Raw genomic sequence first — 119,425 nt, 5'->3', positions numbered from 1 at the left:
CGATCCTAGGCTGGATAGTCGTATGACCAAAGTGTCCTCCCCCTGTTTGACCAAATTTACCTGGATACCCAGCATCATCTTCAAAGAACGAAGAGTTACACGAAAGCTCATGATGGCACATCCGGTGGTTTCAGCCTCCGTACAGGGGTATTTTATGCGTGGGTACATCCTACAGAGTTCTCTAATGCCATGGCCAAAGTGCTACGCTCTTCGCTTACCCCACGGTGAATGGTCGGTAAAGTTCACATTTCTTTTCCCCCAAACCCTAAGCGGTCGGTTACACAGCTGAAGGATAGTATTGTTTCCAGGTTTGCTGCGTTCGACGCGATAAAGCTCTCAATTCCATTTGGAACTGTGGTAATCTTTAGCTAAGAGCATCGGAGGAGCAGGAGTTGGAGGAGATCGCGGGCGATGGCGGCAATTGCTCTGGCTTCGCTCCCCCTAGGGTTCCGATTCCACCCCACGGACGAGGAGCTCGTCAACCACTACCTCAAGCGAAAAATCACTGGCCGGATCAAGTCCGAGATGCAGGTGATTCCCGAGATCGATGTCTGCAAGTGCGAGCCGTGGGATCTTCCAGGTGCTTCTCGTTTCACTTAGTTTTTGTTCGGTTCTGATGGGAATTTCTTTTGTCGTAAAAAGTTAATCTTGGTCGCAGAAAAATCCCTAATTAGGTCGAACGATCCCGAGTGGTTCTTCTTTGCGCCCAAGGATCGTAAGTATCCCAATGGTCACAGGTCTAACCGGGCCACTGAGGCCGGCTACTGGAAGGCCACGGGGAAGGACCGGATCATACGTTCCAAGTCTTCCGCGGCGAAGAGTACAATCATCGGCATGAAGAAGACGCTGGTCTTTCATCGGGGGCGAGCTCCCCATGGCGTCCGGACTAACTGGATTATGCATGAGTACCGCACTACCGAGCTTGAGTTCGAGTCTGGCGATCAGGTCTGCAGCTCTGCTTTTGCAGTCATTCTTTCTGCTCGGATTCTCCCAATCTTTTAGTCTAGGTGCTACTGTTACTTAAGTTTCCATGATAGGTTCGTAGCCATGCAATGGAGTAGAATTGATTGTTCGGTGAAAAAAAAATGATTGTGTTTTCTTCGCTTCTTCATCATGACCTATGCTTTACTTTGGACTTTAATAGTCTGTTTGCGTGAAGCTTTCTTAAAATTTTGGTTGTCGTTGATCTTGCTATACTGATGGTGTGTTTTTTTTTTTTTTTTTGTGTGTATATTTTACTGTTTATTTTAGGGTGGTTATGTTCTTTATCGCTTATTTAAAAAGCCAGAAGAGAGGATTTCAAGCACCAATGCCGAAGAGATGGAGGTAAATGGGTTCTCCCCTGGCGATACCCAGCATGATGCAGATATGACGGAAGAAATTGAAACCCAGATGAATCATGACTCTCCAGAGTCGGACTTGCAAGAAGAGCCACAATCTATGCCTGATTCTGTTCAAAAGCAACCTGCCGATATTGAGATGTGGTTGACTGGTAAAACTGATGGTTCAACTAGAGTCTCTGTGAAACCAGAGATGAATTGTTTCAATTTGGATTCACCTGATGAAGAGGCGAAAGCAAGAGAAAAGGTGCGGTTAAAATGAGAATTTGTAATGTTCACTTTTGTTGATCTTACCTTCTCCACACTCAGGTCTACTACACAAACTGCAGGCTGATCCGCCGCAAGATGCTTTCGCCAAATTTTGCGACCAGGAGTTTGCACAGATAGGTCATGGTGTCCCTAATATCAGTTCCCAAATTATGCCTCACTCAAGTTATCCTTTACTTAGCGATATCAATGAGGAATTACATATAGGATTATATCCGGTTGATAGTACTGTTGGTGATGATCTGGATGCAATCTTAAATTCAATACTCAGTGTAGATGATTGTTCTTCTGGTGCATCAATCATTCCAAAAGAACCATTTGCTGAGAGTTTACCTGAACACAGTCCCTGGGACTCAGCATCACACAGGGATGGTGACTCAAGTAGTGATATTGAGACTGAACCGAGTTTACTGCAGGTAAGGATGCCTGCGTTGTAAATTGAGCAGTGACTAGAAAAAAATTATGAGTAAAGTTTCTAATTGCAATTTCTTTTTTTAATTCAGCATGCTGCAGATTTGGAAACTTGTGATTGGTGCTGTGGGTCATCTCTTCTGCCAACTGATTCCTTGCAGATAGATGGTTCTGTTGTTTCTCCTGGCGCAACGATGCAGTTGAGTACTCTATATGAAAATGCAAGTCTGCTTCCTTATGACATTAGTGGGCCAGATGTGTATTCGGTGGACTATGGTGCAGAATCCTTGCAAGATTTGTTTAACAGCTTGGAGGAACTGGGTAGCCAGAATCCTATATCTGATTGTAGGGATGATCTTGAGGGGACTGGAATCCAGATTAGGAGTCGTCAGGCACAGCAGTATCAACCAAATTCAGACAATTTATTATTGAAGCAGGGTACTGCAGGAAGAAGGCTTCGTTTGCAAAGTTCAATTAGGAAGGTACAATTTGGTAGTGCTAGTGATGAATTGAGCAGTACGAATGATGATCGAGACAAAGAATCAACTGCAGAAGCAAAACGGGAATTGTTTTATAGCATGGAGGAAGCTATATCCGAGAAGAATGTGACAAATAGGGATGATCTTATGGATTCTGGAATTAAGATTAGGGCTCAGCAAGTGCAGCATTCTGCAAATAAATTATCTACGCAGGAGGTTCAAACATTAAGTGAATTCACTCGACATAATGAGCTTCAATTTGGATCCATTTCTGATGGTGAATCAAGTATCAGAAGCAATTTTGAGGATAAAGTTGGAAGAACAGAGGTGAGGATTCTTTTGTCATTATCTATACGACTAGGTTCGCTTATTTATACCATAATAACAAATAGATGAAACACTTCTGTCTGCAGGCAAGAGACCATGCGGATGATGGCATATCTGAAAGTGAGGAGAGTAGATTGCCTGCTTTTCTTGACAAGCTTGAGGACTTATCTATTCATGGTAAACAAGATCAACACTGATCCTCTCCTCTTGTAGTGTTCTGGTTCAATTCACAGGCTATGCCTTCTTTTTGTTTCAGATGCAGATGAGACATCGAGTAAGTACCAAAAATCCAAATCTGTGCTCAGGTCGAGAAGAACGTCGACAAATGACAGTGGCAATATACCGACATACCCTTCAAATCGAAAGGCACCAAGGAACCAGTCGGTTGTCGCTTACATGATTTTTTTGGTTTTCTTGGTGGTCATCTTGCTGCTGTGTCTCAGGATATGGAGGAGCATGAACTATCCAGCTGTATAAATGTCAGGTAGCTCTATACATTTCTTCCTTAGTATATAAAGAAAGTATTCCTTGGAGTTTAGTTTTTCTGATGTATATTATTTTTGTTTGTGCATGCAAATTATTATCCTGCCTGTTCATCTGTATGTACAAGATTGAGCCTTTGTGTGTGATCTTATGATAGTGTCATAAGATCTTTTCTTCTAGTACTCGGAAATAGAAGTATGTAAGCTCATGACATTTGAAGTCATCTCTTCATCAGTGGCAGCAGCAAAAACAAGCTGATGTGCAGGGTTTTGAACAACAAGATGAAGCTTAGGATTTACCCAGCAGAATCTGATTGCTAGGTTGGTATTGCCAACCTATTAAGCATGAAATATGTATTATCATATCTTTTTTTTTTTAATATATTAATTATAACATCCATTCAAATATGTATTATCATATCTTTTATGGGTTGTTTATCTAATGAATTATAATTATTTTATCTAAAGAGATAAGATAATAGAAAAAAAGCTTCAAAAATTCAAAAGACTAGAATGGAATCAAACTATTAAGCATGAAATAATTGCTAATACAAATCAAGACTAAGAAGCAAATCGTAAATAATCGAAGGACTGAGAAGGAAAACAACCCGGTGGCTGAGACAGTGTTTGTTGCCTTTTGGAAGCCAGCCAGCCAGCTAGCTAGAATACTAAATTCCCAATGATTGCTTCCTCATGTTTCTTATTTAGTAATTCTTTTTATCCCGTAAACACTAGTACTAATTGCTTCTCCTTTCTTCATCCACACTTTTACTTGTTTGTATCGCAGCAAGCATACAAATCACACTTTTACTTTTTGGATTCCTCAATTTTAAAGCTAAGAAGCAACAGAATGGTTAATTTGTAGCTTAGCAAAGTGCTTCGGCCTCCTCCGAGCAGGCACCCGATTAAAAGCCAATAGTCCATCCATCATATATCATCATCATCATCTCGAGAATGAGCTGTGCCGACGGGTGTTTTGTATGGAAAGATCCAGCATCCTTCATACCAGTTCGATTTTGACCGAACAAAGCCTGAGCTCAAAGACTGACTGCACACAAAAGCATCGTCTGCTCTAAATCCACCTTCAGAATAAGAATTTACGACTGCTCTAACCCAGCGGACAGTTTACTTTCCATACTTATTTAGTTACGTTAGCATCCCAATCTATACATTTTAAAAAGTTATATTAGTATCTTGTAGTTATGAAAGTGAAACATCTAATTTTATTTATCATAGCATCATCGATTCTATCAACGAAAATATAAAATTAAAGGATAAAAAGATAATTTTAATGTTTCAATTAGTGATGCGAATGATTTTGTGGATGAGGAGAGCGGTAAGGAGATGTGAGGGTTGCTTTGTATTTACATGGATATTGTCACAATTGTCAAGTTACCCTTTCGCCTTTCTGCATTTGTATCAGAGTGGATGTAGCTATCGAGCGATGAAGGGGCCATCGATGCAGATGTCGAATAGTGTCGCTCTGCATCTGTATCGACGTTGACATAGTTGTCGAGTGACTCTCACCTTTCGCAGTCGCTCTTCTCATCCACAATAACTACTTGTGATACTCAGTAGCATCGTCATAGGCCACCACTAATTGAAATATTAAAATTATTTTTTTACCTTTTATCTTTATGTTTTTGTTGGTAAAATCGATGATGCTAGGATAAATTAACATAGATATTTTACAATACAATTTTTCAATGTGTAAGGACCGAAATACTAAAGGTAGTTAACCACGTATGATAATATATAATTAGGGTATGATTTAATTTTTAGATTCTAAAAGTAATCTCACGGATAAGCCGTTGAATCCAATCGATTTCAAATTAGGGATAATAATGTTTCGGATCTTTCTAAGCTCCCGTTGGATTGGTATGAGCCAGTCAAATATGATTCTATTAGAACATTTTGGGTGAATCGACGAGAAAGAAGAAAATTTTTAGTCAATCATCCATCTTATTTTCTTTCTTAGGGATCGATCCATCCATAGGGTGAATCGAGTAAACATGTTACACTATACTAATGTCAAGAAAACACTGCAATGAAATTTTTATACTATGCTATAATGTTTTTATACAATATTAGGATAACATCATTATAACATAGTACCAGGAAAATATGGTAATGTTTTTTATACCCAGTATTTATTTTCTCGTATTATTCAAAAACACTATAATAATGGTAAAAAAAAAAGAATGAAAAAGAAATAGATAAGTAGGCATTCCTAGTATTAGAAAAACAAACAAAAATAATTTACTTGTAAATAATTCTGAAAATAAAGTCAGCCCCACTTCCTATGAAAACAAAAACAAAAACAAAAACAAAAAAAAAACAGACTTAATATTTTCACCAAATAATAACACCAGCAGAAAGAATAATAATGATAATAATAATAAATTAATTAATTATCGAATCAACAAATTGGAAGTTAAACTCGAGCGCCCGACCCGATACAACCCACCCGATCCAATTCCATCCGACGACACCGCATCGATTTCCTTTCGAGGTCACATCTTTCTCCTTCCTTCACCTCCGGCGATTCCTACATCACAGACTTTGCGGACTTCCACCCGCTTCTGCTACCAGCCATCGTCACCCTCCGCCCCATCTTCTCCATCACCACCGCCGCCGCCGTCTCTACCTCCTTTTTAGTAGTTCGTTCCTCCTCTTCGTTCCTTCCCTTCCCTTCCCTTCCCCTATCTCTTCATCTTTAACCTAATTCTCGGCTTCAAGAAGCCATCGTCTGCGTCGATCGAAGTATCTAGGTCGCCGGGAATGGCCTCCTTCAGGCCCTTCCACCCTCCCCCGCCGCCTGCTGCAGCGCAGCCTCCCCCGCCGAACCAGAGCGCTCTTCCGCCTCCCCCTACCCTCCCGCCGCCTATGAACCCGCAGTTCCAGCCCTACCCCCAGCACCGTAACTACCCTGGCTCCGGCCCCGCCGCCGCCTCCGCCGTGTCTGGTTATGGCCGGATTCCGCCCGGCTCGGCCTCCCGCCACGGTTTCGCTGGCCCCTTTAACCCCCCCGCCGGCCAGCAGCAGCCGCTGCCGCCCGGGCCGCAGCAGCAGTATCCGTACGCCCCTCATCTTCATCAGGCACCGCCACCGCCGCCACCTTCGGCCTCCTATCCACCACCCCCGCCTCCACCCCACCTCCCACCGCAGCCGCAGCCGCAGCCGTCGATGTCTTATCCTTCTTCCCAGTACCCTCCTCACTATAACCTTCCGGCCCAGCCGCCCCCACCGCCCCCTCCGCCTTCCTCCCCGCCGCCAAACCCTTCCGTCCCTCCCCCACCGCCGCCCCCCATCCCCCCTCCGTCAGTCCCGCCCCCTCCCCCTCCTTCGTCCAACCAGTCCCCGTTGGTGCCACCAGACGTGGGTCAACGTCATCAGGGCGCTAGAGAGGCCCTGCCCCCTGGGAGGCAGCAGAAGCTATCTCTCCCGCCCAAGCAGCAGAAGCCTCCTTCTGCACCTCCCGCTGGAAGGGCTTCGGTCCAACCTGGAGGCCCCAATGGGACCTCGATGAGGGTGGAGACTGAGGAGGAGAGGAGGTTGAGGAAAAGGAGAGAGTATGAGAAGCAGAAGCAGGAGGAGAAGAGGCAGCTTTTGCTGAAGCAATCACAAGCCACTGTGCTGCAAAAGACCCAGATGATGGTGTCAGGCAGCGCAAGGCCACATGGCTCCATCACTGGGTCTCGTATAGCAGAGCGCCGGACAACCCCATTCCTGAGTGGGGAAAGGATCGAAAACCGATTGAAAAAGCCTACAACTTTCATCTGCAAGATGAAGTGAGTAGGATTTTCTTTCCTCACGTACTTGTTATGGAAAGTACTATTATGGATAAAGATTTGTCAAGCAAGAATCTACTATTTTCCATTTGCAAACTATAGTACTCTTGCTGTGGTTGCTCCTTTGTATAATTTGATTTTGATCTAATTCTTTCAGATTATCTTTCTAATAACTGGAACATTGTTCTTCTGGTTTATACATTTGCTTGTTTAGAGAATGTTGATTGCATACTGAAAAATATGATAGCTAGGATCAGCACAAGTTATCTGTTACATGCATTACCTCTCAGTTTGCGCTGTAACAGATGATTGACCCATCAACACAATTTTGGATCTGTTTTCTTGAATCAGCCATGGTGCTGGAATTGCAGACAGTCGTGTTCAGACATGTATATTCTGGAATAACCCCTGGGGATATTTTAGATGTCCTTTTGTCTATATAAATTTTATTTAAAGTAAAAGCTGAGCCATGATAACTGCAAGTTATGCCTCAATTTTATATCCTACATGGTAGTTGGGATCAATTTCATTTGAACTAGGTCATTTGAGTATATACCAAGTTTGGTTTGGACATCTTTGATGACATCAACTGAACCTTAGCACTCAACTACGACACACAACTTTATGTTATCTTGTATCTTTTGGACTTCTTTTACCTGTGGTGAATCATTTTGTTAATGACATGCTTAATAATACTATGTAAGGGCCTGATTTAGTTCAGTCAGAAGTTGATTTGTGTTCGGATTAAGGTTTCAAATGCTGGTCGAGCCAATATGTGCCAATAGGTATTTTCCAGTCTGTTTGACCACCAATATCTGCCATCGGTATTGGCATTATATGTAGAACCTTGGTCAGGATTAACTATACTTATTGATAAGGTGATATATTCATCCTCAGCATCAATTCTAGTTAAAACTAAGTAAAATCTGTTGACTTTGCTCTATAAATTATTTATTCATTATTTGGGAAGAAGCCTTGACAGATGTATACTTCCTTGCCTGCAGATGCTCCATCTTTTCTTTGATGTCAATTTATAATATGACTTTAACAATTGCAAATAGGCCTCCTTCTTTCCTTGTCATGTCTTGCATTATTTGTCACTCATTCATTTTTTAAATCCAGGTTTAGAAATGACTTGCCAGATCCAACCGCACAACCAAAGTTATTAGCTATGCATAAGGACAAAGACCGGTATGTATCATATTTTGCTCTTTCAAATTTCTCATTTTGGCTTAATATAGACATAGATATAAAAAAAGATTAACAATTTAAAAGAAGTTCATGGCTTTTGCTTGACTCTCATAATTTTTTTCTTTTAATCCAGCATATTCAAATTCAGGGATTAGTTTTGTACTTAAATTTGAAACTTAAGTTGTTGGTTGCATTATGCACGAGTACCCTTTTCTTGTGGAAATATGAACAGTGGTCACCGACAGTAGCAGGTGGTTAAAAAATGAAATATGCTATGTGAATATTGTTATGTTGAGTTCATTGTTGGAGAATTGTTTTTTTTTGCAACTGTTGAACAATTTATTTATGTGATGTTTTATGACCCAAATTTGTACTGCTAACATTATCCATCATTTTTATCTGTTTTTTCTCCTTGGAATTTACTGGTGGAGATTTTTACTTTATTCAAATTTTAATACATGAGAATTATGTCTCTCTGTTGGCAGATATACCAAATATACAATCACATCCTTAGAGAAAATGCACAAGCCTAAACTCTATGTTGAACAAGATCTTGGGGTACCTCTTGACCTACTTGATATGAGTGTATACAAGTGAGATTTTAGAGCTTTGCACTTGATTTTTCTATACCATAATGAATGTCTTTAGTGTCTCAGATAACGTGTTTATATGCTTCTCTAGTCCTTCCGCTGTTCGTACTGCCCTTTCTCCCGAAGATGAAGAGTTACTGCTTGACGACGAGGTAGTAACTCCTATCAAGCAAGGAGGTATAAGAAGGAAAGAGCGACCTACAGATAAAGGTGTTTCATGGTTGGTTAAGACTCAATACATTTCTCCCATCAGCATGGAAGCTGCAAAAATGGTACAGAACATACTACAGTGTGATATTTTAGGGTTTATTTTTACTGCCAGTAGCTTAGTACACAAACATGCTAATTGATCTGGAATTGCAGTCTCTTACTGAGAAACAAGCAAAAGAAATACGAGAATCAAAAGAAGGTCGAAATCTTTTCTTGGAGAATCTTAACAATAGGTATATTGACATGTTAAATGTTAAGTCAATTTACATATTTTTTATGATGCCCTTTACTGGGATCAGGAGCACTGCCTTATGTTTCTGTTTGATCCCTTCTTTATTATGTCAGGGATAGACAAATACAAACCATCGAAGAATCTTTCAGGGCAGCCAAACTGCCCCCTGTCCATCAAACGAAGCCTGAATTAGAAGCTGTGGATATTTTGCCTTTGTTACCAGATTTTGACCGGTTTGTACTTTTCATTTATGCCAGCTACTTATTTCAGTCTCACTACCAGTCATAATGGCCATAGTTATTTATGAATCTCTCTTCATCTGAGCAGCTAATTGTATTATACACTTTTTTTCATTAGCATGATCATGCATGAGATGCATGAATATTCAGTAGTGATAACTGTTATTGGGTTCCTTGTTATATTCTTGGAAGAAGAAAATCCAAAAGTTATATTGGACTTCCACCAGTATGTTGAAGGTCTTCATTAGTGATTACAAATTAAAACTTGAGCAACTGAAGCATGATTTTTCACAGGACAATATGTGGGTTGCACGGTGTCTGCTTAACTGATGCAAAATTAGATTTATTATACAATTTTGACAAATGGATAGCGTTGATTGTTTTTCTATCATCGAAATCCTTTTTCACCTTGGGAATTAGTTTTGCTTTTTTAATTGATTCACATGTAATCTATAATTTAACTTCTCTTGAAGAATATGTTAGATTAAACATTTTGATCAATCTAATTTTGGACTATTTTGTTATCATTTCTATTTATCTAATTGATGTCTGCAAAAAAATTAATATTAGTCATAACTGAGTGGACTCGCTCACCATGCCAGGTGCGAAGACCAATTTGTTATGGTAAATTTTGATGGAGATCCAACTGCTGATTCAGAACAATATAACAAGCTAGACAGGTCTATCCGTGATGAGCTCGAGTCTCAGGTGAATTTTTTTCATATGTTCTCTAGTATGAACTTGCATGCAAGTTCAGATGCTATCAATATGCTTTCTATTCTCTGGTTGTTTGTTGTTTTTAGATGTATGAGTGAGCTCAATATTTTTTTAAAGTAAATTAGTCTTTTTATTAATTGGGGAATCTATTTTTAGCATATAAATTTTGTTTTAGACTGACAGAATCATGGTTATTGATTAAAAACAACCTGGTAGGTTGTATCAGTTGATCTTCAGTTTTATGCTGTAATCTCCCCTCTGTTGAATGAGAGCTGCTAGGCTACCAACTGAAGAACCACACAAAGACTGAAATAAGATCCAAGGCCATATATGGAGGATTTAGAAAGTTGAATGGTTGTATAATAAATGTTTTAGTTAATCAGCAGGATTGATTGAATTTCAGTCTGCCTTTGGTTTTGGCTGATGGCCGTATTAAAATATTTGGCAGCTTCAGTTATTTGTGATATTCTGGTTGATTTTTGAAGTTTAACTTTTGGCTGTATTGAAAAGGGAATTTTCTGAATGTCAATTGTTTGACCAGTTTTGGATGTAAAAAAGTATTTGTTATACACCCAAGTTAATTTATGGGCATGTGTTTGTCATACACCCAAGTTATCCAACATCTGGTGTGGGCTGTCTTGTACATATGTCAAGACCATACCTAACTTCAAAGAACAAGGCTTGAGAATTTTTTTCTTTTTCTTTTTGTTTCTTTGCTGAGAGTTGGGTGGGACGCATGTGGTTTTTCTGGGCTGTGACAGCATAAGCAGGTAAGATTCCTTGTGTGGTGCCTGCTTCACACTGACATAGTATGTTGTAGTCAGGATGAGGAGGCATGATCAAATGTGCCACCCATGAGCCTCAGCTTTTGACAATTAGAACATGCAACTATTGATATGATCCTGGTCTTGAAACTTTCTTTTTCAAGTGGTGATATCGTAACATTGTATGCGCTATTGCTGGCTAGTTTTGGATGCTGGATTCTATTCTTCATAATTTTATCATGTCAAATATGTGAAAGAAACCCTTTTGTAGAACAAATTTCTCCTTTAACTTCTATTTCATCTTGAACTTTAGTCATTATAAGTTCTCTAATATAAAATGTTTTAACCTCAATCTGAAACAAAATTGTTATTGTTTTTTGTATGCTGTGGTCCTAGAGTAATAATCGTGTGAAGTGATCTTGTGTCAGATTATTCTATACATCAGTGTCTATGAATATCATTAATTGTTGGTGTTAACTTGTGGGTGACAATTATTACAATGTATTTGTTAAACTGGCTTGCAGCATATAATTTTTTTTTAAATCTTAATTTTACATTAGCCTACATTTTTGGTCTTTTTTATTTTGTAGGCTATAATGAAGAGCTTCATAGCCAATGGCTCAGATCCAATGAATCCTGAGAAGTTTCTTGCGTACATGGTTCCTCAACCGGATGAGGTATATAATATTGTTTGTTACCTTGCCAGTTCATTTGTGACGCTCTGCATTGTTAGGGTGAATGGCTTACCAGTTATGTTGCAATAATTTAGTTTTACTTGTTTTCTAGAAATTGTTGAATTGCATTAAATATTCCTTCAATAAACTGTTTATAAGTTGTAGCATCACTCTGACATTGTTCATTACCATTGGCAGTTGTACAAGGACTTAAAATCTGAAAATGAAGATACATCATACTCCTGGGTTAGAGAATATCACTGGGATGTATGTTTCAAATTTGTTCCTCTCCTATGATTAATACTCTTCATTTGTTGTACAGGCTACAGATCCAAGATTGCATTATAGAAAAATTTGTTTCATGACCATTTAAGGGCAAAAAAAAGAAAATCATATTTTCCTAAACAAATTCCTTCTGTATGTTGCAGGTAAGAGGTGATGATGCTGATGATCCAACAACGTACTTCGTAACTTTTGGAGAAAAAGATGCCCGCTACTTGGTATAGTTATCTTAGTCAATTTTGAGTTAGAGGATGTAACAATCGTTTGATGCATAATACTTCATACTATGCAGCCCTTGCCTACAAAGCTTGTTTTACAAAAGAAGAAGGCAAAAGAGGGAAGGTCTGGTGATGAGATCGAGCAGTTTCCAGTGCCATCAAGGGTGACTGTGAGGAAGAAATCAACTACTACATATGGAGAACCAAACGAATATGGGGAAGCATCTAGAAATAATGTATAGAAAATTTCAGTTCTGAATTCCTGCTACAATGCTCCATAGATCATGTTTTTTAATTATGTTCTACACTGCAATTTCCTAGGAATCAGTCACTTTCTAGATTCAATAGCTTCATAAGTTATGGCTGTGCTTTCTAGTAATAAACTTACACACAGATGAAATATCTAGCCATCAGACTGTTTGATTGTTTGTTAGCTGGTGTTCACCTTGCTTTTGTTGGTAACATTAAATAGTCCTGTTGCTGCATATTGTTTGAGTATGTTGTGATCCAAGTGTTGTTACCTTTAAGGCTTTAACTTCAGGGAGCATATAAACATAACATGGTGCATTACAGGAACATTCAGATAATATCACCATGTGTTTAGTATTAAGAGTACATATTTATTTACCGTTAAAATAAGAAGTGGATATGATTTATCCGTTCATACATCACATATTAGATGAAGTGTATAGATGTTCGCATGCTCACACATGTTGTCATGGTTTCTCATGTTCATAATGTAATATAAGATGCATGAGATGTTCTCATAAGCCACAAACATTCGTATAACTGTGTTACTTTTACAGTTGTGTTTAAATTCTGTTCATGCAACATATGTGTGTGCGTGTGTGTGCGTGTGTGGAAGTATGTGTTTATTTATGTATGTATATTGAGATTATATATATATATATATATAGACATATATATATATATATGTATGTATGTATGTATATATATATGTATATGAATATATATATGTATATATATGTATATGAATATATATATGTATATATATGTATATATATATATATATGTATGTATATATATATATGTATGTATATATATATATATGTATGTATATAAATATATATATGTATATAAATATATATATGTATATATATATATATATACATACATATATATATACATACATATATATATACATACATATATATATACATATATATATATATATATGTATGTTGAGAGCAGTTATTTATCTTACGATGCCTTACTAGTGGCTAAGAATAGTATGTGCAACCAGGTGCCTATGCATATACTTGCAGATGTCCATCTATGTTTTCTTGACAGGCATAGCTTCATCTCTATTTGCATTCTTGTATTCATAGATAAGGTCTACATATATAAATTGTTTTACATTTTGGAATAATTATGCTTAGTTGAATCTAATATATTGTTGTAGGCACCCTGCACACTGCCTCTCTATTGGAGAAAGGCATTGCAGTGGCCTTTGTTGTCCTAGTCTCCAGTTTGGGCTATTCTTCTTATTCCTGGCCTTCTTCAAGCTCTCCTGAATGGAAATTAAGAGCATCCCAAAACATTTTCACTATCAAGTTACCCATCTTCCTGCTCTTACTGATCTTCACACTGACCAGAAAAAGATAAAAGAACATCTATTCCTGGGCCAAATGGGCGGATTTACTCGAGAACACAACTTTTATATATTGGCAAGGAAAATAACACTGAAATTTTCTTGGTAATATTGAGAAAATCTAACTTTATATAGGATACTATTATCTATAGCAATCACAGTTTAAATATCTAGGCAGACATGAGGTTCCTACTGATAGGCAAATCAAGTTTTCATTTTACTGATCTGAGTACACAAAGGTCTTTTCTTTCTATTAGTTCTTTGATTGTTACCAAGTGATTCTGAAATCTGAATACATTAAAATAGTCTTCTTTGAAATTTTGGAAACCTACCCTCTTGATTTTGGATACTTGATACATTTATTGTTTCTGTAAGTTCATTGAACTTAATGTCTTAATTGATATTTGGGCATGCAATTTCATGATTATATAGATATGATGTTTAAATATTGTCTGTATGTTAGAATATTTACTTAATGATTTAGTTCTTTGAACCTCTTAGGAATTCTGAGTGCATACTAAACCCAAGATGATTAAGTGTATGGGTGGATATAGATTTAAATCCTCTTGAATGTTAAATATAGCTCTTACTCAAGTCTGTTGAATCTAACATGTGTTCTCTATATGCAGAGTAACAATTACATATTGTTAAGAAACCTTGAAACTTTGAAACTGTCATCTTTTGTTTCTTGTATAGAGATATTCTCTTATTGGTAGAAATTCGTTGTTTCAAATCTTTGCAGTTCTGCACGGGACGATATAGGTAACATGTGTTTGTTATGGACTAATGCTTGCATGATACTAATGGTGCATCTGTTATTTCAGAAATCTTTATCTTAGTGCAGTTACATTATATTTTGAAATCATCCTAATAATTCTGAAAATGTACTATAGGAAAAACTGGATGTCAGGAACATAAAGCGAGGACGTTCCTCAATGGATGATGACCTTGAAAGGCAGCATAAATTTCAGAGAACAGAAGATATAGATCAGTTCAGTGGGGAGGAAGATATGTCTGATTGACTGTGACAATATGTCAGCATCGCCATTGCAGAGTTACTTCTGGTGTAGCATCATCATTTGCTAATCCCGGTGAATGTATGGGTCGTCAAAGAAGCCCGTTTGACCGAAATGGATGTCTATTTCAGAACTCAGAAGTCACGTAAGGCAAGATGGTGATATTTCCCCCCTTACCAGTATTAGTACATAAGTTTTTGGCTTACATGTCAAATGTGATGAAGTTTTTCAAGCCGTTCAAGCATTATATAGCTGTCATTTTCTTGTCAAGTTTATTACCGAGAATAGATGTATGTTTTTTATTATATTGGGTTTCATTTATATGCTGCAATGCTTTGATGTCTCTTACTATGAGTTTAGGCCTTTTTTTTTTTTTTCTTTAACCTGGGACTCATCAGCCGATCATCCTGAATATAGATGATCCAAACTCTTATTGTGAGGTGAGGTTGAATATTAATGAATGTTATAATGGATCTTATGTAACAACGAGACACTGCATTAGTGAAATTATGGGGTTTGGTTATTGATAGGTAGGTGAGCTGGTGAGCATATTTAAATTGCTGAGAGGACGATGTGTTGGCCAAATAAGATGTTGTCTTCCTCGTTAGACCTGCCACTGCCTGTATGTATGTTGTGCAAGTATCTGTTCTGACATTTATCGTGTTGCGGTATCAGATGAATGTATTTCCTGTGAAATATCTTGTTAGTAAAACTAAGATCTTCAATGCTTGTTTGTGTTGGATTTATTCAATGCTTGTTTATATAAATAGGTGATGTTTTTCAGGTGTATTTTGATGGTTTTAAGTTTTGGTTGTCTGAAGTAGAATATGATTTAGATCTAAAGCATTTGCCAATGCTTCATATGGTACACATGGAATCCTTAATGTTATTAGAGGTTACTTTGAGCCTAAGAGGAGGAATATGATGGAGCTCAATCTTAGATCTATTAAGTGGAGAAGATATTTAAAGTTATTATTAAACACAAGGGAGAATCAAAATGTGCCTTTAAATTTTTTTTTTCATTTTGAAAGGTAAGATAGAGACTCTACAAAGGTGTTTTTTTTATTCAGTTCACTTGGAGAAGCAACAACAAAAGTTTCTTAGCATCTCTAGAGGTAATTTAAGAATGTATTAATGTATTTTATGAAAAGTATTTTCTTGATTCGGTTCACAATGTACACACCTTAGGAAACTCTCGAGTACAACCCGAGCAGACGCTGCACCAAAATGTAGACGAGTAGTTACCGAAAGTAAAGATGTGGAGAAGGCTATGCGACTCGGGCAAATAGCGGTAGTGAGCTGCTCCCCATCTTCACGGTGGCCTACTGTATCAATCATCCCCTTCACCACCATCACGTTGGCGTAGTACACCTCCAGCTCCAGCTCCCTCAGCGCCACCATCAGCCTCGCCGCCGGGTGTGCCCTCCTGTCGCATTGCACCCGTATCATCGCCTCCTGACGCAGCAGCTTCAACTCCACCTCCACCTTCCCACTCGTTGCGGTCTCCGATGTCGTCACCCGTTCGTCATCGCCTTCGGCTTCTCGAAGGTACTTGCTCCCTTTCTAAAGCTATTTGGGATCATTTCTAAAACTATTTGGGACCAATAAATACTCTTATTATGTTTGCTTACAAGAGTATGAAAAACCTATGATATTAAAGTATTGAATCTTTTCTTCCTTAAGTTTAAAAATTATTCTAAGGAATATGAGAATTTTTTTGTAAAAGAGAGAAGTAAGAGTTCTCTCGTAAACATATGAAAAGGAGAAATAATTGTAACAATGGTAGTTGATCTTCGCCCATTGAAAGAAGATCTTTAGTAAAAGCCGATGGCCTCAAAGGAAGAGAATTCGGAAGTGGATGTAGGTCGGGATGATCGAACTATTATAAATCGATTTGATTTACTATTGCATATTGACCTACTTAGTAAGCAATTCTTATTCGCACTTCTTGATAATCATATTTTTAATACTTGTTTCATCAAACAAACTTTCAAATCGAAATTTTTCGAAAGCACTAATTCACCCCCCCCCTCCCCTTATAGTGTCTTTACGATCCTAACAATGTGATGCATGTGTGTATTGTGATTATTATTATTATTGGGACTCATGATAATATTACGTCGGTAAGCGTGAGGCGATTAGATTGACCCATGTGGCCTTCCATTGTTATAGGAGAAATCGATTCCCAACATAGGTTGAGTTGGTCTGAGTCCCTCGAGGCTCGCCTATATTGCGATTCTAGATCTTGCTTACGACGTAAATATGTAATCGGTAACCTGAGGACATTGTATACTTGGTCGAGTGCCTCAAGGGAATATCGTCGAATTAAACTCATCTTGTATTGATGGTAATGACTTAATATAACATCATGATTGGTCGAGTCCTTCGAGGCCATGATGGTTCAGAGGTCGAACAGGATGAGAATCACAAGGAGTTATTATCGGCAAGTGTTGCATACCTTTTCGGGATTAGTGTAATTAGTCAAGTCCCTTGATGTTACACTAAGACGTCGAATGGATCCCGATCCCCACTAGAGATCCGTTGGGGGTCTCTAATTCACATATCGGAGGGAATTGTGTGTTTCGCGAGAAAATAGTAGGAACATATTAAGATAGAAATTTATATAATTGTTTACTTTTCTATAAAATCTACATGTTATTTATTTTGTTATATCTTTATTTTTAGAACATGTCACTTTTAAATCACTTATGTGGCATAGTTGATATCAACCGCCTCACTACTCCAAACTACATAGATTGACTCCGCAACATGAGAATCATTTTCATAGTAAAAAAAATTGCGTACGTCTTTGACATAGTGATGACAGACAACGATAAGCTGATTCCCTTATATTGTGACAACTACGAAGCAATTGCTTGGGAACTCGGGTCTCATTAGAAGAGTTCTGAGGAGGTTCCAACTTATTAGAGAGAGAATGACCCGAGGAAATGTAGCAGTGGAAAGAGTTTCATCTAAAGATAACATTACTAATTCATTGACGAAGCCGTTGTCTTAGATTATCTTTAAACATCACAAGGGTTTGATAGGGATCAGACACTTAAGTGATTGAGTTTAGTCAAGTGAGAGATTGATAGTCATAGGTGTACTAGTCATATGTGCCCTGCAAACCAATCACGTGAGTGATGACACGTGTGATTGGCTTTTTTTCTGGAATTTAATTTTTTGTTCTTTCGTTGCGCATGTAATGATTTCCCAACACTCTTTTCTTAGCTTAGGGTCAACTAGCTTCTTAAGAGGGGGCACGACTTGAATTGCTTTGTGATACTATGAGGATGGGGGCTCTCCGCCTCCTTTTTATACATGAGGAAGAGCTGATGAAGTCCTAGCTAGGTTAGAACTTGAAGAGTTAATCATTCTCATTTGAGTATTTGTAAGACTCTGTTTGGGGCTTCAAATTTTAGTAGAATTTTGATCGGAACAGATATATACTAGAAATGTCTGTAATTTTTATTGCTTAGTCAATCAAATTTCTTGTTTCTCTTCTAAAGTTTTATTTTTTCTTTTAAACTAAGAGCATGGATCTCAATTTTTTGGGATGGCGGAGATTCCATATCTAAACCATTCATTTTGGGTAAATTGAGTTACAAATTCTTTTCTTTTTTTTGTTTAAAAAAACTATGGTTTAAGATTATATGTACTAATATTTTATTAAAGAGTGAGGCGGTCCCTCCGACGTTGCGACCGTTCCTGCAGCAGATCCCTTCTCCGCCACGGCCGTCCACCCCGCGGCCGCCAGCTCCCAAACCCACCTGAAGTCATCGCATGCATCAGCAACCTCCAAGGCTTCCCCACGAAAGCCGGGAAGAGCCCGTTTCCCGTTAGCCGACACTTAGCATCGGAATCCCACCCGGCGCCGGCAGCAGCCGCCGCGTGTCGCTGGCTCTCCCCCCTCCCCTCCCTCGTCATAATGGGCGCCGCTCGCTTTCCCTCTACATAGTAAGTTGTTGGTGCTGCTTGCCACCTGTCGGTGCCTTTTACAGGACAGAGGTTTGCTGCGTCGCCACCTTCTCCCTAGCTGCAGCGAGACGACGGGACGGCATGGGGCCTGAAGAGAAGAAGCAGAAGAAATGCTGCCCTCTGAGGAGGTCAAGGAAGGGCTGCATGAAGGGCAAAGGCGGGCCGGAGAACCAGGCGTGCACCTACCGCGGAGTGCGGCAGCGGACGTGGGGCAAGTGGGTGGCGGAGATCCGCGAGCCCAACCGGGGCGCCCGCCTCTGGCTCGGCACCTTCAGCTCCTCCCTGGAGGCTGCGCAGGCCTATGACAACGCCGCGCGCAGCCTCTACGGTGACTGCGCCAGGCTGAACCTGTCCGACGACTCCGGCCCCAGGCGGCCGTCCGTTAAGTCGGAGGCCTCCTGCTCGCCGACCTGCTCGACGGAGACGAGCACCAGCGAGTCAAGGGCGACCTTCCCGGGGAGCGTCCAGTCGCCGGCGGGTTATTTCTGCGGCGGCGGGGGGGGCCTTGACGACTTCGATGACTACGTTACGGGATTGCCGAAAGCTGAGGATTTCGGGCTGGAGGCTTTCAGTGACATTCCGCTCTTCGACGACGTCGGCTTCGCGGAGACAATGTTCGACAAGGAACTGCTGAGCTTTGACGCCATGCAATTGTCGTGGTGTTCTTGAGCAGCTGCTCTCTCTCTCTCTCTCTCTCTCTCTCTCTCTCATATATATATATATATATGGGGGTGTGTATATATATGGGGGTGTAATCGGATATGTAGTGCAAGTAGATTTCCATGAAAATATGTATACATATGAGGTGATGTTGATATTTCTTGGCAAGGAAGAAGTGATGTTAGTTAATGTCTATATAGACATACGTATGTATGAAGGAAGAAAAGGCTGAAGTCAAGTGTTGTTCCTCATCAGAATCATGGTCAGTGGAAAAGGAAAGAGCAGGCAATCTATTGTGGATTGATTGATCAGTAGATTACTAAATTGATTTCCTTGGATGTGATGGTCACTTCAATGGCGAACAAGAAGAAGAAGAAGGTACATTGCAAGAAAGGGGAGAAGAAGAATCAATCCTATCTATTAGTTTGAATTTGTCTTATATGATCAAATTCTTATTAATGTGAGGCTGATAAAAGGTTGAGATTATATATATATATATATATATATATATATATATATATATATATATATATATATATATATATATATATATATATATATATATATATATATATATATATATATATATATATAATGACTAAAAATTCAAGTAAAGAATAGCCGATCGATCCCCACATGAATGAAACTTGTAGCACTGTTAAAAGCGTGCATCTTTAACCGCTTCCATTCATGCGGCTTCACCGTCGTATACTCTGTTAAAGCTCGAGTCGAGTGAACACGAACGAAAAATGGTGCTCTTGCAATTCCGGCTAATATTGTCAGTCTCATGATCAAAGTAGGGTTAGGCCAACCTTCCATCAATATGCAACAGTGAGATGCAACCCCCTAAAACTAGTGGAACAACTAAAAAACTGGGATCTATCTTCCAAACATCAACTAAAGTGTTGCATGGAACTAATCATATCCAACATCATCAACTCTATCAAAGGTAGGCAAAGCAAATCGAGAATGTTTCCATACTAGAATATCTCAAACGGTCTTGATTGGATGGGAGAAATCAACAAAACAACATTGGATATAACCATGGTTTTCTCCAAGAATAAATGGCATGATGAACAAATGGATGCCAAGACTTCAAATGTTGTAAATCAAACAAGAAGTTCGAAAGGACCCTCCACAACTGCGATTTTGGAATCACCCATTAGAAACCAATTTCACCTGCAAATGATTTATGGGTGGTTATCACATAAGTGAATGACTGCTGAAAATATTATTGATTTTAACAATCTTATTTGCCCACAGAGTTTTCTCTCTAGCTTACTCTTGATTAACCATGCATTTACAATCATTTCATACCAAATATGAACCACGTATAAATTAGTATTGTCTACCAAAAGGTCGATATCTGCCAAGAAGCTTTCAGCATGCAAGAAAAACAAAAAAAAGTGGGCTAAGATAGGACATTCTCCTTTTTGTTACATACATGATCTAAAATCATACAAGCATAGTACCATTTTTAAATGGAAAAAAGATTTGAGATACTCCTGCAAGGTGAGTCCTTCTCAACACTTGAATTACATAAACTGCAAATACAACATGATTTAGCAGCTTAAAGATCACTTTTGCAATATCAGTCTACTAAAGAAACATAGTCATCCATCCAGGCTTTGAAATAGGTCTGAATACTAAAGAAACATAGTCCAAAAGTCTTTATCAACTTCCACATTGGAAGTTGATAAAGACTTGGACTGACTTATTTAAGAGTTTGATGACTATACTACCATTAGTTGGATTTCAACATTTTGAGCTAGCGAGTCAAGTCCAACAAGATAATGGGTCAGTTATCCCATCAAGTCCATTGGTAACTATGGTTATCCAATCACAAATTACTAAACCAAAATGGTTTTCCTCATAAGTAAACCTATAACTACACTATCATTAATAATAATCAAAACATACACAATATGAGCACATCTTAAAATGAGCTAAAACTTGCATTAGTCGTGTGATACCTGTATGGCACCTTCTCATAAAAGATCAACTTACTCATAACCTCGTGGTTACAAAGGACATGAACAGAAAGAAATTGAGTTGGTGACAAGTGAATGCCTGGCCAAACTACGGCCTGTGTTCTTTTGAAAACGTGAAATTGGGACCGTAGAAACAGCACTGAACAACTGATATAACAAAACTAAATGGACACTTTTGCAAGCTCAAAACAACCACATAGCAAAGGGCACAAGGCAAGTCAACCCCCAAAACCCACACGTGACCACTGCTCATGCACGCGACTGCACACAATCGGCAGACTGCAACCCAACCCGTACGACCATATTGTCACGGACTTAGCTGGTTTTGCCTAAGTCGTGCGGCACCCTTGCATGTCCGTCCGTAAAAGTCAGCCTCCCCGAAGCCTCTCATGATCTCTTAGGACCCACAAAAGAGAAAATGCCTCACTCGGGATCCACAAGCAAAAATTTTCGAAAACACTTCATAGACAATGCAAATTACAAACAGACATTACAAGCTCTGAACAGTTGCACAACAAAAGGTCAAAATGTTCCATTACAGACCGAATAACTCTCGCAAGTGTCCACATGACACAACCTTTATTTACAAGCCTATGAAGCCCACCAAACCCAACTAAAATGGGGTTGCTAAACCTTCGACCATTACTCTACATGCTGTGCAAAGCATGAACAAACAGAAAGACACGGATATACATAGGTATTACATCAAACATCCTGTTTAGAACTTTGTCCGTGACATTCTCCCCCACTTATTCCTTCGACGTCCTCGTCGAAGCCTTTGCCGACACTGCAACTCCTCGTCTTTGTTGAGTCTTCAATCTTTTGCTCCCGCTGCAATGCGCCTCTTGGCTCCCAGCTGCTCTCCGTTGCTATTTTTGAGTAGTCGAACCTTTGATCCGCCATGCTGCTTCAACTCGCCAATGACTTTGACTCTAGTGTGGGGTTGACTGAGTTGTGTTGATCCTTTGCTGATTCCTACGGATCCTCCAGATGAAGGAAAAGACCATCCTTACTATGCGCCAATCTCTCAAATACCACATGCTGCTTGAACTGGGTGGATGCTTGTTAGAGCTTTAACAAGCATTGCCTCGCAAACTTTCGAAATTTTTTGTGTCCTTCCTCCACAAAATTTGCCCATTGACTCTTTTTACACTTAGTTGTCACTTAGTATCACTGATCACCGTTGGTGATGATTTGACAACTATTGTCTTCCATTATCTTCGAAGGGTCTTTGAACCTGTGCAGAGTTCCTCTACTGGATAGATAAGAGAATTGGGGTACTCAGTTTCGCCCATTCTCTTAAGAGTTGAGAAGTCAAAGGTTACTTGACTTCGCACGCCTCCTCGAGGTTGTACTCCATGCATCGAGCTGGGTACTGGCCTTCGCCTGCTCTTTGCTCACAATTCTGAAGCACTTGAAGTGTTTGCACTCCTTGCGTTGAGTTAGTTACTGTGATTCACCTTCTCAATGCAATCGAACTTCTGGAATGCATGAAGTTTTCACCCCAACTTGGAGTAAGTCTCTAATAGTTTTGGTCACCTCTGGGATTGTACCGTCTTCTCCATCAACCCGGCCGCCTACTCCACTGAGTAGCAAAGGTACAGCACCGCGTACTGCTTGCTTCGTTCCTTGGTCGTGCACTCTTGCATGACCCGAAGTCCATCACTTTCGGCTATCTTGATGAGAAGCTCGTTGACACCGGTCGTACGAAGTTCCTTGGCCTCTGCCCTTCAGCCTTGTCTCGGTACTTGGAGTTTGCCTCTGCATGCTCCACCTCCTCGGCCCCTTTCACGACCAAGTGCTCTCCCTCCATGAGAGCAAGGGATCAATGATTTTCACGGAAGTCCCGCCTCTGCGGTACCATGGCGCTGTCATGCCCATGGCCCTACTATCCGTCGCCTCGGATCTGCATCCCTTTTCTTCACGATCAGTAGATATGTCTCTGTGGCACTCCTCCGAGTCCACCTCAATTCTAACTGATGCTTGATTTTGGGTAGCTAAGTCCCTCTGGACTCGTCGTCGCTTCCTCGCCCCTTTCGACCCACTGCTTCAACATCTCTGTGTTCTCCAAACAGCTCCCTTTGGTCGATGGAAAGACAGACTGCAACTCTCATGCATGGCCTCTACCATCACGTTGTAGGATTTGCACCGATTTTGTTCTCCTTAGCTTCCTTGGTAGTAACGTTCGCTTACTCAACCTTGTCCTTTAACTTGCCGAGCTCCCTTGAGCGAATATTGGCTCTGGAGCAGTCCAACTCTCCAGCTACTTCGATCATACCTCTGCATAATCAAGTCCCTCCCATGAGACTCACCGGTACTTGCATTCGAACTTTTCCATTGATGGAACACAACCCCCATATGCTGATGACCAAGGCTTTCATCCAATGCAAAACTCGATGCATGCACGGAAGACCCGCCTCTGGGGTACCATGGCCTTCACTCCTTGAATCCATAGCCCTTCTTACCGTCGTGTTATTCACCGAAGTGGAGCTTCCAATAGCTCCCGATCATACCTTCGTATAATCTAGTCCCTCACGGGACTATGTCGTGTGTATCGCATTGCCACGAACTGTTTCACCACGATCCGCTGCACCATGTCGCCTCCTGGTGGCATCTCTATTGCATTCTGATCCTTGTAGGATGAACTCGAATTGTGATCCCTCTATGTGTGGCATCTGCCAATACATCGCAGGGTCTCTTCCATCTATGATTTTGTTCGCTCCTTTGGCAATCGACCTTCATCCACCCACTCTTGGGTCACACCTAGATAAAGCACCGCTCTAGGACAGTCCGTCGCCTAGTAGCTCCCGAAGTCCACCGACTTCGCTGTAATTAGTACACCATTGTCTGGATCCTGGGCCTCTGCCCCTACCAGCATAATCTCCGCTGCGCACCGCTTCCTGCCTGGCAACTTGACTGGCAACACTGTGGCATATTCTTCAAGAGTACGCGTCTCCGCGTCCTCTTGCCCCGTGTCAAGACCTTCTGAACCCAACTTTGCCTCGGCAAGTTGAGTCGTCTTTGTTTCTCCATCAAATGCTTTTCCGAGATAAGGTGCATGTGCCCAGAAGCTCCCTTCGTCTTTGGCACCATGCAAGATGAGTTCGCTCAATCAGAATGAAGGACCCATGGAACAACATGATCCTGATCTTGCCTCTGCAATAGTTTATGTCCTTGACCTATGTCGAAGGAAAGCTATGTGCCTCCGCTCCATGTGTCATCTTCTATGCTAGCTCCCTTCATGCGACTTGGGTACTTCGCCAAGTTACACCCAAGTTGCTCCGCTCCTCGTTTTGCATTGAGTTAATGGTGGCCCTTACGCCCACCATTCCACGGGTCAGCCCTCCCTTGAGTCCGATCTCCATATTGACTCCAAGCGTGCCTTCATTTGTGTTGCCTTAGATCGCTCCCCCACTTGATCTCGCAATGCATCCACTAATGCATTCTCTCAAGCGAGATCATGCGACGACTCCTCGTCGCTTGCTCGGTCCATTGAGCTTCGTGGAGTTGTTGTTTGTTGAGGTACTCCTCCTCAACATGTGCAGTCTATTGCACATGATTCTCCCTCTGGAGAAACCGAGATCTATCCCTCCTGGATATCTATCCCGTTGGAGCAACATCTCTCTTTGTTTCGAAGACCACCATCCCCTTGGACTACTCTGATTTGCTGAACAAACTGCGCATTGTTCTGCCTCCTGCAAACGCACTTGCTAAATTGCGACTCTACGTCAATACAGTCCCCGCTGCACCACTCAAGGCTTAGCAACATGCTGAACTCACTGCACACTTCAGCCTCCTACGGACGTATCCTTCACATGCCGAAGAGAAAGTTTCAATGCTCCATGACACCGAGTTTCGGTCGCCTTGGGATGACCACGAACAATCCATCGTCCGCATACAAGCCCATGCATGAGTACCGAATTCTTCGAGTTAGCAATTTCCCTCACCTCTGTGAACTTTGCACAACTCTTTCGGTCGCTGAGCAACTCATTCCACCTTGCATGGTCTCAACCTTTACCAAGCGCCTCGCTTGCCTTGAGGACCATCAAGTATAGTTGTCAACGTCGAGCCGTAGCTCGAACTCAGCCATCCCACCCTTTGTGCGCTCCACATTCTTCCCAGCTTGCTTGTTCTCGTGGTGCCTCTTGCACGAAGGGTTGGCCATTTCTCTGAATGCCAATCTCAGATGCCCGCTCCTTCGAGCGACTCCTTTTTCCTACATCTCCATGCCCATTTTCCCCCAAACGGTCGCACGTGTGCTGACTGCCCTCAACGCAGCCCCGCTAGGTCCCCCTCGTTTGCACGTCAAGTGTTTCTATGAGTGCTTGTCCCGCTCTGATACCATCTGTCACGGACTTAGCTGGTTTTGCCTAAGTCGTGCGGCACCCTTACGTGTCCGTCCGCAAAGGTCAGCCTTCCCGAAGCCTCCCATGGTCCCTTAGGACCCACAAAAGAAAAAACGGGTTAGAAAAAATGCCTCACTCGGGATCCACAAGCAAACATTTCCGAAAACACTTCATTGACAATGCAAATTACAAACAGACATTACAAGCTCTGAACAGTTACACAACAAAGGGTCAAAATGGTCCATTACAGACCGAATAACTCTCGCAAGTGTCCACATGACATAACCTTTATTTACAAGCCTAAGAAGGCCACCAAACCCAACTAAAATGGGGTTGTTAAGCCTTTGATCATTCCTCTACATGCTGTACAAAGCATGAACAAACAGAAAGACACGAATATACATAGGTATTACATCAAACATCCTGTTTAAAACTTTGTCCGTGACAATATGCCACAAGCACGCATGACTAAGAAAAACATATTATTTAGGTGTGTTTCCCTTCAAACTTGAACTTATCACATAACCACTAGTTATAAGGTCAGCCTCATACCGAAACTGTTTTTCATATCATTACCTCAGTAAAGCTACAAATACACTCCCTATGGCATCCAACAAATCATACACTATATGAGCATATACCGAGTCGGCTAAGGAAGAATTGATCTGCGTCTGAGAAAATGCATACAAGACAACTTGTATACCTTCTCTTTCTTCCTTTCTTTTCTTGTGTGTGCGCACATGCATGTACAACATAAGCTCAATTAAGCAATGAGCAAGACCTCAAGCAACCATTGTCATTGACATGGATGATTGATATAGAAAACTAGTACAAGAATAAATTAGTTTTGTTAGTGAAATGAAGGAAATTTAACCTGAATACACCAAGTATAGGAAACCCTTTTTGCATTGCTACATCTCTCCTCATCAAGAGGACTGCTCCAGCACCATCACTTACTTGGCTTGAATTGCCTACAATATATTATTCCGTCTTAATAACCACTAATAAAGAACTAGCTGGTAACAAATTTATCACATAAAAGAAACACTCTATTACCAGCAGTTGTACCTCCATCCTTCTTAAAACTGGTTTTAGCTTTGCCAAACCAGATAGAGACGTTTCTGGTCAGATTCCATCAACCACAGAAATTGTCACCTGCATTTCATCCCCAGTTTTTGGGTCTACAATCTTCAAGAAGTAAACCATATCATCAAAACCACACACCCAAGGGAAGACAGGTGCAACAGCTTTAAACTGAGGGCAACGGTAATTACTTTCACATGGTATATGTTGGAATGCTACAGTTATTTAATGATTCAAGGCCAAAATATATTTAATTACCAAATTAGAGAGAGAGAGAGAGAGAGAGAGAGAGAGAGAGGTGTTGAAATAGGATAATTCACCTTTGTGGTCACTGGAATTATTTCTTCTTTAAATTTACCAGAAGCAGTTGCAGCAGCTGCCTTCATATGAGATTCAACCTGAACAAAGAAAAATATCGTAAGAATGAATTTAAGATGACAAATTTATTAATAGGACGAATATAATCAATGTCCACAGACTCACAGCAGCCTGATCTTGTTCTTGTCTTGCCACACCAAATTGATAAGCAACATTCTCAGACGTAATTCCCATGGGGAGCAGACAATCTTGGGCTTTTTGAAACTTGTTTACCTAAAGCACTCAAAGACAAAAGCATGTAGTAGAAGACAGAAATGCAGAAACTAACTGAGAACTGAACAAGGATCAAAGAACATACCTTTGGGTTTATTGAACCCTCCCAAGACAACATATTTGCAGTCATCGATTCTAACCCAGCACCAATTCCTGGAACTATTATGCAAGCATAAAAGTGGTAAACCAAAATATTTTTACCAATATCATAGAATCCAGCTTTAATAGCAGCAGCAACATCAGCAACTGCCTGAAGGCCTGATGAGAACTGTCTGTTCACTGTTCTTACTGGAACAGTTTCTATGGGGGAAAGAAAAATTCATGCTGTAAGATGTTACAATAATGTACATAAAATGCCATCAATGGCAGAAAAAACAGGGAGTCAAAGTACCAGGAAAACCAGCATAGAATGCTGCCATCTTGAATTCAGTTGCTCTTTGAGAGCCTGGTGCCAGTACAGCACCAACCACAATATCACCAACTTCATTTGGATTCAGACTAGTTTTATCCAACAACGCCTAAAAGAGAGAAAATGATTCCAACATTATCTCCATTCTGTAGTCACTATGTCATGAAACACAAATATGAGAAAAACAGACCTTCAGCTCAGCAGTAAGCAGTTCCTTAGGGTATATATCCTTGAAACCCCCTATCTCAGACTTGCAAATTGCAGTTCGGTATGCACTATAATATAGGGTAGTAGGATTGAGAAACATTGAACAGAGATTATTGAAAAAAATACATAATGTGATAATTTATAGCAAATCACGGTGACCAATATGCTGCACAAAGGAATAAGAAGGCCCTACTGGCTAGTGACAAAAGTCAGAAAAATCCCAGCATTGAAGTACTCAAAACCCAACAGGAGCAAAATTTAGGGAAAAAATGGCAAATCATCAATGGCCTAAAGTTTTGGAATGAAGCATATTGGTTACATAGATCTTTGGCAGAAGGTATTGATAGTTGAACCAACTTTCTCTTCATTTTAGGCAGCAGCAGTTCACTCTATCAACTTGTCTGCATTTAGAAATGAGGTAAGAAGCAACATGGTTAACACTATTGCAAGTGCATAGGTCAAATGGTACGTAATCTTCATGGCTAAAAAGCAGATTTTTCGTGTATGTTACTAATTTGCTTTAGAATGCTTCGTTACTTTTGCCAATAAACCACACAGGATTTTTAGGCAACTGGAGAAAAGCATCATTATGACCAAATTTTAAAATTTATTTTCCAGTGTGTGATCGTTCCGTTCTTCCCTAACAAATGAACGACAGTTTCTTCTCATCTAACAGTTAAGTCATGCTACGAGCTTCTAGAAATCTACACAACCATTTATGATCGTCAAAAAATCTAAAGAAAGAAACAATTTTTTTCTTCCCTAACAAAAGATTTACAGTTCTCATCTAACAGTTCAGTCATGCCATGAGCTTTTAAAAACCTATACACAACAAATTCCAAAGATAAACACAACCCAAAGAAAGAAACAATTTTTTCTTCCATAACAAAAACATTTACAATTTCTTATCGTTTAAGAGTTAAGTGATGCTACGAGCTTCTAAAAATCTACAAGAACCAACTGTAAAGAGTAGCACAACCTAAAAAAGGAAACTTAATTTTCTTCCCTAACAAAAGATTGGCGGTTTATTTTCGTTTAACAGTTAAAGTCACGCCACGAGCTTCTAAAAAACTACGCGGGACCAATTCCGAAGATTAACAGAACCTAAAGAAAGAAACGAATTGGCCTTGAGTACTGAGAATGGATCAACATATAATAACTTACGCGACAACCACGACGTCATCCCCAAAGCAAGCGTTCCTCTGATAGGCCGCACTGTCGCTAGCGGTACAGAAAGAAGCCTGTAATCAAGATTTAGAAGGGCCCAATTGAACTAGGTGTCTAAACCAGAAAAGAAACCTAATTTTCCCTCACAAAGCCAACCATCCAACTATTCAAACCCAGAACCCAACCCTCAGATCAGGCGACCAACCCAAACAAGCAACAAACGAACCAAGAGTCCCCTCTGACATGGCGATTTACCACACCACGAAAACAAACCCAACCGATCCATGGACTCTCCGATCGAAAGAGAACGAGGGAAGCCTCTCACCAAGATCAAAGGCGAACCACCGGCGGCAGAAGAAGGGGAGGGCCGGAGATGCTGGAGGAGAACCTGCTGCCGATCGATCGCCTTCTCCATCTTTTCGATATCTCGTCGATATCAAGCGCAGACAAGGAAAAAGCGTCAAAGCAACACGTGCAGTTATGGGGAGGGTTTGGTCGCCAATCACGCGCATAAATATAGTTATGCGCATATATACACTCTATGTGTGCTGATGGGATTGATAGGATAAGGCGAAGCGGTGTTGCTTGTATGCGGACGCAGGCATTCCCATCGGAAGTGGCGGGAGAAGATATGGACGGCGGATCGCAAGGTAACGGATTCGACAAGATTCGTGCGTAGCTAGGCGGGGAACTAAACTAGTTATCTTTATCATTGAGTCCCTACCTTTAAAAAAATTATATTGATATTCCTATAATTACGAAAATAAAACATATAAGTTTATTTACCCTAATATCATCTATTCTATCAATAAAAAAAATATATATATATATATAAATTAATGTTCTAATTAGTAGTGGCGAATGTCGTTGGGAGGTATGAGTGGTTATTGTGGATGAGAAGAGCAACTGCGAGAGGTAAGGGACACTCTACATCCGTGTCGATGCTGACGTAATTATCAAACGGTATTGCTCAGCATCGACGGTCCTTTCATTGCTTCATAACTATGTCGAAGTCGATGCAGATGTAGAGCCGTACTGCTTGACATCTACATCAACGACCCTTTCATCACTCAACAACTACGTTGACACTAACGTAGATGCAAAACAACGAAATGATCATTCGACAATTACGTCGACACTAACGTAGATGTAAAGCAATCCTCACATCTTATCGTGCCTTTTCTCATCCACAACAACCACCGATGGCTCCTAATAACACTATCATCTGTCATATCGTCTATCACCACTAACTAGAACGTTAAATTATATTTTTATTTTTTATTTTTATATTTTTATTAATAAAACTGATAAAATTATGATAAATGGACCTAGATGCTTTATTTTCATAATTATGAAAATATCAATTTAATGTTAATTATGTAAAGATCTAATTACCAAAAGTAATTAACTAGATGACATAATTAGTCCCATATGTATATAAGCTTAAATTGTGACCTCTGTTGCGCTGAATCAAGAACTGAGGAACTGAGGAACCATGACATTGTATAGTATTAGTTTATCTAGAACAATTTTTAGATGCTTCACTGTCGTTCATTTATTTATAAAAAAAAAATTATGTCAAAATTTATAACATCCAACCACAAATACAGCGATTATAATGCCAAAATAAAGATACACAACACAATACAACCTATGAAGTCACAATATCTTCTGCAGTTTCTACACAAGGCAACAACCACGGTTGCGGGGAAAGAAGCCCACAAGAACAGATGAACACTAGCAGAGACTAGACCGTAACTAATATGTAATTCTTCTTTATTATGTCAATGCAACCACCAAACTTACATGTATGGCAATGAAACTAATAGAAATGTATAATTAAATCTATTTACGACGCTTTACTTACTGCAAGGAAAGAAGCTGTAAAGAAATAGAGAATAAAAGAGGAGAGTATAAATATTAGAAGCTAAAACACTGAAAGTAGATATAAAGGAATAAACAACACTTCTGCATGCGCTCCATATTATGGAAGCAGGCGGAGGTTGGGCGATTGGAGAAATGGCATCGTCGACAGTGTAACGTAAAAGTTGTAACACTGTCAAGTAGAGATTCACTTTCTTCTGGGTATGCCATTTTGCCGCAGGGCATGCCTTCTTAGCATTGTGTCCCAGCTTGGCAAGACAGGGCCCCAGCATCAGAAGTCAATGTGCCAACCATTGAGGAAGACTTGGCTCCAAGGCTGGAGGCCCTTGCGTAGCTAGTTGAGGCCCCTGCACCAGAGGGGGTAAAATAAGCACCATTTAGCAGGAGGTCACCCTCAGACCTCCAGTTCCAATTCTTCCACAAGCTTGCATCTGTGTCCACCCTTTTTGTTACCTATCCAAATCAAAAGTATAGACAGAATAGATTAATCCAAATTCAAGCAAAATCCTTGAAACAACGTGGTCGGTTGCTTATTGTACCTCCTTTGCGAATGGATTGGTCGGGGCAAGATATCGGTTGCCCTGGCTGTTGATGGTCGGGCTTGCACTCCCACCAATGGCATACATCTCCCAGTGTGTGTAGTCATTGTTTACCACATGGAAGTAGCCATGCCTGCACCTGTAAGTGCCACAAACATTCGTCACTTGTAGTGATTACTTCTGGTATCAATTAATTGTGTTATTCCTGTAATCGCACATATAAGGAAACAATGCATCGAACTATATCTCTGGTGCTCGTGAATGCAGTAAATTACCTGGGCATTCTCTGAATCAGTCCCTCACCGAAATGGTTAAATGCGATTGTAACTTGCATGGACTTGTCTCTTTCATAAGAATCACTGTGGCCCAAAAGCATTACCTGTATCGATTTGGCCAAGAATGTCGGCAAGAGACAATTTTCAGAACTCAGATAAATCGACCTAGTTCAAGGCATTAAGCAACACGGCACAGTGAAGTTGCAGTTACTGCAGACCTCTAAATTTATCTACCAATGTCTATAAGTAGTAGCAACGATCACTAAGCTAAAAGAGCAACTTGTCTGTTTCAGTGTTCCATAGTGCCAATCATAACATCGATCTTAAACAAGAAAGAAGTACTGAAAAATAAGGTGATTTATTGTTGGATTTTTCTTATCCCAAAAAGGAAGTACCTCTTGAAGTTGGATTTGGAAATTAACATTTTCGTAGCTACATATTTTGATATCTCTCGCTTAGATAGTGCATGCAGGTTGTGAAAGAAAAAGGATTAGGTGACCAGTATGTTGTATAAAAATAACACCTTGTAGAAAGATCAGCTATCAGTACTGAATACAACAAGAGCAATGCAAGAGAGGGATACCTCGTTGTGGTGGGTGAAATAGTTGTTGGACACTGTAATCGCGGTGGAGCCCATGACAGCATCAACCAGCCCATCAGCGCAGTTGGAGAGAGAGCAATGGTCCACCCAAACATGGCTGGAGCCGAAGATGGAAACACCATCCCCATCAGCCATGGTTCTCCATCCATAATGCGAAGGAGAGCTGCGGACCATGGCATTGCCGGTCGGCTTGCAGTCATGGATGTGAAGGCCGTGGATGATGACGTTGGTGACATACTGGATGGTGATGCAAGCTCCATTGGCAATATGGACGTTTGCGCCGCGGCCATCGATGGTCTTGAAACTGTTCATGATGAGCTCCTGGTCGAGCGTGATCACCATGTCACGCTCAAAAGTGATCCACAGGGGGTCATCCTGGACGACCGCGTACCTGAGTGTTCCCGGGCGTGGATTCACGGGATCATCATCCCCGGAGTCCGTTACCACGTAGAATTCGCCGTCACGGCCGCCGATGGCATTGCGGCCGAAGCCAATCCCGCAGTCAGCCAGCGTTTTCCGGTTAAGATGCCAGTCGGGATCGCACCGCCAGCAGTCGTCGATTGGGTTGCCTGTGCCGCACGACAGATAACCAAGAGACCTCCGAGCTGTGCTGTTGCTTATGCTCCTGTCAGCAAAAAGTGAACTCAATGGAGGACTTATGCCTGCTACTGAGACTATGTATCACAAGTACCGGCTGAATCCACAGAAACCAACACTTGTAAATCGATAGAGGCTATAAACGTCAGAATATATCGATCAATCAGTCAGCTGCAAGGAAAAGCTGGTAGGGTCATTTCAGAAGAACAAGGATCATATCGGAGACCTACTGCAGCACCTTTCAAGTAAAAGTTTCTCTGGGTCCACCACAACTGTGTGAGCTAGCTGATCATGCGAGGAATGGCAAAAAGGCTGCTGTTGATGCAAGATGGTAGCTTTGTATTACTCGGAAGAACCAAGGTGATGCATCGCGCATGCCATGCAAAGGTGGAATTATTAGTGAGAACTGGTAACAACAGTGTTCGCCTGTACGTAGGCCTCCAGATTGCAAATCGAACACGTCGAGGGATCATCAAATGGCCATGAACAAGAAAGAGCGCATGTGGACAATTAATTCTGGTCGTGGGAAGGAGTCACAGCGATTCAAGAAAGGAAATAATTTCATAAAGAAAAAGCAACAAAAATAATGAATAAAAGTTTTTTTTCTTTTTTTTTCTCTGAGATATGTATTCTTTTGTACACGAAGAGACCCATGAACAAAACAGAACGCATGAGAGCGACTAGTTCTGATCCTCGAACTTGAAACAGCCCGAGAGTTCCAAGATAGAAAAATGATATTATATTTGACGATGTAAGAAAAGAAGAACAAAAACAATTGAGTAAACAAATATGAACTATATATATATATCTTTTTTACATGAGCATACTCTTAAATCTCCGACCAATATAAGTCCATCTAAGAGCTTACTCCACTTGAAAAGATATGATCTTAATTTATAACTTTTTTAAAAGAAGTTCTGAATACAGACATTTCACTCTGATATCATCATTTTTTTTTTCGATCTTATTCCATCATTAAATATTTATGTCGGTAAATATTGTCAACAAATATAATGAGGTGGTACAGACTTACATGTGAACAGCGGAAGCAACCTCTTCCGGGTCATCAACTGCGGCTTCTGCCATCTTAGTTGCAGTCCTAGCACAAGATTAAGCATGCGAGGGGTGAGCAAGTCACATATTAACACAGAAAGAAATCGACACTTGGAGGTGGTCGGTCAATCACAGAATCGAAGTCCAAAAAATGTGGGGGGATAAAAACCTAACTGAACGCCGACGAAGAGGCGACCAAGCGGGAAGAGGGATCGGAATCGAGAAGAGAAGGAATCCGTGATGTGATTTAGAGAAAGCGATGATGGTGACGACGAAGAACCAATAAAGAGCGATTGGAACGAATTAAACGGTGATCGAGGGGGCGGGCCCTGATTTCTTGTGGATCAATTGGAATGGCCCAGATCGTTCAAGAAACGAGTCCCAGGGGAAACTGAACTGGGAGTTCCGCGCTCACCTCGCCTCCATGGAAGAAGCGGCGCTCGTGGCGGCGGCCTCTCTCGAGATCCTCCGGGAAGCTCCGCCATTCCTGCAACAAGCCCGAGAAAGACAGAACTCGTGAGGACAGTCTTAATCCGATCTATGGGGCTCTGCTCCAAACAGGAGCGCCATGTTCAAACCCAAACATTCCCGTTTCGGGGGAAGAAGCTCGAAGACGATGGAAACGCACCTCGAATCAGAGGATCTCTCGCTTCCGGTCCATCCCAAACCTCCTGCTAAGGCCACCATCAACCCAACAAGCAGCAGCAATAGTAGTGTGGGATTCGATCTCGAACACACCGCCATTGCCGCCCTCTCTTTCTCTATGCTAGGAGAAGCTCTTAGAGCGGCAGTTGCTGAGAACATCGCAGCGGGATCGCCTTTTTTTATAGGGGGCGACATCGGATATCTCCTCTCTCTCTCTCTCTCTCTTCGCTTCTCCGTACGGAGCTAACGTCGCCGTTAACTTAGACGGCATCTCGCGCCAGCCGACACCGTGAGAAGACGCCGTGTCGCTGTCTCCTCAACCAACTTTAACGGCAGCTTTAACCCACGCGTCGCTCCCATCCACGTCGGACGTCGCACCAGCAGAAGCCCCCCGCGTGTCGATAATTGGTGTAATTATTTGACGTGGATCGTGGCATGTGATGGATGTGCATTTCGAACTCTTCTTCTTCTTCTTCTTCTTCTTCTTCTAATTTTGGCATTTGAATTCTTTATCATGTTCAATATACTTAATACATAAAAAAGTATGGATGATTTTCTAAAAAATATTTTTTTAGGTTTTTTTTGGATGATATATTTTTTATTATTTTCAAATAGTAATTTTGTATTTATAATGTTTCAAAAATATCTTTTAAAAAGCTCTTATTTTTTTTCTGACAATATCTAAATTTTTTTCACTAACTATTTATGATATTTTGTGGGTTGATTTTTATCCACAAAACATTATGTAGTATTTTTTTTAATAATATATAATATTTTTTTAAAAAAAAATATATAGTTGATAGAGAATATATTGACAGTCAACTATCATCCGATACATAATCATCACATGAAAACTATTGTGAAAGCAAAAGATCCAGGTTACTCTCTATCCATCTGTCTACATAGACAAAAGTGTAAGATAAACTGTTCGAGACTATCTCTCCCTATCACACATGAACAAAATATTAAGAGGAGAATATTGAAGTAGTTATAGATTATCTCCTTTTAAGGCTAGATATAAAAGTTAATCCCTGATGTTATTAAAGACTAAATAAATAAAACAAGATTAAAGACTAAATAAGAAAAAAAATAAAAAATATTATTTTTAAAATATATTAGAACATTTCTAAAATTTATCTAAACCCCATAACTCTCTCATAAATTACTTTACAACATTTTGAAAATAATAAGGTTTTAAGACATATGATGATTTAAACTAATTAAGACTCACTTACAATATTCTTATACAAAATGATAATATTTTTATTTCTTGTTTATTTATTATCATCACACACACACACACTTCTCTCTCTCTCTCTCTCTCTCTCTCTCTCTCTCTCTCTATATATATATATATATATATATATATATAATGTTTTTCCTAAGAAATCATCATATTATGTTTTTCGTGACATAATAATATATTTAAATCGATGTAGAGAAGAAGTAGGAGTCTTGGTAAATTTGTAATTGGGGATAGATGCTAATAGAAAAAAAAAAACAACAAAAATCTGAATTGAATCAAACGTAAATATGGAGATAAGATCAAATGAATTCAAATTCAAGAATAATAATATTAATAATAATTTATTTGGCTTCTTTCTTTCTTTCTTTCTTTTTAATGAAGATGGACATGTATGTATGTATGGAGGAGAGGAGCCCTATCTATCCATCTCTTTCCATCGCTGACATCCCATGTGGTGAATCTGTCCATCTCCCACGAGTTGGTGTTGGGTGTCGTCGGAGCAGACACACATGGCAAACAAAAAGTTAAGTTGTGCAGATGAAGTGAGCCACCACACACACACTCTGTCTCTCTCTCTCTCTCTCATAGTTGTAACACTCTTCCATGTACCACATAACAAGACTTCCAACTCTTCTTTTATATATATATATATATATATATATATATATATATAATAAATAATATATCGAACCCCATTTCTAATAGCTCAAAAATTTTCTGGTGACTTAAAAAGTTTGAATTATGATTTTTAATGTTTAACTAAAAATATTAATGCAGTACCTAATCTTCGTCATTAGAGCTTGCCGGGTTTTCCGTTGGCACGTCAAACTTAATTGGGTGGTTGGTGAAAGGGGGGATGTATGTGTGTTTTCGTACCATTTCGATTGTACTTATCCAATTGAATATTAATTTGATGATAATACAAATAAGGAGGTGATGTTGGGATCCAATCTCATCTTAACCGTTTGTTTTTTGTAATTTGATTTGATTATTATTTTCATTACAAGATAGATAGATAGATAGATAGATAGATAGATAGATAGATTTGTGAGACTTAAAGCGTACAATGGTATGCACACGAGTCGCAATCCAGCGACTACTGTTCTCTCACTTATTCTGATGGGGGCTTCCACATGCAACAGTGAGATCCAAAAACACAGGCCATGTGCTCTCTCATGTGGGAAGCGTGGGCTCTGTTTCTTTTGCCAAGACTTCTCCATGGTTCACAACCGTAGACTCATTTGAACCATGCTGGATGTGTGCAGGTGCTCAGTATTGAGGCAGCGGCAGATATCTCTGTCCCCCTAATAATCAATAGCTAAATAAATAATATATATTTATATAATGATGTCATGTATCCACAAGCACAATGTAAACCTGGTGGTGGAGTTTTCATCGTGCTGCATCAAAACTCAAATGTGACAGCAAAGAAGAGCAAATGAGCCTTAGTGACACAGTTGCAATGCAGAGCCCACCAGCTGCTGAATAAAGCCATCACTAATTTGCATAAATAGCTGAAATCGAGTCAGTTTTTGATTAACTAGCAACTTCAACAAAGAATCACATGCACGAATCCAACAATATCTTCATTACAGGATTCCGACAAGCAGGCTCATGCCGCAAGTCTTAACACCAATAATTCACTGAAAATAGCTTGTGCTCTTCAATGTTTTAGGTGTGCGAACAAGCAGTTGTTTTTAGGTTTCGGCACAACCACCATTGGAAGAGTCGGCAGTCTGCCGAATGAGCCCTAAAAGGCTGCTGGCTTTCCTCTTAGCCCTTTCGGTGCCAGTTTCCATGAGATCTTTCAACGCCTCTTCTGCACCGGACTCCACTGCAGCCCTGAGCTGTTGTTCGTCACCACCGCACAGCGAAAACAGCAAAGCAGCAGCATTCTCGCGAACCCTTGCAGATCCTGTCTTCATCAACTTCACCATGAGCGGTATAGGGTTTGAATGTGTGATTGCCGTCTTGCCTTCTTGACTACTTGCAAGAATCGCCAATATAGCTAGCGCTTCGTCAACCATACCCCCACTAGGATCAACCAACATCCGTATTAAGTAGACCACAATACCAGCTTTAACAGCAATTACCTTGTTACCCTTGAAAATGCAGAGGTTGAAGATTGCAGTAGCTGCATCCTTCTTACCTCTTGGACTGCCATGGCACAGCAGATTAATAAGTGCAGGTATAGCCCCAGCTTCTCCTATGAGGACTTTGTTTTGATCCACAACTGACAGACTAAACAGAGCAGCAGCAGCATTCTCCCTTGCCTCCATACTCTCACTTTCCAGCACCTCTACTATCTTTGGGATTGCCTTCGCTTTTACGATTAGACCCTTGTTATCCTCATTGATCGAAAGGTTCAGGAGTGCTGTAACCGCATGCTCCTGTGTCCTCGGATCAGGAGATGAAAGGAGTTGTACAAGTATCGGGATGGCACCTGCTTCGGCAATACATATTCTATTGTCAGCATTTCTTTTTGCGAGTAGTCGGAGTTCGCCAGCAGCTGCTCTTTGCTCTTCCTGGTTCCCATTTGCCAGTCTCTGCAGGAGCACATTGATCCCCGCACGGTTACAGTCAGAACTATTCCCTGGCTTCGACTCTTGGCAACTACCTTGCTTTTTGGGCAGTTCAATGCCATTGGCATCACACCATTGTGCAATTAGGCTCTTCAAAACGAAATTGGGAGTAAGAGTGGCATGGGACAGAGTTTGTTGTGTTTTAGGGCAGGTCTTGTGTCCACTGTCTAGCCACTTCTGGATGTAAGATCTTTCATATGTCTGCAGAAACAATTTAATTACTAGAATATCGAAAAAATAAAATAAGTTCTAGGTTTATGTTCATTACTTGTCCTGTGGAGACGATGACGGGATCCTTCATCAGCTCGAGAGAAATCGGGCATCGAAAATCATCTGGGATCACTGGAGATCTATGCTTTGCAAAACTAGTTTTCTTTTCGATGCTGGCTGAAGTTGAATTTTCTGAGATTACAAAATCTTTAAGCTTCTTCAGCAGTGATGACATTTCCTCCACAGAGACATCAGGGTCTTCGGCACCGGAAATTACCATTTCATGCAGTGCAACAGACTCCCTCATGATGTCATTCTTATTTTTGAGTTGAAGTTTTTCTAATATTCTTTTGAGGATAGTAGGATCACAGTGATTTTCACTTATTGCCCAATTTAGATCTCTGTTTAGTTGTAAATCGAGTGAGTCTGTACTTTCTTTTGCTCTACAAAGCTGGGAATGCACAAGTTCAATCTGGAAACTTCAAGTAATTAGCATATATCCCACATTAGTGATTAAACTTAAAAAAAAAAAGCTAAAGAAACAAGGAAAAGGATACACTTCCAATGCTCAGTGCCTAAGCTTTTCTAACCAATTGGACCGAAACATGTCTTTTTACATAAAATTGATAAAATCAAAGAAAGCAAACAATAGAAACTAGTTGGTCTGCACAGGCAACATCGACAGTAGTGTGCATTATCATATTTAGTATGTTGTATCCTAAACATAATTACCTAGAATGTGATAAGCAACTCAGGTTTGTAATTATTTTAGGTCCTAACATATTGAGTTACTTATGTCACTAAATATTCTAAGATAATTTGGATTTCCATGTCATTCATTATGCATCAAATTAAATCAAAAGTAATGGAGGTACAAGCAATATAACAAAATCATTGTTACATACATAATTCTTTTCGCTAATTTAGTACCTTTGTTGTCTTGAACCCTCATTAAGAGAAGCATCATGCAGCGGACTGCCCTTTGTTAGTAATATTGTTGTTTTGAACTTGCCTTCAACAGATTGTAGAGTAAGGACGTTGACTATGGATTTCTTTTATTAATGATTATAAACCGATCAAAATTCGACAAGATCAAACTCCCATTTTCAATGATTAGGATCGCATATCCCTTACCACAGTGATCGGAAATGCAAAAGAAAAAAGTAAAAAGAAAAGGCTTAGATTGAGATGACCAAAACTGCACCAAGGTTTCTAGAAGCAGAGTGATTGCAATAACTATGATACCAGAATTAATGAATGCCTATGATCACAGCTATGTTGAGTTCAGGATAGTGCTTATTAGATGTCATAAAAGACAAATATGTCAATTTATTAGCAGCTACAATGATTTTTAAGGCAACTCATTGACTTTAACCACTTGACAAGTGTTAACTACAACAAGATATATGGAATCAAAAAATACACATTGCAATAGAAATTCAAAAGAAAATTTCTCAAATTTAAAGTTAACAGAAGAGGTATGTGGTTGAGAAGTCAGTAGAAACTGGAAAAAAAAAAGGTTTCATATCATAAACTTTGATAGCAATTGTGGGGTGGTAGTAGGCCCAAATGAGACAAAGAAGATATGGAAAAGAGAGTACCAAAGATAGAAAAGACGCCAAAATAGAAACTTCATTAATAAGAGGACCACACAAAAAGACAACTCAACTACCTATCAACAGGATATTGTTGCCTATCTATTACTCATGGTTTCTACTAAGCACTATAACAAGGATTAACGTCTTGATCATACCAGTAGATACAGACAAACATTTACTGGTTTGATGGTTGATTGCTAAAAAGATGAAGCAACATCACATGGTCAGGTCCAAAACAGAGCTTTACCACCCAGTAACTCTTTTTAATAAGGATATGATTGCTATTGACAGCTGTCTTAGCTTCTCTCTCTTCCACTCTCTCCTCCACTACCTCCTCTGCCACCTCCTTGTCATCCAATGTTGTCTTCTCCCCCTCTTCTTCACCTCATTTTCTGCCAACGCCTCCTTGTCCTCCTGTGCATTCTCCTACTATCAGTATATCTCCCCACTTTTGCCTCCTCATACCAGTAGTAGACCTCCTCCTCGTCCTCCTCCCTCTTCTTTGTCTCTCTTTCAAATTTCAATTCTTGTCAACCCGCTAAACTTGTATTAGTTGGCTCAAGGAAGTGCCGAGGTATGACATCGGTGCCTGACTGGTCCACCCAAGGACTAGCATTGGTTTTGGACAAAGATTTTAAACATTGCACTACACAGTTTCTATCTCACTGTCTCTTTATTGCCTCACAACTTGGTGTGATGCATGCACTCTACTGGATGCTCTCTCTCAATTTCTCATACAATGCCTTCCAAATGAATTGAAGGTTAACACTTACTTCAATTAGTTGATATAATAACAAACCATACTTATCAAGGTTTCACCAAAGGAACAATGTTCTTCTCATCTCAACACTAGATTGACAATGTCTACCGATAGGAATGACAATATACTAATCTTGAATCTAATCAAGTCCAAACTTCAACATCATGTATCGCTGGACAATACTCATTCTACTCCTAATGAGACTCAACTCCACTGGAATACTAATAAAGTTGATCTCCAACATCTTCCCCTAAAATAAATCTGAAAAATATTAGGTGGAACTTTGAAAAAAAGAATTGATGCTTTGTCCTTCGATGTAGTTACAATTGTACCGATCTTTGTGTGCCCCAAAGATTATGTCACACCACCCACAATAGCTACATATTCAAATGATGTCATGTGTTCTGACAAGCTGCAAAACTTTGATTTACCCTGTACCTCAAGTGTCAAAAGTCAATATCTGTTTAGAAAATCAATTTGATGATAACAATTTATATTCTACACTCGAAGAAAGGTTATATAAAAGAGATTTAATTTGCACAAGCATGTAGGACAAAATTTCTCAGTAGTCTGAACGAGAATCCCAAATTTGCGTGAAGCTTGCTAACATGCTTATGGTAACAAATTTTGCCAGCCAGCATCCTTCATCTAATGAGACCTCAACTGCTTCAATAAAGACAATGAATCCTATCATAGTAAATTGGTTATATGCACCTTTATAAGCACATCAGCTTAGTTTATAAGCTCAGCTTTATAACAACTACATCCTATTTGGTGACCACGTAATGTAAGACGACTCACAGAAAACCTCAATGGATCAGGCGTTCTTGACGTTACCTGTTCTTTAACTTCTACAGATACATTAAGCTTGTCCAAGCATATCTCACCAAGTGCCTTCTCAATAGATTCGGTCACCTTGCGGAAGACTTGTTCGAACTTTTGTGGGCGCAAAACCTGGAGAAGACACACCGAGAGGGAAAAGAAATAAGCAATTTATTCAGAAGTTGATCGAAAGGGGCAAATTTTTGATATGTCCACAAATTAAAAGAGAGTGATTTTAAACATTGACTGGATAATTGGACATAAAATGTCACCTGACGACATGATTGCATGAGATTCAATACGAATTCAGAAGGCTTCCGACGCAACAAGAGAAAAATGGCACCTTTCACCGTAAAAAGGATGAAATCGACTACAATTGACGAGCAAAAGTCGGGAAGGCTAGTCGATAGCGGTCACCTGATAGAGCTTGCTCCCCTCGTTCACGAATCGGAGGACGTCTTTGGCTTCGAGGAGGGCAGCGCAGAGGGTTTCGAGGCCGCGGATCTCGGCCGGTCCGAGGGAGTCGGCGTCGTCACCGAGCTCGTCGAAGAGTGGGGCGAGGAGCTTCACCCGCCGCGCGAGATCGCAGCACATCCGCCTGAACGGGCCGCGGTTGTCCGGCAACGCGGACACGTCCGCCACCAACCCCAGCAGGGCCTCAACCGCCGCGGCTCCGTGACCGCCGCCGATCCCCGCCGCCTCCTCTTCCTCAGCCGTCGGCGCCATGGACGCAATCGCGAATGGAGCAAAAGGGGATCGAGGAGGAAGACGAGAAGAATTATTCGGTGGAGGAATCCAACGGAGGGAGTCCAAATGTCATTAAATATATTATTTTCACCCTATGGAATGACATCATCTGTCACTATGTAAAGAGATAAAACAGATTAATGATGCGGTTGGAGTCGTGCTAATAATTTTGATGCATTTATTCGGCGGCTTCTTTTTTGCGTCTCAAAAAGAAATTAAATATATTTGGGTATCGTTTGATTCTATACAAGAAATATGCATTTATTATATATATATATATATATATATATATATATATATATATATATATATATATGTTAATGCGACCATTTCTCAAAAGTCACATCGCAATCCTCCTCCGTCGGCCAAAACTAATTAAACCTCGTTTTATTGGGTCGGATGGAGTCAGTGCACCCGAATCCGATTTGAAATCACCTGGCAATAATAATACGTCACTGTCCCTCTCCACGTTTCTCCAACGAGATGTCTCCACATCAGAATTCGTTGACCACGTTGATACAGCGGTAGGGGCCCCCGCCTCGTGCGCTCCGATAAATATCCCCCGACGCCACACTTACTCGTCTTCTTCGATCTCCTCCGCCTCGCGGAACGCCGATGGCGAACCAGGGCGAGTCCTCCTCATCCTCGTCCGATCCGTGAGATCCTTATTTGCCTTTGATCTCTTTGGGTTTATGCTGGCCTCAGGGTTTCGATCCGATTCGTTTCTTTGTGCGTCTGGGAATCGTTGCAGAAAGGGGGCGAAGAAGGACTTCAGCACCGCGATTCTCGAGCGGAAGAAGACCCCAACCGTTTGATAGTTGACGAGGCCGTCAACGATGACAACTCGGTCGTCTCCTTGAACCCCGAGACGATGGAAAAGCTGCAGCTTTTCCGTGGCGATACGGTCCTTCTGAAGGTGACAATGCTGAGTTTTTTTACTGGGAGCTAGAAATCTTTGGAGTTATGGAGTCATCTGGGGAGGACTTGTTTACCATCGAGGAATTTCGGTGAAGTTTGGATTTTGTGTTGGAAGAAATCGGGCACGTCGATTGACTAGTTTTTCTTTTTCTTCTATAGCTTTGAATTTGTTCAGAAATACTGCTGGTGAAAACTAGGCACTTTCTTGAACATAGGCTCGGACTCGCATGTAGATTTCAATTCATTATGTATCATTTCTCTAATTGACATTTGAAAAATTGGTCTCTACCACATTTGTAAGAAGACCACTCTCTCGCTTTAAATATAAATAGCTTTAAACTTCTGATAATCACATTTGAGACAAGAAACAGCAGACATCCACAACTTTTGTATAACTGGGGAATTCTGAACCATGGATTTCATTTTAATGGGTTCACTTCCTTAATTGACTAAGTAAATGCTTTCTCGTCTTTGTTGGCAATGATTTCAGGGGAAGAAGCGTAGAGATACAATTTGTATTGCGCTTGCTGATGACACTTGTGATGAACCTAAGATCAGGATGAATAAGGTTGTTAGGTCAAACCTTAGAGTGAGGCTCGGGGATGTGGTATGTGTGCATCAGTGTCAGGATGTGAAATATCAAAAGCGCGTGCATATACTTCCCGTAGATGATACAATTGAAGGCATTACAGGAAACTTGTTTGATGTTTATTTGAAGCGTAAGTTGTATTTTTTTTTTCTCCCACAAATTCTCTGGCTTACCTGGATCTAGTGTTTTTACTCTTTTATGGAAGGATACTTGGGCAGATATTTTGTTTATGAAATTATTTTGTGGGTAATGGTTCATTATCAATATATGTCTTAAAAGTTTCATGGGACCCATTGCCCTGTTATGAGATGGTGTTTCTTCTTTACTGGGAGATGTAAACTGTAATTTTGAAGTAACATGGTGTTTTTGGTGTTTTTTAGTTATTTAAAATGTAATCCTTTCCACTCTTGCATGTCAAAGTTTGGACAATTATGTCATGGTAACATAATAGGTCATTGGATTTTGACTAGTTATGTTAACCAACTATTTGTTTCTTTCAAAGCCCTTCCTTTTTGGTCAATCTGTACTTCATTCACAACATTGGTTTGGAGCCTGCTGAGAACATGCCTTCTTGTGTTGTCGTGACTGTGGGTGCTTATTGAAATATTGGTGGCAGCAAAATATTCAATTAGTTTTCTTTTTATTATCAATAAGGGCACAGGGTATGGCTTGTTTGTTGAAGGTTCCGTACACTAGACCAAGTTGGATACAAGATTATCTGTTCCTTTTTCTTTTCCTCTTTTTATAAAGCCTAAGAATCCCATTGAGGGAAAACATTAACACAAAAGTGAGAAGCAAAAGTTAGGATATTATGGAATATTGTGTCTTTGGGGAGCCAAACACCCAACGGCCCTAATTGAGGCAAGAGATGCTTCCGGCAGACCTTAGTTTGGTTGATATATTCTTCTGCTAGTTGATGCCTAATTTGAAAGCTTTGTTTGTCATTTACTATTAGTTTGGAAAAAGATGATAGTTTATACATCAATTTGTTCAGATTCTGGCTTAGCCAATCAAGCAAGAGGTGCTTTTTAATATGCCTATTGTATATATTGTTGGTGCTTTAAATAGTCTTAGGTCGGCATGCATTTTAGTTGTATCTATTTGAAGGAATATATCTTTTAAATTTTTGATTAGATTGTTCATATTCTGTTTGCTGAATTTAAACCGAGTGATATGGTCTATATCAAGCAATTGAAGAGGAGTTAAAGGAGGGGGAGATCAATGGTTTACAACTTGGGCCTTGAGGACATTATTCGATCATAAACTCAAGGCCTTTAGCTAGGATTTTCACAGTATGCTAATTTTGTCATTGGGTTAATTAATTTGTTGAGGAGTAGATTGAGAAAGAAGTACATCTAATCAAAGAACAATAAGCGTTCCACAACTTCTGTCTTGAATTTGACTTTCTCAGGCAAAAGTTTCTGGCTGGATTAAGCTTGATCTCTAATAATACAGCTAACTATAGATCTTTATTTCAAACTTTTTATGTTATTTGCAGAATATTGTTCTTTGTCTTCAAAATGGCTCTTTTGCATTCCATAGCCTTAGAAACCTGCTGTTTTTGTTTGTGTTCTGCATAATATTATCTCTTTTTCTTATGTGATTTTCAGCATATTTCTTGGAGGCATATCGCCCTGTTAGGAAAGGAGACCTCTTCCTTGTTAGGGGTGGGATGCGCAGTGTTGAGTTCAAGGTAACTGAAACTGACCCACCAGAATACTGTGTGGCTGCCTCCGATACTGAGATTTTCTGTGATGGAGACCCTATTAAAAGAGAGGATGAGGAACTGCTTGATGAGGTAGGGTATGATGATGTCGGTGGTGTTAGGAAGCAGATGGCACAAATTCGAGAATTGGTCGAGCTTCCCCTAAGACACCCTCAATTGTTCAAGTCCATCGGTGTAAAACCACCAAAAGGCATTTTGTTGTATGGACCTCCTAGCTCTGGTAAGACTCTGATTGCAAGAGCAGTAGCAAATGAAACTGGAGCATTTTTCTTCTGCATCAATGGTCCTGAAATTATGTCAAAGCTAGCTGGAGAGAGTGAAAGCAACCTTAGAAAGGCATTTGAAGAAGCAGAGAAGAATGCACCATCAATTATTTTCATTGACGAGATAGATTCCATTGCTCCTAAGGGGGGAAAAACCCATGGAGAAGTGGAGAGGCGTATCGTTTCTCAACTCTTGACTTTGATGGATGGTTTGAAGTCACGGTCCCATGTGATTGTAATTGGTGCAACAAATCGACCAAACAGCATTGACCCAGCTCTTAGAAGGTTTGGGAGGTTTGATAGGGAAATTGACATTGGGGTGCCAGACGAGGTTGGTCGCCTAGAAGTTCTTCGCATACATACCAAGAATATGAAACTAGCTGAAGATGTAAGATTGTTTATGAGAATGCTCTGTCTTTTTTATTATATTTTTTTGTGGGTGCCCTGGTTTATGATGGTAGTTGACACATTTTCTATATGCAGGTTGATTTGGAAAGAATTGCCAAGGACAATCATGGGTATGTTGGGGCTGATCTGGCTGCCTTGTGCACTGAAGCTGCTCTTCAGTGCATACGTGAGAAAATGGATGTTATTGACTTGGAGGATGAATCTATAGATGCCGAGATTCTGAACTCTTTGGCTGTTACAAATGAACATTTTAAAACTGCTCTTGGAACAAGCAACCCTTCTGCACTCCGGGAAACCGTAAATGCCTTGTTCTTATTTTTTCCAACATATGCATTTCTGTTAGTAATTCTTGTTTAGTTGAAATACAATTTGTTATTTAGTTCCTGGAACCTGCATCCAGGTTGTTGAAGTGCCAAATGTTACTTGGGATGATATCGGTGGACTTGAAAATGTCAAGAGGGAACTGCAAGAGGTACTATGAAGGAACAATTGACACTTTTTTCTGGTACTCTTGGAAATTTCAACTAACTGCTTGGTCATGAATTTTCTTTTATTTATAGACCATCCAATATCCAGTTGAGCATCCAGAGAAGTTTGAAATGTTTGGTATGTCAACTTCAAAGGGAGTCCTGTTCTATGGACCTCCAAGTTGCGGAAAAACTTTGTTGGCAAAGGCCATAGCCAACGAATGCCAAGCAAACTTAATCAGTGTCAAGGGTCCAGAATTTCTCACCGTGTATTTGGCGAAAGTGAAGCAAATGTTTGAGAAATTTTTGATAAGGCTCGTCAATCTGCTCCATGTGTACTCTTTTTTGATGAGCTGGACTCGATTGCAACTCAGGTTTGTCCCAGCATATGTTTGATCGCCCTTCTCTTATCTATCACTATTATTTCATTTAACTACGATTTGTGCTATCACAGAGAGGGAGTAGTGTTGGGGATGCAGGAGGTGCTGCTGATAGAGTTCTCAATCAACTCCTGACTGAGATGGATGGCATGAATGCTAAGAAAACTGTTTTTATAATTGGGGCAACAAACAGGCCTGACATTATTGATCCGGCATCGCTAAGGCCAGGCCGTCTTGATCAGTTAATCTACATTCCTCTGCCAGACGAGGCGTCACGGTACCAAATTTTTAAAGCTTGCTTGGGGAAGTCCCCTGTTGCAAAAGATGTGGATCTGATGGCTCTTGCTAATTACACTCAAGGCTTCAGCGGTGCAGATATCACAGAAATTTGCCAACGAACATGTAAATGTGCAATCAGGGAAAACATTTGAAAGGTAAAACATTTTCCTCGGCACTGATGTGAGTTTGGTCCTGCCATGGCTTCTCACTCTGTGTTCTCATTTCCTTCCGAGGACCAAGCCCTTTTGCGGTCTTGTATACGGTCGCAGCAGGCCTTGTAGTTCTCTCTTGGCCCTTCATTTTTAATCCCTTTAGTGTCTACCTCTTCGTAGAATGTTGTTGTCCGTTACACTTTTACTAATCCAATCCATCACGATTTTGCATGTGTTTTTAAATGGTGTCCAGGATATAGATAGGGAGTGTCGGAGGACCGAGAATCCAGAAGCTATGGACGAAGATGATGCCGATGAAGTTGCAGAAATCAAAGCAGTTCACTTTGAGGCGTCGATGAAGTTTGCTCGGAGGAGCGTCAGATAATTGAAAATATCAGGCTTTCGCTCAGACTTTGCAGCAGTCTAGGGGATTTGGAAGCGAGTTCCGGTTCCCTGGCCGAGCAGAGGCTGGGACTGCTGGCACTGACCACCCATTTGCCACATCAGGTGCTGGAGCTGACGATGATGATTTATATAATTAGTTTGTAGGACACGGTTCATATTCTGTGCTAATATTTCTCCTCGACTCGATACTCATCATGGTACCTAGTTGGTTAAGTAATTGTTCCTAAGCTATAGACGAGGGACGGAAATCTGAGATGGAAAGATTATGATGTGATGCCACACTGCGTGTCCATCGTTGTCTATCGGAATTTGCTTTTGTAGCTTCCTTTGATGCATCTATGTATCTGTTGCTCGAAATGCTTTCCCAGTTTCCAACAGTAACAGCCTGCCTCTTTGTATGTGTCATATGATTTTGTGCAGTTAGAATCCGAGTCGAATGAGTTGATAGTCTCAGAATCTGATACATTTCCAGGTATGATTGTGCTGGTATCATCCAGATCATGTTCTTATTATGCTTTGCATGAGTGTGCGATTTTATTGCCTGTCATATTCTTTTGGGTCAGTCCAAATCTAATCAGCTATCTATTCATCTGCTCTCTCCGATCCTCTAGTTTCTTCTAGATCATGTACGAACGAATCGCTTCTGCTCGACCTTTTTCATCCCAAGATATGAGTTAAATACTGAATTATTATAAATCAAGGGTGCAAAGAGAGACTAAACTTGAGAGTTTGATAAATCATTTACATTCAGATCAAAGTGGATGTTAAAAATATATATACATATATACATATAATCAATAAAAAAAATTAATAATAATTTTTAGACACTGCAAGGAGGATTTAACAGGCAAAATTCCATGCAATAATAATAATTGGCGTGTCCATTGCAGAGCTCAATTCCAATTGTCAATGATAACGATGGTGATGGGTGAGTACAAAAGTCAAAGAGGATATGCTCGTGCCCCATTTGGCTCCTGTAATCGTATCGTGTTGAGCATTCACATCCCCTTTAATTTAATAATATTGTAAGTAGCATGCAAATGTCGTCAAGTGTTTTCGATATTATTATTATTATTATTCATCATACTACAATATACACACAGGTTTGTTTCTCCCTTTTTGTGTTTTCGATACTTGCATATACTCATTCATTCCATCACGATAGCTGGTCAGCTTCCTAAACTGGACGTGAGATTGATGAGCTCAAAAACTCGGATAATCGAATGGAATTTGTGGCCATCTAATCTCCTTAGCTTTAAGCAAGAATGTATGTGGTACTCGCTGATCATGCTTACGATAACTCGATTAGTTAATCAGATTGTATCTATCTATCTATCTATCTATCTATCTATCTATCTCTTTCCATAGTTTCTTTTAGTCGGATTCAAAAATAGATATGGTCTTTATTAATCAGATTTGAGAAAAAAAAGTAAAATAGGTAGGTAGTCAGTTGTATGAAATCCATGAACAGCTAGCTATTAATCAGATTCGAGGATAGAAAGGATGAAATCGGAGGTGCATGCCCCCTGGCGAGCGTTGGTTCTCGTAGAGCGTCCCCTACGAGAGTAGGCCCTGGAGATGATGAGAAAGAAAGAAAAGAAAAAGGATGCTTGTTGAAGCGTCTTCTAGAGGCGAGGCGGGGCGGTGCGGTGCGGTGCTGTTGGGTTGGGAATCTGATGGGACTGCCGCCATCTTTCTCCTCCCTCCGGCCCTGCACACCAACTCCTCGTCCGCCCGGCACTTGGGCACTTTCGAACGTGCCTGCCTTCTGCTCTATCGTGAAAGCCTCTTCTACTTTTTTGTCTTTCACTTATTGGATCATATAATCTCAGTCAGAGGAGTTGCTGAAGTCGATCGACACATGTGATTTTAATTAGGATTTTCTGGGGATATTTTGTCGATAATAGCGCCATCACCACCACAATAACAAGAGTGGTTTTTGAGCGTATATATACTCTCTCACTCACGTACGTACCATCAACAACACCCCCATTGCTATACTGAAATGGACTCCACCGGAGACTATTCTTTTTCTTCGTATTTATCTGAAAATTTCTTCACGACAAATACAAAAAAAATTGATCCATCTCACTAATTTATTTATTTATTTTTTGGGTACCAAAGTTACTTTGAGAATAAGAATTTAAATATGGAAACAGGAGCTCTTTCAAATGGGACGACTATATATTATACGCTCGGGTTTATGAGAAAATTGTGATGCATGAACTAACTCAACAGATTGTTTTCTTTCTTTCGTTGATGTATGCAAAGAGTATAGAACCATATAGATAGATTCTATGCTCGTTTTGCTGGATTTGTTTTCTAATAATTGAATCCGATGATGAACCATTTATGATTAATATTCAAAATCAGAACTTATGATCATATGGAAGGTGGACGGTGCATCAGCTCATCGATCACAAAAGCCATTACATAATGGGAAGTCGATCATGCTAGTTAGAGACCAATGCATCTCCAATGTCTTTTAGGCTATACTATCGTTAAAAAGACTAGTTTTGTCATTAAAATTATCTCCTATCGTCGGACTCAAAGATTGAAAAATATGACCTCATTGGATTTCACATTCGTTAGGGTCCCAAAGCTACTGGAATATTAATTAGACCCTTTTTTTATTTAGATAAGGAGCTAGCTTAGGAGAGCTAGGATCTCTTTACAAAAAGTGATAAAGTATTTTATTGATTTAAGATATGAGTTTTCGATAAATTGATTAGATAGAGCTTTAGTTAATTTAAATTAGAGATAAAAAAAATATCATATTTGTTTAAGTCGTGATTTAATCAAAGTCCAAGATTATTTTGAGAAGTTCATTATAGTTTTTCTTTTTATTTTTTATTTTTGCCTCGGGTATTTTTTTTTTTCCTTCTTTGTTTTAGATCCTAAGCTAGTAGTACTCTATTATTATTATTTGAGAAAGGATTAGGCTAAATATATGATTCTCCCTATTCTCACATAAGGTTCAGAGATTGAACTAGGATAGACATTTAACGAATAAAAGTCTCTTATTATGAAACCTCTGTAACTCTTTTGTCACGTATGATTTAACAATATCTACCATCTTTCTTTCTCGAGAAATATTACGATACGGGCTCATCATATAATGTGCTTCTCTCAAAGGCAATTTTTTTTTTTTTTACTTTTAATTCGTTTTACAAGCGGTCGGGATTGATGAGAAAATTATGAAGAATCATTCCAAATAAGAAGAACTGCATGCAGGACTAAGTAACACAAAATGTGGCATCCCATATTACTGAGCCATAAAAAAATGATTAAGTTGCATAAGTATTCTCAATATCAAATTTTAATTTTAGATTTATGAATAGTCTTTTTTATGTTTATACTAATTTTCCCTAGATGTGCTTAACATAACTATGTAATTTGCATATCACAGAATCACTAATCTATTGTCTACATTATGTAAGAAATAGGATTTTATATATATATATATATATATATATATATATATATATATATATATATATATATATATATATATATATATATATATATATATATATATATATATATATATATATAGAGAGAGAGAGAGAGAGAGAGAGAGTATATATATATATATATATATATATATATATATATATATATATATATATATATATAGAGAGAGAGAGAGAGAGAGAGAGAGAGAGAGAGAGAGAGAGAGAGAGAGTATCTTATGATGATGAGCTTGAAAAACTTTAAAGACAAATGACATGTTGTTGCAAGTACATGAATATGCGTCCATAAGTATAAATTTATATTGATTGATGATTAAGTGCGAAAAAGTAGTAGTAGTAGTAGTAGTAGTAGTAGAGTGCCGAGTGTCCTTTGGGGGGAGTACAACGATAGCCCGTATCGACGGGATGACATCCTAATATATTATTTTTCTTATCATAAAAATAAAAAATGTGATCCATACATACATAAACACAAAGCTACCACTTGTGATCTTTATTACAACATGTACGAGCAAGGTTTGGATTGAATCCTTGAAAGAACGTAGGAAGACATCGCCCGATAACTACTCCTCTCCATACATGAATGAATCTTGAAAACCCATTTGAATTGCACTAACATGAATGTTCAGAAGCTTGAGTTTTTGATCCAAGGGGAATTCAGATCCTCTCCTGCATGATTGAGAGATGCATACATTGTTGCCCTAGTTTGCTGAATCCAATCAAATATCTTGGGCTAAATTTGTTGTCTTTATATGTGACATCAACCCCTGGGTCAAGAACATCGAGGTTACGGTGATCAGAACACACAAAAACCAAAGGTTCAAGTGTCTCTGTCCATGGAGGAGGAGGAGGAGGAGGAGGAGGAGGAGGAGGTGGAAGAGAATCTACATAAGATCACAGGAAGCTGGATTCCTGCTGCAGAACCAGGAGTGTGTTCTCCCAGCATCAAACAGCGAGCTTGAACGAGGATGGAGTACATAACTGGTGGTTTCGGTGCAAGGAACAAGGATGGAAGTCCGATATCGGAACCATGCATGAGTAGGAGAGAGCATGGCGGCTTCATGGTAGGTCGGTTGGTTCGTAATCTTCTTCCTTGTTGGACTGTTCTTTGTGTTCTTGTGCTTCCCCACCCTTGTTCACGATATGTTGTTTGTGAGATTATGCTGAAGCCAACAACAACTGAGCCGGAAAGAGGGTGAATGAAACCCTTGGGAGTTGTGATGGCATGATTGGTGGCCTGAAAGCATGGAAACGGCGGAACGGATGTGCTTCTTCTGTATATTCATGCATCAGAGGTATCGAATACTGTTCATATCGGTTTCTTGTTGGTGCGAAGACGATCGCTGACACAAGAGTGGAGTAGTAAGAGATTTCCAAGTCCCCAAACATCAGCCTAGTTACATACAAGTATTACAGCCTTGGCTTATTCTGTGCCTGCGACGACGCCGCGCTCGATCGTCACTTCTTCTTGCAGCCCTTCTCCTTCTCGGCGAACTCGAGCATCTCGTCGAGCACCTTGTCGTCCAAGCACTCCAGCTCGATGACCTGCTTGCTGCCGCCGCGCGAGGAGCCGGCGGCGTAGGCGCGGGCGTCGGCGGGGAAGTTGAGCACCGCGAGGGAGCCCCGCATGGACAAGGCGGCCCGATCGTACGCCCGCGCGGCCTCCTCCGCGGTGTCGAACGTGCCCAGCCACACGCGAGCGCCGTGCTGCGTCGAGTCGCGGATCTCCGCCGCGTACTTCCCCCACGGCCGGCGCCGCACCCCGCGGTACCGCGTCTGCTCGCCGTCCTTGTCTCCCCCTCCTGCTGCTCCCGAGTCCGCCATGGGAGTCGATAGCCACTAGTGCAGCTCGCTTACTCCTCGTCCCCCCGCGCCAGGGATTTAACCCCGGTGGCGCGATTCTCCATGTGCGATGAGGAGAAAGGAAAGAGGGAATAGAATTGGATTTGGTCTCACGACCCATTTGTTTACTCCAAATTCTCTCATTAGTTTAATGAAGCAAGCTCGTACGTCGACGCTGGAGCAGGGCTCGGTTCACGCACTGCCATGGCCAGCACCTGGCAAGGCAATTCGTCAAACACTAATGAGAGAGAGAGAGAGAGAGAGAGAGAGAGAGAGAGAGAGAGTTGCCCCTTGGCCTCGTGAGGTCACGGAGGTGACGCAGAGAACACTCGATTTGCTGATGTCCGTGTTACCATGTTCCCTGCAAAAGCGATACTAATCCTCCAATACATACACAAAGAAACCAAAGGAATGGAGATTAAATTATATATATATATATATTATAGTAGGATATCTTATCTTATCCCCTAAAATTTTCGTTACATAGTCAGAACACAAGATGCCAACATTTCGACAGAAATTATAATTAATTGTGTAGCTCAAAGGGACACTAATTTTAAGTGGGATGCATAATGTAACTTTCTTTTGTTTTTCTTTGTCTTTTTTTGTTTGTTTGTTTTTGTGTGTGTGGTGTTGAGGATGTCCTTTCGTTTCTTCTCAAGTGCAGTTACAGATGACAGCATTTTACATTATAATATATATATAAATATAAAAATACTTACTATAATAAAAAGATAAGATGATTAGTAGTAGATGGGATGGGATGGGATGGGATGGGATGGGATAGAAGGATACCATAAATAAGAATCTAAATTATTTTTAATCAAGCAGACAACCGCTTACAAAGCTCAATCAATCCCAAATAATTGGAATTTTAGGGTTTATTTATTTGTCATGGTTAAAATATTAAATATTATTTGCTCAAAAGATAGTTTTAGGGGGGTGTATGCATGCATGCTAAACTGTCGGGGGTGGAACCTTTTGCAAATCAAGGCTGGCATCTAGACAAAAAAAACACAAAGGGTGGCCATATAGCTACGTAGAGTTTGAATGGGTAAGGTAATTTAGTCTCATATTAGTTGAGGAGTATGAGAACCAAGGGTTCATAAGTCTGTCGGATCTCCCTTATCTTCAAAGATATCTTTTGGAAGCTTCAAAAGAGCAAAACTTTTGGAGCAAAATCACGTAGGCTTGATCCTCAAGTGGTCCCTTATCAGGACGACATCCATCCATCCAATTTTTTTTACTTGTCTATTTTTGTGAATAACAAATTTATGTTTATTCTTTCTTTCTTTTTGTTGACATCCATCATGATGTGTTGCAATTCTTGAAGCATTCCACTAATAAATAAATAAATAAATAAATAAATAGCCACGATTACTGCAATCATTATTGGTCAACCAAGTGACGACAAATAATAAATGGTCATCCAGCCGCGGAAGGCCATTGCCATCTTCTTCTCCACCTCCGCCTTCCAAACACTCCCAGCATTCCCCTCCCTGCTTCAAGCATGCCGCTCGCTCGAGGACCTCCAGTCCGTGCACGCCACCATGCTCAAGCGCCGCGCTCTTCGCGACTCCTTCTTGATCAACCAGTTCCTCGCCGCATGCTCTCGGCTGCACCTCATCGATTATGCCCTCCGGGCCTTCGTCCAAATGTCTGACCCGAACGTCTTCGTCTACAATGCCGTCGTGGGTGGCCTCCTTCGGCAGTCTGAATCGTCCACGGCCCTCGAGTTGTACGTTGGCATGTTGAGGTCCGACGTGCTCCCTGATGGATGTACTTTCTCGCACATAGTTAAGGCTTGTGCTCGGTCATCGGCTACTGAGCTCGGCCAAGCAGTTCATGGGCAGATCGTGAAAATGGGCTTCGGAACCCACCTCTTACTCCAGACTGCACTCACGGACTTTTACTCCAGTTCCGACAAGATTAATGAATCGAGCAGGTTGTTCGACGAAATGTCTGAGAGAGATGTTGTCTCGTGGACGGTGATGATTCTGGGCCATGCCCGTCTTGGCGACTTGGCCTCGGCCAGGAGGCTCTTTGACGAAATGCCCGATAGAAGCATAGTCTCATGGAATACATTGATCGCTGGGTATGGAAGGTCAGGGGATGTTGAGTCTGCCGTTTCTCTGTTCGACGAGATGCCCGAGAAGAGCTTGGTCTCATGGACCACGATGATCTCTTGTTACTCCCAGAACAAGCGGTACAAAGAGGCAATAAAAACCTTTCACAGTATGAAGGCCGCAGGAGTCAGACCTGACCGAGTGGCGATGGCTACCGTGATCTCAGCCTGTGCTCATCTCGGAGCTCTCGACTTGGGGAGAGAATTGCACCTATATGTGATGCTCGATGGGTTTGATCTTGGTGTACACTTGGGATCAGCACTGATTGATATGTATGCAAAATGCGGGAGTGCAGAGAGAGCACTGGTTATCTTTTACAAGCTGGAAGAGAAGAACATATTCTGTTGGAATTCGGTCATCCAAGGGCTAGCGATCCATGGATGCGGGAGGGGTGCGATAACCATGTTCCACAAGATGAATGAGGAAGGCAAAACTAAACCGAATGGTATCACTTTCGTCAGCATTCTCAGCGCGTGCAATCATGCAGGGCTGGTGGAAGAATCACGAATGATGTTTTCCAGCATGATCAAGAACTACTTAATACGTCCTGAGAGGGAGCATTACGGATGCATGGTCGATCTTCTAGGGCGTGCCGGCCACTTAGTAGAAGCATTGAATTTGATCAGGAGCATGCCAATGGCACCCAACGCCGCAATCTGGTCAGCTTTACTTTCTGGTTGTAGAATACATCGAAACATGGAGGTAGCTGAGATTGCTGCAGAGAAGCTGCTTGTACTGGAACCAGAGCACAGTGCACATTATATGCTTCTGGTTAACATGCATGCTGAAGCTAAAGCATGGGAGAAGGTTGGGACGGTGAGGGGGATGTTGGAGGAGAAGGGAGTGCAGAAGAGGGCACCTGGGTGCAGCTGGATTGAGATTGATGGGGTGGTGCAAGAGTTTGCTGCTTGTGATATGATTCATCTCTCATCCGAGATTTGCTCGGTGCTGCATGAGTTGGATGGACAGCTGAAACTTGCAGGGTGTTCGCTAGAGTTGGGCATTAGTTCAATGCTGTGACTTTATGTGCAAAAGCACAAAGGATGTATGTTGTGTATACAGATTTGTTTGCAAACACATAGCGATTCAGTAGCCCTTTGTGTTGTTTGAAGTGAAATTATCACTTGTTGGTGTTGTTGGCAGCTGCAGTTCACAGGATGTGTGTTCACCAGAGTTGGACATTAGTTTAATGCTGAGATTTTTATGTGCGAAAGCACAAAGGAGGCATGTTAGTGTGCAAATTTGTTTGCAAACACTAAAGTGATTTAGCAGCACAATGTATTGTTTGGAGTGCGACTTTCATGTGAGAAATGTTTAGCAGGGGTGAAAGTGACTTGCAGGGTTCACCAGAGTTGGGCATCGCTCCATTGCTGACTTTCATGTGAGAAATGTTTGTGTATGCAGATTTGTTTGCAAAGACTGAAGTGATTAGCAGAGCTGAAAGTTGCAGTATGTTCACAAGAGTTGGGAACTGTTCTGTGATCTCCATTGGCAAAAGCGCAAAAGGATGTAATTGTTTACAAAGACTAAAGTGATTTAGCTGCACATTGTATTATTTGAAGTGCAATTTGTGCAAGAAATACTTCTTGGTATTCTGTCCAGCTGAAACTTGCAGGTTGTGATTAGTTCAACGCTGTGACATTCAAGTGCAAAAGCACAAAGGAGAAATGTTGTGTCTACAAGCTTTTTTGCAAAGACTCAAATTGATTTAGCGGCACATTTGTCTTGTCTGAATTGCAATTTGTGCAAGTAATACTTTCTTGGTGTTATAGGAAGCTGAAACTTGCAGGGTTTCTTAATTCAATGTTGCGACTTCCATGTATAAAATGCCAAAGGCGAAATAATGTTGTGTACACAAAGTTTGTTTACAAAGACGAATGATTTACCGGCACATTGTTTTGTTTAAAGTGCAGTTTGTGCAATTAATACTTTGTGTTATGCTAATCCACCCTATTATGAGTTTAAATTATATTGTGTCAGATTAAACTTTGCTTAAGATGTAAAATATTATTTGTTTGTGAGAATAAAAATATTGATTAAAAAAGAAATACATTAACAGTGAGTTAGCCCAAACAATTTGATCATTTTTGCAAGATTACATCTTAGTTATCCACATCTGTAAGTTGTAATAACCCAACTATTAGGAATTCATTATAAGAGCCATATCCTATTATTTAGCTTTCTTAAAGGTAACATCATAAGAATAAGTAATCTATTGTTTTTTCTTATTACCATTGAAGTTTTTTTTTAGATCTTCCTGTATCCGAAACCAATTACTTTGCTTTTACATCCACAAATAAATTGTCTATTGGAGCAATATGGAATTTGCACTATTGTTTTAGTTAACAGAAATAAATGTAATATTTGGTACAATAGCACTGGCCTCCATGGTAGATGGTAGGAAAGAGAGAAAGATATAGGAGGGAGGGGGAACAAGCACTATAGTATTTGCAACCTTCAACCATTTATCGATAAAAAAATTAAAATAAAAATTGAATGATTAATAAGAGAGAAATTAACATTGAAAAAAAATATAATCAGATAAATTTTTAATAGAGGATTTGAAGTATTTTAACCATTTATTGAATCAAACTGATTCAAAAAAATTCAGATAAATTTTTAATAGAGGATTTGACGTATTTTAACCATTTATTGTATCAAACTGATTCAAAAAATTAAAATAAAATTGAATGATATAAGAGAAAAATTAACATTGAAAAAATAATAATCAAATAAATATTTAAGGGAGGGCTGTCCTCCGACAAAAAATGTGCACATCTTGACTTGACTTGGCGAACCACGTCACGTCATACTCTGAAGCAATCCAAGCCGTAAGAAGAGAAAACGTATGGTTGAGATTCGAGGGGAGTGCGAAGGTTCGACGACACCAGTTAGACGTGGCGCCGCTCGATCGCTGCACTTTTACTCCTCTTCAAACCCTCAGCCGCGGGGCAATGGCGGCGGCCTACGGCTGGTGAGCGGCCGCTGAGGCTGCGAGCCTGCGTTTCTTAGGTCTTCTTTTCTCTTCTCCCCGTTCAAGTGATGCCCCCAAACCGCTGCTTTCGTCTCACATCGTCAGCGTGGAATCAGGTTTTTGCCTACGGTGTTCTCTCTACTAACACTTCTCTAGGTTCTCGCTGTTAAATCTTGTACGAGTGCACGATAGAAGTGCCTTCTGTCGCTCTTTCTTTGCTTCCGATTGTGTTCTTCATTCAAGCTTGATGGGTGTTTGTTCGATTGCCCGAGTGAAAGGTTTTGGAGGCCTGGTCTATGAGTAGAAACGGGTTAGTACTTTTCCATGGCGTCTTTGTTGAAAAAATTCGATCTTGGAGGCCCTACTCTTCCGCTTTGGCATTGTTGTCGTGTCTTCATGACCAATTCTTTTCCTCAGAGCAACTCTTAGAATTGGCCGCCGTCGGTGAGAGCGAGAAAAAATCTGAATTTTACAACAATAGAGGTCGGAGTATTTTTCCCTTCGTCTCCTTTGTAGTGAGTACTTTGAACTGGGAAGTGGCGAGGAAGATGAGCTTCTCCATAGCAGTGAACAGGTTTGGCTTATCCCAATCGTTGGAATCATTTGCAGTGCTAATCCATACGTTCTTGTCAGCTGGGATGCATAAGGAGGTCAAGCATTTGCTTCGAGATATAGCAGAATACAATAGGAATGTTGGCTCCAACATGCTCGAATTGCTTTCACCATTAGTAAGTCTTTTGGATGGTGCCATGAGATCACAAGCGTATGAATCTTTAATATATATATTTGCAGAGGCCTCGATGTTTGAAGATGCCCTCGAGACATTTTTAGAGGCTAAGCAAGTTGCACTACAACTCTCTATTCAGTCATGCAATTTCTTGCTTCAATGTTTGGTTAAGAGGAAGATGATAGGGTATGCTAGAAGCTTATTTCAGGCCTTGAAGAATTCGGGCCCTTCTCCCAATGTCTACACTTACTCTATCATGATGGGTTTATATGCTACAGGGGACATCTTATATTTGGATGAAGCTAAGGAGATTCTTTTGGATATGGAAAAGGTAGGAGTGAGGCCAAATGCAGTGACTTATGCTACTTACATTCGTGGACTTTGTAGCGCCGGGTATGTGGAGCCTGCGTTGGGCTTTCTACAGGACTTGCTGCACAAATGTCTCCCATTGAATGCTTATTGTTTCAATGCTGTTATTCATGGTTTTTGCCAGGAAGGACGGCCCTTAGAGTCACTGAAGGTTTTAGATGAAATGAAAGGATGTGGATTCCCACCTGATGTGCACAGCTATTCAATGCTAATAGATGGGTTTTGCAAGCAAGGTGATGTTTCGAAGGGCTACGATTTGATTGTTGAAATGGTAAACTGTGGAACTATGCCCACCATGGTTAGTTATAGCTCACTCTTACATGGAATATGTAGGATAGGAGAAGTGAACGTGGCACTAAATTTGTTCCATGAGCTTAGGCGTCAAGGTTACAGGCATGACCAAATCTCTTATAGCATTCTTCTTGACGGGTACTGTCAGCATGGGGATCTGGATGGTGCTTGTGCTCTTTGGGAGGATATGATCAAAAATAATTTTTTTCCTGATGTTTATAACTATACCAGCCTTATTCATGGCTTCTGTAGACATGGACATTTGAAGGAAGCTTTAGCACAATTCCAAGTTATGATTAAAACAGGGATAATGCCGAATATTGTTACTTGCACTGTCCTAGTTGATGGATTCTTCAGAGAGAATTACGTAGAACAAGCTTTAATGTTCTTGAATGAAGTTCGTGGCATGGGAATCACCCCCAACTTGTGCATGTACGGAGTCATCATCAATGGCTTGTGCAAAGGGCGGATGTTTGAAAAGGCTTGGATAGTTTTTGGAGATATGATAAAGAGAGGGCTTCGTCCTGATGTTGTTGTTTATAGTACCCTTGTTGAAGGTTTTGCCAAAATGTTAAACATGGAAGAAGCTTTTAAGGTGTATGCTAAAATGTCAAAGCAGGGTGTCACACCCAACATATTTACATATACAAGCCTCATAAATGGGCTCTGCAATGATGGGAGGATGCCTGAAGCTTTGAATTTGTTTGAGGAAATGGTTCAACGGGGCGTGATGCCTGACAGGATTGCATTCACGTCACTGATTGCTAATTTCTGTAAATGTAAGAATATGAATAAGGCTTTGGAATGGTTTAATAAAATGATGCAGAGTGGTTTGCCTCCAGATGTGTTTACATATACCTGTCTTATATATGGATATAGCAAGTTGCTTTCGATGGACATTGCAGTTTCACTGATGGATGAAATGTTAAGAATTGGTCTAAGACCTAATTTAGTAACTTATACTGCTTTAATTTCTGGTTATTGCAAGATTGGAGAAAGAAAAAAAGCTTATGAGTTGTATAACATAATGCTAAAGCAAGGTATATTACCAGATATGTTGGCTTGTCGTTCACTTGGTTTAGATTGTTGGGAGGAGAAAACTTGAAAGCAGCATTTGCACAATTATGATTTTCAACGGCCACTAACTGGTCACCTTCGTCTCTGGCTGCTATACCCCTGGTAATCAAGGTAAGAGTTGTAAATAGCTGTCATTTCTCTTGAGCTTGTCGAGATCACAACCGGAGCCATAAGGTCCTCCATTATTTCAGATTTGGTGTGGTAAATATGTTTGATGACCTAGGCATAGCTCTAGGTAGATCTTTTGGTTCACAACCATGGACAGCATAGAGGCATGACTAAATTGAAATAAAGAATGAAACTTCCTTTTGAGAACTCTTTTCTTTGGGAGTCAGTTCTATCAGTGAATACCAGTCAAAATTACTTAAAACTATATTTTGTGGATGTGTTTAATATTTCAGCCCTGTGTTCTCTTATACTCCTTAATTTGCAGGGACTATTGGGGAGCTGAATGAAGAATCCATATGCAGAGTTACCCCCATCTCTCTCACACTTCTCTCTTACTGCCAATTTGATGATTGTGGATGATGCCAAACATGTACCCCCATCTGAATGAAGAAGAAATCATAAGAAGGTAAGAAGAAATCATCAGACTTGAATTTATATGGATTTTAACTAGTCTTTCTCTTTTATTGATCAGGTAATCATGAGATGACTGTATAAGTTGAAGTTCTTCTGTCATGCTCGCCAGAAGACTTTACACTTTTCCCTTAGCGTGTCCTTTTGATCATCTCTGCATTCAAACAGCCAGAAATCGACCTCTAAGACTTTGGCCTCCATTCATCATCCATACAAGTGACCTGATGTTGTGAGGCCTTGATGGAGATACGGCTAATCAGATTGTTAATTGAGACATTCGCAGATTGATTTTGCTGGAGGAGGCTGGCTTCTGATACGGTGTCATCACGGCTCCCCCAGGACCACATACTAGATTTCTGGATTCTCGGAACTCTGAATTTGGAAATGTGATCTTCATGATATCAAAGAACAGCAGGACCTGGTGCTTCTCTGCTTCACATCTCACCTGCATTAGGAGGAGAAAACAATCAGACCATTGTCCACAACGCTTAATAGGATTTAGCTGGAAATGTGATCTTCATGATATCAAAGAACAGCAGGACCTGGAGCTTCTCTGCTTCACATCTCACCTGCATTAGGTGGAGAAAACAATCAGACCATTGTCCACAATGCCTCATGGGATTTAGTTTCTCCATTTTATTTTTTAAGATATTAGTTTCCTATAATTGTATGATTTCGTTTCTCCATTTATCAAATTTGTACTCTTGTAAATTATATAAGTTCCTCAATCAAATAAAGAAGAAGAATTCCTTTATAAGAGTATCTGATATAAGGCTAAAAGTTATTTTCTTCATTGCCCAAAACAATCTTTCTTCCTCTGTTCAATGGTATGCATGTTTATATCTACAGTAAAAGAGATTTGGGAGACAGTGAAATACATTTTCAAATGTCAAAGATGTTACTCACATTTAAGAGATTAAAACAAAGGATTGTAGCTCCATCTTGATTATTCCCAAGATGTTAAGATGAAGTGTAGCGAAGGTAATTGTTGAAAAAGAGAAGTTTTTTTAACTTTTTAGCTGGGCTTAACATAGATTATGATAAGCATGTATTTAAATATATGAAATCATTTGCCAAACTCTTCTGGGAGAATATTTTATTTATGAAAAAAAGAGAAATATTATTTTGTATAAATAAATAAAATTTATTCTTAGGATATGGAGTAGACGATTCCATTTGATAAGCGTTGATAGAATGACAAAAACCAAAGAAGATGCTAGCTAAGATTCTTTCTTGGTTTTATCAATTATTATCGATGTTTCATTTTGAAATACTTGAAACATTGCAACTCGACTTATGAAGTTGTTAAAGAAATAATAGTCTTGATGATGGTTAGAAAAGTATGAACCTTTTAAAATTTATATGAATGCTTTATATTTTACTATTGAAAGAATTATTATATAGAGAGTCACGTGATGGTTTACGAGAGCTATAAGCTCAATGAGATTAAGTTATAATATCCTGTGCGTAAGAAGAAGATGACATTAGTGGTTTATAGTATTTGAGTATAGAGACTTTAACTTTTCAAAACGTGATTTGTGTTGATGATGATCATATTAAGTTATTTTTAGACTCAGAAAAAACTCTCCCTAAAATATATAAGATGGAAGGACCTACTAATTAAATTTGATATGGTAATGAAGTATAAGCCCAAACGAGTAAATATTATAGTCAATGCCTTGAGCAAAAATGTTGAGTTAGGTGAATGCAATGCAACTAGTAGGTAAAGACCATACGAGTTAGTTACAATCCCAATTTTTTTCTAAGATCAAGGACTAACTATACAATGATCTCTAAGTGATAACCCTAATACAACTAATTAAAGAGGGCAAGGTATAATGATTTTGAGTCCAAGTGAAGTAATAAAAGCTAGTGGATTTTTTTGGAGATCTTGATTATACTAGAGAGGTCGTGTGGGAATATTTCTTTAAATTTCATATTAAGATTACCAAAAAGTGGATCAAATATCCTTATCGTCTCAACTAGCTCGGGCACAAAGATCCACTTGCCCTAAATGTGAAAAGTATCATATGAGAGAATGTCTTAAAGGTAAATGGTTATGTTTTCGATGTAGAAAGCCAGAACATTTAGCAAGGAACTATATATCAATCTCATCAGAATAGAAAAGAATATTAGGCAAACTGTTTGCGATGACTAAGACAAAAGTAGACATTAGCCTCTAAGTTCTCTTGGGTGAGATATTTATTTATGATATTTTCTTACATACATTAATTGATTCTAACATAATATATTTTTTTGAATAATTAGCTTATATGGAGAAACTATGTGATGTATTACATAGTTATTCCATTAAAGGATATAATATATTTACGTTAAGAATTGAGATTTTATCTAATTCAAATTGTTGACAAAGAATTAATTGTAAATATGATAATATTGAATATATAAGATTTTGATATTATACTAAGTATGAATTGGTTATCTAAACATCATATTTTCATTGATTGTAAAAAAAAAAAAGAATAGTATTTCAACCTCTAAGTATGTAGAGTTTCTTTTTGTTGATTCTAAAGAGAAAACATCAATCCACTTTATCTCGATAATAAAAGCAATGAGACTTTTAAATGGTAGATGCATAAGATATCGATTGACACTAGAGTGGAATCGAAAGTCAAGCTAAAGGATATGTCCAGTTATAAGTAAATTTTTTTAGATCTTTCTAAGGGATCTCTTTATATGATCAGATAGATTAAATTTGTCATAGATTTAATGTAGGGTATTGAACGTATTTTCAAAGTATCTTATAGAAAAACTCGAATTGAAAGAGTTAAAGATACAGAGCTCCTTAATCAAGAGTTCATTTACCCTAACTTTTCATCATGAGAGCACCAATCCTATTTATAAAGAAAAAAATAGGACAATATAATTGTACATAGATTATAGAGAGTTGAATAAAGTGACTATTAAGAATAAATATCTATTTTCCAGAATTAATAACTTGTTTGATCAATTTAAAGGTGCATAAGTGTTTTTCAAAATTGATCCAAGAGGAGGGTATCATCAATTGAAAATCAAGGAGGATATTTCCAATATCGCTTTTAAGATTAGATAGGAGCACTTTAAATTTCTAATGATGTCATTTGACCTAACAAATATATCAGCTATCTATATGGACTTAATAAACAGGATATTCAATGAGTATCTAACCATATTTATGATTATTTTTATTAGACATTTTGATATATTCACACTTTACGAAGGAATATACAAAACATTTAAAAATAACCTTGAATATATTAAAAAATAATTATATATAAGGTCTAAGAAGTGTGAATTTTGATTAGAGAAGCTAATATTCCTTATGCATAATGTAACCAAGGAAGAGATCTAAGTAGATTCAATTAAGGTGGAAGCATTTAGTAACTAGCCCCGACCTATTGTAATAGGGGTAACAAGTTTTCTTGGGATGAGAAGTTATTATAGATGTATTGTAAAAGGATTTTTCAAGATAATATTGTTGAATCTCGTATTTTGATAATGAAACCACTTGATATGTGTTTATGATTTGATCTGCGTTTTGAGTGACATAGGATGCTTTGATCAGGATGAGACAATTAAAGCAAGAGGAATTGACATTGCGCCGGAGGAGATCACGTTAGGATATTGGACGGCAGAACGCTTCGGACGTCGGGCATCGGGCCAAGGAGAGCGAAATTGCGCCAAGGATATCGGGGTAGCGGAGGTCAACCGCCGATTCGGCAACAAGCCGTAAGAGTGGCGATGCGCTGAAGAATTGGACGAAGCGCCAACCAATGACGTGCCGGGCAACAGAATGTCAATTCGCGTTGTAATAATTGTCTAGATCGGAGTAGAGTTTTGGCTTGTGTGTGCAGGATTAACTATGATAACGATGAAGACATAAAGTGAAACAAAGTGTCAGAGTCAAGCGCAAAGGGTTCGTTGCGAGTCCAAGAGTTCGACGGAAGTCCGAAGGTTCGTCGGGAATGCTACCGGAACTAGCCGAGAATGAGTAGGGAGCTTGCCGAAGGGTTTTTCGGAAGCTCATCGGAAAGTTCGTTGAAAGTTCGCGGAGCTCACCGAGAAAGATCGGAGCTTGCCGAAGAAGCTCGTTGGAACTCGCCAAGATCAAATTGTGAAGTCTAGGAGCTTGCCGGGAGTCCGTAGAACGGTTTCCGAGAGTTTATCGGAAGACCGTCGAAAGTTCGCCGGAAGCTCGCCGGAAGAAGTCTTGACTTACGGACTTTGTAATAGCTTAGGAAATATCTTTAAATTCGTAGTTAGTATGTTAATTAGGGTTAGGATTAGGTGTTAATCCCATAACCCAAGTATGGGCCAATTGGGCCCGAGTTCGGACTGGTTTGGGCCAAGTTTGGAGCCCAACTAGTGAGCTGAAATAGTGTAGGCGGTGGCACCGCCAGATTAGGCAGTGGCATCGCCTAGAACCCGAGAACCAAGCGATGGCACCGCTGGACTGAACGGTGGCACCGCCCAGCACCCAAGAGGTCTGGCGGTGGCACCGCCAGTACACTGTCAGTGTCCGTCACTAACAGGCGATGGCACCGCCAGCCTCGGAAACCCAAAAGAATTCAAAATTTGGAGCCCAAATTTGAATCCTCTTGGGGCCTATAAATACTTCTCAATTCTCAGCTGAGATTACAACCTTTGAGAATCAAGAGATTGAGATAAAAGTCTTAGCAAAGCCTTTAGCAAGTTTTTGGTTTCAATAGCTTGAGTGTTCACCTCCCTCTTTCTCTTTGAAAATTATAAGAGTGTGAACCACTTGTAAAAGGTTGTAAGAGGGGTATTTGTCCTTTCCCTTCAAAGTGATTTGCTAGTGGAAGTTGGGAGCCTCTTCGAAGAAGGCTTCGCAAGTGGATGTAGGTCATTTTGACCGAACCACTTTAAATTGGTGCGTTCCTTGAATGTGTGAGTATTTACCTTCCTGAAATTGTCATCTACACTATTGCTAGCTTTCGGATTTTATTTTCTCATTTTACTCAAGTTACTGTTAAAACGAAATCTCCTCGTATTTACGAATTTATTTTCAAACTTACGAGTTTTAATCCGCTGCACTAATTCACCCCCCCCCCTCTTAGTGCCGCTCCGATCCTAACAAATATCACATCTCACTAATTAACTAAAAAAATTAAATTTAAATGAATTGAGGCATGTGAAAATAGTTTTTAAGAACTAAAAGGAGATTGATTTCATCTTCAATTCATGTTGTACAAAACAAATAACATTAGATCTCACCTAATTGATTTCAGATTCATTTGTGATGTATAGTGATATATTTAAAAATAATCTAAGATGTGTTTGATATAAAAGGATAAAGTTATAGCTTATATATCAAAATAATTAAAACATCATGAGCATAATTTAGAGTTGATAACGATGGTGTTTGTCTTAAAAATTTAGTGATATTATCTTTATACGGAGAAATATAAAATATATACTGATTATAAAAGTTTGAAATATTTATTTTCTCGAAAGAAGTTGAATATGGGATATAGGAGATAACTGAAGTTGGCAAAAGATTAGAATTATATGATGAATTATCATCATAGGAAAGCGAATGTATTTGCTGATACATTGAGTAGAAAATCAGTTAATTTAGCTACTTTATCAATGGTTCAAAGACCTCTCAATATAAAAATGTATAAATTTGAATATGAGATAATCTTTAAAAGTTTAATTGAGAGAATATCGTACCCAATCCTTTTGAGGAAAATTAAAGAGCTATAGGTCAGAGACCCTTATTTGAATCGATCGAAGCATAAAGGTAGCAAAGGGAAAAGATTTTTACATTAATGAAGATTTAATCAGATTTTGTGGTAGATTATGTATACTAGAGAAGCTTGACATAAAGCAAAAATCTTTAACAGAGGCACACTCTGTAGCGAAATCCAAGAGAGGCATCACATGTGCAGCGGAAGAATAAAAAATAAAATCCCTAAATTTTCTAAATAAGTGTTTGTCGTCGTGGGAATATTGGTGCGCAAAATCTATAAAACTGAAAAACTATGCATGAGATAGTTGTGTTACTTAGGGAGATCGCATATCCCTAAATCTCTATAGATCAGTAAGAGAGGACGAAAGAGTTCAAGCATCTTTCTCTCTAGTGGTGATCAACACAGTAGGGCTGTGACAACGCTCCTCTTTGAGAAGGATGAGAGAGGAGAATAGAATGTGACAACCAAGAAAACCTCTAACCTATGAGTGTTTGATTCCCTCCTATTTATAGAGGCTCGTTGTCAACTTAACCCTAATGGATCCTGCCATATTGGGTATTGGATCTTCATTCAACTACCCAAGCCTCTTAGATTAGTGAATCTCTATCCAATGATCTCTTATTGGCTCTTATTATATCTCATTCATAGGATCCAATAATTTAGGAGCTTATTAGATATCTAATAAGATAGAGGGTTCGACAGATATCTTATATCGGAACCTCTACTCGTCTCAACGGCTACCATATGTGTGTGACCCTCTAGGCCCAATATCGAGCTGGCCGTGAATCATACCTATCAGAACTCCTTGTGGTTCAGTGAATTATTATCTCCATAATAATTCACTTGACTTATCGACTACGGACGTACAAAGCCACTACGCCGTAGTCCCCAAACGATATAAGGGAATCTAATCCTTTGGACATATCTGTCCTTAGTTACCATGTATTTATAGTTCCTTATCCATCTAATACCCTAGAGACTGTATACCGGTCATGGTACTATCAAACTCATATAGTTTCTACTTAAGTCTCGCTCTAATCGAATTCTCCCGGAGAACTCTTTCTCTCTCAATCCGAATGACCCTGGCTAGGGATTTGTCTAAGCAAAAACACATAAGATCTTTCTCTCATGATACCAAGAGTAAATGATCATCTATAGATACTCAATAGCCCTCGTAAGGTTAGCTACCACTTCTGATGACCGATTGTGCTAGATATGGAACCTCCAAACTTATAAGTCTGGTATCAAAGAGTTGAGTACTCATATATAACATCCTTGGTGTCTCAAGTCTAAAGACCAGATACACCACTGGGATGACGGAATCAATATTGGAGAATAAGACATCATCAACCATTTAGCATTCCGTGAGCGGATCAATCAATAAACTCATTCTCCAATGAGCACCTGCATTGAATCCCTAGTGTCCCCGCACGAGCAGCTATGAGACCAACTACATCCATCATATGGATGAGTATACAACACACCAATCTGTATGGTTATCTTAATGACATTTTCGGGTAACCTATGACTGAGATAATTTAGGATCTGTATTTAAAGACGAATCGATCTCACACGATCTGATTCTCATTGCACAAATATATGGACGTCACAATATATTCATGCAATATACAATATAAAATAATAAAATATCAAATAATAAACAAAAAGACTACGCGTCAAGTCATATATGTTGATTGGCTTGCAGTGCATCTATGACTAGCACACTCATCTCTATACTTAGTGCACCATAGAACAACCAAAATATACAAAGATAAAAGAGTATTACTGGTGGCCAAGAATGAAAAGAGATAATATAATTTGTTGAGAGTATATCATATATCAATAAATAAAAATATAATATCAGAAGCCAACAAGTACCTTGAGACCATTGTAAATACCCGAATTGAAATGAAAAAATCTCAACATAGATTTTATCATGGGTTTGCCTAACACCAGCAAGGGACATAATGAAATTTGGGTCATTTGTGGATAGAATGCCTAAGATAGTATACTTTCTACTCATTTGTGTTAACTATATCATGGATCAATATGTTTAATTATATATCCAAGAGATAATTAGACTTCATGGAATGACAATATCTATTATGTTAGATAAAGATTCCATATTCACATCAAGATTTTAGAGGAGTCTACATAAGGCATTATGGATAAAATTAGCTTTTAGCATGATTTTTCATCCTTAGATAAATAGTCAATAAAAAAAATCATTCAGATATTAGATATTAGATGATATACTAAAAGCTTGTGTCTTACACTTCAAGGAATCATAGAGCAAATATATATTTTTGATAGAATTTATCTATAATAATAATTACTAGCGAACGATTAAGATGACATCATTTGAAGCATTATATAAGTGAAAATCATTGATTAAATTAGTGATATAATCGACCGTCTAACTTTATGCATAATATATTTTATATATCAATAGTGAGAAAGTATATTTCATATATTCTCATGTAATAACCAATATAATTGGATAAAATTTGATGTACGCGAAACGAGTTGTACACAGAGAAAAAATTTTACAAAATATAATCTAAGTAACATAGGAAGTAACTTAGGAAGAGATACAATAGAAATATATAAAGCTATTCAAATAAAAGATTTCGATGATAAAATTTTTATTAAGATACGAGGATTATAATACCCAAGTCAATAATCCTCTCACTTAATGAAAGTATACTTCATAAATATATTATTATCACTTAGTGATATGATTAATAATATCTATGTTTCATAAATATGATAAATGATATATTTATATTTTTAACTTTTAAAATTAAATTATATATATTTTAAAAATATTTTTCTCATTATTCTATGAAATATAGATTGAACAATACATAAACATTAATGTATACTTTAACTATAGTATAATAAGTCAAAGTATACTAGTAGACTTGAATATATGACTAAATTATGATAATAAACATATATAATAACTAAAAGTAATAATTAAATTATAATTAACCTTAAATAAATCTCTGAATAAGGTTTACGAGGGATAAGAAAAATTAATTAATTTTTTTCATATAGAGGAGAATTAATTAATTTCCAATTAACCTCCCTCCAATACAAATTAAATATCAAGCAACTTGAAATCAATCACTCATGAAAAGGAGGGAACGTCGATTTCATACTGAGAGCATGAATACAACATTCTTTCTTCTTCTGATTTATCATGTCCAATACAGGAAATTGCTGCCACAATTTCTCAACATTGTGAAGTCGATATTGTCTCCACCCAGATATATGGATGATGGGACTCTCACAGTTACATTACCATATCAACAACTCTGAGAATTTTGGTGAGCAGAACATACCCCGGAGAAGTGACTGATTACTTATCTATTTGGTGCACTGAAACAGAACAAATACCTTGCAATGCGAGGCATCTTACACAACCAAGGTTCCAAAGAACAAAAATCAGTAAAACTGAGCAGCAAACAAGATTCAACAACTGAAGAGGACTTGTGATTCTTCAGCATGCTATCATTCCATTGAGCCTCTATGTCAACCAGAAAGAAGAGAAATGCTTTGGGACTATGTGCTTCTAAAAAAAAAATTGGCAAGTGCCATCATTATCTTCCAAGAGATTCAAAAGATCACATTATTGACCGATTGAGGCTTCTTCAACAACAGGATATGCAAAACTGATACCTGTTACATCAGTTTTCAAGATATCATGACACTGACCTTTCTAGCAAAGTCATCTTCGTCGTCAAACTCATCTTCGTCACCCTGAAATGTGTTTTCGTCACCATGACCAAAGTCCTCATCCCTCTGATTATAGTTTTCCAGTTCATCTTCTACGTTCTCTTCGATTTCCACATCATCAGCTTTGGCTGAAGACTGACCTTCATTAGTTAGGTTCTCATCATCATCTGCTCTAAACTTGTGCCTTTTATGGTTGTCAATTGTATAATTTGTTTCTTTTTCAGCATCTAATGGAGTAACAGATTGCAAACTTGGTGCTACAAGCTCAGAATCATTGACAGCAGGTTCCCCACCACCTTGAATGTTTTCATGCTGACCAGTAGAAATTTCACTGTCTGTGTATGCCAACTCCCTTTTCCCCTTCAGGATGTCACTCAGTGGCTTTGGACCTTCAAACGATAAAGAATCTTCTGATTCCTGAAGCCTCTCTACTTGTCCAGTCTTCACTCTGTTCAGATTGGTATTAGCAATGATACTTTTGATTGAACGCTCATAGGAGTGTCCATTAATCCTTGCACCTTTCATCTCTGCAATAGATTTTGGACCAGCAAAATCTGGAGAGTTTGTGTCATCTCCTATAGTTGGTTTATTCCTAATACTCTTTGTGGCTGTGTCTTTGCTGAAATCCTCACTTAGTTGCTGTTTTATTCTCCCAGGACGTTTTGTCTGGTGGTTCATTCGCCTCACTGGTGAGTGTGTGTCTCGAGGTCTCCTGCCTCTCTCTTTCTCCAAGTTCAAATTGCTGGCTATATCTACTGAAGACCGCCCAGGAAATGTTATCCTACCTTGTAGACGAATGCTCATTGATTTCTCTGGAGAAAATTGCCTTTGATCTCGGGAATGTCGACCATAATCTCTCTTCTCAGCATCCAAGTCGTCCCTCTGGTAGTAGTCACCATGACCATCAAAACCACCAGTAGACCTTGAACCATTAAGTTTTCGTTTTTTAAGTAGCTGATGGCGCAAATCTGAGTCATCCATCCCACCAAGTATTGTCTCGTTGTCAAGCACCCTTCTTTCAAGTGATGATGGTTTGTCCAAGATTCTGTCAGAAGTCTTCGGATCCCAACCATATCTACCTTGTGTTTGCTCATAATTGTCATATTTGTCTATCCCATTACATGGATCCCTTTCAATTCTGGTCATAGGTTCGTAATCCCTATGGCGCTCATTTTCAGGTTCCAGGTGCTGTCCACTATGAGCTGACACCCTTCCAAAATTATCTTCATTGTGAAAGAAATCCGGATCCTCGATATCATCTTCCACTAGTACATCAAAACCAGGGGAGTATTCATGCAATAACTCATCAGTATCCCTGCCAACCACGGGTTGCTCATCTAAAGGCTGTAACTGATGATTCACAGAACAGGCACCGCTAGTGGGAACAAAATTATGTGGATTATGTGGCAGTGCAGGAGGTTCACCATTCAATGAATTAGGTGGAAGCACTTTATGATCTAATAAGTCATCTTCAGAAGCATTCTTGTCTTTGATGACTACCTTAACAGGTGGCATTATAACTGGCATTTCATCAGTTGCCTTTGGTTTATCACGATTAAGTTTGACAGCATTCTGCTGCATATTGATGTTCTGCTGTGTATCCTTAATGGTTGCTGGTGGTTCAGCAAGACATGTAGAAGCTTTTGCAACCTGTTGCAAGACAGAACTGCTAAATTCCTGTGGCTCGTGAATAAAAGGACACCATTCACCTTTCAAACACTGCCCCTTTGGAAATAGTAGCAGGGAGAACTTTTCTTATTGATATTATTACTAAGAGGCGCACATGCAGCTGGGATTTGTGTTGTTGGTGCAGTTTGAAGAAGTTGAAGTGGTCCTGAGGAAGGCATCGGTGTTGCAAACCAGGAATCAAGTGGCTGAAAAAGAACAAAAATGAGCTTCACGTGCAACATGGTAGTAATTGAAAACAAAGGCTAAAGGAATTCAGTGAATGTGCCTTTTTAATAATCATGTGATGTTCATTTTGGAACAAGGTTAGCACAAAACTTTCATGTCCCAAATGATATTTCATATTCATCACATGACATTCATCATGTGATGCTTGCAGGTCCTAACTCATGTGGATGTCCAAAATGGAGTGTCATCTCCACACTAACATGATGCAAAATCTCCTTTTAGAGAATGCCAGAACTCATGCACATATATACTACATAAACAAGAAAATGAGAAGAGACTTACCGGATGGCGGAATGAACATTTTGGATTGAGGCAGTTCCCTTTTAACCAATACCAGCAATCCCTTGGGTTCATTCTGGTTCCCTGATTGTGCCGATACTCACAGTCACTCCCCTGAATGACCAAAGCTCAGTTACATTTTAGACCAAAATGTGTATCAAAACGAAATGATGCACAAAACTAGCCGATAACACAAGCCTGTTCACATGTAGTTCCACTTGTAAAAAAAAATCTCTATAGATACAATTGCAGACAATAATGAACGAAGAGAAATAAAAGGGCACAACATGAAAAATATGGAGATACATAGACCGCAGGATAAGAGACCACATCTGCCACAATGTAAGTAGCATATAAGTATCACCTAAAACTGGGTGACTATTACTTTTAATTAAATTTTTAGTCACGCAAGGAACATATGCAGCATAGTAGTAACTTCTCCAATCTGAAAACTTAATACAATATATGCAAAAATAGTAGTAGCCTGTGTCACATGGGCAACCATAATAACAAAACTGGTTCATCAAGACCAAGCTTTCCTTTTTCCAAACCGATGGCGTTACCCCCAAAAGACCACACAATATAATACCATGAACGACCAAACTTAACTTTCAGCAACCATCCCCAGCTTCATGTTTCCACACCACCCAAAAAATTCTAGGGTTTCACCAAGCGCCGACAAGTGCTCATGGGAAACACCAACGGGGGATATACACATCAGTCCTGGAGACCGAACTCATGCGGTAGAAGCGGAAAGTTGGCAACGCTTCCAGCTAGAAGAAAACCAGAGAGAGAAGGAAAGATACCTTCTTGCAGGTCAAAGGTGATGCCAAGAAATAGACGCAGTCGGTGTTCCTCTTCGACGCCTCCTCCTCCGCCGTCGCCGGTCGGATCGCTTCACTCCCGCCGTCAGACGCCATCCCCCTACCCTCTAACACCCTCCCAGCAAAAACGAAGTGGTTGCCACCATTTCCCGACGGTGAAAGATAACTCCGAAGCTTAGGGCAGAGGGGAGAGAGAGCGAGAGAGAGAGAGAGAGAGATCTAAGGAACGATCGGAAGCAGAGATCTGGAGGAGAGATTCAGAAGAAAGCAGAGACTTGGGCCCAGCAGGGTTGCGATCGATCGTTTTGGTGCCATCGGCGGCGAATCAGCGAGCCCTGTCGCGTCCTCAGCCTTTTTTATCATCTCCTTCCGACTGCAACGACGACAAAAAGTGTCGTCTCTCCCCAGCTTCATTGAAGCTGGTAATTTCACCAAGAAAGCCTCGGGATATGGATGATATTACGGAAAAGCCAGTCACGTTGTATGCGACCAATAGAGGATATTATTATTATTATTATTATTATTATTATTATTATTATTATTATTATTATTATTATTATTATTATTATTATTATTATTCTTCTTCTTCTTCTTCTTCTTCTTCTTCTTCTTCTTCTCATAATTACCATTAGGATTAAGCGGATTTAAGCATTGTATTTGGTTGCCGGTGAATTACCTAGAAAAGCTTTTTCTTTTCCCCTTCTTTTTCTACTAGGATCTCTTTTTTTTCTAAGAAAACTTTTGGCTTTTGCGAGAGATTCCCAAAAAATATTTTATTATTCAATGTGTAAATATAATCATGCTGTATTTAAATAATTACTTGTCTTTACCTATAGCCAAATTACTTATCCTCCAACTACATTTGTTCATGTTGTTATAAAACTAAAATAAATATTTTAAAATAAAACAATATTAAAATGGGTGATTTCCTAGGAAATATCCCAAGTTTGTGGGCGTTTCCCACATCGTGATCCCCTAATGGGCCCCTTCCTATTGGTCAACCAAGCAACTATTTTCCCACCAAAATAGAGAGGTTGTAATGTGAACCAGTTTAGTGTTAGACCAAATTGATTCTAGTTTTTTTTTTTTTTTTTTGAGAAAAAGTTATTAGCATTCCTGAATGGAGCTCTAATGTTTTAATTCAGTAAGAAAATTTACCATAACCAAATCCCTACCAACCATAAATAGTCACTCTTGTCATACATTTTGGGGTTTCAAAAAATGATCTATTTCAAAATTCTTTTGGATGAAAATTAAGATTAGTTTGACATAATCCAAATCAAAGAATGATATATCTATCTTCATTCTTCACTTAATTTTAAGCTTAGGTCTATGTATTTTAAAATTCATTTCATATAAAAATTATGATAAAAAAAGTGAGACGCGATACCTGGTTGTGCACTTACTGTGGTTCAACACCGAAACCAACCTCGGATTGCTTCAAATCCTCATCCATTTTATTATACATTTCGAGGCTTTATAAAAATAATTTTATTGAGTGCTCATGAAGTGGATGAAAATTAGGATATATTTTGGGATACTTAAAAACCTTATAGTATTTATTTTTATTTATTATATGAAATAACAACAGAAAAAAAGACGCTATCAACTATAATAATCTTAAATATGGTTTATAGTAATAAAAAAGGTATAACTCAATCCAAAGAGACTTTCACCTGGGCCTTATTTCAAATCCCCATCAATCTTAACAATTCCTAAAATAATTTGTATGGAAGTTTGAATGATGTTAGATGAAAGTTAAGAATGCCTAGACATATTCCAAAATAATCAATTACAATATTCTTGATCATTGAATCTAAACACTGCAACTCTGTACAATGGCACTGTGATGAGATTTAGTTAGTTCAAGTCCGTATAAATTTTAATTATTGACCTTACTATACATATTAAGATTGTACAAAACAATTTAACAGAAATTAAGAATATCTTAGCATATCTTAAAAATAAAATATAACAAATTAATACATTTTTAATGTAACCTTAAATTTAGATCTATATATTTTGAAAAAAAAAAAAAAAAAAAAACCCTCATAACATTTGTATTCATCCGTGGACAAAGAATGACAATAAGAAATACAGTGTCATAATATTCTTAAATGAACTTATAGTATTGTTAAAAAAATATTACTGTAACTGGTTCGATAAACTAGTGTTGTAACTCCGTCAAGGACACTTTTTAATCAATCTGATCTAACCCAACTGGGGGTTTCGATAGCAAAACAAGTATTTTTCAACATAAGAACATTTAATTCATTTGAAACAGAAATGAACTCTCCATGGATATTATGGAAATGGAGAACTCAATCTGAAAAAAAGAAATGGAAAAGCCAAATTTAAATTTTGTTTCCTGAAAATTTCTCTACAAGAAATATTAATATCTATTAGCAAAGGCGGCATAGTCCTAGTCCAATGATAAGGTTACTCTTTTACCATATAAAAGATCAAGATTGATGTCAAAAAAATGTTACCACATATATTGACCCATCGTTAAACCCAATATTTATGAAAACACCCTTAGTTAAGGTGATACAGAGATTTTGAGACTCAATTTTTTTCACTCTTTTGTTTGTACTCTCCTTGCTTGCCCACTTCCTATTTATAAGGAGCATAAGTCATTTATTAAAAGATGTAAGAAAATTTCATTATATAAGTTACTCTCAACCCTCAACACACATTCTCCTCTATCATCCTCTTTCACTATATCGTTTAGAAAAAATCATAACATTCTTAATCCATTTTTATATTTTTAACACAATAAACAACTCAAACATGAAATATGATTAATTGGCCCACTGATCCAGTGGTCCAAGATTTGACCAGACTGACGGAATGAATATTATTCACTTATAGGCTCTGGGTTTGAGCTCCTCCACTATACGAATCAATTCTACCAAGTGCATATCCTGAAGGCAGAAACAAGCTGCTGCAACTGTTTCCACATCCTCTCATCTAGCCAGTATAACTTCAAACACAACCTGATCCGTCGCAGCCCAACATTACCACCCTAATCAGCCGTAGGTTCAAATTTTTTCCCCACCCATGTCATTCTACTGGTTTAAAACGAAGTAGTTCATATCATACTCCGATATAATGACTTCCAAGATCAAGAAGAATAAAGCATAACAAACAACTCGTATTTATTGATGGGATCACAACCATCATGAATTTCTGATGTGCTGCATACCTTGGTTCGGTTTTGGGACCCCATGTTATCGTTGACCTGTATTAGAAAAAGAGAGCAGCACGGAGGCAATACATACTAATGCCAAAACTCAACTGACAGCATATAATAATGCAACCAAAACAAATTAGTCTTCAAGCAGGATTTTGTGAGCTAGAATATATAAAGAGTGAGTATATTCAAGATTAGTTGTGTGTCAAATGTAGAAAATATCATGCAGAAATATTGTTTCCTATCAGCAGGGTTTGGTCATACCAAGTCAATACCATGCTTCATATGGAACTCAGGAGGGCTTCCAAATTTCCTCCTAATAGCAGGTCCTGGACTACTAATGCTCATGTTTACTTACTGGAGCTAATAAATTTTAGCAGGTGATGAACAAGAACTGTTGTTCAAAGCTAGTAGAACCTTTCATGGGCTACATGTTTACAGCACCCTATTTATGTACAAAAAGCACATACTTTGCCTGCATAGCTTCCACAAGCCATGTAGATAAGAGACAAGTTCCCCATCTCCTATAGCCCACCCTCTTCTTTTACTCTTTTTACCTATGGCCAACATTTTAAAGGTAAATAGCATTTCAGTCATACAGTCAGAGCTGATGATCATTTTAGGAGACTTACTGTCATGCAGGGTCTTTACTATCCAGACAAAACAGCGAGCAATTCTGGAATTCGTCGAGGCTGTTGGCTAGCAAGCGACTCAGGCTACTGAGGCTCAGACTGTCGCTAAAAATTAGATCTTGCCCCTGAAATTTAGAGCGAGGCATATCCAAGTCCAGTGGCCCTAAAGAATCTGACTGCAAATCAAGGAAAAAAAGAACATGTAAATTAGAAAGTGATCTCAAAAAAGCCGACAAGTAAATGCTGGCAAAAAATAGATACCCAATAGATATCTGCAAGACAGGGATCCTTCTCATGATTAGAACCATCACTGGAAATACGATCTTTACAAGTCTCAACTTCAGACTTGTCACAACGAGGATCATCTTTGGATCTCTGTTCACCAAAATCCTACCAACAGAAGGAATTGCAACTTATGCTAATGTTTCAACAACAATTTTTTTATCTTCAAAACGAGTATAACATAGTTGCACATGACAAACCTTAAGAAAATTCTGAATTCCTGGTGAACTTTTAGAAGAAAACTGTTCATCACCATCTGTACAAGTGCTACTTGCAGGTTTCAATCTCTCCTGTGCCTGAGCCGAAAGCATTTGAAAAGAAAATTCATCACAAGTTTCTTCTGCATCCCAGATAGATGGTTGTGATGCCTTATCCGAAAGGGATGACAAATGATGACCAGACATATGGGCAGCAATAGCTGCATCAAACGAATCACAGCTAAATGAGGCCTGTTTAAGACATGAAACAGATGGTTGATTGGGGAAATTCATATGTTTTGAGTTAGCAGCTTTAGATGCCTCATTCAACAAATCTCCAACACTAATGTTGGTGAGACTATCAGCCCATTCTCCAGCAGACATCAGGACACAAATTTCTTCTGTATTAACCTGTAACACAGACAATTGAACATTTTAATGATTAACTGAACAAGTGGCTGAAAGCAGGCTAGATAACATTGAATCCACGGGAAATTTTAGTACCACATCCTTGTTTTTCCAACTACTTTGAGCTCTGGCTTTTTCACCATAGGATGGTTGTAAAGGCTCAGGAAATCTCTCCTCACATTGTACGCAATCCGCCTCAGGAGGTTCAGGGAGATCAACAACTGAAGTTGCAAGATCTTTTACTGAGACTGCTTGATTTTCTGAACATTCCAGAGGTTGTTTCAAGATGTAACTTGTGGAGAATCAAAATCTATGGTAAGGAAAATGCGTAATGATATTACCATTCTCAGTGTCTTCTGAATGCAAACAGTCATCAGGACAAAGAGTTGTATGAGAAACTTCAATACCTTCAGACCCAGCTTCTGCAGTGGAGAACCAGCCATACCTTGACACAGGATATCAGTCAGAAACATACTAACACAATTTAATCAAGTTCTGATTCTGAGTGTTCTTTTATGCTTGTTTTGTACCTTAAACGAAAAATGGCAGGACTGCCAACAGTAGCATATACATCTGCGGCACTAACAACAGTATCTTTTGATGTCCACCTTTTGGAACTTGCCAAGTCTTCCTGCTTAACAGAGAAGGGAAAAAGCATGATTTCTCCAACTGCTACGCTTGAGTCACCCCATTTCCGATTGAGATGTTCCACCACTGATGATATCCTTTTCCGACCGCTTAAGGTGAGCTCCAAATGTGGATTGTGCCCATCCTAGGCAAAAGTGAAGACAATGAGCTTAATTGTTTTCTTGTTTGACTGAGGTAATATGAGTACAAATAAACATGCTAAATACATCTTGTCATGCTTTGGTTGAAGGATTCGATAGAGTAAGATTGACCTCAGTGGCTCGATCACACACATACACAAAACACCCACCCACTCAATTCCTCCATTAACAAGAACTACTGCCTATCCGAAGTGTGATAAAAAAATTTAAGGTTAAATTTCAAAGCCATTACTAGTAGAGAGAGACCTCAGAACATTAATATACCTTTTCCAGTACATTTAGAGTCTGTTCATCAACAGGAAACAATTGCAACTTCAATTTTAAAGATGGTTCTATGATTGCTTTGGCCATCTCAGTTGAGCAAATTCCTACAAGAACCAGAGCATTCAAACATATCTGATTCATTCAACTTGGATAAGCATATGCTAAAGCATCGTCAAATAATGTCTCAAGTAAAACATCAGTCAATCACAGGCCTTACCAGTATTGGTGCATATCTTGTTTGCTAACACATGATAGGTTTCTTCACTATAAGAAAAACTTATATTATTGGTTGCTCGTTCCAATTCTTCAGCAGCATCAGCAACTAAAGAAACACCTGCAATTGCAGCCTTCTCCCATCTCTTATATTCAGCAGATGCAACAACACCTGATAGACAAACAATAAAAAATGATGTAAAACACCATTCTAAATTGAGAACCTAGTCATTATAAAAAAACATGGAATAAGCTAGGTCATGCAAAAGAACATTGAAGGAAGAGACTCAGAAGTTATTTCACTATATGTTATACCAAACATGAACATGCATAAATTACCTGGCCTTCGTTTTGGCCTCAGAGGTCTCATACTAGACAAGTCCCTCCTGCAATTCATGTTTGAAAACATATCGTTCTTGTGGAAGGTCCCTCTAGAAGCTGTTGATTTGTTAGTACTTGGAGATTCAACAGTTAGTAGTTTTACTGGATAAATGTCATTTCCTGGACCCTTACTGAGAATGGTTGTTGAAGTAGAAGAATACATATCTTCAGGAAGTCGTTTTCTTCTAGTCTTGTTTCGGTCCTTTAAAAGTTGATTTTCCTACAAAGCAAAGTGACAACATAAATTTTAACAAATTATCTGCTTATCATCAAATTAAACCAAAAAGGGAGAAACTTAAATCTGAAGGAAAATGCTTAGGAAATATGCACTCACCAAAGCTTCTATGAATATCTTAAATCTCCGGGGCTTCAAATGCAGTTTTGAGGCAGTACAGCTGTGTTTTTCAAGTAAAGACCACCTGGCATATAAAACATCTATTATCATAATTCTTCACAACACACAAGGTAAAAAATGATTGAAGCTCAACCAGCCATACATTAAACAAGGTAGCAAGAACTTCCGAAAATTAGTAAGAATTATATAAAGTAAAAAAGCATATAATACAAAGAAAAATGAGATCTAATTATCATCATTTCACAATAGATGATAATCTTTGGAGCCCACCAATTCAAGTATCACATTATTGGTTTTCAATTTAGCTCAGGTATTTAATGTAATTTGTTATAGTAATGTAATGAATTCCAAGCATGGATATGAAGTATGACCAATAATGGTAGGAAACCAGATCTTAGATTTATACTCAATGATATCTATATAACCAAGAGTAGATAAAAATGCTTCATGATATAGATTCCCTCAAATTGACTCTGTGGTAGAAACGTTTCTACAGAAGATGGTCACCTTCATAGAGGGCGACCGAAAATAATAGATTCATTCACTTTTTTTTTTTACAATATTATATAGCATAACCAAGGGTGTCCCAACGATCTTAATTGACATGCCTTACATAAATGCATCTATAAATCTTCTTCGAACATGTACATACCACCTTAAACCATCTTCTCTAGTTGTTTTCCTAGATAAATAATGTCAATATAATCTTTTATAGTAAAGGACACTCCATAAAAGAACTTAAACATTCATTAAGATTCACATAATACCACCAATTCCCCTCTCCATTTTAACCATCCTACTTGAACACTATCGATAACACTTTCATTAATCTTTACTTCTTAAAGATGATAGATCAAATTATATAAATTGTATACTTACAGAAACTTAAACATCAGTTTTAACTCTTTCTTTTAATTTTCTCTTGGTTTTACTAAATTGGCACATCATGTAATCAAATTACTTTTACTTAATCTAAAGAACCTTAGTTTCTAACTTTTATCTCCACAACTTATGTTTTGAACTAATAGCAACCAGGCTCTCTTTAATATATCAACAAAAGGAATTCATTAAGCAAATCCATCCCAAACATACCTAGTAAGTTTTATTTGGGCAAAAAGATAAGAAGTAAAGTTGGTCACTGATACAAACACTATGATGATAAGAGCTCAGTAGACAACCTTTAACATGTTCTTCCTTTTAAAAACTCACGACATACCTCTAAGGATTCTACTATAGGTTTTTCTAAGTTAATAAAAACCATGTAGAAATCCTACTTTATAGATTTCACTAGTCGTATCAGATAAATAGCTTCTATAATTGATGCACTCAATGACCCTCTTTCAGAGTCACAGTGTATCTGATCAGTTTATATTCCCTACAATTTGAGCAAAATTAGCCATCTGATTATTGTAGATTGGGCAAAAAAATTCGTAAAATAGTCAATTAATTAGTTTAAAAAATATGTCAAATAAATTAATTAACCAAACTACCCTTTGATCTAATTTCCTCAAGTCTCGACAAGAATACAATCTAATTCTATGCTCTAACCTGTTTCATTCTTTTTAAAGGCTCATTTACCTATTTGCCTGAATTTTTCAAACAAATTCATGATTTATAATCTTATCACTTTTTTTTTCTATCTTCACCACTAATTTATCCATTGAGTGCCCAATAAATAATCCTCTCTCACTTCCACATTCCAATATAATTAACTAGCATCCTTTAATCTTCATTATTTATGTATCTAAAATTTTATATACACACACACACACAATATATATATATATATATATATATATATATATATATATATATATATATATATATATATATATATGTATGTATGTATGTATGTATGTATGTATATGTATATATTTGCATCTCTTTCCAACTTTAGCGAGCATACAACACCCTCCCCATTCTTAGATTTAACTAAACTATAAAAACTATCATAAGTGTTGTCCTTAGACATAGTCACATCATTTTAGCCTCCTTTTAGATAGGGGTAATTACATATTACCCATTGTAATTAACTACCTTTAGCATCTCGATTCCTGCGCTTTCAAATATTATATTGGGATCCCTACACTTATGAAAATGAAACATTGAGATCATCATACAGAGCTAAAAGGATAATTTCACAAAGTTAAAAAATCAAGAGAGATAGAGGAGGGTTTTGTTGGAGCAACGGGATTAAATGTTTCACTTTCGTAAGTATAGGGATCTCAATGTAACTTTTGAAAGTATAGAGATCGAAATGCTAAAAGTAACTAATTATATGAGGTAATATGTAATTAACCCTTTTAGATACTTTATTTTTTTCTAAAGTTCAGATTTTTTATAATGCGATCAATTTTATGTTAACCTATTTGCAATACTTACTTTTTGAACTCTATAGCACCACCATCAACTCTCTTTATGCAAGGCCCAAAATTTTCACTCAACAAGAACATCCTTGTTACCCTCTTTGTCTAACTAGCCATTAAAATTTACAAGGAATTAGGTTCATTTTCTTCCAAGCTATAGGCTCCTACCTTTGTCATGCCGTTTTGGGAGAACATTCTATTGTCACCTTTAGATTAGACTATCTGGGTCTCCTAAAAGCTATTTACTTTTTTTCTTCTCTTCCACTTCTAATGTATTAATTTAACACCATGACAAAACAAAAACAAGCTCTCTCTTAATATAAGATACCAAAAATAAATAATATTGTAATTTGACAGTACTCTAGGAGATAGTCCCCTACTAGCTAAGATGTTACAGGTCAACATGGTTATGTGATGCCCATCCATAAAGCAAGGGCAGTTAACTAAGTGAACTTTAAAAGCACCAATTTGTTTGTCAACACTTCCAAGTGTTCTCTTTTAATAGCACCAATGAGCAATAATATAGAAAAGTTGTGTAGCACACACACACTTAATATGTCCATCTTAAATATTGAAAAATAATGTCCATCCTAAATATACAAAGTAATTACCAAGTGTTCTCATTTAATAGCACCAATGAGCAATAATATAGAAAAGTTGTGTAGCACACACACACTTAATATGTCCATCTTAAATATGGAATAATGTCCATCCTAAATATACAAAGTAATTACCATCGGAGCATTGCAGCATTCGTATCCTTCGAGTTTTTAGCGTCAAAACAAAATCCGGGACCTAGAAGCTTGTTCATTCTTCTGACTAGACGATAATAATAATGCCTAACCTGCAGATTAAATAGTAATCCAGTAAGTTAAACTAAGAAAAAGAACATGATGAATCACTTGTTTCACATTTTCTGCAACTTTTAACTACCACAAATAGATATCATACTACAACTTAATTTAATAATTGGCAATGTAAAATATAAATAAAAAAATATTTGTCACTTCATGTGGAAGAAATTATAACATTGAATATCCTAAGAATATACCAAAAAAACTATGTAAAACAAATTCATTATAGCAATGCAATGTAAGAAAGGTGGAAAACACATTGTGCTTGGAGTTCTTTCTTTCCTACAAAGCAAAAAACTCAATAAACAGTAAGTCGGCTTTGCTAACTTTGGTTTCACTACTGTTTTTATAGTAACTTCATTAGTGGTGAATTTTCTTGAAGAAAGAAATTTTGATTTCCAACAGTTTTAAGAATTCTTCACCCTTTTCAACGTCATGAACATCTTAATTGTTTTAGATGAAAAGGTGATATTGCTGCAATTGACAATACTCTCATCTCAATCAAGTGTTGATGATATTCCACACTGTCTATAGCAGCATGCTGCCTTAATCGAACGGAAGAAAATATCTGGCAATTCAGAGCCAAAGAAGCTTGTTTCAGCCTCTCTGGCTCAAAAGCAAAGTCAGTGGAAGGTAGGAGGTCATAGGAGACTCTAGTACAGATAGTAGAGAGATCAGACAGGAGTCTAAGATTGACAATTTCTGGAAAGATATTGTCACTGAAAGGTCTAAGGTCTCGGTTGTTAAGGTCAAGATAAATAGAAGTAACTGAAATGGATGTGTAAGATGGAGGAACAGAGGAAATTTATTTCCTTCGCTGTGCTCTTTAAGTTATTGGTGACTTTGCAAGGGAAAACATGCTAAAAGACAAATCTTCTTATGACCCATCATATTACAGGAGATGGAAGAGTAAAATAAAGAAAGAAGAACAGCACAACAGGATATAAAAATCTTAAGTTAATGCTTTTCCACTTATGGTAAATTAATACCATTTATATCAAATCTTCTTTGTTTTCATATACTCCTATTTTAGATCAAGCATTCATTAGAGAGAAGCTTTCTTTTCTGCTGCATTTGCCGAGACTGATTTGTGTTTGACAAATGTATTCCCATTCATACATCCACCAATTGCAAAAATAATCATCAATCATCTTCATTAAGGTTCAACCTGTCTTCTGTTCCAGATGGATGACCTTTGAGTTGACAGGGCTCCACCACTATAACAAAAATCTCAGAAATTATGGATTGGAGTCCTTAATATTTACCAAATCAGATCATAAAGAACATCAATGTGCTAGTAAAACACTAGAATACTTTAGAGGTGCGAGACACCACATGCTGTATGAGCTCCTATGTGGATTAAAGCATATTGTTCTGATACGTGCATGACAGACATACATCAAATTTACAACACAATAAGCTTGGCATGAGAACTGGCACATCCCAATCAAGCATAGATCAATTTCCCCATATTTGACATAGACTATAGGCAATATCTTAATCCTTCACCCGACCACATATGAAATCTTACTATATATTGTCTAAAAGAACCCCTAGATAAATAACAATAAATGTCTATAAACCATATGAGAAGAAAATGAACCAATCATCAATCCAAAAAGAAGGGGAAATTTTTTCTTCTTCCAACACCTAAAACACACACAGAAAGTGTCACAATCTCCAACAGTAGGTTAACAATAATATTGGTTGCATGCAATAGGTGCGATTAGATTAATCAGCAGTCGATTGTTTGATATTTCTTTTTCTCTAGCAAATGTATACTGTGACAAATTTCATTATTGAACATATATTACAAACACACTTTACCATAAAGATCTTCCCCGTATACAATTCATTTTAACAAGTTTAGAAAGGCCAAGCACCATATTGCATGGTGTATCACCAAAAAAATAAATTAGCTACTGTAATATATGCAAGCAAAGAAATTGTTGGCTTCAGCAACTACCAGTCACTAGAAAGGTTATTATTAAAGTAAAATTATTAAAGTAAACATTTTGGAAAAAGATGATATAGCAAGCAAAGTACATACCTGATCTTTGTTTTTACTTTGAACACGACAAGTAATCTTCTCAAAATTCTATATACAAAATGATACATCAAAATAAAACTAGTCAGAGAACAACAAAGAATGACTTCAGCACAAAAAAATTTAAAAGTAGAACCTTGCCAACTTGTCGTAATGCATTAAAAAAGTTTTCTTCCTCTTGACGTGTCCATGCAGCCCATTGTCGTGTAGGTTTTTTTACTATACAAAAAACATCAACAAATTTCTGTTATGAAATTGCTAATACAAAATGCATTACTCTGTTTGGACAATAACTGCAACAAAGACAAAACTGGACGCATTTTGAAAAAAAGAAATACCAGGATTCTGAGTATCAGTGCACATGGAAGAGGATGAAGGAGAAGTGTTATTTGCATTGTTTATCAGCAAATTCTCTGTTGGAGAAGTTTGATTTTCCATAATCGTGTCGAGAATGTGTCTACTGGAGACAACAAACTACCTCTATCATAGATTTATCCAGATCTCCAGATACAACCTGTATAATCTTTGTAATAAAGCAGGCTTAGTGAGAATTTAAGAAGCCCAGATGGTAAAAAAATAGAAATACCTGATAAGCCAGATGTTTCTATAGTACTATGTTTACTAAATGTAAGAACTACTACAAAGATATAGATCAACATGATTGCATAACAAGAACATGGCAAATCATTCCACCGACACTTTGAGAAAACTAATTTATTCAATAAAATGAAAAAAAAAAAAACAAATGGTTCAATGTGAAACTTTTTCCATTAATAAAGTTTAAGAGCCACATCGATCATCAATTTAGAACATAAAGCACCCAACAGTTTATTTAGGCAAGTTACCATCTCGTTTAGAACTGATCCAAAGTTCAGGTTAATTATGGTGTTCGACAAATGTGAGAAATGGTTCCCCTGTAATCTCTTTTTCATCCTTTCTAAATGACCCTCAAGGCTCAAAGTCACCATAGATTTACAAGTTCTTGGATATATGACCAATCTAAACACTACCCAGATATCAAAGATCAACCAAAATGATGTGACAGTTATTATTGTTAATTATTGTATTATCACTTATGTTTAAGTCAAATGAGCCAAGTTGATGGACCCATCTGGATGATTTCAGGTAATCATTGATGACCAAGTTAATTTTGTTCCTACCTGACAAATGTATCCTCTGAAAATTTGCCAAGATTCAAAACTCCAAATCCTATCTCATGGTCTGATTTGGACAATCTGACCATCAAAGAGATGAAACCAAACTTAAACCTTCAACATTGCCACTACATGCGTAGAGTAGTCTTATTCAGATATCTTTCTTCATGATCTCTTTCTGCTACATCTGGAACTGCCCAAAACTCAAGACACAAATGCACAAACGACCTAAATACTAAACATTGTTCAAGATGAAGACAACTAGTTTGCAAATTTCTCAAGCTTAAGTGTTAGTATCTATTTAGTTGCTCTTTTAGCTAGCGAATAATTATCCAAACTAAAGCTACAAATATATGATAAGTGTATAAACTAGAAGAAGAGTTTTAGCTAAATTACATCCTTGATGAGGCCACTAGATTCAAATGGAATTTGCAACATCAGAATAGTCACACACCACAAAGTAATATGATATGAGGTTGAGCTTGCATGTAACTGATTAAGGGAGCTTCATATAAGATACTGGGTGAAACACACTCTTTGTTAGACAAATAAATTTTTAATTATTATACTCTATGAATTTAATGTCTTCGATAAGAGTCAAACAATATGAGATATCATTTATCTGTCTTTCTTCCAGTGCTTTTCGTATCACAGTATACTCTTGATACATTAGAGTCCATCTAGGGTACTTCTGCTAGAAATACAAGAGCATATCTCTGATTCCCCAATATCCAACTCTTACTTCGTGGCAGATTTTCATCCTTAATTAACACCTAGGTGGACTCTATACAATACGAGAAGTCCCATTTGAAAGATTGCAACTGGGCCTATGTCATATCTCAAAGAAGACTTGGATGAAACCATATTTGACTCCCTTGAATAGATGCACATAAAAAATCATCAAGCTAGCTATGAATTTGATCGATCTGGGTTCCAATATGAACAGATTCCACTTAAAAGCGTGGATTCGGGAGCATCAATTCACTTTTGCCGCAACTAATTACATCCTCTGTAATTAGTAGTTGGAGCGCATTGACATCCCCTTGGTCCTCTAGAAGTCATGAGACTCAAAGACTTGGTTAATCTTTAATTCATCTTGGCAAATCAACAGCAAATGTGCTAGTCATAGCCTTTGGAACTGAAGCCATATGGCTCATCATAACTAGACAGCTTAAGGTTTAAGAAGATACTATGTAGAACAAAGGATAATGCAAGAAAACAACATGATTAACACCAGCAATGTAAGTTTAGGTTAGAAAGTACAGAAAAGGGTGTACTCTTCCACACATGCAAAATTTGCTGGCATTATATCAACACAAACAAATAAATTATGACAACATACACAAATCAAATTTCACACAAAGTAAGCCATGGTCAATGACTGCAAACTGTAATTTTAGGTAGACCACATCAGGGTGGCCAGCGCAAGCAAAATAAAGCAAATAGCTCTCAGAACAGGAAGATAAGAGACAGGAAGTACGAGGTTGGTCCACATTAAAAATAGTAGTTGGATAGTTGAAAACAAAAGTGGAGATACTCAAAGAAACCAAAACTTCATTGATTTTTGTTTTCAGAGAGAAAAGAGGAAATGTCTTCCTTACTTTGGCACCACATTCAACATATAACTCCAGTTTGTGAGCATATACCCACTTATTGCAATACTCCTGATATCCTATGTAATCAATCTATGTTCTACATTAGTTTCCTAACAAACAACCAATGATTCACCTCATCTAATTTTGTATCTGAGTTGAAATACTCCAAAAACTTCTCACCATAAGAGGTTGGTCTACTATCTTACTTGGTTAGAAGCTGTCGCATTGTATGAGAATAACATCATCGAAACAGGTTCCAGTACTTTGATCACCAAATACAATACGTATTAGAAGCTTAGCATCTTTATTTTGGAAGCGATGGGTGAAGGAGAAGGATCTAGAGCCAGGTAAAGGCAATAGGAATGCATACGGTAAGTCACATTCTCTCCCCGAAAAAGTAACAACGATCGACACATCAATTCTACTTCAAACGAGTTCGTTGCTCCCCTCTCTGGCACAAAACAATTCGCCCTCCATCAGATCGGCATAATCGAGATCGTCCTTGCGATCTCCAGCCCAAGGTTCAAGAAAAGATCACCGCGCGTAAATTAGTAATTAGATTCTGTAGAGGATGATGTGGGGCGAATCATCAAATATCGGGAAGCATGCTTCTTCAACAGGATACAGAAACTAGCAACAGATTCGAATGAGGAGGAGAAGGAAGGGGGTACCTGGCGGAGGAAGGGCGCTCCAGCGGTGAGGTGGAGAACCGGCAGGGAACGTCGGAGGCCGGCGGTGAAGATCCGAGTGGGGATCGGAAGGGGAAAGGGCGATCTAGGGCTAATTAGAGGGTGAGAGATGGGCGAGCCAGGGTCGGTCGGACGAGGGATCGAAGACGTCCCTGCGGTGGCGTGCGAGGCGCGGCTGTTTATGCTCGGCCAGGAGACACGCATCAGGGGGGGCGAAACCTCAACCAGGACTCGGTGGATCCCACCGGGATAAGGCTCACGGGGGATGGACATTTGGTTCGCCCAAGCAAGGAAGGGCTTGGGGTTGATGTGGGTGGGTCTGTTGCAGGCGTGACGGTGATGCAGTCGGAGCGTAGCGTCGAGAGGCTACATTTGGTTGCCCAATTTTGCCCCAAAATTAATAATCGGAAATATAACAATGCTCTAAGGAGAACAAAACCATACCCCTACGGATCGAATCCGATTTAGAACATATAAATACATATAATTGTAAAACTTAAAAAGTCTTTTATTTATTTATTTATTTATTTATTTATGTCATCTTTGTTCTTATTTATTAATTAATGCTAACGCATTGATATCTAAATCAGGAAGAATTGTTTAAGATGATATATATACTAATTTGTATTTGTATCAGCGGTGCGTGCAGTGCAATGAAAAATAGAGAGAAATCCAATAATAATAATAATAATAACTATAAATAACAATTTAGTATTTAATTTAACTAAAAAAAATCATCTTTCAAAATAACTTACTATCGTTGCTTTTATTATAAACGCTAAATCCGATGTCTACTTGATATAGTTACTAAAATATAAATCTTTTAGTGATATCTTTATAAAAATCCTGCCTGCATTTTGAGCTTTTACGTGTCGGTTGACAAGGCATACCATACTTTCTTTCTTGAAGCATCCTATTACGTGTAGGTTGACAAGGCATCTAAGTAGGAGGTGACGACGTGTCATAGACAGCTCAACATGTCTTCTTCTTCTTGAAGCATCGTTTTTCATTACAACATGTAGGTCGATAGTAGGAGGTGACATGTCACTGCTCAACATACCATATTTTCTTTTTTGAAGCATCCTGTTACGTGTAGGTTGACAAGGCATCTAAGTAGGAGGTGACGACGTGTCATAGACAGCTCAACATGTCTTCTTCTTCTTGAAGCATCGTTTTTTTATTACATGCCTTCTCGAAGCATAGGATGCAGAAGCTATAAATCTTTGGTTGGTGTCGTCGTTCGGCCACGCCAAGCTGACCCCTTGGCCTTTTTATGCTATCGATCGACCATGTCTGAACCACCATGCTTACGTCTTGGCTAGGGGTGAGTGAGAATCGCAACCTCCCGAGATGCCAATTTGGCCGAGGCATCGTAGCGTGCCCCTAACGACGATGTCGCTCGGTCATGCCAAGTTATCGACGTGGCTTGCCATGCCAAGCCACGTTGCAGCAGCATTGCTACGTGATTGCCTCTCCTCGTCGAAGCATAATCACTACCGCTGCATGTTTGACCAGTGATCATGTCGAACGATTGCTTCTCCTTATACAACTGTGTGTGATGCTACTGCTCGGTCCGACGTGAGTTATAGCTTCGGTGAGGCACGACACGTTGTGGGTATAAATTAGGTCAAAAATAGCTAAAAATATTGTCAAAGAAGATTTTCTAATTTTTTTTTGTATAAATATAGTTTTTAGTATTTTTTTTTTTCATTTCAATTCAAAAATAGTGTGATGATAGTGTAACTCATGTTCATCTGAATTCTAAAATATCAAAATTTTTATCAAACCTTTGAAATGACTACTGATGCAAAAATTCTCACAAAATTTTGGATAAATAAATGGTCACATTTTCTATTTTTTGGATATTTACAAGTCCTATTCTCAGTTAATTTAGTTCTTAAAAAGCTAAAGTCTTTCCAACTTTTTTTTATCAGATCACAATGAAATTATAAATTTTAAATTTCATGAAACCATAAAATTATCTGAATGACCACTTTTTTTTATTTTTGAGCTTTTAAATCATCTATTTTCAGTTAATTCAGTTTTTTAAAATATTAAAATATCCTCTTTTTTTATTTTTGTTTTGATTAATTAAAACTGATTAAATTTATAGCAGCAGAATGTGTGTTTACAATTCCAACTTACCATATACGGCAATAGATGTATCACAGAATTTCCAAAGTATAAAATACCAGCAACAACACATTCAAGGCTTCTTCTGTACTTGACACTCATCCTGTCGATCGATGGTAAGCTCAAGACATCACATTAGCAACCAGCAAAATCTTCCATTGATGAACTTCTCTTCCTTGATAATTCATATTTAATGAGTACAATGGAAAAATATCCACAAAAATTATTTATTTTTTTATTTATCCCATACGCTCCGAGGAGGTGAACAATATATCCTGATAAAATAGAATGAATAGACAAAATACAAGTCAGGATTGACAAGATGCAAGCACCATTATTTTCTTACATCCTAGAACACCTCCCACTAATGAAGCAATTATATACAGAATTCAGATCACAGGCTGAACGATTCGCCGGTTACAACCCTAGTCATGGAGAAGAGGGTTTCGTCGCCTGGTGTCTGGTTCAGAATAGATATCACTGGTTCCACCATGGGATCTTCCCACTCCAAGAGGGATTCACAAAGCCAAGACCTGCAGCGTTTTCGGGAGAATCTTGCATGAGCTCTTCGAATCATCCTATGTTACGTCTGAAGCATGTCATGTCCAGCCGTAATTGATTGCTTCCTGGTGTAGCACATAAGTTCTTCATCATTTTCAAAAAAAGTTCCATGTTAGTGGCTGATTTGGCATTTTGCTTAAAAATAATAAACCATGTTCTCAACCTTTATTCTATACATCAAGCTAGCTTAATAATCACAATCAAAAAAAAAAAAAAGGGGCAGGGACAAGAGTCATGATCGGATGTACAGAGTATGACCATTCCCTCACAAACTACAAGCAGCTCTACTCCTATTGTTTCTAAATTAAAAAGAAAACAATCCATAGGACTCCTAAACATGTAGAAACAAGGCTGACCAATATATGCATAGTCCAATAAGATGCTGAGCCCATGGAGTGTTCACCTGGAGTATTTCTATGTCACTAGATCACTCCAAATATGATCAGGCAACTCTTGCTAAGGATGTAAAGGTTATCGAAGCCAATAAACAATTATCCGCAGAAACAGAGTCAAAAAGGACATTTAACAATCTAGCTCCAAATTATGGACTGAACTCAATCACCTTATAAACAATGGTATCAATCAGATTTATAGCAAAGACAAAAAAAATGGTTAACTGTGTTAGATGATAATGAGACTAGAATATTTGTGATCCATCTATCCAATCCGCTTAGCTGTATATAATGATATTGTTTCTGACAGAGCACCACACAGTTTCTTTTTTCTTTTCCCTTTATTTCGTTGCTTTCAGTCAATATGCAATTCAACCACTTTGATACTAGCATTAACAAATTGAGCCCAATTCAAAGGCTAGGTTATAGCAATAATTTTAATTCAAGTATTATGCAGAAACTTCAAATTCTGACTACATATGTTTGTTCTAACTGAACAAAAACAGGTCAAAGATTAATTTTTCGAAAAGATACTGATCAGATATCCCATTTCTCGTGACAACTTAAACAGAATAGTAGAGACAAATAAGATCATGAATCCACTTCGAGCAACAACTTATAAAGAGAAAACAGTGCACAAAGAAGACCTTACATTTCCATTAAGTGGAATAAGACTGCTGAGAAGATCATCATTTACCGAGACCCTCCAAAGAGGCATCTGTGTCATCGACCCCGGAAGTTGGTTCATTGTTGCAGACATCACATCTACTCTGCAGAATGAATGGTGATGCTTATCAAACAATCATGAGGCAAGCATATAAGCCCTGGTAAGATAAAGGGCCAAAAAATAAGCAGTATTCTACCTATTCTCGATTGTTGAGATGTTATTTCTGATGTAATGAAATAAATTAATATTCTCTTCTATCTGCAATTGACAGTATGCTTAGTAAGATTAGCATCCAAGAATGACCATTAAGATATACGAAAAATGGAAAAGTAACAACCATCAAGAATTTGCCCATATACAATTTCATCATAACCACTTATTCACCATCAACAAGTATGAACCATCAAGAACTAAAGTTTATCAACAAATTGGCAGCATCATAAGTTCATAATTGCTTATCATATGAAAATTTTGCAACAGTTCCATGCAAATATTACAAACTCCTCAAACTTCTGCGTATCCTTTGTCAAACCTCTTAATTTTATCACAACTGTTTTAGCCAGAGACCAATATGCCTCATCCATGGGCATTTACCACAAATTCTAATATTCCACCAACATTATCTAAAATAATATGCCTCGTGAACTGGGACATCCTTTTTAAATTAGGCTTCACTCAGCCCAAAAGCAACTTGTTCTCTGCTGATCCCTCAATTGCACACATTTCCTTGAAGTACTTATTAAGTTATTAGTACTATAAATGCATCATCAAGCTAAACATTTTCAAACCATTATTCTAACTATTTCAATAAGTTATGACCAAATCTATTTCAGATCAAGCCTACTATAACTTAAACTGCTAAGAAAAAAAATTCAAAATTCTCTCATACCAGAAAGAAGCAGAATGACCGAAAAAAAATCTCAGATCTTATTTCTTTGGCAGTTCATTTTGTTCAGCTGCTTTAAATATTCCCATAAAAATATAATGACTCAAAACCTCAGTCATAGAAAAAATACAAAAAGGATATTAGATAGCAGACCATGCCTCCCTCAAGATTTCTTGCAATGTCTTTCAGAAATCTTCTATTTTCATCCAAAAGGCGCCTCATTTCTGCATCCGAAGTGGCAACTATAAGCTAAACAAACAGAAGAAATGGCATGATGCCACTAACAATATACATCAGATAACAAGCAGTTAAAGTTAATGAAAAAGTAAAGATAGTCATCATGGATAAAAAAGTAAAGACTCAAACAATGCTTGAAGAAAATTTCTCATAATTTACATAATACTTATGGAGGTTTTGAACTCTCTAATTTACATAATACTTATTCTAATTTGCATAGTCCACTCAAGCCCTTTGTAGCAAAACTTTTTGTGAGTGAGAAGGAACCACAAGATGTTACCAATTACAACAAATTTGAATATAAAACAATAGAAAGAACGCTCAAGTCCTTTGCATAAGACTTGTTCTAATTTGCATAGTCCACTCAAGTCCTTTGCAAAATTAAAATAAACTCCCCTAATTTGCATAATACTTATTCTAATTCGCATAGTCCACTCAAGTCCTTTGCAAAATTAAAATAAACTCTCCTAATTTGCATAATACTTATTCTAATTCGCATAGTCCACTCAAGTCCTCTGAGAACAAGAAAGAAATTCAGAAATTTTCAAAAGATACCATGAGTGGAAGAAGTGGTAATTGTCCATACATAGGGACCTGGAGATGTTCAAATATGTATTATTTTAAAAAAGCACACAGACAAATTACATAAAGATCAAACACTTATTATCTAAAGACAATAACATAGGGTGGCCATCGAGTTGGGTAGGGTTGGGTTGTACCAAGTCAGGTTGAGATGGAAGGCTAAGAACACAGTGCTGTCTCATACCTAACTTGGTCTCACCAATATGTCGAGATTTCTTAACATTAATCAAACCCATATACAAACCTGTATATTTAGTGGGTGGGATCAGTTGGAGTAGACAAGGGTTAAATTAAAAAATGCAGTTCAGACTCAACAACTTTTGCTTGTTTTAAAGAAAAATACAATTTGGTCCAGACTGGGTCTTATTAACTTATGATCAAGGTAACATCTGCTTGGCAACCCACCCCAGCCATGAAACTAGATCATGAATCCTTCCTAGATAAGGACACGACCCATGAACTCAAATGGGTCAAATAAAAAGAAAAACATAGGCCAGATCAGATGAGTTCAGGTTAAGATTAACATCTCTGGATACACCTGTTTGAATGCCTTCCTTCCTTCTTTTTCCACATGACAAAATCTCCAAGGCTGACAATCTCTCATGATTCAAATCCATCCATTGAGACCCATACATCTCATCATCAATCAGGTCATACCTACCATCAGCTCCACTAGCCCTGGCAACGGCATTTGCAATTTGAAGCACCTCAAGTGATCTCATCACTTCACTCCAACAGTAAGTTGTTCTACAGCCCAGAAAAGGTAAATAATAAAATTTTCCTTTTTCCCCTTTTGCCTGACTATAAAATTAAAATATTCTTTGAAAGTTCATAAATGCAATTAGCTTTCTAGTTTTTTTTCAACATTGTTGAGCATGACAACAATGAAAGGTACACTTGGTCATTCTCCATGTTGACAAGGTATGGCATGCTACACATACCATGTTGGCATAGGACATGTAAGGTTAAGTCCCACTAAATAACAATCTATAAAACAAACCAAGCTGTAAGTTATTCAACGGCTGACAACAGGTGAATAATTTTTTTTTCCCCTTTGCCATGATTATAGAATTAAAATATTCTTCGAAAGTTAATTAATGCAATTAGCTTTCTATTTTCTTTTCAACATTGTTGAGCATGACAACAATGAAAGGTACACTTGATCATTCCCCATTTTGGCATGGTATGGCATGCTACACATACCATGTTCGCATAGGACAAGGTTAAGTCCACTAAATAACAATCTATAAAACAAACCACTAGCAAGACCCATGATAAATTGCACCATGATTCCATAATGATGGAACATTTTCTGGCAGATCTACTCCATAAACTACGTAACATGTTGGCTTTTAAATACTATAATAACTTCTCCAATTGAAAGATATCCTCAAACATTGATAATGCAAACATTCAGAGAGTACACAGTGACTCAAAACTAATTCCAGCAATATCTCTTCCCAAAAAGACCACTTCCAACTACAGTTCCACATTTACTCGTGTCAGAAATCCTATCTTCAAAACGACCCATGCTTCACTAAATCAACCTCAGCTCAATCAAACAATTGGCTGAAAATTACATCAATTTGTAACATCACCTGCAAAAAGGAGAATCCCTGCAACTAAACTGCCATCATATTTTATGAGACTACGAAAATTACATCACAATGAAGCATGATCCCATTCCCTGAGAATACACAGTCAGACAATTCTCTCAGATTAGTGAATTTAATTAATCTTCTTTTTCAATATATCTAATGTTCTATCAGAAAGAGTTGAGGAAGGCCAAATTCCATATCAAAGCCAAGAAAGACTCAATACAGATCTGTAACTATTATGATAGTTTCTTATTATGCTCAAATATTTTCATGATACCACCAAGGATTCTTTTGTAAAATAAGGAAGCTCTACCAACAAATGAGTATTTAAATTAACAGTAATTCTCTCAAAAAGATTTGGAGACTCAAATCCCTGTGGGTTTGTTTCCTCTTGTTCAACAAGCACAGAATTTTGGCCACCCTAAAAAAGATTTGGCAACTCAAAGTCATGTTCGTTTTCTTTCTTTTGTTTGGTGTTTTAGAGATTAAGGAGTTATTCTGCATACCAGTGACTAATTTATCCACCTCTAGTTTGCACTTTGCAGCAACTGCTGACATTTATAAACTCATTACCAAACAGTAATATTCATGGTTGATTTAGCTTGACCATGCCTGATATGGATGGATATGTGGAACTCCATATTGTCATCTTTTAGATCACTTATGTTGTGTCTAATCTTAAATGACAAAGCTAGATATAAACATTTTACAGTAAAAGAGTTTTAAATGAATTTCACAAACTAGACGTTCTTCATTGACACAACATCATCATCAGAAAAGATGTACATCGGAAATTCTGGATGAATTCACTAAAACAGAGGGAGGTAGTCAATAAACCCAAAGGACTTCCATGAATATTCACTATAGAAGTAAACATAAGCATAAATGCATATCGTACAAGGTGGAAATCATCAACATCAAAAAAAGATACTATGAGTGATTGAAGATAAACGAGGAATAGTCACATTAAGGATTCTCACACCTATTTTGTGTCAAAAATTGTTTTCTTAAAGCTTTGGTAAGATATCTCAGTATTGCACCAACCTTCAGATGGAAGCTGATCATGGATGTTCTTATGATTCATGATAAATGAAATAGGAGCCATACAAATATTTGCTGTTGAAGGAGAACCCACCATCTGATCCTAAAACATCATCAGAACAAAGATAATCAAGATAGAATCCCATTAAAGGAATTAACAAGGTAAGATTTTCTTTACCAATGAATCATAGATTCATTAGCTTAATCCTGAAACTGCAATCTCATTATATTACATCAGCCAGCAAAGCAAAAACATTTAGGAGGGTAATTAATGAGAAATTGGATGCATATAAAATTCATATGCCAACAGAATTGGTCCCACATGACTCACATTGCAGAAAATTCTTTTACCAAGTCCCAATGCAAACTGAGAAAGGTGATACAGGAATTTCTGTACTAACTTTCTTAAAATATAATCAAAATAAAAAAAGAATTTGTTCACAAGATGAATCAAGCAGTAAGTATGCAAAAAAACCACAAGAACAAATTCAAGGTTACCTTCATTTCTTTCATCTTTTTTGCTGCATAATATTCTTCCATCTTCCTCCGTTTGCCATTTTCCTTGTTCTGCAAGAGAAACTAATGTATTGATATGCATGTAAAAGATAAATCAAAGGTTTCTTCACATTATTTTAGCACTTAAAATACTTTACACTATCATCGGGTCTGATAAATTTTATAACCCTGCCAATTCATTTAAAAACCTGAGCTAGAAGGAAAGGTGGTCAACCAACATTTATCAGCATAAAAGTAGACCCTGTGTTGGAACTTGGAACCTGGCTTTGTCCCATTTTCTATAATATTTATCCAATGTTTATTTCATCCACACGTAAGCCTTTGTGCAAAGACCATATACCTTCGGTTTGCACTGTAATCCTAAGCTTGTTCACATGCAAGTCTATGGATCATTCATTAGGCATGCACAAAAGAGGGATGTTAGAGCTTAAAAATAAAGCTCACCCTGTTAGACTAAGTAGTGCACATCAATCTCCTACAAGCAGTCTGTTCAGCTATCTAGAATATTGGAGACTGTTGCATGCTGGACATCCTTCACAAAGACTGATATTAGTGAACTGCAAGAGGCCCAGTCACAATAAATTCTAGTTCACCTTAATAAAATGATGAGCTGGGCAGGTGTGTTTTCTAGAGGCTCGTGTTTATAGTAACAATCAATCAAACATATCTACAATTTTTTCACAGGATATTTTGCCAGATAAGCAGTTACTATTTGTCACCATATTCCTTTTAGGTTTATTACATAAAGAAACCAGAAAAAAAATAGTTTGTATGTCCCTAGAAGAGCATTAAGTATAAAGGAAAGCCTAGTGCATGACAGCATGTAGCTCTCAATCAAGACAAGGTCAGGCAAGAGTCAGATGCACACTATGTACCATTCATCACAATATCACATCCATGCATAAATTTCAAAAATTGATATTTCAAAAATTGATGAGTTAGTGTGCGATTGGAATAATGTACACATGACGGGATGCAAACTTCTCATAGAGAAGATTCTATTATCATGAAGGGCAAATATAATAAAAAATACCCCTCCAAATAAAATATAAAACAAAATGATGGCTATGTTTGATGATGAAGACCATCGATTGCATACATTGTGATACACAATACTTTCATATGTGAAGCATAATGAAGTGACCAAGTAAGACAAGCATGCTTTCCACTAGGTTAGTTTCACGCTAAGCACCAAAGTCATAATCCACACTCTAAACAAATGTGAGATCTTATAATTTCATAATCCTAGAAGTTTCAACAAGAGAGGTCTTTCTCCCCTCTTTTCACATCACTAATTCTAAGTGTCACACTTCATTTCATCAATGTCTTTATAGGCTCCTTGGAACATGTCTATCCCACCTTATAAGGCTTCCCTCATTATGTCCATAGTCAAAGATAACTTTAATTGTTCTTGAATATAGGCATTTCTTCCTTTTATATTCTGGTAATTGCTCTTGGTCATCTTAAGCCCCCACATCTTCATCTTGGCAGCAGTATTCTTTTGTATATATTTAATCAGAAAACATTATTATATATGTAGAGCATAACTTTATCACTTCAACATCATAATATACTAGCAAAATTCTGCTAAACCAGTTGGAGCAAGATATGACCAAAATCTTTTAGTCTCAACAGGTCCATTCAATGCCAACAAGCTTGGTCTATAGCGGCACACCACATATACCTATCACGTTGAACATTCTGTGCCATGTTATAGGTATAGCTCTTGTGCATGCTACTAAGCTTGCTTCATGGTGTTTTGTTATTTGGGTTGCCACATGCATCCAGTCACTTGGTTGTTTAAATTACATTCAATAAGATATTTGGTCCTACGAAATCATTAACCATACATGCAATATGATGAAAATTAGTGTAGGTAGAAAACTGGAAAGTTATGAACTGTTGACATACTCATTGTTGCCAAATGCAATTGTTCTTTGGTGTTTTGATTGAATGGATTTTATTTGTATTAAGATGGTTTACTTCAACAAAATTAAATAGCATGCAAAACCTCGATTATGGGTCCAAGGGAGGTAGGGTGATTCTAGTAACTATGGTGCCCCTATTATTTCCTATGATATAAAAGAAGATATGTCAAGAAAGCACTTAACATTGTTGTTAATAATAAAAGACAGTTACAACCTTGAAATATTGCTCTAATAATAATAGCAATTTAGTGTATTATAACAACTCTATGTGATATGATGCAATTAAACCCTGAAAATATTGTCAAAAAAAGCTGATGTTGCTTCTAGACAAATACGTATAAACTTCCAGTTAATATAACAAGCACAAAATTAAAGCTGAAAAATCATATAAAATCATAGCAAGTGAAAAACTCACAATCATCCACTGACACCTCAGTGCAACATCTCTTATAGTCTTCTGAGGCAGCATAGCAGCTATCTTGGCATACTTCCGTATATTTGGTTCATTAGCGTATCTGTCTTCCACAAACAAGTAAATTAATACTGGAAATAAAAAACAAGAAGGCAAAGCAGTAAACACAAGGTGATATACGGGCAGTACAAAGAAAAGCATAAAAAGACAACTCAGCAAAAACTTACAAGCATCAGTCAATCTGTTAGGATATTATGATTTATATTCAATGCCCAATCATTGCAGAAACATGTGAGTATCAAACAAGTCATTTATAACATGAGAACCGTTTTGAACAGGTCAAGACTTCATGCAAAAAACTCATAAAGGCATATACCATCTGTGAAGGAATATCCAAAACCAAATCAATTAAAAGATAAATAGAAAAAAGGGCAGCCCGGTTCAAAAGGCTTTGCAAATCACTTGAAAGATATATGTAACAGAATTTCCAAGGCATCCCCGTAGAAAATAAGAAAGGGAGAAGATGAAGAAGAAATCTTTTTAAAAGTTCCCCTACTAACCCAATTGTCATCTGAAATTTTTTTCTTCTATGATCTACAATAATCAATCATCCATCCTCACGCTATAAAGACGAAAAAAATGTTGAAGGAAACTTTGAATTGTGGAGCCAACATAATGAAGATAACAGTACATACTTGAGAAGGCCTATGCTCAAGATATCCACTTCTTCCGAAGACCAATATGCAGGTGAGCCTGAGACATGTGTGAACCTCGGTTTTGGTTCACGAAGAACAGATCCTGCAGGGTACCGAGATTGAGTCACAGTATCCATATGATTGGTCATGCAAGAGGCAGCAGATGGAACCATGATGCTGTTCCCACTGAAACTGCACACCTCGCCAGGAATCACCCCCATTAAGCTATCCGTTGCACCTGACCGGAAAGAAACCATGCGAGGATGATGGAAAGAAGAAGGCGTGTTTGCTTGGTGAGAACCCATGTTAGAATCAGCCGCCATCTTACACCAACTATTCACGCTGACGGCACCAAGTTATCACGCCCTATCAGAAATTACTCGGCCTCAAACAACCTAAACGAACAGGTGATCACTGTCCTGGTTCATTATCAAAGAATCAGCGAGATCAAGCTTCTGGTAGGGTCGATTTCCAATACTGGACGGGCCAAAAATCTATGTTGCCAACAACTCGAATTGTCACTGCACCTGAGATCGAATCCCTCGTAGATGCGAAAAAAGCAACCTTTCCTGCAAATTTACCATGAAGTCAGTTAACTTCAGCAGACGAGTTTTTATTAATGGTGAGTCCCAAATTCAAATTCCAAAACCTATGAGGTTTCACAGACCAACCGACCCAAAAACCCATAGATTCAATCTTCACTGCAACACCCACCAAGAACCTCCAAAATTCGCAATCCCGAAGCACATCAAACCGATTAAGAAGCCAAGAAAGGAATCTGTTTTCATTCATCACATTGATGAAAACCTTGACCTCGACCGACCAGCTTCCCAAAACCACATCAAGAAGCCGAAATCCCCCTACGTACGTCAAACTAAGCCGAGAAAAACCCCAGAAAAAGGAAAAAAAAAAGGGGGGGGGGAAATTAAGGAATAAGCGAAAAACATAACAGAATGGCAACTTTCGATTACTCACCTGCCTCCAGCACATTCCGGTGGCTCTTCGTCCTCCTCGAGGGGGCAGAGAGAAGGAAAGCTTTGCAAGAATCGAAACTTTTGTTCTTTCTACTCTTTCTCCTCCTCTCCGGTGGGAAAGTAAAGGAAAATTCCCTCCTTTTGCTGAGCGCAGAGATCGACAACAACGGATCTTTGGATTTCAAAAGCAGGGGATACGAATCCCGACACCAGAATTAGATGCCGATACCTTCTCCTGGCTCGCGCACCACCCTTTTCCGGTCACCTCTTTCTCCTCGATTCTCTCGATCACTAGTATTTCTCCGCTCTCCCATTCTCCTTTTCGACTCCGGCCCCTCCGATCGTTCGCGCTCCTTCTCCTGCTCCCGAGATAAGATTTCTGGCAATTGGCGAAGTGCCCATCCCGTTCCACTTCCACGCCTCGCCTACTTTAGTCCATGACGCGGACCGCAATCGCCCCTCAATTCGCGGTTTAATCACGAAAAAACCGTAATTTGGCGGCAAACCCTCCGAGCTCCACGGGAAAACGTGGCGAATCACTCACCCTCCGATCCGGTCGCTTCTTAGAGACGAGGCCTCGCAGGTGGGATCTGACGGTCGGGATCGCCCGATACGGATCGCCGAGGGGCACCATTTCGCTGCGCGTCGCCAACAAATTCGCGATTACCGTACGGTCAAAACAGATTTTAAATTTGCGTCACGAATTAGGAGTGGAAAAGGCTCGTCATACCCCTGCACGTATGACACCCGATCGACCACCTCCGGGCCTCGCGTGGCGCCCATTGCGGGCCCCACAGATTTTGTCAAATCGCGGAATGCACGTGAGCGACCGAAGGAAGAGTGGTCGTCGCTGCGAGGGGCGGGTGTGAAGCAGGGTTCGCGTAACGGTTTTCGTGATTGGAATCTCCGGGCGCAGGGATCCGACGGCCACGAGGGTCGTGATAGAGAAAAGGACGGAAACGCCGGATATTTTAACTCCACTACGCCGTCACCACTTCCCCGAAAGACCACTCGGATCCGCTACAAGTGCCAGCGGACCAAACGAGGCCACGGTCTTCGCTCCGACGCGGGCCGAGCCTGATGAGACCATTCGACGGCTGGGCTCCGCGATTCCATTGTTGTTGAATCGCGTACAATAAGGAGAAGACAACGGCGCGGCGCGGAACACGTGGAGGAAGGCTAGTGGCAGAAAATGGCGGCAGAAAGGGGGTGACATAATAATATATATCACCGCGAGTGGAAGCCACCAGTTTTCCTCAAAAAATAAAATAATAATAATAAGAATAATAATAATAATAAAAGTAAAAGACCCAAAAATAGGAGACTCGTGACCCACTAAATGCTGCTGCCCAAAAAAGGGCCCGAGTTGTTGAATCGGTGATATGCTTGGCACGAGTATTTTTCAGCCTTAAAATTAAAATGTTTTTCCTAGTGGAATTCAAATTTTGATAGTTCCCCCTTGGCAGAGATAAATTTAAATTTACAAGTAAAGAACTAACTAAAAGCACAAACCAAAAAAAAAAAAAGAATTACTTTTACCAAATTATAAACCTCTTTTTCCTGCTGGTAATGGATGTATTTTTCCAATTACTTTACGATAGATATACCCTTATCTCGATGCATGTGTACATGTAAAAGAATTTTGTTGTAGGACGCGTAGCTGATGGGCCGTTATCCATCGACTATTATTTATTTGTTATTATTATTATTATTATTATTATTATTATTATTATTATTATTATTATTATTATTATTATTATTATCATCGAGAAGAAGAAGAAGAAGAAGAAATCAAACACACAGGATACATACATATTGCACGACAAATGCTCGGATCCAAAGGAGGACGGACGGATGGATGGATATATTTCATTTCAACATGCAAACCTACTCGGATCGCACATGGAGCAGATCGACCTGATAAAAGATGTAAAGCAGAAATCACGAAAAGCGAGTGCCACTGAAGACAGAGTTAAATCATAGGAAAAGGACGATGACAAAACTCTCGGGGGGTGGGGAAAGGGTCAGTCAAAGAGTGGATGGAGTAAGTGGCCACGAGCCATGCAGCCACCACAGCTGACTCATCTTCCACACACACACACACACACACACACACACACACACATACGCTCCCTCTCGTTTAATATTGCACGTATCTTTTTAAAGGAGGCTGTCCTCACATTTATTTATTCCTTGGACTGCAAGCAAACCCGTCTCCCCATGCTCTTCTTCCATGATTCAAAGATCAAGCGGACAAGCACTGCCCTCATCTCATCCTTCTTCCTGCTGATGGATGGCGCATCATCGATCTGCCTTTCTTTAACTCTTAACCATTGATTCAGACCTTATTCAATTTTGATAGTATATCTATCGAATCTCTAAGACCTTATTCGATTCTATTTCCATTTCTAATCTAAAAACAAATTAGGGGTATTATGATTGTTTTCCGCGATGATTAATCCAAAATCGAATCTAATTATAGTATACATGAGGCCTGATAACATATCTTCTATTTATTTTTTTTTCATTGACATCGATGATCCTTTCTTACTTGAGATCTAATCTAGCCCATTCATGAATTCGCATCGTTATGTCACCTAACCTCATTTACGTATAATATTTTTCTACTTCATATGTTCAAGCTACGTGGACCCTAATACCAATTATTATGACTCTATTAATTATTTTTAAGTAATCCAAATTAATAATAGTTTATCATCAAAATTTTATAATTTAATTTAATTTTTATTCCACTCCCTACTCGAGGATTAAACTAGGGGTGTGGTGCTAGTATTTATTTCTTGATTATACTATAAGATTATATGGCTCTATCTAATTATGTTTGATATATTATGGATATAATTTGATTCTGATTACGATTATCGATCAATATAAAAGAAAATCTAATTATAGTATGATTTATTAAGAGATATGGGAGTAACTCTCCTAATTACTTATCTTAAACTCTATATTCTCACATATAAATAAACAATACCTTTATGGATTATACATATGAAAAAGATAATATGTGGATATGCAAATACACAAATAAAAAGATATGCGAATACATCACATATATTATTCAGAAATTATAAATTTTTTCTCTTTTTTTTTAGTCACGTGAATCGAGAGATTATAGATCTTATCTCATATCTCATTTCTCTCGAAATCCATCAATATTAGTGGTCCTATAAAAGATGGGAAGAGAAAAAAAAAAGATAAGTCTACTTTTTTTTATAAATCGATATTATTACGACTTTGAGATCCTACAATAGTGTGCTTACGGATGATAAATATTTTTCTAAATAGTATCAAAAGATACACATCATAAATTTAGAGATATATTATTATTTGATTTCAGATTTTGACATTAAAATTCTTTCATAAAATAATAACATACTTTGTGCTAACAATTGATGTCAGAATAGTTGTTTTGAAATTCAATATTTTAGATCTACTTGTTAGCCCCTTTAGCTCGTGAAAATATGTTAATCATTTTTTATTTATAATGCATAAATAATTCGTCAATATTATCGATCTATTTTTCTATCCAATTCATCATATCGTCAGATTACGAGTGATATTAGGTTTCTTGTACTTGATTGATGGATTACTGTTGACAACGTATTGTTGATGATAGTATTATTGAGGGCGACGACCTTCGATGCATAATGTCGTTGGTGTGGTTGCTATAGTGGCTATTACGATTGTGCAGTGACAGTCGCACCTTGCACAGTAGCGATGGACAATAGTTACGGTGCCTTGCATAGCGACTACGAGCGATGATCACGCTGCACATAGGTGACGGCGATCACACTACCATAAGATAAATCATCAATGATAAATGTTTACTTAGATTACGACTGGCTGTGCCGGTGTCGTCTTTAGCAATGTAAATGATTTGATCACCATAATATTCTATTACTTTTTTAACTTTAATTGGGCACTGAAATAATTTCCGATAAACTTTGAAAGAAATGTATCGATGGGTTCACTTTTACTTAATTAGGAAGATTATACAAGTCATTTACTGTTTTGGAGGTGAGCATAGATTCTGCAAAGGCTGGTTCAATAAATCCACCTGATGAAAAACTTAATCCTACATATTGTCTTGCTTTTAAATAGTCCATAGTAAGCTGTAAACTTAACCTGCTGGAGAATCCCTTCAACTTATTAAATCTACTTATTGCCTTTCCTCAGTGAGTAGTTGGACAAGGAAAAGGGATGCAAAGGACCAAGAAGAGCATACATAATATGAAGACAACCATCAACTAGATTAGCACAAGATTGCGTGGCCCAAGAATGATTGTAATAAATGTTCAAGGGATGTTCCAACAAAATAAATACACAACGAATTTGAGAACATAGCCATATTAACATTGCATTTGAATAAAAAAGTGTTTAAACTCTCTTAGGAAGAGTGCTACCTATCTAGATGTGTTACTTTTCCTGTCGTTAATCTTATGGAAGATATTGACTAATAAATGCTGCTACGAATTGCAAAGACGACGACTCATGTTACAAGCCTTGAAGGGTGAAACTTGACTTTTGTTTGAGACAATAACAAGAATTTTGCAAGCTAAAGAAGGGCATAAAACATGTAACTGAACTTTTCACTATACTCCAGTTGAACTTGTCAACAGGTTACTTATACAGACAACTACTGAAAGGCAGTGATATAATTTCATGTGGTGATCCTGTATATTTACAGGCCACATCATCTTCTCTTCCAGGTTTCAAATAGATTTGGCATCAAGCACGATTATATATAACGATAAAAATTAACTTGTATGTAGCATGGATAAAATAACAGGTTATTTAGATGAGGTTTACTAGAAAAGAGGTGGATGCAAGGTGCGTGGGAACATACATCACACCATATTCTCTTAAAGGATAAATTAATATTAAAATTAAGTTGGCTTCTTCTAAGAAAATTCTTCAGGAAAATTTCTTAACTCAAATTCATGATAATGCTAAAATCCACATCCCCTGCAAATAGAACGTCAGTCGAGGAAAATCCATGTTTTGCTATGCCTGGGTGGTTCTGCTAGGAGAAAAAGGAGCACATCTTGAAAGTTGGAAACATTGTGCAAGACATCACCACCTATTCTTCGGAGGCTTAACTTTGTAGATCCGTATAATCCAGTTTGATGTTGTAAATGCCTCTTCCAGGTATTCAAGCTTGATGTCCTTGTTTCCAATTTCCACTCCTCTGGCACGATCATACCTGCAATACAGAAAGTTACAAATTAATTACTATGATGTGTACGATTGGTCGTGTGTAAAGATTAGTCGAATCTTGTACTGGACCAAAATATCTGGGCAAGACCATAATAGACATGGGAGTATAGATGTTTGCAACCATCATGTTAAAACACCATCAAAGATCATCTGACAAATGCTAATCAGGACCTTCCAGCAGCATAAGCCCTAAGTTCTTTGATATTCCACAATCACCACCCTGATTCTTAGCTCACAACTAGCAAGCTGCAGACACAAAAAGGATCTAAATCGAATGAAAGATTCAGGTAATAGGTCATCTGCCTATTATATAGATGGTGGGTGTGTGTGTATATATATATATATATACATGCTGCTTGCAACTTTGTTATGATTCAAAGTATTACATGAAAAATAAAAGGCAGATTTTTTCTTGTTTTCTCTAGTTGTCCAACCCACATCAGCATTAATATGATATGATCCTACTTCACTTTCTAATCTTGGTCAGAATTCACCTCAATAGAAAGTTCTTTTGTTAGAATTCTCTTTGACATCTTCTTGGTATTTTAAAACATTTTCCCTTTGTCATGGACACCAGTTGGCGGTTCAGATTTGTTTCTCCTAATCATATATTAGAAAGGCCTAGTATGGTATTGATTTGTTTAGATTTGAACTATATATATAGTTAACCCTTCTCGCAGACCACACATATAGTCCAAATCTAAACAAATCAATATCATTCTAAACCTTTCTAATACATGATCAGGAGAAACAAATTTTAACCGCCAACTGAAGTCCACGAGAAAAGGAACACATTTCAAAAAACCAAGAAGACGCCAAAGAAAATTCTAGCAAAAGAACTTTCTACTAAGCTGAATTATGGTCAAGATTCTAAAGTGAGGTAGGATCATATCAGATTAATACCAATGTAAGTCAGACAACTAGAGAAAACAAGAAAAAATCTGTCTTTTATTTTTCATGTAATAATTTAAATTATAACAAAGTTGCAAGCAGCATATTTATGATACGTTGATGATGCCATGTGAGCTGCTTGAAAAAATACTAGGGGCATTGTTAACACAATACTGAGTAATGTTCTCAAAAAGGTTGTCTTACAAGTTGATGTGTAAAGGCCCAACTATTGTAATGTCAATGAACTATTTTACTGGGGAAATCATATGATCTGCAAAACTCAAGCTCCTAATATTTATCAGATCATCAGATATGAACTCAGGCAGAGTCAACTATGCAGCTGCAGGTTTGTATTGGTGGACTGAGGCTCATTCTTACAAAAGTTACCACGGCTGTTGCAACATTAAATTTTTTAGTAATGAGGTAACAAATACAATGTAGGATATGGCAGATACAAGTAATAAAGCTCTATTTCATGCAAAAAACAGAATTTTGGGTTGTGTCCGTGCTAATTAACCGTAACTATTGGCCCAAAGCACAAAAGAAATTATGCCACAAAAAACAATTTATCACCACGTGTCATATCTGAAGATCACATAAACTGTCAAGATACCAGCAACCTCTTAAGTCTACCTTATCCTAATGCCAACTCTCTGCTAAACAACAAGTGTTTTATCCAAATTTCCTTTGTAGAGGATTTAAAAATAACACATTCTTAATTTAAACTTAGCCAGCCAGCTCCACATTCTCGAGTACAATCTTTATGTTAAGAACAAATATTTGAAAATAAAATGACCATATGCTTATCCTCACTAAAACTGAAGATTTGATTGATTTTCTTTTGATCAGAAATATTAGTTATCATCTGAGTTACACACTACATTACAGTGAACATATTAAGGATAAAATAAACAAATGGCTTACCCAGTAGGCTTCCCATATTCTGTAGTCACCTCTCCAAACCGGTAATAGGAGAGCTTGTACCTGGTCCATCAACAGATATAAGTTTGTCTAGAAACTATAGAACACCAAAAGCATTGTGAAAAATGGATGCGAGTTCTACTGATTTTATCACTGGCATTATGCATCTTCTACAAGTTCTAACAAGAAAAATAAGAACAAAGTCCAGGTTGAAATGTACAGAGTCCATATGGTTTGGCCCCCATGTGATAACAAGGTTTGGTATAGGACCATGGCAACCAAACAACTTCAAGATAAAGGATCAAATATGTATATCATAACTAATCCAATGATTCCGAACTACCTTTCTGGCCCAACTGTGTTTAGTTAATGTGTTGTGCATGCTTTGCCTTACAAAACAATGAACATACATGACGGTGATGACATGTTTTTAAAATTGTATTTAAGTACTAATGTTGGTGCACTCCCCAGCAAGCACCCACAGAAGCTTGTTTCCCATGCATATATGCCATCCAAACCAAAATAGTAGGCTTCATAAAGCTCATGTGTTTTCTCTGTAAACTTTTTATGCAAGCATTTCATACATCCATATATGCATATGCCCGTATCTACAGTCGATCTCCACAATCCATTAATCTCAAAGCAGACATTCAGCCTCCACAGCTAAATGCAGATGAATCTAGGCACACACAAAGATATTACATTATAATTTAATGGCTGGTCACATATTTAATGAATAATAATATAAATTATACTCATCCAATGGCTTAAGACTGTTATTTCATGAACTTACTAATTATAGTTGAAGTTCAGGTCTACATTAAATTTAATAGATGGTTGGTGAAGACTTTGAAGACTGCTAGCGGAAACAAGTTCAAACTTACATGAGACAGTTTAACATCTTTGGTGCAGCTCCCTTGTCAACACGATATTCACCATTCACAAGATAATCTGGTTCCTTTATTACAGGAAAAACTCCACCACCAATTCGAACCATCCAAAGAAATCTACAAAATTGGATCCGAAAACATCAGAAGATTCAATATGCATGCACAAAATACCAAAATTACCTGAAGCAATCATCTATATAATATTATAATGAAGAAGCCTGAGTTATAAATGCAATGATCAAATATGTGCTAAGCTAATGCCTTACTTGTTAATGTCATCTGAAGAATACCCAGTAAGACCTCCAAATACAACAAGTACATAATCTACATCCAATGACTGCATTATCTCATAAGCTTCATGCTCATATGATGACATTGCCCGCCCAACAGTGGCAATATGTGTATTGTTCCAAGTATTATTGTCCACAATCACAGTCCTATTTCCCATTGCAGTTATCTGGTAGCCATAGTCCCACCAGGACATCACTTTTGCATCTGGGGGAGTATTTTGACGAAGCCAATAATAGGCCTCACGATAATCATCAAATATGACCCTGCCACCATGGGCACCCCTGGCAGCCAAGACAATGGAAGGAGAAGAGTATGCCTCTGATGTGACCCAAGTGCAGTGAGTAGCATATCTGCTAAGCAAGTAAAATGCACCAAAAAGCACAGCAATAGCACCATTTTGTTGGAAAGGAAGAGATTGATCAAGCAATGCCTGCAACACAATAAAATGGAGATATCTGCCATATAAACATTATACATATCCAGACAAAATTTACATAAAATATTTATGAACAATGTCATTTCAACATAAGGAAGAAATTCTATTTTGCATTAGATACAGATGTCAAACAAACTCCATCATGAGACTGATGAAAATAGAATAATAATTAAGGACAGAACCATCAAAATAATTTATAATAAAAAATTAGAAGAAATAAAGCAGTACAAAACTTACAGCACCAACATACATGAGAATATGCAGTAGATGTATAGTTCAATTGTGATAGATGCTGCTATTATATTACCAAGTTAAGGTGAACTTTGATGCTTTAGTATCATATACATTCCAGTGATTTAAAAAGCGCTAGACACCAAAAGGCGCCAAGCTCAAAAAACACCCAAGGCACTAGATGGTTGCCCAAGCGCTCGCCCGAGTGAAGTGAGGCTCAGTGATTTAAAAAGGCGCTCGGACGCTTGCCTAGGAGCTCGAGCGAGGCGAGGCAAGGCCCGAGCGCCTCGCTTCACTTCCAGGCGGCGCGCTTCAAAGAGGCGCCACCTGGGCGCTCGCCCGAGCCCAGCCGTTGGGCACTTCGGGTGAGCGCCTAGGTTAAACCAGGCAACCGAACCAAGATTTTAAGTCTGGTTCGATCTCCAGTAGTTAGTTGGTTCAATCGAACCAACTAAAACCAATATAAGTTGTCGCTGCCCAACCCTAACCTTGCTCGTTGTCGTTGCTGCTCCTGCTCCCGCTGCTAGCCGCTGTCGCCGCTCCTGCTCCCGCTGCTAGCTGCTGTCGCCGTTCTTGCTCTCGCTCCCGCTGCTCGCTGCTACTGTCGCCGCTCGTCGCTCCCGCTGCCTCCTTACACTCCCGCTCCCTCTTTTCTCAATCAGCACCCCCTTACACTCCTTTTCCTTCTTCTCATTCAATATACTATTAACAATATATCAATAATAATATTTATATTTATTAGATTAATAATATATTATTTTGATTTTTAATACTATTAATTTTTATTTATTTAAAATTATTATATTTAAATAATTATATTTAAAATTTTAAATAATTATATTTATTAATTATATTATATATTTTTATATTTTAGCGCCTCGCTTCGCTCGAGCGAGCACCTAGCGCCTCGAGCATTCTTGGACCTTGACGCCTTTTGGCGCCTAACGCTTTTTAAATCACTGATGAGGCTAAAAATATAAAAATATATAATATAATTAATAATATAATTATTTAAATAATTTTAAGTAAATAAAAAATAACAGTATTAAAATTAAAATAATATATTATTAATCTAATAAATAAAAAATACTATTATCAGTATATAATTAACAGTATATCGTTAATAGTATACTAAGTTAAGTCGATATGAGAAGAGAGTAAGAGTAAGACTGAGGTTGCTGATTGAGAGCAGCGGTAGCGGTAACAGCGAGCAGCGACAATGGCAAGCAGTGATAGTGGTAGCGGTAGCAGCAAGCGGCAATAACAATAGCGAGCAGCAATAGTGGCAGCGGTGAGAAACGATAGTGGCAGCGACAATAGAGAGCAGCAACAGCGGAGAGAGGTAGCGGTAGTAGAGAGGAAATATCGACGGCGAAATCACGAGCAAGGTTAGGGTTGGGGAAGTCGCGAGAGAGATGCTAGGAGGTTGATATCGATGCTTTAGTTGGTTCAATTGAACCAACTAACGCAAATGCGACCAAACTAAACCCAAAACGCTGGTTCGATCGCCTGGGCCCTGGTTTAACTAGGCGCTCACCCGAAGCGCCCGACGTCTAGTCTCGGGCGAGCGCCCAAGCGACGCCTCTTTGAAGCACATCACCTGGACATTAAACGAGGTGCAAGGGCCTCGCCTCGCCCGAGCGCCTATTGAAATCGCGGATACATTCACAATCCAAGTAACATTGTCAGAAAAGGTATCTCTTTTAGTTTGTGATTGTTTACCAACTAATAAATGTCCTAAATCATGAAAATGAACAAGTATAACGACCAAGAACATCATCAACAGCCTGAAACATTGCATCGCATGTAACCACAGCAAAGAGAAAAAAAATCTTACCACATAGCTAGTCAAGAAAGCACGATCCTTAGGAAACAAATAACCTAAAAGAATGTTCTATGGAACAAACTTTGCATATAACATCATGATTCTATCTATTGCAGGACAGAAATCTAATTTTATTTTAGTACAAACAAGCAGCATTCTTCATAAATCAATCAAGTGTCAAAACAGTTACTCTTTTGCATTTCTAATATATTTTGGGCCTCCTAATACACCTATAGTCCTGAAGGACAGAAGGCATAGAGTAGAAGGTTGGCCCCAATTGCTTAATTGTTATTCAATTACCTATAATCCAGCAGATATGCATCTCATTATAAAACTAGCATTCCGCCATGAAGCATCCACGAACCAAATCTTGTTAACTAGAACACAATGGATGCTCTCTTTGTATTCTTAGTCCTAATGTCTATATTCCAAGTGTCAGAAGAAGGAACTGAATTAAGAGACAAGTTTAGATTGTAAAAAAGAAGCTTGCAGAATCATTCTGAAGTTTTATGAGGTATGCAGAGGATGATCTCAACTACTGAGTAAATTAGCTTAGTCAGTTACAAAGTTATGACCATTTACAGATTCAAAAAAGTTGATTTTTCAAAAAGTTCAGGATAGATTATGACACATAATTGTAATCTAAATGCTGCAAATGATTGGAAAATAATATGAATGTTAGTGCTAAAATATCTGGTTGTCTTATGACTACACTTAACATGATTAAGTTTTATTTAACAATATTCCAAAATTCAACTGTATATCTGATGGTAATATGGCTGTGCAACCTATGTTAATGCTTTATTAAAAATATTTCCAAATGCTGAGACACCTGAAAGAATAAATTATTTAAAAACACTATCAAGTTCAATATTTTATCATCATAACTTTCTGACCTAAATGGAGAATAACTAAAAATTGCATTGTAATATGCAATACATTCATCCAAATGGAAGACACTACCTTAGCTGAGGCCTTCAAGTTAGATGTCGCTTTGCTAGAAACTGTCAAAGCAGCCTTGCTCTTCTTGCGTATCAAAGTTGTTAGATTTTTTATCGTGGCAGAGATTGCGATAGCACTAATTAGGCAGACTGCAGGTGCAGCTACAAGGATCAAACGAACCATAACACTAGCGAAGTACATGCTTGTCAGGCCATACATGACTATGAATATAGTTGCATCTGACAACCGCTTAAAGCAGAAGTACAGGCCCGCAGGGAAAAGAATAAGAAGGATGTGGAAGTCAAACATAAAGGATGACCATGCTGTCGGTTGATGCTCTGAAACAGAGGCAATAATCGGAATATGGTCCTTCGCATATGTTGGATCAAGCAAGGAGTAAAAACGGCCTGTCCATGGAGAGATATAGCCGGATGCCATACCAATTCCAAGAGCAAGAGTACCAACACCTATTGCACATGTCAGAGTAATTTGCAAGAAGGACTGGAATAACTTTGTATCATTTAACATGTCCTTCACCCAGTATAGAAAGTAAAATACCTACAAAAAAAACTGAAAATCAGGCTCATTGCAGTTAAAGTGGCTAAAGATCTATTAGCTGAACAGTTGAGCTAAATATAAAAGCATAACAGATGAAAATAGTGCTTCCATGATCATCCACATTACCAGCATCACTCACCATTAACATAAATCATATAGAAGCCTTAAGAAGCAAGAGTCACTATGCAAACATTGATAAATTGTGAGAAAAGCTCGCAACTAAGAAATAAGAACCATACAACATAATCCCCGATCCACAAAAAACAAAAAAGAATCATATTTTAGTAGTTGTACGTTCTTAAACCCCATTTTCTTGATGAATTTGGAATACTAAATTTTCTCTAATAGAGATCCAAATTCCAAGTCATATTTTCATCAAATTTTAAGGATCAGATTTTGAATCTGGGTGGAAGATTTCAAGCATGACATACATGAGTGGGGATTCATAAATTCTAGGAGCTAAAAATTCCAGCAATGCCCCTGAAATTTAAATTATAGGATCAAGAGGGCGACACTGACTTAGACGATGGGCTTAGAGGATATCTGGCTCGAATCCATACGAAACCCCCATATGGACAAGGTTTTGAACTCAATTTCTAGGAGAATTTGGAACATGTGATTTGAATATACTATAGGATTTAGAGGGTGAGACTAACTTAGAAGATGCCCCTGAAATTTAGATTATAGGATATAGAGGGTGAGACTGACTCAGAAATTCCAGTAATGCTCCCGAAACTTAAATTATACGATCTAGAGGGTGAGACTTACTTAGACGATGTGTTTAAAGGATATCTGGTTCAAATCCTGATGAAATCCCCATATGCACAAGGTTTTGAACTCAATATCTAGGAGAATTTGGAACATGCAATTTGAATATACTACTTTAAAGTTGGGATGACTATATCACTTAGGTTAAATTCACAGATGTAACAAAAAGATATTAATTAGGATCAGGTGATATAGTCATTCCACTATTATCGATCCAACCAGAAAAAAAAGGATATTGCCTTGGTAGACAAGTATAGTCATCAGAACAATATCTTTTAAAAGTAGGAACAGAACAAGAATTTTTCTGCTTGGAGAGGATCCACAGTCATCTTTTCTACCTAAAATTGCAAAGCTTTTTGATAATTGTTAAAACCTTAGGTGCTGAAATAGGCCAACAATGGGATGGCTAATGTAACTTTCCCAAGGTGCTACACTCAACTAAAAAACAGCTGCTCATAACCTATACAGAACAATCCAGCTACAATGCAAACCCGCAGATTTACAGAAATAACTACATGGCTTTACCCAGCCTTCTCATTATGATCCATTTATACAAGAGGAATCCATCGAGGGCCTTTGTATGCCAGCTTTGGTGCTGCCATTCTGCACTGAACTATCAGAACATAATGCCAATATCAAACATTCATTTAGCCCCTAACTTAAAATGGAAATAACATTGTGTAGATGACAATAAATGTAAATTCACCATGTATGGGATCAGATGATCAGACTGAAGACTCTTAAAATCTGTTCAAATCTCAAACTACTAAGTGGCACAAACAGAAAGAGTAGTGATTTGCATGAGAAAGCACCTTCAGTATATGAATAAAGCAATTGCTAGTTCATAACTGCTTTAGGTGGTCCTAAAGTTTCAATTTTCTTTTTCTTGCAGTAAGACTTTAACCTTGAAGTGGAAATGGCTGATGGTAGCAGCCTTACTAATTCAATTGTCCTCACCGCAAGAGAATAACAAAAAAAATGGGCACTACTATACAACTGAATGTATAAAAATTAAATAGCTTCATGTTGAGATTTTAAGTCAGATTGAGATTGTATGAACATATTCAAAATGTATTGAAAAAAAGCAACCCTTCTAACATTCCTGTGGTCATGTGTACCAGGAAACAAGAAGCACTATCTTCCGAGCTGGGAGAATCTATGGCAGAATACTATTCATGTATCACTTTTTTGCTTTGGTCGCTGAACCAAATAGAAGAAACAAACAAATCAGAATCAGGAAAGAAAAGAGAAGCTAAACCTGCATCAAGAAAAACACCCCCATGGCCGCCATGTGCTCTCCAGATTGCACATGCTGGAAACCCACAAACCTGATCTGCATGGCGAGCATCATTCCCAGCACATACATGCAGTTATACGCGACGTAGAGCCGCATCGAATACCGCCCTGTCACCAGCAACACCAAAACATACAGGGGAATCAAGTTGATTATAAACACGTATCCTCCCCACGCCGACACCATGTAGAAGTACCCGAACGCCGAGGCCAGCGACCAAGCCAGCGATCCAGTGTTCACAGCCTTGACGAAAAGGTAGAACGTGAATAGAAGCGCAAAGATCGCGACCCCTTCGTTGTCATACGATCCGGCGACGGACCTCGAGATGTAGCCGGGGCAGATGGCGATGAGGGCGGCGGCGACCAGCCCCGCGCCAGCGTCCCAGATCTCCTTGCCAAAGAAGTAAGCGACGAGGGTGGTGTTTGAGGCAAAGAAGGGGGCGGTGAGGACACAGACTTCGCGGATGTGGACGGCAAAGGTGAGGAAGCGGAGGGCACGGTAGATGAGGGCAGCGGTGACCATGAGGCCGGGGTAGAGAGTGCCGCCGATGATGCGGCCGAGGGGATACCAGCTCTCCGAGTCGAACCAGTTCCAGAACTCATAAAAGCCGTTGCGGGTGAGGAAAAGGGTGGTGCGATAGTTGAAATAGGGGTCGAACTCGTGGATCATGGACTCGTAGCGAAGAACGCTGAAGAGGCGGATGGCGAATGCAAGGACGTAGATGAGGGCGAGGGCGGCGGAGCGGATCAAGAGCTCCTGCTGCTTGGTCTTGAGCTTCACGAGGGCTTTGAAGGGAGGCGGAGAGGAGAGGGGCGGAGGGGGCTTGGGACCATTCTCGGCCTTAGCGCCCATCGCAGCGACGGAGGAGGAGGAGCGAGAAGAGCAGATCTGGTTAGGGGTTTTGGAGTAGGGAGAGAAACCCTAGGAAACTGATCGGAGATGAAATCGGGGGTAGAAGACCAGCGGGGGAGTCTAGTCACCACTGGTGAGCTTTAGAATATTTGGGTCAGGATTAAGTGTCTATTTAAGCATAATTACATTACTTATCTATTAAAAAATATAGTGAGCCAAGTGCAGGAGAGCGAAGTTACGCACTTACTTTGACCTCTAAGCCAACATTGATTTTAATTGACACAATGAGTAAGTATATTTACAAGTAATCATCATCTTTTTTAGTTGATTAATATATATATATATATATGTATGTATATATATATATATATGTATGTATGTATATATATATATATATATATATGTATGTATATATATACCGGATATGAAAAGAAATATAAGTAATCTTCATTAAATTATTTATTGTGTATTTAACTCAAATTATCAAACTCCAAGCTAAGACGCGGTACGAATGTTGTCGCGGAATGTATATCAAAATTAGCTCGGCAAACTAAAACAAATCGGTACGACTGATGTACATCTAATTCCCCCTTTTCTGTTGAACATAACTGACATTAAATCTACCGATAGTTGTTAGTGTAGTGGATGCTGATCGGCAATGACGTACATCTAAAATATTATTATTCGAGTAGGTGTTCTCCCTCTTATTAGTTGCTTAGACAAAAGAGATAGCTATGTTATAATTATTTTTATTTTCATGCGGGTTGGTTCAAGTCAAATTAACGTGGTAAATGTAGGCTTTAACCCAATTTTTTTTGTCTTTTTTATTTACTTTTAGGCTTAACCCAAACATCTTTTTATTAGATAGTCCTCGGATGGATTTCTCAAATATAACATACTAGAGAACATTGAGGATTCGATCGAACCATATAATTGGATTAAAAAGACAAAAAAAGAATGAATCGATTAAATAAAATATATATAATTTTATAAATATAATTATGATTATTTAAATATCATTGACTTTATTTTTTTATAATTATTTACTTAACATGATATTTATGTCAATTATAAAATTAGAATTAATATGATAAAGAAAGAAAGTGATATCTATGGCTTCTCTCTTCTAGCTACACCCTCTCTACCTAAACATCCCTTTGATTCTCGAAAGCTTCAAGTATGACAGATGACACTATCAGCATGGCTCAAGACATAAGGTACTCTCCTAGGGATCTTGTGGTCAGAACATATCATCACCATGATCATAACTTAATCTCTCACGATCTATGTAATGGCCACATGTCAGCAAGTCGGCCATGACTCCTCTTCGCTGTAAGCAACTATGATTTGATCATCACCGTGAAGTTGCATATAGATTTGCTTAGATTATCCCACTCACCAATGGGGTACATGCAGGGCATGTACATTAGTTGAACCCTCGTGTCACCATATGACAAAACACCAGTGTAACATTTGTCATCGCACCCACCGTTTATGACTCTTCGTGCACTTCCACACTTGGTCACTTTACCCTATTACACTATCGCACCTGACTTTGTGGCCCTTCATGCACCGCTTACACTTAGTCACTTGATTGTATCGTTCCATCGCGCTTAGCCTCGTGACCCTTTATGCACCCCATGCCTAGTCACCTAACCTTATTGTGCCACCACCCCTGGCCTCATGGCTCTTTGTGCTCTCCCGCACTTGGTCACTTGACCCTTTCGGGCCATTGCACCTAGCCATAAAGCCCTTCGTGCGCCCCAACGCTTGGCCACTTACTCCACCATGCCATCACATTTGACCCTATAGCCCTTCATACAACCCCATGTCTGGTTATTCGACTTGCAGTGCGCCACTTACCATAACTTCTAAATCCTCTACACATCGCCACC

At 38.4% G+C, this 119,425-nt stretch overlaps 12 protein-coding genes and 2 pseudogenes across 30 annotated transcripts; 6 read left to right on the top strand and 8 right to left on the bottom strand.

The window, feature by feature from the left end:
* The first annotated feature begins 231 nt into the window (after positions 1-231).
* On the top strand, positions 232-3,714 carry LOC103977297 (uncharacterized). 3 transcript variants are annotated; one of them, XM_009392777.3, is made up of 8 exons: positions 232-580; positions 659-945; positions 1,252-1,587; positions 1,670-2,023; positions 2,111-2,824; positions 2,911-3,001; positions 3,081-3,308; positions 3,543-3,714. In XM_009392777.3, exons 1-7 carry the CDS (start codon positions 412-414, stop codon positions 3,299-3,301), a joined length of 2,172 nt encoding a protein of 723 aa, XP_009391052.2. In that variant the 5' UTR covers positions 232-411; the 3' UTR covers positions 3,302-3,308; positions 3,543-3,714. The 3 variants fall into 3 exon arrangements, with proteins under 3 accessions (XP_009391052.2, XP_018679623.2, XP_009391051.2); XM_018824078.2 differs by lacking the exon at positions 3,543-3,714 and adding an exon at positions 3,435-3,530; XM_009392776.3 differs by lacking the exon at positions 3,543-3,714 and having other exon boundaries at positions 3,081-3,530.
* Positions 3,715-5,768: 2,054 nt separating this feature from the next.
* On the top strand, positions 5,769-15,185 carry LOC135606687 (protein PAF1 homolog). Its single transcript, XM_065097760.1, has 12 exons — positions 5,769-7,097; positions 8,220-8,288; positions 8,774-8,881; positions 8,970-9,150; positions 9,242-9,321; positions 9,434-9,553; positions 10,162-10,267; positions 11,631-11,717; positions 11,913-11,981; positions 12,143-12,214; positions 12,289-12,450; positions 14,720-15,185. Exons 1-12 carry the CDS (start codon positions 6,088-6,090, stop codon positions 14,846-14,848), a joined length of 2,193 nt encoding a protein of 730 aa, XP_064953832.1. The 5' UTR covers positions 5,769-6,087; the 3' UTR covers positions 14,849-15,185.
* A 1,444-nt stretch (positions 15,186-16,629) lies between these two features.
* Positions 16,630-19,617, top strand: LOC135606688 (dehydration-responsive element-binding protein 2C-like). Its single transcript, XM_065097761.1, has one exon. It carries the CDS (start codon positions 18,902-18,904, stop codon positions 19,487-19,489), a length of 588 nt encoding a protein of 195 aa, XP_064953833.1. The 5' UTR covers positions 16,630-18,901; the 3' UTR covers positions 19,490-19,617.
* An 844-nt stretch (positions 19,618-20,461) lies between these two features.
* Positions 20,462-29,744, bottom strand: LOC135606686 (3-ketoacyl-CoA thiolase 2, peroxisomal-like). 4 transcript variants are annotated; one of them, XM_065097755.1, is made up of 10 exons: positions 29,600-29,744; positions 29,272-29,348; positions 28,091-28,175; positions 27,883-28,009; positions 27,577-27,791; positions 27,384-27,491; positions 27,221-27,298; positions 26,874-27,005; positions 26,692-26,788; positions 20,462-20,659 (listed from the first exon to the last, which is right to left on the bottom strand). In XM_065097755.1, the coding sequence occupies exons 1-8, from the start codon at positions 29,687-29,689 to the stop codon at positions 26,943-26,945; spliced, it is 843 nt and encodes a 280-aa protein (XP_064953827.1). In that variant the 5' UTR covers positions 29,690-29,744; the 3' UTR covers positions 20,462-20,659; positions 26,692-26,788; positions 26,874-26,942. The 4 variants fall into 4 exon arrangements, with proteins under 4 accessions (XP_064953827.1, XP_064953828.1, XP_064953829.1 ...); XM_065097756.1 differs by having other exon boundaries at positions 26,886-27,005; XM_065097757.1 differs by having other exon boundaries at positions 26,874-26,972.
* Positions 29,745-31,022: 1,278 nt separating this feature from the next.
* Positions 31,023-35,018, bottom strand: LOC103977300 (probable pectate lyase 8). Its single transcript, XM_009392781.3, has 7 exons — positions 34,852-35,018; positions 34,639-34,710; positions 34,204-34,269; positions 32,556-33,198; positions 31,973-32,076; positions 31,698-31,836; positions 31,023-31,611 (listed from the first exon to the last, which is right to left on the bottom strand). Exons 1-7 carry the CDS (start codon positions 34,965-34,967, stop codon positions 31,390-31,392), a joined length of 1,362 nt encoding a protein of 453 aa, XP_009391056.2. The 5' UTR covers positions 34,968-35,018; the 3' UTR covers positions 31,023-31,389.
* A 2,607-nt stretch (positions 35,019-37,625) lies between these two features.
* LOC135606683 (U-box domain-containing protein 12-like) lies at positions 37,626-42,894 on the bottom strand. 2 transcript variants are annotated; one of them, XM_065097753.1, is made up of 4 exons: positions 42,504-42,894; positions 42,102-42,218; positions 38,965-39,378; positions 37,626-38,897 (listed from the first exon to the last, which is right to left on the bottom strand). In XM_065097753.1, the coding sequence occupies exons 1-4, from the start codon at positions 42,810-42,812 to the stop codon at positions 37,812-37,814; spliced, it is 1,926 nt and encodes a 641-aa protein (XP_064953825.1). In that variant the 5' UTR covers positions 42,813-42,894; the 3' UTR covers positions 37,626-37,811. The 2 variants fall into 2 exon arrangements, with proteins under 2 accessions (XP_064953825.1, XP_064953826.1); XM_065097754.1 differs by lacking the exon at positions 42,504-42,894 and adding an exon at positions 42,359-42,494.
* Positions 42,895-43,448: 554 nt separating this feature from the next.
* LOC135606684 (cell division cycle protein 48 homolog) lies at positions 43,449-48,965 on the top strand (annotated as a pseudogene).
* A 4,242-nt stretch (positions 48,966-53,207) lies between these two features.
* On the bottom strand, positions 53,208-53,928 carry LOC135606377 (ethylene-responsive transcription factor 14-like). The gene has a single exon (XM_065097400.1). The coding sequence runs from the start codon at positions 53,715-53,717 to the stop codon at positions 53,352-53,354; it is 366 nt and encodes a 121-aa protein (XP_064953472.1). The 5' UTR covers positions 53,718-53,928; the 3' UTR covers positions 53,208-53,351.
* A 1,198-nt stretch (positions 53,929-55,126) lies between these two features.
* LOC108952294 (pentatricopeptide repeat-containing protein At1g06143) lies at positions 55,127-57,752 on the top strand. Its single transcript, XM_018823129.2, has one exon. It carries the CDS (start codon positions 55,157-55,159, stop codon positions 56,879-56,881), a length of 1,725 nt encoding a protein of 574 aa, XP_018678674.2. The 5' UTR covers positions 55,127-55,156; the 3' UTR covers positions 56,882-57,752.
* Positions 57,753-58,739: 987 nt separating this feature from the next.
* Positions 58,740-62,640, top strand: LOC135606682 (pentatricopeptide repeat-containing protein At5g39710-like). Of its 4 annotated transcripts, XM_065097752.1 has the most exons (4): positions 58,740-59,145; positions 59,253-61,410; positions 61,733-61,873; positions 61,940-62,640. In XM_065097752.1, exon 2 carries the CDS (start codon positions 59,384-59,386, stop codon positions 61,325-61,327), a length of 1,944 nt encoding a protein of 647 aa, XP_064953824.1. In that variant the 5' UTR covers positions 58,740-59,145; positions 59,253-59,383; the 3' UTR covers positions 61,328-61,410; positions 61,733-61,873; positions 61,940-62,640. The 4 variants fall into 4 exon arrangements, with proteins under 4 accessions (XP_064953824.1, XP_064953823.1, XP_064953822.1 ...); XM_065097751.1 differs by having other exon boundaries at positions 58,740-61,401; XM_065097750.1 differs by having other exon boundaries at positions 58,740-61,410; positions 62,162-62,640.
* Positions 62,641-70,728: 8,088 nt separating this feature from the next.
* LOC135606681 (zinc finger CCCH domain-containing protein 32-like) lies at positions 70,729-74,765 on the bottom strand (annotated as a pseudogene). Its single transcript, XR_010484875.1, has 3 exons — positions 74,333-74,765; positions 73,530-73,640; positions 70,729-73,207 (listed from the first exon to the last, which is right to left on the bottom strand). The product of XR_010484875.1 is annotated as a zinc finger CCCH domain-containing protein 32-like (transcript).
* Positions 74,766-77,713: 2,948 nt separating this feature from the next.
* Positions 77,714-89,964, bottom strand: LOC135606680 (TSL-kinase interacting protein 1-like). 3 transcript variants are annotated; one of them, XM_065097747.1, is made up of 17 exons: positions 89,751-89,963; positions 86,669-86,853; positions 86,467-86,549; positions 86,334-86,381; positions 84,164-84,273; positions 81,043-81,127; positions 80,841-80,928; positions 80,667-80,765; positions 80,332-80,499; positions 80,115-80,218; positions 79,593-79,834; positions 79,404-79,507; positions 79,159-79,322; positions 78,658-79,065; positions 78,437-78,565; positions 78,176-78,351; positions 77,714-78,100 (listed from the first exon to the last, which is right to left on the bottom strand). In XM_065097747.1, the coding sequence occupies exons 2-16, from the start codon at positions 86,766-86,768 to the stop codon at positions 78,178-78,180; spliced, it is 2,106 nt and encodes a 701-aa protein (XP_064953819.1). In that variant the 5' UTR covers positions 86,769-86,853; positions 89,751-89,963; the 3' UTR covers positions 77,714-78,100; positions 78,176-78,177. The 3 variants fall into 3 exon arrangements, with proteins under 3 accessions (XP_064953819.1, XP_064953817.1, XP_064953818.1); XM_065097745.1 differs by having other exon boundaries at positions 80,667-80,928; positions 89,751-89,964; XM_065097746.1 differs by having other exon boundaries at positions 80,667-80,928; positions 86,669-86,844; positions 89,751-89,964.
* A 2,148-nt stretch (positions 89,965-92,112) lies between these two features.
* On the bottom strand, positions 92,113-102,805 carry LOC135583507 (uncharacterized). Of its 7 annotated transcripts, XM_065097739.1 has the most exons (10): positions 102,392-102,805; positions 102,092-102,276; positions 101,417-101,985; positions 100,725-100,824; positions 98,364-98,432; positions 97,869-97,968; positions 94,561-94,631; positions 93,718-93,779; positions 93,507-93,624; positions 92,113-92,546 (listed from the first exon to the last, which is right to left on the bottom strand). In XM_065097739.1, exons 3-10 carry the CDS (start codon positions 101,737-101,739, stop codon positions 92,475-92,477), a joined length of 915 nt encoding a protein of 304 aa, XP_064953811.1. In that variant the 5' UTR covers positions 101,740-101,985; positions 102,092-102,276; positions 102,392-102,805; the 3' UTR covers positions 92,113-92,474. The 7 variants fall into 7 exon arrangements, with proteins under 7 accessions (XP_064953811.1, XP_064953810.1, XP_064953812.1 ...); XM_065097738.1 differs by lacking the exon at positions 102,092-102,276; XM_065097740.1 differs by lacking the exon at positions 102,092-102,276 and having other exon boundaries at positions 92,113-92,527.
* Positions 102,806-107,271: 4,466 nt separating this feature from the next.
* LOC135606678 (dolichyl-diphosphooligosaccharide--protein glycosyltransferase subunit STT3B) lies at positions 107,272-117,655 on the bottom strand. The gene is made up of 6 exons (XM_065097737.1): positions 116,643-117,655; positions 114,080-114,616; positions 110,600-111,054; positions 110,328-110,450; positions 109,447-109,506; positions 107,272-107,617 (listed from the first exon to the last, which is right to left on the bottom strand). The coding sequence occupies exons 1-6, from the start codon at positions 117,528-117,530 to the stop codon at positions 107,488-107,490; spliced, it is 2,193 nt and encodes a 730-aa protein (XP_064953809.1). The 5' UTR covers positions 117,531-117,655; the 3' UTR covers positions 107,272-107,487.
* Between the last annotated feature and the right edge of the window lie 1,770 nt (positions 117,656-119,425).

Source organism: Musa acuminata, chromosome BXJ2-3 (assembly GCF_036884655.1).
Source record: "Musa acuminata AAA Group cultivar baxijiao chromosome BXJ2-3, Cavendish_Baxijiao_AAA, whole genome shotgun sequence".
Classification (NCBI taxonomy): domain Eukaryota; kingdom Viridiplantae; phylum Streptophyta; class Magnoliopsida; order Zingiberales; family Musaceae; genus Musa; species Musa acuminata.
The sequence above is the reverse complement of the archived record's forward strand: the minus strand, read 5'-3'. Positions and strand labels throughout refer to the sequence as shown.

What these genes read in the sequence shown, in the direction of transcription:
- LOC103977297 (XM_009392777.3), top strand. Translation starts at nt 412, where the DNA reads ATGGCGGCAATTGCTCTGGCTTCGCTCCCCCTAGGGTTCCGATTCCAC. An exon ending in CGAGCCGTGGGATCTTCCAG is followed by an intron (nt 581 to 658) that starts GTGCTTCTCGTT and finishes TCTTGGTCGCAG; the next exon opens with AAAAATCCCTAATTAGGTCG. An exon ending in CTGAACCGAGTTTACTGCAG is followed by an intron (nt 2,024 to 2,110) that starts GTAAGGATGCCT and finishes TTTTTAATTCAG; the next exon opens with CATGCTGCAGATTTGGAAAC.
- LOC135606687 (XM_065097760.1), top strand. Translation starts at nt 6,088, where the DNA reads ATGGCCTCCTTCAGGCCCTTCCACCCTCCCCCGCCGCCTGCTGCAGCG. An exon ending in TTGGAGAATCTTAACAATAG is followed by an intron (nt 9,322 to 9,433) that starts GTATATTGACAT and finishes TTATTATGTCAG; the next exon opens with GGATAGACAAATACAAACCA. An exon ending in TGGTTCCTCAACCGGATGAG is followed by an intron (nt 11,718 to 11,912) that starts GTATATAATATT and finishes TACCATTGGCAG; the next exon opens with TTGTACAAGGACTTAAAATC.
- LOC135606688 (XM_065097761.1), top strand. Translation starts at nt 18,902, where the DNA reads ATGGGGCCTGAAGAGAAGAAGCAGAAGAAATGCTGCCCTCTGAGGAGG.
- LOC135606686 (XM_065097755.1), bottom strand. Translation starts at nt 29,689, where the DNA reads ATGGAGAAGGCGATCGATCGGCAGCAGGTTCTCCTCCAGCATCTCCGG. An exon ending in GATGACGTCGTGGTTGTCGC is followed by an intron (nt 28,176 to 29,271) that starts GTAAGTTATTAT and finishes CCTATATTATAG; the next exon opens with TGCATACCGAACTGCAATTT. An exon ending in TAATTCCAGTGACCACAAAG is followed by an intron (nt 27,006 to 27,220) that starts GTGAATTATCCT and finishes TACTTCTTGAAG; the next exon opens with ATTGTAGACCCAAAAACTGG.
- LOC103977300 (XM_009392781.3), bottom strand. Translation starts at nt 34,967, where the DNA reads ATGGCGGTGTGTTCGAGATCGAATCCCACACTACTATTGCTGCTGCTT. An exon ending in GCTTCTTCCATGGAGGCGAG is followed by an intron (nt 34,270 to 34,638) that starts GTGAGCGCGGAA and finishes ATCTTGTGCTAG; the next exon opens with GACTGCAACTAAGATGGCAG. An exon ending in ATTTCACCCACCACAACGAG is followed by an intron (nt 32,077 to 32,555) that starts GTATCCCTCTCT and finishes AAATCGATACAG; the next exon opens with GTAATGCTTTTGGGCCACAG.
- LOC135606683 (XM_065097753.1), bottom strand. Translation starts at nt 42,812, where the DNA reads ATGGCGCCGACGGCTGAGGAAGAGGAGGCGGCGGGGATCGGCGGCGGT. An exon ending in AGGGGAGCAAGCTCTATCAG is followed by an intron (nt 42,219 to 42,503) that starts GTGACCGCTATC and finishes TGTCTTCTCCAG; the next exon opens with GTTTTGCGCCCACAAAAGTT. An exon ending in CTGTAGAAGTTAAAGAACAG is followed by an intron (nt 39,379 to 42,101) that starts GTAACGTCAAGA and finishes TGAAGTTTCCAG; the next exon opens with ATTGAACTTGTGCATTCCCA.
- LOC135606377 (XM_065097400.1), bottom strand. Translation starts at nt 53,717, where the DNA reads ATGGCGGACTCGGGAGCAGCAGGAGGGGGAGACAAGGACGGCGAGCAG.
- LOC108952294 (XM_018823129.2), top strand. Translation starts at nt 55,157, where the DNA reads ATGGTCATCCAGCCGCGGAAGGCCATTGCCATCTTCTTCTCCACCTCC.
- LOC135606682 (XM_065097751.1), top strand. Translation starts at nt 59,132, where the DNA reads ATGAGTAGAAACGGGTTAGTACTTTTCCATGGCGTCTTTGTTGAAAAA.
- LOC135606680 (XM_065097745.1), bottom strand. Translation starts at nt 86,768, where the DNA reads ATGGAAAATCAAACTTCTCCAACAGAGAATTTGCTGATAAACAATGCA. An exon ending in CACTGATACTCAGAATCCTG is followed by an intron (nt 86,550 to 86,668) that starts GTATTTCTTTTT and finishes TTTTTTGTATAG; the next exon opens with TAAAAAAACCTACACGACAA. An exon ending in AAAGTAAAAACAAAGATCAG is followed by an intron (nt 84,274 to 86,333) that starts GTATGTACTTTG and finishes TTTAATCTGCAG; the next exon opens with GTTAGGCATTATTATTATCG.
- LOC135583507 (XM_065097739.1), bottom strand. Translation starts at nt 101,739, where the DNA reads ATGGCGGCTGATTCTAACATGGGTTCTCACCAAGCAAACACGCCTTCT. An exon ending in TTGAGCATAGGCCTTCTCAA is followed by an intron (nt 100,825 to 101,416) that starts GTATGTACTGTT and finishes TGTGGAAGACAG; the next exon opens with ATACGCTAATGAACCAAATA. An exon ending in TGATCAGCTTCCATCTGAAG is followed by an intron (nt 94,632 to 97,868) that starts GTTGGTGCAATA and finishes CTTCGGATGCAG; the next exon opens with AAATGAGGCGCCTTTTGGAT.
- LOC135606678 (XM_065097737.1), bottom strand. Translation starts at nt 117,530, where the DNA reads ATGGGCGCTAAGGCCGAGAATGGTCCCAAGCCCCCTCCGCCCCTCTCC. An exon ending in GGGTGTTTTTCTTGATGCAG is followed by an intron (nt 114,617 to 116,642) that starts GTTTAGCTTCTC and finishes TTTTTTTTGTAG; the next exon opens with GTATTTTACTTTCTATACTG. An exon ending in TCTTCAGATGACATTAACAA is followed by an intron (nt 110,451 to 110,599) that starts GTAAGGCATTAG and finishes CCAATTTTGTAG; the next exon opens with ATTTCTTTGGATGGTTCGAA.